Source organism: Phacochoerus africanus, chromosome 13 (assembly GCF_016906955.1).
Source record: "Phacochoerus africanus isolate WHEZ1 chromosome 13, ROS_Pafr_v1, whole genome shotgun sequence".
In the NCBI taxonomy this organism is placed as follows: domain Eukaryota; kingdom Metazoa; phylum Chordata; class Mammalia; order Artiodactyla; family Suidae; genus Phacochoerus; species Phacochoerus africanus.
In genome coordinates, this window is record NC_062556.1 from 51,318,614 (window position 1) to 51,462,792 (window position 144,179).

Below are 144,179 nucleotides of genomic sequence, written 5' to 3' on the forward strand. Positions count from 1 at the left end.
GGTTTTAATTGATCTAAGCATGACTCCAACATTATGTTGTGTTTGTTTTGCCCTGTGTTAAAGATGTGTTTGAGCCAGCAGAATGCAAATTGTCTTGAAATTTTCATGAGGATAATTTACTTCAAGGTACAAAACTAAGATTTTTGAATCCTAAAGGTTGCCAGTCATTTATATTTTGCATTTAGTGTACAAATATATATATATGTATGTATGTATTTTGTTATTCTATATTATTCAGGAATCATAGGTTAGCTCCAAATTGGTATATAAGGGATGAAGTCAATCTGTATATAAGGATCAACTCTTTCCTTGAAAAATCCTTTAAAAATGGCATCACGTGGAAGATAATATTAAAAAAGGGAATGTGAGAGTGTGTGTTTGTGTGTGTGTGTATATATATTACTGGGTCACTTTGGTGTACAGCAGAAATTAGCACAACATTGTAAATCAACTATACTTTAATAAAAGAAAATGTAGGAGTTCCCGTTGTGGTGCAGCAGAAACGAATCCGACTAGGAACCATGAGGTTTCAGGTTCAATCCCTGGCCTTGCTCAGTGGGTTAAGGATCCTGCGTTGCCTCGAGCTGTGGTGTAGGTCACAGACGCAGTTCAGATCCCAAGTTGCTATGGCTGTGGCATAGGCCGGCAGCTGTAGCTCTGATTAGACCCCTAGCCTGGGAACCTCCATATGCCACTGGTGCTGCCCTAAAAAGACAAAAGAAAAAAAAAAGGAAAATGTAAAATAAATAAATACATAAAAATGGCATCACTAATTAGCCTAGAAAAAAATGTGATCTTATAATTAACATACTTCTCCAGTAAAAATGTCCTAAGAAGTAAATTGTAACAGGGCATAATATGGCATAATACATGAAAAATATACTTCTCCTTTATAAATTCTTATCTTTTATTCAGAGGAGAGAATTTAAGTAATGAAGATAAGGGGTTTTTTGAGGAAAAAAATTATAATTCTGTGAGAATTAAAGCTTAATAATCAACACAAAGACATCACTGGTATAAAAAGAATCTACCATGGAGTTCCTATCATGGCTCAGTGGTTAGTGAATCTGACTAGCATCCATGAGGACTCAGGTTCAGTCCCTGGCCATGCTCAGTGAATTAAGGATCTGGCATTGCCGTGAACTGTGGTGTAGGTTGCAGATGTGGCTCAGATCTTGTGTTGCTGTGGCTGTGGTGTAGGCCAGGGGCTGCAGCTCTGATTCGACCCCTAACCTGGGAACCTCCATAAAAAGTGAAAAAATAAAAATAAAATAAAATAAAAATCTACCATGATCCAGGCAGATGACCAACCATCTTTCTTTGCATCGACATTCCCAGAATTAAAACTGAAAATCCTGGGAACCTTCAGTTCTGGGCAAACTGGGATAGTTGGTTACCTTATGTTTAGCTGTTATCAGAGTAGGTAGTTTAGGGCAGTGTACGTTTTTTTAAATTTGGATTGCAAAAGCCTAGCAGATGATTCATGGTTAGGAAACACTGATTCCCAGAGTCAGGGGTGAAAGGGGATGTTTCTGGAATTCAGACCAGAGCAGGTAGGAAAGAAACAGCTCAGCAGTCACAAGCTAATTAGTCTTGCTTGTGGTTGCTGCCGTGTAATGAGCATGTGTTTGTGGCCCTGTCTGCTGCTGACAGTGAGTCGTGCTTGCAAATAAAATAAGTATTAATAAATGAAGAGGATTTTCACAGTAAACATCAACCTTAACTTTAAGTATTAGGTCATAAACTCCACAGCCGATTTTTCAAGTTCTCATATAGGGTTGCCAGGTAATATACAGGATGCCCAATTGAATTTGAATTTCATAAACAAATGAATAATTTTAAAAGTATGTATAAACTTAATGTTGAGCATAAACTTAAGCATGTCACAAATATCGCATGAGGTATACAAAAAGTATCCATTGTTTATTTGTAATTTTGAGCATAAACTTAAAATGTCCCAAATATTGCATGAGACATACAGAAAGGTATCCATTGTTTATCTGAAATCCAACTTTAGCTGGGCATCTTTATTTGCTAAGCCTGGCAGCCGTACAGGAAGAAAATAACACAGTGTGCCCATTGATGCCAGTACAAACACACAGTTTCCTTCCTAGATAGGGGTCTTTATCTTTCTTTATCTTTCTCTCAGGAGCCATGTCTCAGCATCTGCTTGGGGTGGAAGGGGTGGGAAGTGGCAGTGGTGGCAGGAGGGTGGGAGGTAGAATCTTCTCAAACTTGTCCTCATCCCTCCCTCCCCAACTGTCTAAGTCTTTGTTTCTCTATTTTGTTCTTTTGTTCCTGTCTCAGAACCGAGATCCTGCTCCCACTGAAAGTCATTTCCCTGAAAGATGAATTCTCTGATCTTGGCTCCTCCAGCTCCTCCCTCCCAGCTGGTTCTCTTTCTTTGACAGGTGAATAATCATAGCTCTTTGATCTTTAACCAAAGGCTCCCTTTTGCCCTCTAACTGCCATCCTCTCTCTCCTTTCTTCTTTGACACTCAAGCTCTTTGAGAAGCAATCTGTACTGGAGGGATTCACACCTGACTGAGCAAGAGCTCAGGGACATATTAAATCCTCTGCCTCAAAGCAGTTCCTGTGGTGGCTCAGCGGAAACAAACCGGACTAGTGTCCACGAGGATGTGGGTTCAGTCCCAGGCCTTGCTCAGTGGGCTAAGGATCTGGCATTGCCATGAGCTGTGGTTTAGGTCGCAGACTCGACTTGGATCCTGTGTTGCAGTGGCTGTGGTGTAAGCCGGCAGCTGTAGCTCTGATTCGACTCCTAGCCTGGGAACTTCCATATGCTGCAGGTGCGCCCCTAAAAAGCAAATACATACATACATAAATTATCTGCCTCAAGCTCCCTTTCCAGACTAAGCAGTGTATGGAGGTGGAATCCTCACCATGTTTAGCCGATTCTAGTGCCTCAATATCTCTGGGGTCTATCTCTGCCTCTGAGAGCCCACTGTCCCTGCCTAGGTCCAGGCAAGCATAACTCCTGCCAGGATTACGCCTCCTCTCTGTCAGTTGCCCTACATGCTTCTAATCTCCTGAACATGCTTCCTTCCACCCATCCTCAGATGAATTGTTGTAGACTCACATTTTATCTTGTCACATTCCTAGTTGGAGTCCTTAACTGACTTCCCCTTGCCTCCAGGATAAAATCCAAGTTCCTTAGCATGCCAAGTAGAGTCCTTAATTATGTAGCCTTTCCCAACCATGCCACCACCACCCAGTCACTCACCACCCTTCTGCCCAAGAACACTTAACTGCCTGCAAATTCTGCAGGCACTGTGCGTTCTTGTTTCCCAGGTTTTACTTGTGCGCTTTCAGAATTCCTCCTACCTGAAGTATCTTTAGCCTGCTTCTTAACCTCATTCCTCTCTACCCTTTAAGATAAAAGAATTACCTGCACAACTCTCTACCCTTGCTGTATGGATAGTGAGCTCCCTGAGGGCAGACAAGCTACCTGATCCTTTCTCGTGACCTCACTATGCACCACAACGTCATGAAATATTGGTGTGTGTACTCTGTAAAAGAAAGAATGCCTGGATGACCTCCTGAAGGATTGAATTTTAAAATATTTAAAAGCTAATGATTTATTTCCTAGGGAAAAAAGAGTTAAAATGCAGATTAAAATTTCAAAAGGCAACTGAAACTTAGCATATTAAATTTAGACACATGGATAGGATCTCAGAGTTCATATAGTCCATTTTATTTTATTTCATTTTATTATTATTATTTGCTTTTTAGGGCAACACCCACGGCACATGGAGGTTCCCAGGCTAGGGGTCTAATCGGAGCAAAAGCTGTCGCCCTATGCCACAGCCACATCAACAAGGGATCCAATCTGAGTCTGCGACCTACACCACAGCTCACAGCAACGCTGGATCCTTAACCCACTAAGTGAGGCCAGGGATGGAACCCGAAACCTCATGGCTACTAGTCGGATTTGTTTCCCCTGCACCTCAACAGGAACTCCCATATAGTCCATTTTATAGCTGTCTGCAGACTTAAACAAATTAAAACATTAAACGTAATTCATATTTACACACACGGATCATCAGAACTAAGTAGGTCTCTATTCAGCTATGTTTCCTGTTTTATTTTGTTTTTCCTGAAGCTTTGGATCTTTGATCTTTCCTTTGTCTTTCTCTTTATTATAAAATTCTGCAGTGGCTACCAAATTTCCCAATGCATTCAACAAATCCAACTAGTAACCTCAGTTTGAATGACATCATGTCTTGTCTGTTCATTCCTGTATCTGAATCTCTGTGTTAACAGGTTGAATGTTTCACAATCCATTCTCTGTCTCTTCTGGCCTGGGAGTAGGATGTTTTCGCTGAGTCAGACAACTTATTTCCTTCCACCAGGGCAAACATTGAGCATCAACTTTTTATGTTTTCTTCACATTTTTACTCTTATTTTCTCCACATTACCTCAAAATTATAAAAACGTCCAAGCAAAAATGAGTTCCTATGTGAATAATATTGTCCTTCTTCAAGATATGCAGGAATCACACCTGTATTTTTGTATGCTAGATTTGCAAACACATGTGCAAATGTATTTATTAATCTGTCTTGTTCAATCCTTTATGCACAGTCTGTTTCTGTTGCCAAGAGCATAGTGTAGTGTGTCGTGTTTTTCCAGTCTTTTTCATTGTGGGAAAATACGCATAACATACAATTTACCATCTTAAGCATCTCAAAGTGTGTAGTTCAGTGGAATGGAGTCCATGTCTATTGTTGTGCAATCATCACTACCATCCATCTCTAAAATTTCTTTCATTGTGGAAAACTGAAAATGCCTACCTTCCCCCAGGCCCTGGCAACCACCACTCCAATTTCTATCTCTATGATTGTGATTATTTTAAGTATATTACATAAGTGGAATCGTATGGTATTCACCTTTTTATGACTGGCTTAGTTCACTTAGCACAATATCTGTGGTGTTTACGTTGTAGCATATGTCAGAATTTCCTTTTTTTTTTTTCAGGGCTGCACCCATGGCATATGGAATTTTCCAGGCTAGGAGTCCAATTGGAGCTGCAGCTGCTGGCCTATACCATAGCCACAGCAATGCCAGATCCGTAACCCACTGAGTGAGGCCAGGGATCGAACCTGCATTCTCATACTGCATTCCCATCGTGGCCTTTCTGCTAAGCCACGATGGGAACGCCCTCCTTTCTTTATAAAGCTGAATAGTATTTCGTGAACTGAAGTTTGGCACCCTCTACATGGATTAAATCATGAGCCACTGAAGCTGCCAACCTACAGCACCTACAGCAGACCTCAGGGTGAAAATCAGAAGTTAAGCACTCTGTGCTCTGGGAAAACTGGAAGAACAGGTCTTCAGATAGATATTTTTAGAAGATTTTATGTGCCCAATTCTTGCATCTCCTCATGTCTAGAAAAACACTAAAATCCTTCATGGCGATGTCTGCTCCTTGCGACTAGTAGTGACCTTCAGGAGATCAGCAACAAACTTTTGTAAAATGTGTTTGCTGCATGCACCTCCCCCTCACCTGTATCATGTCCTGATAGTCCCCCTTTTCCTCCTTGGGGCCATTATTTCAGAGCTGTCTGAAATAGCACCTCCTGGTCTATAGTTAAAATAAAACGAAGAGTATCATGCTCCTCCATGAATGCAGTCACCTCTAAGGGTGAGAGCCGGTGAGGATACTCAGGATACTGGGCCCAATAGCTGAGGTGCATAGCAAAGGAATGATTTCATTGAGCCCAGGCCTCTTTTGTTCCTGCTACCTGCCCTTTGTTGCAAAAACTCCTATATATCCTAGCTCTTCCCTCACCTCCTCCAGAGAGGTTTCTCAGGGCTACCTGAGATGCTGTCTCCCAGGCTTAAGATCTAATTTTGCCCAAATAAAACTTAACTCTCGACTTTCAGGTTGCATATTTTTTTAAGCCCATAACTTCATTGCACATTTTGTGCATCTAGTCATTCATCCATGGACACTTTGGTTGCTTCTGTATTTTAGCTATTTTGAATGATGCTGCTGTGCATGTGGATATGCAAATATTTCTTTGAGGCTTTGCTTTCAATTCTTTTGGGTATATATCCAGAAGTGGAATTGCTGGATCATAAAGTTGTTCTCTTTTTAATTTTTTAAAAGAAATGGCATGCTACTTTCCACAATGGCTGCACCATCTTCCATTTTCACCAACAGTGCAAAGTGGCTCAAAATTTTCCACATCATCACAACACTTATTTTCTGGGTTTTTTTTTTTTTTTGATAGTAGCTATCATAATTGTTTTGAGGTAGTTATTTGTTTTTATTATTAGGATTATTTGACCTATTTTGACTAGTTGGATAGCCGAAAGTACTTTTGTTTCTATTGGTTATTTTTGAATTTGGTTATGCAGCTTTGTTGTTGTTGTTGTTAGCAAATAATAGATAAGATATGCTGCTCTCATTTCCTGAATATTGTCCACAGTATTTCTGACCCCAAATGATGTCAATATCACATGTGCTTCCTAACTTTGGAACTTGCTTTTCAAGACAGAGAAAATAACTGGCTTTTTGTTTGTTTTTGTTTAATATATGATTATATTAAGACTTAGTGTCATGTTTCTTTGTTTTTAGCTATGATAATGGATATTGTGATTTTTGTTTAAAAAAGAATTCTTGCTGGAGTTCCTGTTGTGGCTCAGTTGTAATGAATCCAACTAGTATCCATGAAGACATGGGTTCGATCCCTGGACTCACTCAGTTGGTCAAGTATCTGGCACTGCTGTGAACTGTAGTGTAGGTTGCAGACATGGCTCAGATCCAGTGTTGCTGTGGCTGTGGTGTAGGCCAGCAGCTTCGGCTCTGATTCAACCCCTAGCCTGGGAACTTTCATGTGCTGCACATGCGGCCCTGAACACAAAAGGCAAAACAAACAAACAAACAAAACACACGGTGTAGCACTGGGAACTATGTCTAGTTGCTTATGATGGAGCATGATAATGTGAGAAAATAGAATGTGTACATGTATGTGTAACTGGTTCACCATGCTGTACAGTAGAAAAAAATTGTAAAAAAAAAAAAGTGGAAGAATAAATAGTGAATATATTAGAAAGCAAAAAAAAAAAACCCACAAGAGTTCTTATCTTGATAATCATTTCACAATATATATGTCAAGTCTCTATGCGGTACACTGTAAGCTCCTACAGTGCTGGAGATCAATTACATCTCAATAAAACTGAAAAAAAAAAAACAAAGCAGAACTTACAAATGTTAGGGAGATGGCTTGGATTGTCAGTGTGGGAAAATGAGACACATGAACACAGGGAGATCTCAACAAGGCTCTTGACTTCTGCAGAAGGGCGCGGGTGCTCAAAAAGCGCACGCAAGGAAGAAAAGACCCTCCCTGTTTATCCCTAACACAGGTGACGTACCTGTCCCCTTCCCATTGGTCAGGTCAGGGTGCACATTCTTCTCCCGTTAGCTAATTTGAAACAAATTGTTACTGGGAGAAGAGGGAAAGAGGAATGGGGGGGGGGTGGCAGAAAGGCATGAAGCCGGCGTAAAATGGAGTAACCAAGATTTCCTTTGATGGAAAAGACATTATGTTACTTGCCACACAAATAAAAAGAGTTCCTATCTTTTAAAGATACGTACTAAAATGTTTCTAGACGTAATGAAATAATGTCTGAGATTTGCTCCAAAATCATCTAGTGGAGTTTGGGGGAGGGGGGTGAGATTGAAACTCACAGCATTAATGGCCTGGACCTAGCCAGAAACCAGATTGGAACCTGAACCCATGTGCCAGGACTCGAACCCAGACTAAACCCAGATTGGGACTTGAACCCACAGTTTTAATACTCACCCGGTGTCTGGACTTACTGAGGTTCAGGTTCTTTATGCCTCTGCACAGAAGTAATTCAGAGCGAGACAAAGTGATAGGCAAGAAATAGATTTATTAAGATAGGATGCTTGTGAGAGATGCAAGCGGGCAGGCAAGGAACCTCTGCCCAGGATTTGGTGGGGTACAGTTTTTTTTCACCTAAGGGGAGTGGGTGTGGGGAAAGACAGCCTCTTTTTCTTTCTTTGAGTAGTAGCTCCTCATTTGTATCTGGTCTTGGTGCTTATTCACATCAGCAGAAGGGCGATCCTCAAACTCCTGCCCTTGGTCAGAACCTGAATAGAGGCTTCACCCCATCCCCCACACAATGACCTGAGGCATATCTCATGCCTCCACTAGTCAAGCTAGTCTGTTTTGTTCTCCTGGCCCTCTTGAGCAGCTATTAACTTACAGTGATCTCCCAAAGTCCCCTAGATTTCCCTATCCGTGGTCCCTTACTGGGACTTCTACAACTCCCTGTGCCTATTCCGTCCCTATCAAGATCAGGTGGGTTATAGCTAACCAATCAGCTGATAATTGTTGAAACTTGATGGCTCTGGGGAGGTTTATTAGTCTACTTCTGAGCAAACTACTTTTTCCTTATCAAAAGTTTTTTTAAGCTGTGTTTAATCTAATAAATTAAGTATTTTAAAAGATAATATTTGTTAAGGGTGGTGAGAGTAGATTTTCACTTAGTTCTGAAAATAAAGTATTGAAATAAAATGTCTGTATCACACAATGTTTTTCTTGCATTTGACCCTTCCCATAGATGATTGATGCAGTTCTCAAATTATATGGAGCTTGTATAATATTAGCTAATTTTAATTACTAAATATTGCATAATTAATTGAATGAAACTGGGGCAAAAGCAAGTTACTAGGAGTTCCTGTCGTGGCACAGCAGAAACGAATCTGACTAGGAACCATGAAGTTATGGGTTCCATCCCTGGCCTGGATCAATCGATTAAGGATCTGGCATTGCCATGAGCTGTGGTGAAGGTCACAGACATGGCTCTGATCTGATGGTGCTGTGGCTGTGTTGCAGGCCGACAGCTGTAGCTCTGATTGGACCCCTAGCCGGGAAGCCTCCATATGCTGCAGGTGTGGCCCTAAAAAGCAAATCCAAAAACCAAAAAGCAAACAAAAAAGCACATTATTAAAAAAAATTGATACATAATCCAAACATGCTACTTTCTCTCTAAAGACATCATATAGCTCTGTCCAATAGAAGTTTCTGCAATGATGGAAATGTTTTTTCCAATACAGTAGCCACCAACCACAAATGGCTATTGAGCTGGTTGATAAGACCAAGTGGCTAGTGAACTAGGGAATTTAAAATTTAAGTTTTATTGATTTTCATTTGTATTTTTAAGCACTTTTCATTAGAAGATCCAGCAGGAGTTTCCGTCGTGGCACAGTGGTTAACGAATCTGACTAGGAACCATGAGGTTGCAGGTTCGATCCCTGCGCTTGCTCAGTGGGTTGACGATCCGGCGTTGCCGTGAGCTGTGGTGTAGGTCGCAGACGCGGCTCGGATCCTGCGTTGCTGTGGCTCTGGCGTAGGCCGGTTGCTACAGCTCCGATTCGACCCCTAGCCTGGGAACCTCCATATGCCACAGGAGCGGCCCAAGAAATAGCAAAAAGACAAAAAAAAAAAAAAGATCCAGCAAATTATTATTATTATTATTGCTTCTTAGGGCAGCACCCACGGCATATGGAGGTTCCCAGGCTAGGGGTCCATTCGGAGCTACAGCTGCCACCCTTGCCACAGCCACAGCAATGCCAGATCCAAGCCGCGGCTGTGACCTACATCACAGCACATGGCAAGGCAGGATCCTTAACCCACTGAGCGAGGTTAGAGATTGAACTTGCATCCTCATGGATGCTAGTCAGATTCGTTGACAGCTGAGCTATGATGGGAACTCCAGCAAATTATATTTTTCAGTGAAGATGTATATCCTTTTGACAAATGAAAAATAAAAATCACAAAGTTAGTCTAATTTAAAAGTTGGGTATTACTTGGTCTGAAATACTTTATAGATGATGTTAAAATTTAAACTGAGAAAACATAAATAAGTGATCTATAAGTAAGATTCCAGAGTTTAAATTTAGTCAAGTACATTGATCTTATTTTACAACTTCAGGTTTTAGTGCGCCATACCAAAGATTTTTAATAGCTAAAAATAATAACAGGTGACTTTTATAGAATGTTTAGTATATGGGAGGCACTGTCAAGGCTTTTTGATGTACTTCATCATTTTATATGTATTGCATGTGTTTAAAATATTTAATCCCTATACCAACCTTATCAGGTAGATGCACTATTAACATTTCCATTTTCTTTTTTCTTTGGTCAAGTTTTTTTTAAAAAATCAATTTCATTTATATATACTAGAAATGAACATCTTGAAACTAATTTTTTTTTTCTTTTTTGGCCAGCCTGCGGCATGTGGAGTTCCCGGGCCAGGGATCAGATTTGAGCCATAGTTGCAACATATGCTGCTGCAGCTGCAGCAAAGCTGAATCCTTAATTGCTGGGGTGGGACCAAACTTGTGCCCAGTGCTCCAGAGATGCCATGTATCCCTTTGTGCCACAGCAGGAACTCCCTTACTCAAATTTAAGCAACTTGTGGGACTGGGATTTGAACCCAGAAATTTGGCTTAAATTCACATTCTTTTTTTTTTTTTTTTGTCTTTTATCTTTTCTCTTTTGAGGGCCCCACCTGTGGCATATGGAGGTTCCCAGATTAGGGATCTAATCGGAGCTGTTGCTGCCAGCCTATACCACAGCCACAGCAACACCAGACCCGAGTCGTGTCTGCGACCTACACCACAGGTCACGGCAAGGCTGGATCCTTAACCCACTGAGCGAGGCCACGGATCAAAGCAACCTCATGGTTCCTAGTCAGATCCATTTCCACTGCACCACGACGGGAACTCCATTAAATTCACATTCTTAATTGGTTTGTTATGTTTCCTTTCTGGAAATAATTTGCCCAGAAAAGAATTAAGAAAGAAAGATTAATCAGTTTTTTAAAATGTGTTCATAAGATTATCGTCATTTGAGAAAAATTCTATGTAAGGTATTGTATTATGAGGTTAAGTGAAAAAGGATATAAAATTGAATACAGAGAATCATTCACTAGGTCTGCTCCTTCCTGGCCCCTAAAAAAAGTGTGCTTGGGGAAGTTCACTTGTGGCACAGGGGATTAAGGATCTGGCCTTGTCACGGCAGCAGCCCAGGTGGCTTGTATGGTGCAGGTTTGATTTCTGGCCTGGGAATTTCCACATGCTGCAACCACAGCCAACAATCAAACAAACAAAAAACTATGGAAAAAGACCAGAAGTAAATATTTTGTATTTTTTGTAAGTTGAAATTTTCTATTATCTGAAAAATGTTTCTGAAAAACTTTAGTTATTAAAATTTTAAAGCATACTTTAAAATTCTTTATGATTTCTATTAACATTTGGTATTAGAGGCAATTTAATAGAGATTGTTATGAAAGTTCATAAAAAATTCTCCTGAAAATTTTGGCTATTTATTTTCCCATATACTCACTCTGAGAATTAGTCTTAGTTGACTCAGATGATGCTTTTATTTCTAACAGTTATTAAGTCCATATTCATTAAAGATATGATTTTACTTGTCAGTTAAACAAAATGAAACATTTTTTTCCCCTGAAAAAGAGAAGCATTGGTGCTTCTTAAAACTGAACTCTTTGAACTGACATCTTAAACTCTCTGAGGTTGGCAAATAGATTGTGGGTGGAATAAAAAGTACATGTTTCACAAATGATTCTTGTCTTCCTTCATTGATTTGAGTACTTTAGAAGCCAAAAATACTTCTTGGATATGCCATATGTATATAACCTAAGATGACTTTTTCCTAAAGCAGGGACTACATCTTATACGTTAGTCTAGAATTCTCCTAAAATTTATAAAACCGACTTTATTTATTTTTTTTGTCTTTTCTGGAGCCACACCCATGGCATTATGGGGTTCCCAGGCTAGGGGTCTAATAGGAGCTGTAACCGCCAGCCTACACCAGAGTTACAGCAATGCCAGATCCAAGCCACATCTGCAACCTACATCACACACAGCTCACAGCAACTCCAGATCCTTAACCCACTGAGCGAGGCCAGGGATTGAACCTGCACCCTCATGAATCCTAGTCGGTTTTGTTTCTGCTGTGCCACGACAGGAACTCCTACACTAGGTATTTTTAAATGCAGAGTATCTAATCCTAGGATGCTTTCTTATTTTTTTTAAGAATTTCTACAGGGTTCCCATTGTGGCTCAGCGGTAACAAAATTGACTAGTATCCATGAGGATACAGGTTCGATCCCTGGGCCCCACTCAGTGTGTTAAGGATCCGGCATTGCTGTGAGCTGTGGTGTAGGTTGCAAATGCAGCTTGGATCCTGCATTGCTGTGGTTGTGGTGTAGGCTTGCAACTCCAGACCTGATTTGACTCCTTGCCTGGGAGCTTCCATATGCTGTGGGTGTCGCCCAAGAAAGAAAAAACAAAAGTCTTTGCCCTATACAACTAGGAATTTCCTCCTTTCTGTATGTATGTTTATTTCAATAAAAATTATTAATTTTAGGAGTTCCTGTCATGGTTCAGTGTTTTAAAAAACCTGACTGGTATCCATGAGGACATTCGGCTCGGATCCCATGTTGCTGTGGCTGTGGCATAGGCTGGTAGCTACAGGTCTGATTTGACCCTTAGCCTGGGAACCTCCCTGTGCTGCAGGTACAGCCCTAAAAAGACAAAAGACAAAAAAAAAGAAATTATTAGAATTTTAAAAAATCTAACAAATCCTCTTTCCCTCACTTGATTTGTGACTTTTGGTAAATTGCTTAAGATTCTAATTTGCAGTTTCCTGAGAGGTAAAATGATAATAACAATACTACTTACTGCATGTGTTTGCTGTGAAATATAGTGAGATATACATATATATAAAGTGCTAAGAGAAATGGCTCGTAGCTTTCAATAATGTTAGGTATTATTACCATAATTAGAATGACTGACAAACTACAAGATAGTTTTACTGCTGGATAACAAAACTGACATGCTTTCTATGGTTATAGACTTTGGAGTCTATTATTTTATGACAACCAAGTAGAGTATAAACCCTGTCACTTAGTCTAGAAAAAAAAAAAAATGTGGCCATGTTGGGAGCCCTAACCAGCTTCTGGATTCTTTTATGTAGTCTCTATATTCCTTAAGTTGTAGTATTAATCCCACATTTTATGTGTAAAAGAGGTCAAACATCACTTTTTTTTTTTTTTCCTGGAAGTCACTAGAAAATGAAAGAAAGGAAAAGGGCCTTCACAAATACCCTGTGTCTTTGTATGGTTACACTTTATTTGAACTTCACAACAACCCACAAGACACATAGGGAAGAAATTAGTATTCTAATATTAACGATGAGCAAACCAGCTCAGCAGGTTAAATGACTTAGGAGCTGCATTGCTAAGATATGGCATAGTTGGAACAAAAGCTATTAAAAAATTCTGTGGATAATCCAGGAAGTAAATGAAGGAGAGTAATTTGAGGGGAACAGTAAGAGAGTCTTTGTTTGAGCAATGATGTCTAATGGAACTTTCTGTGATGATGCAAATGTTCTTTATCAGCACCGTCCAACATAGTAGCTACTAAATACTTGTGGCTAGTGTCACTGAGGAACCAACCAAATTATTAATACTATTAGTTTGAATGTAAATGGTCACATGTAGTGAGGGGTTCCTGTTTGTATGTGTAGTGGTACTGCTTCAGGAATTATGGTAAAGTCCCACAGTCAGGGGCGAGGGGTGGGCTAATTTTATGTGTTTAGGTCGTCTTATATCCAACCTTATATGAATGGACATGTGTGTATGTAAGGGGTTGAGCTTGTTTGGTGTTTAAGCTTTTGCATACCTGCATACAAATAATGTTAGTTACCTACCGTATTTTCAAAGACTGTATTTTAATTTTTTCTTTTTTTTTGGCCATGGACTGAAACAGCACCAGAGTAGCAACTGGAGCCACAGTAGTGACAACACTGAATCCTTAACCTGCTGAACCACCAGGGAACTAAAGGCTATATTTTTTGAGGGCCAATTTATTGTATATTATATTGTCTTTTTAGGGCCAAACCTGTGACATATGGAGCTTCCCAGGCTAGAGATTGAATCAGAGCTACAGCTGCCAGCCTACACCACAACCACAGCAAGGCCAGATCTGAGCAGCGTATGCAACCTGCACCACAGCACACTACAATGCCAGATCCTTAACCCAGTAAGTGAGGCTAGGGATTGAACCCACATCCTCATGGATACTAGAAGGATTCGTTAACCACTGAGCCACGACGGGAACACCCCATTATTATATTTTATTTAATTAATTTATTTATTTGGTCTTTTTGCCAATTCTTGGGCTGCTCCCGTGGCATATGGAGGTTCCCAGGCTAGGGGTCTAATTGGAGCTGTAGCTGCCAGCCTACGCCAGAGCCACAGCAACGCGGGATCTGAGCTGCGTCTGCGACCTACACCACAGCTCATGGCAACGCCGGATCCTTAACCCACTGAGCAAGGCCAGGGATCGAACCCGCAGCCTCATGGTTCCTAGTCAGATTCGTTAACCACTGCGCCACGACGGGAACTCCCTCATTATTATATTTTAAAAAGAAGATATTTTACTTGTTCCAAAGCAGAACCCTTGAGAGAATTAGCAACTATCTTAGAATTAATCCTTTTGGGCAGCATAAAAATTTTTTGACTATAATATTTCTTGTAAGAGAAATTTTGACATGTTGAGTTCTTGATGTGTTTGAGTTCTATATTTCAATTTTTTTTTTAAAGGGCTACATCTGTGGCCTAAGGAGTGAAGAGGAGCTGCAGCCACTGTCCTACAACACAGTCACACTCACACGAGATCAGAGCTGCATCTGAGACCTACACCATAGCTCATAGAAATGCTGGATCCTTAACCCATTTTCTGTTTGAATGGGGCAGATCATTTAGCTCACTATGTTTTCACAGAGCCATACAATTTTAGTATTTGAAGGGACCTTCCAGATGACTCATCCCAATACCTTTGTTTGAAGCTATGGAGACTGAGGCTCAGGGAAGTAAATGCTGAGTGAGGCCAGGGATTGAACCTGCATCCTCATGGATTCTAGTCAGATTAATTTCCACTGAGCCATGATGGGAATGCCTCCTATATTTTTTATTTTTACTCATACTATTTTGGAGGGCTGTTTCACGTTGGACTTGGTGGGAATAGTCAATGGAGTATTTGGATTGTTTTATGAACTACCACAATTGAACCAAACTGAAAATAGGTGATAGTTGCACAGATAGCCTCTAAGGCTGCATTTACCTCCCTGAGCCTCAGTCTCCATAGCTTCAAACAAAGGTATTGGGATGAGTCATCCGGAAGGTCCCTTCAAATACTAAAATTGTATGGCTCTGTGAAAACATGCATTTCTCTTTTTTTCAAACAATTGGGTTCTAAGGAAATTTCAGGGGCCTCTAGTGGGCCGAATGAGTGCCCCATTCAAACCACGACAAAAATAAATTAAATTTGATTTTCTACTCTATGTGCTGTATTTAAAATGCGTTTTTGTCCCATTGATGCTTTTGGGTTTTTGACAGGTATTTTGGCCATGTGCCTATGGCCTGAAGAAGTTCTGGGGCCAGGGATTGAATCTGTGCTACAGCAGTGAGAATGCCAGATCCTTAACCTGCTGTGTTGCCACGGGAACTCCTGTGCTTTTGCTTTTAAAAGTCAGTATCTGAGTAGTATGATTGAACGTTTGTGCCCTCGTTCCCTAAAATCCAAATGTTGAAAATCAAATGCCCAAGTTGATGGTACTAAGAGATGGGTCTTTGGGAGGTTCAGAGGTGGCGCCCTCTTGAATGGGATTATTGTCCTTATAAAGAGGCTCTAGGGAGATCCCTCATGGCCCCTACTGCCATGTGAAAATACAATGGGCAGTCCATCCCTAGAACCAGACCATGCTGCCCTCTGATCTTGGACTTCCAGCCTCTAGAAATGTGAGAAATAAATGTCCACTGTTTATCAACCACACAATCTATGGCATTCTGCTGTAGAAGCTCAAACAGACTAAGACACTGGATAAAGAAGAGTTGAGCTTAATGTCTTTACCCTTATTGGGGAAATCGTGGCAGATTTCTCAGTGGTCATTCTTTCTAAGCAGAATTTATAGACATTTCATGGGACCATATGGATAGCTGACGTGAGATACGGTATAAATATTTTATTTATTCTAGGACATAACTTCCAGATATAAAGGGAACTCCCCCCCCCTTTTTTTTTCATTATCTTGGCCTCCTTTGGCTCTATTAGGCCCTGTTTCTTTTCCTCTTTGAATCTTAAGGGCAGGAAATGGGAATGAATTTCTTCCTAGTTCTGGCAAGGCAGCATCTGGTAAGTCACTGTGATTACTGTCATTATTTTGTCCCTTCAGATGCTGAATGCCTTTTATCCTCAGTGCTGAAATTAGGCAACTTTATTACATGGTGACCTTACTGTTAATGTTGTATTATGTTGTTAATGGTGACGCAGCACAGTGACAGAGGCTTTGAAACAAAGGAGGCCTGCTTCCGCCTATGAAGAAAGAAACCACATGATCTTTAATATGTTAAGAAAACCTTGATGTGTAGGAGACACTTCTCTCTCCTAGTAGATTTTTACACTCACCCCCACCCCCACACATATATTTGTCTTTTTACATGATGATCATACATTAGTCAAGGGACACCTGTCGTAATAGGCAATATAGTCAGTGTCAACCTCGCTCTTCTATGATGAAAGTGATTATTGGGCTTTCAGAGAAAAGAGGCAACAACACCCAAAAAGTCCTGCTTTGGTATGGTTAAAGAACAGCCTTCCATACTCAAGGTAAAGCAAAGATCATTTTAGTAACTTAGGACTTAGCCCAATTTAATATGTAATCCTGGAAGTTCCTATTGTGGCTCAGCAGTGACTAACTCAAGTAGTATCCATGAGGATGCAGGTTCCATCCCTGGCCCTGCTTAGTCGGTTAAGGATCTGGTGTTGGCATGAGCTTCAGGGGAGGTCACAGACGTGGCTTGGATCTGGCATTGCTGTGGCTGTGGTGTGGCCTGGCAGTTGCAACTCCTATTCCAACCCTGAGTCTGGGAACTTCCATATGCCATGGGTGTAGCCCTAAAAAAGAAAATAAATAAATAAAATAAGATAAAATAAAATATGTAATCCCAAGGAGTTCCCTGGAGGCCTAGCAGTTACGAATTTTAGAGTTATGGCCTGGGTTCACTGCTGTGATACATTTAGATCCCTGGCTTGGGAATTTCCACCTGCTGTGGGCATGGCAAAAAAAAAAAAAAGTAATCCCTAAGGCAAAATGACTGTTGATTTGCTCATATTTGTTGCTCATGACCAAACAAAGGAAAAAGGAAAATGCTAAATTAAAATATTGTTAACTGAGTTATAGTTTATCAAAATCAAATCTGGTGATACCTCAGTATGTAACAGTACATGTATAAAATAAAGCTGATAGGAACTACTTAGTACAAAAATTTATTTTATTTTATTTTATTTTATTTTTTTATCTTTTAAGGGCCACACCCACGGCATATGGATGTTCCCAGGTTAAGGGTCGAATTGGAGCTGTAGCCACCAGCCTGTGCCACAGCCGCAGCAACGCCAGATCCAAACCACATCTGCGACTTACACCACAGCTCATGGCAACTGTGGAGCCTTAACCCACTGAGCGAGGCCAGGGATCGAACCTGTGTCCTCATGGTTACTAGTCAGTTTTGTTTCTGCTAAGCCATGACCGGAACTCCAAAATTTATCTTAAATCTCTAAGCTAACTCTCTTGTACTTCCTCCTCTTCTCTTCTGCTCTCCCCTCTATCTCAATCGTGTATGACCTAGAGACAATTTCTGCTTGTACTATTTAAATAAACATGGGATAGTTTTGTGTCAACCTGCTTAGGCTATGGCCCCAGTTATTCAGTCTAACACTGATCTAAGCATGATGAAAAGGTATTTTATAGATACAAGCATTGATTTTTAGGTAAAGGAGGTTATCCTCTATAATCTGGGTGGGCCTGAAAAAAATCTTTTGAAATGCCTTAGGAGCTGAATTGAGGAGTCTCTGAGGGAGAAGAAATTCTGCTTGTAGACAGCAGCTTCTAGAACTCTTCTAGAATTCCAGTGGCCTGTGTTATGGGTTTTGGACTTGCCTCAGGAGCTCCCACAACTGCATAAGCTAATTCCTTATAATAAATCTTTTCATATGTATCTTGTATTGGTTCTGTCGCTTTGGTTGAACTCTGACCGATAAAGAACATTAGCTGAATTTTAGATTCTTCCAACATAGTGGATGAGAATAAAGAGGCAAAGGAAGTAGATACTTGATTGTCAAATTGCTCCCTTCGAAGATTTCCTCTCTAAAATTATAGAGCTGAACAGATGACAGGAATCTCAGAACCAGTTAAATAAGGAACACTATGTGAAGCTAAATTGAGGCTCAAGCCTACAAACTGCTTAAAAGATCCACATACATGGTAACAGAGGGAAAACTGCAGTAATAATTATGCTTGTTTTCATGTACTAAAATGACAATAATTTCTTGTATTTTCTCAAATCTTCTTTAGAATTTAATGTACAGAAACTAAGCTAGTGAATTTTTAGAAGGCGGAGATAGAAATCTTCAGGAATGTGATTTTGCATCTTTTCAGTCATTCTCTAGGTATATATATAAAATTGTACATATTCCAAATGCAATAAATATTAGAACCTCTGGTCATACTAACCATCAGTAGCTACTGAAGGGGCAGTAGTTCTAAGTGATATGTTCTGTCATAGAGGAAGTGATATCAAAATTAAAAATCACTACTTACACAACACTAAATTAACTATTCTTCAATTTTTAAAAATTGGTTTAAAAAAACCCTAAAAATCACTGAGGGAGTAGGAAAATTTAGAACATTTGCCTGCCTGTGATTTAGGCCTGTATACATGGCCATCTGCAGGCAATGGCATGTCTACTGCTCTTTAACTGGTTGGAATATCAACAAAAATCCTGGCACATATATATGCTATTTAGCATACCCCATTAGAAATAAAAGGAGACTGGGAGTTCCCCAGTAGCCTAGTGGTTAAGGATTTGGCACTGTCACTGCTGTGGCTCAGGTCACTGCTATGGCACAGGTTTGATCCCTGGCTCAGGAAGTTCTGCTAAAAAAAAAAAAAAAAAAAAAGGCTATGGAGGAGGATAAGAAATTAGTTTACCTCTGGAAGGAATAACTCTGCTTCTGGGAAGGGAAGAGACATTCCCAGTGGGAAGGGTGTCCAGGCAAAGGGGACCCTGTGACATGGCCTGAGAGCATCACTCTAAAGAACAAAATCAGGAGTTCCTGTCATGGCTCAGTGGTTCACAAACCTGACTAGTAGCCATGAGGACGCAGATTTGATCCCTAGACTCACTCAGTGGATTAAGGATCCAGTGTTGCCATGAGCTGTGGTGCAGATCGCAGACGTGGCTCGGATCTGGCATTGCTGTGGCTGTGGTGCAGGCCGGCAGCTACAGCTCCGATTTGACCCCTAGCCTGGGAACCTCCATATGCCTTGGGTATGGGCCTAAAAAAAAAAAAAAAAGACAAAAAAAGAACAAAGAACAAAATTGAAGTCATTCTTAATTTGAAGGCTGTAGATATGTCCACAGGAGAACATGGTTAAGAGTGGAGGGTATTGAGGGTTATTCTGGAGATGAAACCTCAGTTATGGCTGTAGTCATTTAACACAATATTGATAATAATGATTTTCTCACTTTACATCTTGTAAAGAAAAAAATGTTGCCTGTCATTCCAGTTCATTCCAATGATTCCAGGATTAAACCATTAGCCACCACAATTGTCCCCCTGACGGTGTGCCCTGAAGGGAATTCAGGATGGAGACAACCAGAAAATATTCTGTGCTTTGGATATACTGGTCCTTAGTGAAGATGCATATCTAGGGGAACATTGCAAAGGACCCCAGATTCTTGCATCTTCCCATACACAGATAAGCACTAAAATCATTTTAATTTGCGATGTCTGTTCTTTGTGATTAGCAGTAGTCTTTTCCTACTGGACTCCATGTTTTCCCAGAAAAAAAAAAAAATAAAAAAGTTCATAGATACCCTGGCAATCCCTCAGAGCTATTGGAGAGGCTGATGGGAAAGTTCCTCGAGTAAAACTTAACGCACAACTTTTATGTTGTGCGTTTTTCTTTCAGTCGGCAATCCTGGTGCTTGTCTAGGTTGGGTTCTCAGATGCTGATAGGAAGTTATAAGTGCAGAAGATTTTTTGGGGAGTTCACACCTGTGAAAGAAGCAGGATTGGGCAGGAAGAGTTGTCTTGTCATAGCACTGCAGAGCTGACAAAATCTCTGCTAGTTTCAGCTCTAAAGTAGTGATTGCCCCTTAAAGGGGTCCAATGTCAGGCAAAAGTGGTTAGACCTGTACCACTGCCTTGTTTGTCAGTAACAGGGTTCTACCGTGAAAACAGCAGGACCTCAAGGTTGAAAGCTGAAGGAAACCCCAACAAAACTCACAGCAGGATGGCAGCTAGGCAAGGTGTGCTTTCTTGACAAGGAACGCAGACATCTTATCTCTGTATCTGCCTCAGTCCTGCAGTGTGGCATTTGTAAAATTTTTGGTGGCTGTGTACTTGGAGATGGATATTGATTAGGCCAGAACAAGAGGTGCTGTAATTCTAAGATCCCACCTGTATTTATAGTGGTATATGGCCACCAGTTACACTAGACTTGTCGCCACCGAAAGAGATTAAAGGTTGAAAATAGCAAATGTTGCTTAAGTCCTCTAAAATGATAAGAATATCATTACCCCCATTTCATCCCAAATCAGTTGCTCCTAGTGGGACAGTTCAGGGCCTCTGCTTGTGACAGTCCATTATAGGTGATAGTGGCTCAGTTGTGAAATGGGCAAAAGGAGCTCAGAATGGGCTGTTTAGGGGGATAATGAGGAAGGTCTTTTCTTTTTTGTGTGGATCTTTGATTTTATTTCAGTACTGTCAGCTTGTTGTTCAGAACATTTGTACCAATATCATCTCACTGTTAACGGTGAATGAGTTCTGATTTTTTTCATCCCTGCAAATATTTCGTATTGAGAGACTAGTTTTTGCTAGTATGGTGGAAGTAAAATTGTATCTCAGTCATTTTGCTTTCCTTTTATTTCTACTGAATTTGAATATATTTTCGTATGGTTATTGTACATTATTTTTTTCTTTTTCATGAAGTGCCTATTCATTTGCTTGCTCCTTTTTTTTTTTTTTTTTTGGTCTTTTTTACGGCCACATCTGTGGCATATGAAAATTCCCAAGCTAGGGGTCTAATTGGAGCTGTAGCCACTGGCCTACGCCATAGCCACAGCAACACCAGATCCAAGCCGTGTCTGCAATCTATACCACAGCTAGCGACAATGAGGGATCTTTAACCCACTGAGCGAGGTCAGGGATTGAATCTTCATCCTCATGGAAAGGGTTTTTTTAACTTTTCCTGTTGAATTTTGTCACCTGCTCTTTAGATTGGCAAAACATTCACAAACTTGAGAGGAGACTAAAATTGAAATAATTCGTTACTCTAACAAGAGTCAGGATGTCTACTTTTGGTCAGGCCTTTGGTTTTCTCATTACTCTTCTGGGTGTGTTAGGTGTAAAAAAATGGCCTCTGTCCTGAGCTGCAGTCTATTTGAAAATCAAATGGACATATGAATGATTAATGAAAGTACAACTGCATATAAAATTTTAAGTTCTAAATGAACAGTATAGATCACAAGTGATGTAGGGATCTAATTTCATTTTGCTGACACTGGTGGTTGTTTTGATCATTGAAAGGTGATAGCATTTGGTGTGAAACTGTGAGGGTGAGCTTTTGTACAATAACACAATAAAATGTCATGTTATTTTCTTAGAATCTAAAATACATCATTAGATCAAAAGAAAACTTAAAGACTTTAACTGTGACATTATCATTGTTTCATTTTTGTTAGCTTTTTTTTTTTTTGGTCTTTTTAGGGCCACACCCACAGCATATGAAGCTTCCCAGCCTAGGGGTTGAATAGGAGCTATAGTCGCTGGCCACAGCCACAGTCACAGCAACACCAGATCCGAGTCGTGTCTGCCACCTATACCACAGCTAGCGACAATGAGGGATCCTTAACCCACTGAGCGAGGCCAGGGATTGAACCTGCGTCCTCATAGATGCTAGTCAGATTTGTTTCTGCTGAGTCACTGTGGGAACTCCCTTATTAGCCTATTAAAACTTTCTACCACTGGATGAAGCAAGATGGCAAAAATATGAGGAACCTGATCAATGCTTTGAAAAACACCATCAGGAAGGCTTACACTTTCCAGTTGGTGATCCATCTCTCGATGAGTTTCTCTCTTTACTGTATTTTTGTTATTTTAACTAGGTGATCAGGGCTATGCAGTAGTCTTCTTAAGTAATCTCCTCTGGTGATTCAGGAGTGAAGTCAAGTAAAAAAGCTGAGCCAGGGCATGTGGGATCTTGGTTATCAGGGTATCTAGAAAGTAGGTCCTTGTGTTAAAGCGTGCTTTATGCTGCCCCATCATACTCGTACTTGTTAGAGAAACATGTTTTGTGCCCTGTGGCAGATACTTACACATAGTAGGTCATGTGTAATTAACCAGATACTGAGATTGTCTTACAATGCTGCACACAAAGTGATTCCTTACTGTTAAACCCTTCGGAATTATTGACGAGAATACGACCACAAAATAGTCCTACATCATTTCATTATTTTCTTGTACCCTTCCAGTAACCTAGTGCTCTAGAGGCCTCTTTCCTTGGCGAGAAATAGGAGTGTATGGCTGAAGAGTTCCCGTTGGATTCTTAAATCTCTTATTACCAGGAAGGGGACAAACAAAACAACTTTAAAGATATCCCTTATCTCACTCATCATTTTGAATAAGCATTTTAGGAATGTCCGAGGCTGGGTAAGTAATACGAGGAAGTGCTGGGTAACAGGGTGACCTGTCCTCAGGTGTTTTAGGAAGGCGTCCCTTCTGTCGATATCTGTGTCTGTGCGGTGTGACTGTGCCTGCGTGAAACTCGTCCAATAGAGAAGACCAATCAAGGACGGTGATTTTTTTTTTCCCTCTCCTTTTGCCACCGCCCACTCCCGACAGGCTGACAGCCTAGATTGCTCCCCCGAACTTGCCTGACTTTTCCCTCTCCTCCCACCTAGTCAAATCCCCCCATTCGCGACGCGGATGGGACGCCGGAGGCCCCAGCGAGCATGCGCGACCATCCCGAGCATGCCCAGTAGCGCGCGCGGCGCCCCGGAGCTTCTCTCCGGAGCTGCGACCGACTCGGAGGTTTCCGCGGCTTCTGCGGCAGCGACGGGAAGTGAGGCGGCCGGGCCGGGCGGCCTCGGCGGCAGAAACAGAGGCGGAAGAGTCGCTGCGGCGACGACGTCGTCGACCCGGGTGACCGAGGGTGCTGAGCGCCGAGGGGACTCGCCCGCTCGGAAGCCGGATCCCGAGCCGGGCAGGATGGATCATCACCAGCCTGGGACTGGTCGCTACCAGGTGGTGAGTTCCTGGCCCCAGCCCCGGCCTCCTGCGCCGCCGGGGACCCCGGGCACCGCACCCCCGCCGTGGCCCCCAGAGTCCCTTTCCTCGAGGTATTCCCGAAGGGGAAGTGCTCGCTAGTTTATGTTTGGCTCTTCTGGCAGGACCCTGCTTCTTTCACACCTCCTGGATGGAGCCTGCCTGTGGCTCCTTTGAGACCCTTCTGTCTCGACTCAAGTCTCCTTTGAGCTCCCTATCCTTCACTCGCGCCCCAACCCTTCCTTTGAAACTTAGGTCTGTTTTATTTCCCACTTTCTCGATCATTTCATTATGCCCTGACCCAGTCACTTCAGAGATATTCCAGTGGATTGTCTACTGGGAATGGTGTTGAGTTCACATACCTGCTGGGGAGGTGATCGCCGTCATAGATGGGGGCGGAGGGGAGGGGGGAGATGTAAGCCCTACGTCGGGTGGGATGTGAATTTGGTCGAAAACTTGGGTTTAAAAGTTGTGCGAACTGTGAAGAATAGTCGTGGGTCTGATCTTGTTTCTCAGCTCTAGTTAACGTTGTGGTTTTGTCCTTTTCTGTTTTATTAGAATTAAGGGTGACTATTTTTCTCTATCACTTTTTTTTTTTTTTAATTAGCAGGAGAGGCAATGAAATTTTACTAGGAAAAAAAAATGCTGGTCTTGTTTGAAAAGTTATTTTCCTTAAATATCAGGTTTTCCAGTTTGACCATATAAATCTTTGTATGTCGAAATGAGTGAAAAGTGTCCCTCTATATTTTTCCATGTCAGTTTTTCTAATTATTTTTTTCTCTAATATTCTGGTGGTGTCATTGGAGATTCTTACTGTAAGCCTTATTTAAAAAATGAACTCAGCAATAGTTGACGATTTCCTTGCAGCTAGGTAGCATATTACTGTAAACTTTGAGGTGTTAATTAAACCTATTTACTGAGGGAGAGGAGAAAAACGTTGGTATGGAGCACTGATGGTGCAGTTAATAGAACTATTTGTGAAATTTACAAATGTGGGTAGGTTGGTGCAGATTTCACGTTTTGAATCTATTTGTGTAGGGTGAGACTTACTTGTGAATTAAGAATTTCTATTAATAAGTGCATTTTGACAAAGATGAAGGCTACGGAAAGATGAAATCCCAATGTATGTAATTTAGCATTTTTTCCTAAGATAAAAGCTCGTGATGCTTCCATTTCATCTGGTTTACAAACCTTCAAATGATGTATATTCTGAATTCTGTGAAAAGTTATCAGTATTTTCAGAACGGTTAAAATATTGCTGCCAATCTGGAAAGGCATTTTTCAGTTTTCAAGTTCTTAGTCTATTCGCTTTTGGTGTTTTTTTTTTTTTTTGCAGATGTTAGCAAAAATAAAATACAATAGGTAATATTGAATATTGTTTCCAGTGGGACGTGTTTCTTTTCTCTGCTCTCTTTTCTTTCCTGTTCCTATTTGTTTCCTTTAATGGTGTTAGCTGATTTAAATTCTTTCTTTTTGGGGGTTCTGTTTATTAGAACCAGCCATGTTCTCATATACAATCACTACTTAAAACATTTTTAACTGATATATCTGTGCCTTAAAGTAATTTATTATAGTGTCATTTGCTCTCAATAGAGCTATGATTAGTTAAGTTGATTTAATTATTGTTTTTGAGAATCCCTCATACCAAATATAGAAAATTGTGCCAGTTTTAAGATATTTTCTTTTTCTCTACAACTCCGTTCAAAATAAGTGGACCATATATTTTATTGTCTCCTCCCTCACCCCCAAACTGGAAATGTCTCCTATATAGACTTTGAATGGGTGGAGGCAGTCCTTCAGAGCAGAGGGCAAAAATCTGTCCTTGTAAAGATACTTCTTGCTTTAAGCAGGTAGGACATCAATTTGTTTTCCTTGTAAGGCAAAATGTTTGAGAATCTTAGCACAGTTTAAGTTTGGATTTTAATTCCTGTTCCTGTGTAGTTCCATTGTAAGTTTCATCTGTCTAGGTTAATTCTTAGTTTCCTTGAGAATGGCTTAATCAACAATGATGTCCAGGTATATTAAGGCCCCCCACCCCCACGCCCAACTACCGGAGCTGTATCCTACATAGACTTTGAATGGGTGGAGGCAGTCCTTCAGAGCAGAGCAGGGAAAAAAAGGGCAACTGAGTTGACCACTTTGCACCTCGGGCTTATATTGATGAACATGACTGTTGTGCAGCTGCTTTTAGCTCAGTTTTTTTTTTTTAAAGCTCTGAAATGATTAATAAACTTGAGCAATAAACAATTTCAGTTTTTGGCTGTTTAGAGTTGACTAAGTAGGAGACTGGAACACGTGCTTGGTGGTGAAATGGCATTCGATGTTGATTTTTCACTTATTGATAGAGTTAAAATTTAGCTTTCCATATTGATAAGTTAATGGTGATGCCCAGGATCATCAGAATGACTTATGACTCTTAGCCAATTCACAGGCTTCATGTGGAAACTGCTTTTCTGTGATCTCTTCTTCTCCTCCATTGTTAAAAGGGTCTGGATTTTGTTAAGTGAAATAGTGATAACACTATATAGCTACAAATACAAAAAGCCTTAATTGTTACCCTTCTAATTTCAGAAAAAGCCAGGTATGATATGTAGTTCCTTTGGGTTGTGGGGATTCAGTTTTATTTGGTGGGAAATGGGCTTGCCAAATTGTGAAGTAGTCGATGTGGCTTGGAGCGATTATGCCACATTCTGTCTTTGATGTTTTCTATTTTAAAGGATTCCTTTACCTGAGCTGCCAAGCTGATTATTAAGCTTTCAGAGGTATTCTGTGTACATGTTAAATTGGCACTGTTGGTTGGAACAATAGTTTCCCAAACTGTATTCCAGAATGATGATAATTGATGGTCTTAGAAAAGATTTATAATATGTATTAGTGTATAAAAACATGCCTTGGCACGTTAAGACCATGAGAGAGTCTGCAATAAAGACGAAGGTTTGGATTTAACCTAACTCTTCCGAAACCTCGACTACAGATTTTTAAAGAAAACTTTGATTATATTAACATTTCCAAAATGTTAGTTTTCTATAAAAATAATGAAGTATTCACCCTGTGATGAATTAGAGTTGCCCTTGATAAATCAACTGGTAAAGAGGTTGACTATTAATAGTTTAAAAACCTCACATCTTTTAAAGTCATCTAGGCTTATATTTAGGTTGTGCTGTTTACAGTTGGTGAGCCCTTGGCTTAGTTACCTAGCATCTTGACACCTCAGTTTCATTGTATTAGTACTTAGCCTCTTTAGGATTATTATGAAAATTATATAATGTAATATATAATGTAATATAGAAACTGGCACATGATAAATATTATTGTACGTAATGTAAGTAAACTATAAAAGATTATTTTCGTTTCAGTTTTTGCTGGCGACCACCTTTTGTCTCTTGTTTTATTTAGCAACATGAATATCCAACTAGTTTTTTTTATTGTCCACGTCAAGAGCTGTGAAAAGTTTTAAGATTTGATCTTACCATATTTACAAGCTAATAGTTGGTCTGTTAATGTTTAATGATTGCTGGCAGAAAAACAGGAGACTCCCAGGTCAGAAACAAATGACGTTATTACTCACAGCACTGCAAACTCATGAACATCAGCATATTTGAGCTGATTTTCCTTGTAACCAAGTTCCGTGAGGGTGGTGGCTATCTAGATGGAGGCACATAGTGGGTCACAGCTAAGAAACTCTGGACCAAGGGTTCAGCACTTTTGTAGCAAGTTGCAAACATTGTAGCAAACAAACAAGCTAGTTCACCTCTTCCTGCTGTGGTAACCTTGACCTTTATTGCTTATGTATAAGAATCCTCTCAGTGTCATGTTTTCCATTTTAAAGGAGTATTAGAGTCTTCTACCTTAGGTTGTCCTCTAGTTATTACTGCCTTCTTCTCTTGTCCCAGCTAGATTCTTTTGAACTTATCACTATCCTTTATCTGGTTTACGTTCTTACCACACCTCTTTTACATCATCAGGGTTATCCATTGCTTAATCTGGTAGATACTTTGGTTCTGTTCTTGCTTAATTTCTTCTATGTTGACACTGTGAGCTTTCTCCTTGAAATTCTTTCCTTATTCCTAATGTGCGGGAGTTACTTCTCTGAATTTTCTTCTCTACATGAACTCACTTTGTACTTATGCCTCAAATGTTGATGCTAGTTTCTGTGGCATGGACTATTGTAATAGCCTGCTTACCACTTTATTCCTTCATCTGGCCACCCTTCAGTGTATTTATATTTGTAGAATATGCATTTGATTTTCCTTTCTTGGCTTAAAAATTTATAATGGCCTCTTATGAATTCACCTTCCTCCCCCCTCATTTAATATTAAAATTTTCAAATATAGACAGAAGTTGAAAAAACTGTACAGTTAACTTCCATATACCAATTGTAGGGTCTGTGGTTACCAGCAACTTGTTCTATTTGTGTTATTGGATATCTGTCAGTCCATCTTATTTTTTGATGCTTACCCACAGTAGGTTGTGGATATTAATATACCTGCATGCTTATCATTAGCCTAAAGTTCAGTATTTTTTTATGGGTCTTTTTCTTTGGGATAAACTTGACATATAGTGAATGCACAAGTCTTCCATGGCCTGTTGGTTAAGTTTTGACAATCACATACACCCGTGTAACCCAAATTGCTTTTAAAATATAGAGCAGGGATCAGCAAACCCCATTTTAACTCCTGTTTATAATTCGAGTTTTGTTATAGCCCACCCATACCGTTCCTTTACATTAACAGAACTGGGTATTTGAGGCAGAGCCTACAAAGCCTGAAATATTTGCTCTTCTGCCCTTTACAGAACAAGTTTACTGACCACTGGTATAGAACATTACTGTCATCCTGGAAAGTTCCCTCATGACCTTTCCCTGTAGATTGCTATCCTACAGGTGATTGCTATTCTTTTTTTTCTACTTCACATTAGCTTTGCCTATTCTAGAATCATACAGCATATAGTTTGCAAAGCTTCTTTCACTCTACATGAAGTTTAGGAGATTGATCCATGTTATTATGTTTATCAGTAGTGCATTTCTTTTTATCATTGAATAGTGTTTCATTGTATAAATTGTATGAATATACTAGATTGTTTATCCATTCCTCTGTTGATGGGTATTTGAGTTGTTTCCAGTTTTTGGCTATTGTGGATAAAACCGTTAAGAATATTCTTATATGAATCTTTTGGGTGGGCATATGTTTTCATTTCTCTTGGATGGAATTCTGGGAATAGGGTAGGTGTATGCTTAATTTTCTAAGAAACCACCAGACTTTTTTCCAAGTCTGCTTACCATTTCCAAGTGTACTGTTTTACTCTTAGACTGACAATGTATGAAAATGTTGGCTGCTTTATCTCCTTGCCAAAATTTTGGAGTTGTCAGTCTTTTTAATTTTAGCCATTCAGGTGGGCTTATTGGATTTTGAAGTATCAATTTCTGTTCTTAACGTACAAGTTCGGACCTTCTCATACCTATACAGTGCCACATCTGAGCAATCCCCCCCCTTGAATTTTTGTGCACTAACTGCTGGAGTTCAGCAGAACATGCTTATTACTTTTTCAACTATAATCTCTTCTCTCTTACTTCCCTGACTTTACAGATGTTTATTTCTCATCTAAAGTTCTGTACCACACCCCTCTGGTTTGTTTGCTTATAAAAATCCTGTTCCTTAAATGTAAAAACACCTATGAAATTATAATCGGAAGAGGGAGGCAGGGTAAGTTTCTTGCATCCGTTGTCTCAGCGTCAAGGCAGAGGAAAAGTTGAGAATCACTACGTTGGAGAACTTGTACTGAATTATGTTTTTGTGTGTCTTTCTACCTTCTGTATCGGTGCTTTTCCTCAGGGGTGCTTCAGGGTTCTGTGAATGTCTGATTTTTATTTCCTCTTTAAAATAGATTTTAAACTTTAAAAAACTCTGAGGAAATTCACACTCAAGTGTGTTTAAAACCAAGTTTCCATAACTTGTGGACCAGTACTATGTTAATTTGTGTTGCCAGGACAATTTGTTTTTGAATGGACCTCACATTAAAGTTTCTCTGCATATTAATCAAACTGACAAAAATTAAAGAGAAAGAAAAAATATTAAAAGAGACAAGGGAAAGCAAAAATAACATACCATGGGATCCCTATCACGTTACCGGATGATTTTTCAGCAGAAACTCTACAGGTCAGAAGGGAGTGTCAGGATATATTTAAAGTGATGAAAAGAAAAAACCCTACAACCAGGAATACTGTACCCAACAAGATTCTCATTCAGATTTGATGGAGAAAATCAAAGCTTTACAGACAAGCAAAAGCTAAGAGAATTCAGATCCACCAAACCAGCTTAAATGCTAAAGGAGCTTTTCTAGGTGGAAAAAAAAAAAAAAGAAACCATACCAAGAAACAAAATCATAAATGGGAAAGCTCACCAGGAGAGGCAAACATACAGCAAAAGTAGGAAATCATCCACATACAAATAAGATATCCAAACCAGCAGCTGTGAGAAGAGGAGAGTACAAATGCAGGATATGGGAAATGCATTTGAAATTAAGGGATCAGCAATTTAAAGCAATCTTGTGTATATATAGACTGCTATATCAAAACCTCATGGGAAGTGCAAACCAAAAAACTGCAATAGATCTGCACACAAATAAGAAAAAGCAATCTAAACACAACGCTAAAGATAATCCTCAAATCACAGGAGAAAAAAAAGAGGAAAGGAAGAAAAAAGACCTGCAAAAACAAATCTAAAAACAATTAAGAAAATGGCAATAAGATCATACATATCAGTAATTACCTTAAATATAAATGGATTTTATGCTCCAACCGAAAGACATAGACTGGCTGTATGGATACAAAAACAAGGCCCATATATATGCTCTCTGCAAGAGACCCACTTCAGATCTGGAGGTACATACCGACTGAAAGTAAGGGAATGGAAAAAGCTATTCCTGGAGTAGCAATACGCATGTCAGACAAAACAGACTTTGAAGTAAAGATGTTACGAAAGACAAAGAAGGACACTGCATAATGATCAAAGGATCAATTCAAGAAGAAGATAAAACAATCGTAAATGTATATGCTCCCAGCATAGGAATACCTCAATATATAAGGCAAATGCTGACAGCTGTAATAGGAGAAATTGACAGGAAAAGTTTCTCCGGCTGTTTCTATGCATGTAGTAGTAGTAACTGAAAATGTGTGTTAGTTTGAGTACGGCTCACTTAAAAAAGATTATACAAGTGAGTAAACTGCTTTCGAATACCTGAACAACACTCAATCAGATGCTAGCCATCACTTAGGCATATTTGAACAATCCATGATCTAATATATAGTGTTTGTGCAGTAACAAGTACATGCATTGGAATTATGTTCTGAAAATACCACATTATAGATAGTTTATATGCATAATGTATATTTTGCATACCTCTTGTCAGATTTATACTTAGCATATGGGAGCAGTTTTTAGATATTATTGATTAACTATGAAATCAAGGTCATAACTTATTCATTTATTCAATATGTATTAATTTATGAAGTGTATCTGCCAAATTCTATTTTAGGTGCTAGTGAACAAGACAGTTCTTGTCTTATGGCTCATACTTTGGTGGAGGGGAGGCAGATAAATAAGCATAATTTCAGATAGTAGTAGATGTTTTAAAGAAAATAAATAAGGATGGTGGAATAAGTAATTTATCGATACTAAAAGAGCAATAATAGAACGATAATGTCTTTTTGCATTGTGTCAGGAATATACTAAGAACTCTGCTCAGTGTTTTACACATATGAGCACATTCATCCCTTAGAACACTTTGGTGAAATAATGTCATGATCCTCATTTTGCAGATGAAAAAAATGAGACATAAAAAAGTTAAATAACAGGCATGATCCACATGTGCAGCTCTGGTATTCAAATCTTGGTGTTTTAATTTTATATTGCTTTGAAACAAACTGCTCTAAACACAAGCATTTTATTATGTTTCAAGATTCCTTGGTTTGGCTCTTTGTTCAGCAGAGTGGTTCTTCTGCTCTGTGTGATGTTAGTTGGTGTTCTGGGGCTTGACTGGGTTGGAACATCCCAGGTGACTAATTTCTGTTGGCTAGCACCTATGATGATGACTATTTTTTAAAATTCTTTTCTTTTTTTCTTTCTTTTTTTTTTTTTTCCTGCACTGATGGCATGCAGAAGTTCCTGGGCCAGGGAACAAACCCACGCCACAGCTATAACCAGAGCAACAGCAGTGACAACACCAGATCTTTAACCTGCTGAGCTTTCAGGGAACTCTAATGATGTCTATTGAATGGGAGCTCAGTTATGACTGCTGACTGCTATCATTTCAGTTCTCTTATGTCCTCTTCATGTGCCCTCTCAATGTGACCTTGGGCTTTTTCATCATGGAAGAGGGAGCTGCCATTTCTCTTAAGGCTTGGGCTTACAGAAGTCTAGAATGTTATTTCTGCTGTATTCTTTTGGTTGAAGCAGTCATATATCCAGCCAGATTCAAAAGTGGAGGAAATAAACTCCATCTCCCACTGAGGGAGAGGCATGCATGGACATGAAGACAAATAACTGATGGGGGGGGGGAGAGGCACAGACATTAACAACATATGTTAAGCTGGAAGGTAATGCAAAACGCACACACACACACACACACACACACATACACACACAACCTGAAACAGCCCAAGAAAAAACAAACATAAAACTAAGAATTAGGAGTTCCCAACCCGGCGAGATGGGTTAAGAATCCCACTGGAGTGCTGCAGCGGCCTGGGTTGCTGCAGAGGTGTGGGCTCAATCCCCAGCCCAAAGCAGTGGGTTAAAGGATCCGGTGTTGCCATAGCAGAGCACAGGCTGTGGCTCAGATTCAATCCCTGGCCCAGGAACTTCCATATACCACAGGTGCGGCCACAAAATTAAAAAAAAAAAAAAAAGAATTCGAATAAAATAACATAAGCAAGGTTTTGATTCTGTGGAATTGGTCTTGAGCTAGCACCATTCATTCACTCATTCCTATCATATATCCTATCATACACGAGATACTGAAAGATCTAGCTGTAAACAAAACAGATCTGTCCCCATGAAGCTCTTACACTCAGGGGGAAGGAAGGAGGTAGGAACCAAACAAGTCAAGTCCTGGGAATCCACGTGGTTTCCATGAGCGCAGTGGAAACAAGTGAAGCAGGAAGTGGAGCTGGGGAGTACTGTGAAGGGGGTACCCCCCCATAGAGTTGTTCAGTAAGGAACCATGAAGCCATGTGCAGTGGCCCTGCTTAGTACCTTTGACTGTGGAGTTGTGGGTACTGCTTTGATATTGATATATATATATATATATATATATATTTTTTTTTTTTTTTGCTTTTTAGGGCCACACCCGCAGCACATGGAAGTTCCCAGGCTAGGGAGCTGCAGCTGCTGGTCTATGCCATAGCCACACAATGCAGGATCCGAGCTTCATCTACGACCTACACCACAGCTCATGGCAACGCCAGATCAGATCCTTAACCTCCTGAACGAGGCCAGGGATCGAACCTGCATCCTTGTGGATACTAGTCGGGTTCATAACCTGCTGAACCACCATGGGATTTCCTTCCTCATCTGTTTTATATTGACTACTTAGAGACAATTTTCTTTTTATTCTTACCTTAATGTTACCTACATGCTAAAACATTGTCTGATTATATCTATGTTATAGTTTAAATAACTATGCCATATTTTCTGCTGACTTTTATTAAATGGAAATTTACTCAAAAATCATTGTAATTAAGGCTAGGCTATCTACCACGTAATTATAAATCATCCTCTATGTTTTCATGCCATGTTATGGTTTCTTCCAAAAGCTTGATCACTTGGTTGGAATTAAGGTGTGGGTAAAATTATTGTTAAAGACATGCCAAATGCAAGTTGGGAAACGCTGCAGTAGTCTGAGATTTACTATTAGATTATTTCAAGGTTTTGACTTGCTTACTTTTAAGATTTGTTTGAACGTCAACAATTGAATATATTAAAAGTTTAGGACTGTGCTGTGGTTTAGTTTGTCTATGACGTTTCTCCAGAATTACCCACTACATTATATAAAGAAATTGTGCTGTTTGGAAGAGGCTTTGAAAATAAGGAAATAAGCTGGATGGTTTTACCTCTTTACTAATGTTGAGACTCTTAGGACCTGTAGCCTAAGGTTATGTAGGATATGAGACTGAAGAAATCCACTAGCTTTCAGAGAACATTTGTTCTCTCTCTTTCGGGTAGAGCTTTCATTTATACCAGCATGACTTTTTGTGCAATTTCCTCCAAAGGGGAAGGATTAGCACTCCTCTGCCTACCTCACGCTGCTTAATTTGTCATTGCGATGCACATGCACCCAGCGTATCCTGATCTATGAAACTTTTGTTCTCTGGCCCCATGCCTCTCCAGCCACCGTCCGTCCAGACCATGCTCTTTCCCTTGCCTTCTGAACGTACTGTTCTCCTTTTCTCTTTTCTTTTTCCTTCCTCCAGGATGACTTTCTACTCTTTATTTAGATCTCTCTCAGTATTCTTTTCTCCAGAACACCTGCCCTCACCCTCTGCCTCCCCACCTCCACTTCCTGCCCTTTGCTACCAAGTTCTCTGTGCTCTTTGAACACTGCGCACATATCCCTGTCGTAGTCCTATTTTTTTATAGTGTGTGTTTTGTAAACTCAGTTGGAAGTAGGGCTTAGGTCTGTCTTGTTTATGCTAGTATATAGCGTATTTCTTGGCCCATTTTATAATGCATTGTAAATACTTTTTGAAATAAATGAATGCCTTTTCTGAATGATTTCAAGTGTATATGTGAGGTTACTGATATATTTATAAAGTGAACAGTTTTTCAGAGTTCTCTTAGATAAAAATAACAATATATTGCCTTGCCCGCAGTGTTGATAGTCTTGATGGCCATTAGGGTATGTACTTGACTTTGGGATAGTGCTGAGAAATCGGTTTAGACGAATTCTGGTAATTTTACATAATTCCTCATCTGAGTGGTGACCTGCATGTGCAAGATAATTAACCATGATTAGGTTACTTGGCTTACTTATGGAAAGAGGGAAAATAGTTTCCTGATATGTGGAAGTGGTTAGTGATCGTTTTCGTTTTCTTCAGCCTTCTCATTTTGCAGAAGACTGCTTGAGGGGGGATCTGCTCAAGTTATGCAGCAAAACTTGGAGGGCAGATTTGATTCTATTACTGTAAACATAGCTGAGTTAAAAGACGTCAAAGATCCTAAAACTTTCATTATAGTTACCTTCCTTTTATTCCTTTTATTCACGTTGGTGCCCGACCTGGTATAGGATGAACCTGGTAGTCACTAGCTGGTAAGCAAACCCAGCCAGCCAATTGTCCAAACCCCAGACTTGTCAATCTTTCCTAGTGGGCTGGATTCAGCTTGTAGGTGAGTTTTCTTTGACCTGTGGTTGTTTTTTAAAATTAAAATAATATAGATATACTGGTTCAAAAGTTAGAGCACCAAAAGGAGAAATAGCAGTCTCCTTTCCACCCTTTGTTCTGCAAGATTTCTCCTCAAAAGAAAAGTCTTTAATTTTTTTAGTTGCTTTGTTTATTTAACCCTGTATTTTAATGTATATGTATATTTAGGTTATTGATTTGTTCTTTTGCTCTGCTTTCTTAATTGCCTCTTTCCCTTCCCAGATCATGATCTCTATAGTCTCGCCTCTTAGGTTCAAATCTTAGCACCTCACTTACAAGCTCTGTAACCTTGGGCTGCTTACTTAAGCTCTCCTATGCCCTGGCCTCGTCACCTATAAAGTAAGGATGCTGTATGTACTTCCCTCATAGAAGTACTGTGAGGATTCTGTGTATGAAAAGTTCCTAATGTTTGGTTAAATCAGTAATTAGTATTTACATTTTATGACTATGAAAGTATTGTTCACTACTAAGTCAGGTGGTATATTTTGTATAGCTTTTAAATTCTTTCATGGAGTTGGCTTGATTTTTGTCTCTCTATTTTTCTGTGTATCTGTTGTTCATTCTTTGCAGATCCTCTGGTCATTTTTTAGTATTTGCTTTTCAGCTATGATTTTTGCATGGTCAAATGTGAGTAATTATTAGTTCCTTTATTTTGTTCTCTGAAGGCATTCTTCCCAGAGCTTTCCATCCTCCTGTTTATATCTGTACTATTTGTTCTCCAGGCCTTATGCGCAGCTGTCATACTGAGACTTCCCTTCATCACTTTGCTACATGGGATCATTTCTTGAATCCATTTAAGTTTGATTTATTTGGGATTTCCATTTATTTGGGATTTCTTTCTTTTTAAAAATTTCTAGTTTAATTCTTTTGTGGTAAGAGAACACAAGCAGTATCTCATTACTTTGTTTTGTGGCCCAGGATATGTGCACTTGAAAAGAATGTATATTCTTCAATTGTTGGATATAGTGTTACGTCAGATCAGGTTGGTTCATAGTATTATTCTTATCTGATGTGTCTTAGCTGATTTTGTTTTTGTGTTATTTTGTTAGTTGCTGAACAGGGGGGTGTTAAAATCTGCTGTGATTGTGCAGTCTATCTCCCCTTAATTATCTCAATTTCACTTCCTTTGTTTTGAGGCTCTGTTATTACAAAATGCCCCTCTTTGTCTCTGGCAATGCTCTGTCTTCAAGTCTGTTTTATTTGATATTAATACAGCCATTCCAGCCTCCTAATTTTTTGCATGGCCTGTCTTTTTCATTTTACTTTTAATCTGTCTCAGTCCTTAATGTGTGTCTTCTCTTGGTGGCAAAATGAGAAAAAGTCTTGCTTCCCCCCCCCCCCTTATTTGGCCACATCCAAGGCATATGGAAGTTCCCGTTCCAGGGATTCAGTCTGAGCCACAGCTATGACCTATGCCACAGCTGCTGCAATGCCAGATCCTTAACCCCCTGCACCAGGCTGGGGTTGAACCCGTGCCGCCAGAGAGACAAGCTGGATCATTAATCCACTGTGCACAGTGGGAACTTCAGGTCTTGCTTTTTTATTTACTGTGACAGCCTTTGCCTTTTAACTGGAGTGTTTGTATTTGATGTAATTATTGATATGATTGGCTTATTATTACAATTTTTTTTCCTTTTTAGGGCCGCACCCTCTGGATGTGGAAGTTCCCAGTCTAGGAACCAAATCAGAGTTACAGCTGCCAGCCTGCACCACAGCCACAGTAACATGGGATCCTAGCCAGACATGTCTGTGACCTACATACACCACAGCTCACGGCAATGCCGGATGCCCAACCCACTGAGCGAAGCCAGGGATCGAACCTGCATCCTTACGGATACTTGCCAGGTTTATAACTTGCTGAGCCACAACAGGAACTCTTTTCTCTGTTTTTGCTGTTGTTGTTCCTCTTCAGCCTTTTCTGCTGCTCTTTTGGCTCTTTTGATCAAAAAAATTTCTTAGCGTCCTTTTCAAAATTCGTATTGCCTTTTTTAGCTATTCACTTTTACAATATTGTTATTATTACTATTTTTGTGCTTGTTTTAAGATTATAATAAGCAGTGAAGAGTTTTATATGTATGTAGTTAACATTAATGTCATATCACTTCATGTAAAATGTGAACTTTGTGATGGTATAGATCTCCGTACTCCCTACCCCTGTCCAGCCCTGATGCTGTAATTGTCTATGTACTACTATTGCATTCACTGAAAATCCCAGTGGGGGGGTTTTATTTTAAATAGTAACACATATTTTTAAAAAACTAAAGAGGAAAAAAGAATCTTTTTTTTTTTTTTTTTCCCACTGTACAGCAAGGGGGTCAGGTTATCCTTACATGTATACATTACAATTACATTTTTTCCCCCAGAATCTTTTATATATACGTAGACAATGACCATTCCCTGAAGGAAAAAGTTTGTTATCAATTTTTTTCAGTCTAAAGAACTTCCTTTATCATTTCTTAGAGTACAGATCAGATCTAAGTGATTCTCTTATCTTTCTTTCATTTTATTTTATTTTTTTATTTTAAATACATTCATTTTACCTTCATTCCTGAAGTATATAGATATATTTTTAGGTGTAGAATTCTTGGCTGAGTATTTTTCTTTTAGCGCTTTAAGATTTTGCTTCATTTTCTTATGAGGACTGTGGTTTCTGATGAGAAACCTGTAGTTAGTTGAATTATTGTTTCTCTGTATGTAATTTTTTTTTTTTTTTTGGTTGTGCCTGAGGCATGCAGAGGTTCCTGGGCCAGAGATTGAACCCAAATCAGTGATAGCACTGAATCCTTAACTAGTAGGCCACTGGGGACCTGCTGTAACATTTTTTTCAGGCTGCTTCCAATAAATTTTCTTATCATTGATTTTTAGAAGTTTTATTAAGATGTGTCTAGGTGTAGTTTCTTCGAATTTGTTAATTTGTTCTCTTTTAACCTCACTGAAGTTGAATTTGTAAATTTACTTTCACTTCTTTGAAGAGTCTTGGACATTATTTCTTCAATTTTTTCCCCTGCTGTAATCTCCTGTTTCCTTTGAGTCTCAAATTACCTGTTTTCTAGACCTTTTAAAGGTTTGTTTGTTTTTCTGGCCATACCCTTGGTGTATGGAAATTCCCAGACCAGGGGTCTAATCCAAGGTACATCTGTCAGCCTACACCACATCCACAGCAACTTGGGATCCAGGCCACGTCTGCGACCTATTCCAAAGCTCACGGCAATGCAGGTTCCTTAACCCACTGAGAGAGGCCAGGGATTGAACCCGAGTCCTCATGGATACTGGTTGGGTTCTTTACTGCTGAACCAGTATGGGAAGTTCAAAACCTTTTAAAGGTTTCAAGTCTCTGTGTCTCTCTTTGTTTCTTAGCTTCTTTTCTTTCTTTCTCTTTTTTTTGGCCATGCCCAAGGCATGTAGAAATTCCCAGTCCAGGGATCAATCTTGTACCGCAGCATCAACTCCAGCCGCTGCAGTGAGATGCCAGGTCCTTAACCTGCTGTGTCACAAGAGAACTTCAGGTTATTTATTTTTCAATACTTTTTTTTCCTGTTATTTAGAATGAATAAATTCTATCAGTTTAAATTTACTCTCTCTTTCCTCTGTTATCTTCATTGTGTTATGGAGCCCATCCAGTGAAATTTTTTTTTCATGTATTTTACTTTTCCAGTTTAAATTTTTTGGGGTTCTTTTTTGTTGCTGTTTTTTATTTGCCTGCTGAGATTCCCTGTCATTTCATTGATTTCAAGGTAATATTGCTTTACTCTCCAGAACATTGCTTTAATAGCTGCTTTAAAATCTTTGTATGGTGGAGTTCCCATCGTGGCTCAGCAGTAACGAACCCAACTAGTATCCATGAGGACACAGATTTGATCCCTGGCCTTGCTTAGTGGGTTAAGGATCTGGCATTGCCATGAGCTGTGGTGTAGGTCACAGACGCGATTTGTATCCTGCGTTGTTGTGGCTGTGGCATAAGCCGGCAGTTGTAACTCTGATTTGACCCCTAGCCTGGGAACCTCCAAATGTTGCCGTGGGTGCAGCCCTAAAAAAAAAAAAAAATCTTTTTATGGTAACTGTAATCTGAATCATCCTGTAATTGGCATCTTTTGATTGACTTTTCCCTGGAGAATGATTGCAATTTTCTAACATTTTGTATTTCTGCTAATTTGGGATTTTATCTTAGATCTTCTGAGTGTTTTGCTATGGTCCTCGGGAAAATGTACCTAATTTATTTTAGAGATAGCCAACTCAGCTTTAGAATGTAAGTATTCCTCACATTCTGTGTGCAGTGGTTCAGATCTAAGCGTATTGCCTAGACCTTACTTACCTGTTTTGGCTCAGTCCTACACACGCGTGGTTGCAGGGGTGGTGCTGTTCCCTTACTTTCTGGCCTGCCTAGGCTCTGTCCCATGCTTCCACTGGCTCAAAATAGCAAGGGTTCTATGGGGGTTTTAGTAGCTCAGGCCATGGTGCCTCTCCACAGCTTTGATTCTGCCTCAGAGCAAAGCTGCAAAAAGAATAAAAGGGGAAACTCTCCTTTCTACTGGTTCTCCCTCCAAGGTTCACTTCCCTCCGGATTTCTGTCTTCTGTAATGTTCAGAATACTCAGGTAGTCTTTTTGTGTGTGTTTGTTCCAAGTGTATAGTTGCTGTCAGTGGGAGGGTTGAACTGTTAGGAGTCCACACTGCCATGCTGGACCTTGAGCCAACTGTAGATTTTCAGGTTTTTGTTTTTTCTACTCCCTGCATTAATTTTCTTCCTAGTATTTTTGTTTTGTTTTTCTTTTGTGTTGAAAGATTTTTTTTTTTTTATACTTGAGTGTGCTGCCTTTGCTTTTTTATATTCTGTAAGCTGTGTGTGTGTGTTCTTGACTTGGCAATCTAGGGTTGTGTCATTTCCTGGTGAATCAACCTTTTCATTGGGGACCTTCCAAATGTCAGGTTTTGCCATTTAGTTAGGAAGCTTTGGCAGTAGTTTAGGTAAGGGGTAATGGTGGCATTGAAGAAAAGTGGGTGGGTGGATTCAGAGATGGTGTGTGTGTGTGTGTGTGTGTGTACTTGAATCAGCATCGGAAGTACTCATAAAGGTAGTACTGTGGCAGGGTAGGTTACTACTTATGAATTTTTATTGGAGGCATCTTGAAACATGTCTGAATTGGAGTTCCTGCTGTGGTGCAGTAGATAATGGCTTGGGTCTCTGTGGAGGCCCAGTGAAGTGTGTTAAAGGATCCTGTGTTGCCGTGGCTTCGGTGTAGGTTGAAGCTGTGGCTCAGATTCGGTTGCTGGCCTGGGAAATTCCCTATGCCATGGGTGCGGCCATTTAAAAAAAAAATAGAATCTGAATTTAGAAATAGTAAAACCTGAGTTTGAATCCTGACTTTGCCCCTTAGTAGGTGTGTCAGTTCAATTATTTAGTTTGTTCCATTAGACTCATCTCAGAAGGTTGTTGTAGGAGCTAAAGTAGATGATATATATTACATGCATTTTTTTAATTAACATTTATTGGGCCTTTACAATGTCAGGCGTTATTCTGAGTATTTACACGTGTTAATTTTTACAATCTTTATGAAAACCCTGTGAGAAAATAGACTCCATTTTGTAGATGATAAAAATGAGGCCCAAGCAGATCACAGAATTGGTAAGTGCTGGAATCTAGATTTGAGTCTAGAAAAGTTGATTTTAAAGCTTGTGTACTTAACCAATATGCTTCATATTCTTAGTCCATTGTGGGTGGTTGAGGATAGTCTCAGAACTATTTGTGCCAGTATTTTGTCATTTCATTTATTGGTACACAGTATGTTCCTGAACAGTGCTTTTCATTGACTTAGTTAATTAAAAGGAACATTACTGTACTATGTAATGAAAAATTTTCAAGTATGTCTTTATCAGTGTTTTATTTATGCTAAGTAAAGTTTCTCTTTAAAGCAAAACTCAGTCTTTCAAAAAGCAAGGTTAAAAAATTTAGATCACCAGGTTTTTTCTCCCCTCCAAAACTGTTTGGTAGATTTGTTTTATTCTGTATACTGCAGTTGGAATTTGAGTACCATAGAGGACCATCTACTTAGCTTTTCTCTGGATAGTATTTTCACACTAGTTTCTTCAAAGGCACAACATATTTTTGTCTTGTGCATCTTTGCTCCTATTGCAAATCTGCACAGTAATGAATTCCTGTATGTAAATGTTTATTAGAAAATGCTAGTCAAGGGAGTTCCTGTTGTGGCTCAGCCTGTTATGAACCTGACTAGTATCCATGAGGATGCAGGTTCAATACCTGGCCTTGCTTTGTGGTTAAGGATCTGGTGTTGCTGCGAACTGTGTGTAGATTGCAGACGCAGCTCAGATCGTGAGTTGCTCTGACTGTGGCCGACCCTTGCAGCTCCAATTCGACCCCTAGCCTGGGAACTTCCATATGCTGTAGGTGTGGCCCTAAAAAGAAAAAAAAAAAAAAGAAAGAAAATGCCAGTCATGGTCTTATCAAGTCTTGTGGGAAACCTTGGTATAATATTTTTTTGTTGTTGACAAGTGCCATTAGAAATGTGATCACCGTAACATGAGGGTAAGTATTATTTATACAGGAATAAAGAAACATATAGGGTGAATCAGTATAGGGGTACATAATTGGCAGCTTTTTTTGAGAGAAACAGAAGGGGGGAGAGAGAGAGAATTTGGCTTCTGATATTTTGAAATTAATTCGGGTTATGTATTTAGAATTATCAGCCAGTTTATGGTGGATGAGCCCTTTAACTAGTGCCTGCAGTCGTATCTTGGCATTTGCTGTGCTTCCTGGATGAGTCATCAACAGCATGTTTAGTAATTGATATTACTGTATTTAGGTTTGCTTGGGGATTCTGTTCTTAGCTTCTCTGCATTTGCCGAGGAAAGAACAAAACTTTTTCTGAAGAAAGATGGTATTTCAGGAGTTCCCGTCGTGGCGCAGTGGTTAACGAATCCGACTAGGAACCACAAGGTTGCGGGTTTGATCCCTGCCCTTGCTCAGTGGGTTAACGATTCAGTGTTGCCGTGAGCTGTGGTATAGGTTGCAGATGCAGCTCGGATCCTGCGTTGCTGTGGCTCTGGTGTAGGCTGGCGGCTACAGCTCCAATTCGACCCCTAGCCTGGGAACCTCCATATGCTGCGGGAGTGGCCCAAGAAATAGCAAAAAGACACAAAAAAAAAAGAAAAAAAAAGATGGTATTTCAGGCCTGGTTCTTGCTGGTCTGGTTTACTGGTGATAGAGTAGCCATACTTTTATTTCCTTTATTCCCACTGTTGCTGCTCTAGTCATACTGTATTACGACCTTGCCTCTGAGCTCCTAGCTGTTAGGATTGATAGGTTGGAATTGGCACCTATTTCTTGCATCCAGTATAGTACCTGCCTCAGACATTTTAGGCAGTTAGTAATGTTTTGTTGAGCGACTGATAAGTGGCTGACTGAATGAAAATAAATAAAGATCCAGTCAAGTTATGCAGGATGTGGTAGATCTGTATCTTAAGTTTAGATTTTCTGGCTTCAAATACCTTTTCTATTCATTTAGCTACAACCTAATTATCTAAAAGAATGTGCAAGACAGTACCCCATACTAATTTTTCCAATGACACATGAGCTTGTGAAGGTAACTTTAACAATATTTCATAGGATCAGTTGCCTTATGCTCTTGTGAATGAAACCAGATCAAACTAATTAATTGCATCGACCGGAGTTTCAGTCCAGCCACTCTGTGCATAAGAAGCAATATCCATAGCTCTCGATTCAGTTTTTGCTCAGACTCTTTAAATAAATTTGGCAGAGGAAAATAAGGACCTCTACAAATGAGACATTGAATAGTCAAAGGTAGGAGGAAGACCAGAAGGGAATAATTCTCTGAAGCAAAAGAAAAGCCAATTAGAACTACACTCATCCGTGATGAATGTACAGTTGGCCCTGAGTTCTTGGGTTCTGCAATCTGTGGATGTGGAGGATCAACTGCCCTGTGCCATTTTATGTAGGGATTTGAGCCCCTGTGGACTTTTGCTATTGGCAGGCTTGGGTGGAGGGTCCTGGGATAACAGGATATCCAGGGATGGCTGTTTTCAAGATTTTGGCTAGGATGAGTACGGAAAAAAGGTTATTGGATCTAACAATTGGAAGGGCATTGTTCTTAGTGAGAGCTGTTTGAGTGAAAGCCAGGTAGTAATGGATGGGGAGAAAATGGGCAATAGCAGTACACAGAATTGTCTTTCTCCTTCTAGGATGTTTGTCACTGAAGTAAAAGAAGGGCAAGGTGGAAATAGTTCAAAAAGGATGAGATAAACTTTTAAATTTTACCCTGGGGCAGGTTTTTTTTTTTTTTTTTTTCCTTCTTTTTTTTAAGTATGGTGTGAATAGACATCTAGATAGAGAGAAAGAAGTTAGGGGAGAAAATAAAGGAAAAACATAATGTATAGGAAAAAAAAAAAGATCCTTTGGGCAGCAGGCTCTTCTCTGTACAGTTATCTGGCATTTAGGAGCTGGAGGGCAGAAAAATTCAAAGGGTCTTTGCTTGAAATCCTCTTCTCCTCTGTGAAATAGGAAGTAAAGATTGTGACTGAGAATTCCTCGGTTAGGAGTCGGGACTGGAAGAGTGGTGAAGCTGAAACACTTGCCACGGCGATGACTGGCTGTGACGACTTTGCCGGGATCAGAAACTAAATTTGTACTTGGCACCAATCTACACAGTTATGGGATTTGCTTCCCTCTTTCTGTTGAGATATAGTAGACAGACTCGTCCTAAATTGGGTCTCAATGGAGTAGATGTGGCCGAGGATATGGGAACTAGGAAATTGAGGGTGTCATGCAGGGTTTTTACTTTGTAGTCCAGGCTATGTAGGATAGAAAGTAAAACCAGATGGCAGTGAATGGGGGGCTCAAGGAATAGACTTAGTGGAAGTAAGAAAGTGAGAAAAGTAAAGGCCAGGAGGTTGTGACCAGAAGTTAAGATATAGAAAGGGAGTATTTTCTAAGTAGAAACAGGTCTAGATGTTGATCAGGTCAGGGAAGTAGAGAACTGATGTAGTTACTAGGCCATTCAACTTTGAATATCATTACTTCCTGTCCCATAGCTGACGTGTTAAAGTTGGTTTAGCTGTCTTGTATCATAGGAGGAATTAAGGGAGAAGGGATGATATTGGAGGAAGGGGGCCAGCTGGTAACTTATACTCATGGGGGAAAGGTTTGGACCCTGTATGTAGTAAGAATAGGATGAGAGAAAGTCTAGCAGCCTGCAGATAGTGTGAATTTCAAGAAAGGATCTGGTCTGGCATTGGCAACATCCAAGAACCTTTTCCTTGTTGCTTTGTTTCCAGGTGAGGGAGAGTGGTGTGGGGTTTAACTTTCTTGCTTGAGAGGCTTTTGAGGGATGGAGTGCCATTGAAGGAAAACAGGATTTTGATTAAATGTGGAGAAATTGTTTTGTAAAGTGACTGAAGGTGTACAGGTTTTCTGTGATCATAGAGGTCTCTAGTGATAGAATGAAAGTTAGAAGCTGCGATTCTAGAGTTTTAAGTTAATCAGTTTGTTTATACAATATATTTTTCCATCTTGCCATATAGCATTTTGTTTTTCTTAACTTTATTTTAAAATAATCTTTGGGAAAAAAAAAAAAAAAGGAGTTCCCGTTGTGGCGCAGTGGTTAACGAATCCGACTAGGAACCATGAGGTTGAGGGTTCGGTCCCTGCCCTTGCTCAGTGGGTTAACGATCCGGCGTTGCCGTGAGCTGTGGTGTAGGTTGCAGACGAGGCTCGGATCCCGCGTTGCTATGGCTCTGGCGTAGGCTAGTGGCTACAGCTCCGATTGGACCCCTAGCCTGGGAACCTCCATATGCCGCGGGAGCGGCCCTAGAAAAGGCAAAAAAAAAAAAAATAATAATAATCTTTGGAGTTCCTGTTGTGGTGCAGTAGAAACAAATCTGACTAGGAACCATGAGGGTTTGATCCCTGGCCTCACTCAGCAGGTTAAGGATCGGCATTGCCATGAGCCGTAGTGTAGGCTGCAGATGTGGCTCAGATCTGGCATTGCTGTGGTTTTGGTGTAGGCTGGCAGCTACAGCTCTGATTAGACCCCTAGCCTGGGAACCTCCATATGCCACAGGTGTGGCCCTAAAAAGACAAAAAAAAAAAAAATTTTAGAAAAACTAGTACGAAGAGTACAGAGATTGCTGTATACCATTCACCCAGGTTCCTTAAATTTGACATTTGATCACATAGTGCTTTGTGATGTTCTCATTGTACAAATGCTGTATTTTTTTCTGAAATATTTGAAAGTGAATGGCAGACATGTTATCCCCTTATATCTAAATATTTCAGTGTATATTTTCTAAAAACAGGCATTCTTTTACAAAATACAGTGCAGTTATCAAAATCAATGACATTGGTGCAATACTCTAATCTGTACATGTATTTTATCAGTTTCCCTACTAATGTCTTTCATAGCAAAAGAAAAACACTTTTTTTTAGATAAGGATCTAGTCTGTGATTCGCTATTGTGCTTAGTTATTGTGTCTTTTCATCGCGCTTAATCTGGAACAGTTCTCTAATTTTCTTTGTCATTGATTACATTAATGTTTTAGAGAGGCTCATATTGGTTATTTTATAGTATACTCCACAAAGGTCCTTTAAAAAAATTATGCTTGCGTCCATTGGTTTTAGGATTCACTGGTTATTTTTGCCTGTGAAAGATGGCTTGTAACAATGGTTGTCAAATGGTGATTTCCTAATTCTGTCATTATAAGGAAGAACTCCTGTAGCCTCTAGTTTATTTATTCATTTATATCAGTATAAACTAATGAATTTAAATTTTATTCTATTGATTGTAATCTTATACTATCATCATTTATTTTGAGGCTCAGATCACCCCAGGTTTGACCATCTGCTTCTATGTGCTTGTGACACATCCCTATCATTTTTGCACTTTCCTGTTATAGAGCATATTTAGATAATATGAAAGTGTCTAATTTTCTAAGTTGGTTTGGATGGAGGCAGCACTGTCTACACTTTATACATGTCTACACTTTATACATGTCTACACTTTATACTGTCTAAGTGTACTCAGGGAGCACTCTCTACACTTTTTTAGATCCTGATTTAAAAAAACATTTTTTTTGGTTTTTTTTTTCTTTTGCTCTGAAAGACATTAGTATGGAAACTGGTAAAATACATGTATAGAGTATTGCATCAATGTCACTGATTTTGATAATTACATTGTAGTTTGTAGGGCTGCAGTGGGAGAATAATGACCAACACAACAGCTATTGCCACAGTAGCTTACTGCTGCTATGCTGAGTGCTTTTTAAAACATTTTTCAGCTGCACCCATGGCATATGGAAGTTACCAGGCCAGGGACAGAATCTGAGTAGCAGCTGCAACCTACGCCACAGCTGTGGCAATGCCAGATCCTTAATTCACTGCACCACAGCAGGAACTCCTATGCTGAGTGCTTAATGAGCCTTGTCTCAGAGTTGTTTGTGGAAAGTTTGTAAAGTTTTTGTGTTTTTTGTTTTTTTGGGGTGTGTGTGTAGAATAAAGCACTTGAGATATCGGTAGTGTGTTGCTCACAGTGTTAGGTACCATCCTCATTTGGGTTCAATGGAATAGGTAGTACTGTGAAAACAAATGCTTTTATAGATTATGTAGATGAATATATAATAAGATGAACTAGTTAAGACAAAAGGGCACTATGAAGAAAACTCTTGGTATAGGTGGGAAAGAGACAAAGAAAAAGCCCTTATGAATCATTTTGACCTCTACAGTGGGTTTCATTAGACCCATCACACTCAAATGGATACGTGTTGTTATTACTTTATGTGCTTGTTAACTGGTTAATGGAAAAATAACAAAGCCATCATCATATCTAGGTTTATGTACCTGACTTTCTCTTCCTGTAAATATGATAATGATTATAAAAAGTTATTGAATGAATGGAGTTCCTGTTGTGGCTCAGCGGTTAACAAATCTAACTAGCATCCATGAGGATGCAGGTTTGATCCTTGGCCTTGCTCAGTGGGTTAAGGATCTCGTGGTGTTGTGAGCTGTGGTGTAGGTCACAGACACAGCTTGGATCCTGCATTGCTGTGGCTGTAGTGTAGGCTGGCGGCTACAGCTCCGATTAGACCCATAGCCTGGGAACGTGCATATGCCAAGGGTGCAGCCCTAAAAAAAAAAAAAAAAAGTTATTGAATGGATGTAAATAAAGTCTGTGATGCCCTACCTTTCTTTCCTTCTTTCTTTGTTCTTTGTTCTTTTTCTTTCTTTCTTTCTCTTTATTTTGTCATTGAGAAGTTTTACAAATGTCAGTTTTCTAACTTGTAAAAACTTATTCCTTTATACATAGATGGAAATCTCTCTCTCTCTCTCTTTTTTTTTTGTCTTTTTGCCTTTTCTAGGGCCGCTTCCCATGGCATGTGGAGGTTCCCAGGCTAGGGGTCTAGTCCAAGCTGTAGCCCCTGGCCTACGCCAGAGCCACAGCAATGCGGGATCTGAGCCTCGTCTGCGACCTACACCACAGCTCACGGCAATGCCGGATCCTTAACCCACTGAGCAAGGCCAGGTATCGAACCCGCAACCTCGTGGTTCTAGTCGGATTCGTTAACCACTGTGCCACAATGGGAACTCCCCAGATGTAAATCTCTTTAACTTAACACATTCTGTCCTACATTAAGAACAAAAAATAAAGTTTCATACTTCCTTTCATCTCTGTTCTAGAGATCTTAGAAAAGATACAGAAAAGTTAAAAAAAAACCACCAAGAAAGTACAAAGCAGCACCCATGCTACCTATTTGGTCTGTTAACATTTTGAAAGTGTTAAGTTTTATCTTCTTTAAAATAAGATAAATAGTACATGACTTAAACACACACACAATTTGTTGCTTCTTTAACATTGTATCATGAGCATATTCTGTATCATTAAGTATCCTTTGGAAATACTGTCTTAAATGCCTGTGTAGTGTTCTATTACATTGATACACTGTGTTTATTCTATTTTGGATGAATAGATTATTTTCATTTTTCCATTTTATTTATATATATGTATTTGTCTTTTTGCCTTTTCTAGGGCTGCTTCCTTGGCACATGGAGGTTCCCAGGTTAGGGGTCTAATCCGAGCTGTAGCCACCAGCCTACGACAGAGCCACAGCAATAAGGGATCTGAGCCACATCTGTGACCTACACCACAGCTCACAGCAATGCCAGATCCCCAAACCACTGAGCAAGGCCAGGGATCAAACCCACAACCTCATGGTTCCTAGTCAGATTTGTTAACCACTGAGCCACGATGGGAACTCCTCTATTACAATATTATAATGAACAGCATTATAAAGAAATCCTGCCTTAAGTTTCTGATTAGTTTTGTCCTCCCTCTTCCTTCCTTCCTTCTCTCTCTTTCTCTTTCTAGATAAACTAAAGCCTTTCATTAATGCCTTTCTCCTCCCTTCTTGCATTTTCTTGAAGTTGATGTATGTAATTTCTGTGAATTTTTTTATAACATGTCCATATACAACAGGTATTCTAGTTTTTGTTTGTTTGTTTGTTTTTGTTTTAATCTTTTTAGGCCTGTACCTACATCATATGGAAGTTCCCAGGCTAGGGTTTGAATTGGAACTATAGCTGCCAGCCACAACCACAGCCACATCAATGTTAGATCTGAGCCGAGTCTGAGACCTACACCATAGCTCATGGTGATGCAGGATCTTTAACCCACTGAGTGAGGCCAGGGATCGAACCCGCATCTTCATGGCTACTAGTCGGATTTGTTTCTGCTGAGCTGCAAGGGGAACTCCCAGATATTTCAGTTTTAGATTATGTGAAAATGTATTTGTTACAGTATTTTACTATTTTATACTTTCTCAGCTTGCTTTATTCATTTAGCATGTTTCAAAGATTTATCTATAATGATTAATATAAATCTACTCATCAGTTTAAAATTGTGTTGTATAATTGTGGAATGATATTTTTATTCATTTCATGCTGACCAGACAGTTGTTTTCAGCATCTCACTATTAAAAATAATGCTTCTGAGTTTCTGTCATGGCGCAGTGGTTAACGATTCCGACTAGGAACCATGAGGTTGTGGGTTCGGTCCCTGCCCTTGCTCAGTGGGTTAAGGATCCTGCGTTGCCGTGAGCTGTGGTGTAGGTCGCAGACGCGGCTCGGGTCCCGCGTTGCTGTGGCTCTGGCGTAGGCTGGTGGCTACAGCTCCGATTGGACCCCTAGCCTGGGAACCTCCATATGCCATAGGAGCAGCCCAAAAAAATAGCAAAAAGAAAAAAAAATAATAATGCTTCCATGAACATTCTTGTACATGCCTCTTTATGTGAGAGTTTTCTAATATTGGCATCTAGAAGTGAAATTATTGGGTCCTGCATACCTTCAGCCTTACTAGAATTGCTAAGTTGTTCTTAAAGGTGATTGAGTGAATTTATACTCTTACTAGCAGTAGTTCAAATTCTGCACCATCCTTTCTAATATGATTTTTGCTTCTTTAATTATTAGCAATATTTTTTTTTTTTTTGGTCTTTTTGTCTTTTTGCCATTTCTTGGGCCGCTCCCGTGGCATATGGAGGTTCCCAGGCTAGGGGTCGAATTGGAGCTGTAGCCGCTGGCCTACGCCAGAGCCACAGCAACATGGGATCCGAGCCGTGTCTGCAACCTACACCACAGCTCAAGGCAACGCTGGATCCTTAACCCACTGAGCAAGGGCAGGGACCAAACCCGCAACCTCATGGTTCCCAGTCGGATTCGTCAACCACTGCGCCACGACGGGAACTCCTAGCAATATTTACTTTTAAGTCATTTATGTTCCTTTCTGAGTATTTCATTATTTCCTATCTTTTTTCCCCTGGAGTTTTCATGTCTGTTAACTTGTATCAAAAGATCACCCCTTTTCATGACTGGTTTTTGGTTTTTGTATTTATATTCTTTAATAGTAAACTACTTTTTGATTTTGTGGTGGGAGAAGATAGCTCCTTGTGATGTTCGTGACTTTCTTTACTGTTCACTGTCTTGTCTAGCTGTGGCAAGACTGTCTCTAAAGTAATTATTCTAAAAACTTGGGTGATGTGGGATTGGAATTTATGTTCTTGTTTAGGATGTATTAATTCATTTATCTGTGGTTTTGGGAAAATACCATTAGTTTAATTTAGTAAGCTTTCAGGGACAAATATTTGTTTATTAAGTTATGGTGATGGCCTGCAAAAGTTGAATGATTCAGTAGTTCAAATTTCTACCATGTGTAAAAATATAAAACATATGATTATTGATCTTGAGATGTTCAGTATGTTATAGGCAGGCTTCAAGTCCACTTGAAGGAGATTAAACCCCAAAGCCTCTAGCCATGTCTCATTGTAATGCCCCTTTCACCACCTTGATCAACCGGGGCTGCTCACTTCCTACTAGAGAAGGAATGTCACCCATTCCTCACCCGCCCACCACATAATCTGTTCCCCACGCAAATAAGGTGTCCTGCCCCAAACCAATCATAAGATCAAATTGGGTCTCCACTCAGGTCGCATTGTGGGGTATACAGACTATTGCAGAGTCAGTCAGGCCCTCTTTTTAACCTCCGTGCACATGAGTCCTCTCTCCCTCTCTGAAAATGTACTTTCACTTCAATAAATTTGTAAAACTTCTGCCTTTCCAATGCTTTGTTATGGAGAGACAGGAACCGAGGAAACTGTGACCAGTAACAAACGCATCCTTTACTTGACCAAGCTCTCCTGCCTCTTGGTAGAAAAACTCTGGGAAGCTTAGAGGATTGCATATTTAATGTGAAATTTACTCGATGCCCTAAACCCTGCTACCTGTTTTAGAGGATACTACGATGAATAAAGCATGCTTCCTAAATTTCAGAAGTTTATTATCTGCCTGGGAAGGTAATAGCGTTCCCAGATCCAATTAAAGAGTCTGCAAGCTTGGAGGGCCTCATGAAGCACAGCACAAACTCGCAACTGGTCGTTTCCTGGAAGGAAATGGTTGGCAATTAGAATTTACAAGCCCTTGTTTTTCATACTTGAATAGTTTTGCTTTTAAAATCTCTTGAACGCTCAGATTTTGATTGCTAAAAGGGGACTCGATTTCAGGTCTGATGATCTCTATTTAAATACTGTTACTATACTTTAATCTCTGAGATTTCACTTCTTTATTATGAGGTATACTCCTTAGCCAATTCTGCTTTTTAAAAAACTTCACTAATTACCACATTTGCTGACTTATTTTGGGTGCATGCAAATAAGAAACTTTGTGGAGAATCTGTCAAAGGTTTCTTATTTAATTTGATTAAGGAAATAGAAAGGAACCTTCTGTACAGTTACCATTGTCATTATATTTATCATTGCTTATATTGGATAGGATATGTTGACTGAAATAAAAGCACACAATGTAAATGTTGTGAGTTCAGTTTTATTTGGGAACCTTACAGAGAACTGCAGCCTGAGAGAGGTAGCCTCTCAGCTCTGAGAAACTGCTTGGAAGAGGTCAGGGAGGAACCAGAATATATATGAACTTTATTTGCTGGGAATAAAAAACATGTAGTCAAACATAAAAAGGTTGCTGCTAATCACAAAAAAACCCCAGACAGCTGAAGCTAATGATTTTAGTGCTTTTCTGTGTATGGGAAGATATAAGAGTCTGAGGGCATTTGAAATGTTTTCTTAGATATGTATCTTAACTGTCTAAAGCCAGTATATCCAAAGCAAGGAATGTTTCCTGTTTTTCTCCATCCTGAATTCCCCTCAGGGTGTACTGTCTCTGGGCCCCTTTGGTGACTAATGGCATGATCCTTGTAGAATTGGAATGGCAGGCAACACTTTTTTCTTTACAAATACCAGTATGTTAGCTTGTAAAAATCAGAGCATTGGGCTTTTTTTTTTTTTTTTTGTCCACATGCAGCATGAAGTTGGCCAGTTATTGAACCTGTGCCACAGTAGTGACAGTACCAGGTCCTTAACCTGCTGAGCCACCAGGGAACTCTGAGCATTAGACTATTTTGAAAACTCATGATTTGAATAGTTTTATAGATCAAATATTATCATTGAAAATTTCTTCTGCTTTTAAAAAATGCGTAGGGGCATCTTCTCCATTGGGGTTTCTGTGGTATAGTCCCTGAGCCACTTAAAGAAATCTTAAACACTGGAATTACTCTGCATCATTTCCGCAGCAGGTTTTGTTATTTTGTTTGTTTTTTGTTTTGTTTTATTTTTTGGTCTTTTTAGGGCTGCATCTGTGGCATATGTAAGTTCCCAGGCTGGGGGTTGAATTGGAGTCCCAGCTAACCTACATCACAGCCACAGCAATGCCAGATTCAAGCCATGTCTGTGACCTACACAGCAACCGGATCCTTAACCCACTGAGGGAGGTCAGGGATCGAATCCCATGTGTCCCCGTGTATCCTAATCAGGTTCCTTACCGCTGAGCCACAACGGGAGCTCCTTCACAGCAGTTTTGTATATCCTCCAAGTGGATAATCTTAGCTTATTTTATTGCCCCCCTTTGACTCAGGCACCCTGCGCTGATTGGGAAGCAGTTGCTGTGCCAAAAGAGATAATTGTCTTGACCGATGTAGAGAGTCTGGGTCTAGTCTTGGAATATGGTGGTTTCAATCCCACCCAAATGAGTATGAATCTGTAATGAGAGGGGGATGGATGGGATTTTAGGGAGACAGTCACACATCTGCAGTGGATAACCTACTTGCTTAAGACTACAGCGTAGTCGGTGGTAAGTATATCTCAGAAAGTTGCTTGGATTGTGGAGAGACAAAAACCCAACGTAATGGCCAGATTTGAAAAATGCCATCTTTTAAAAGTAAACTTAAAATGTGTTACATGTAACATAGATTTTAATATAAAGCCACAAAAGGTGAGGCTGAGGCTGAACATTTTCTGTGATGAAATGATGTAGGCATTTATGACATACATTATGGTCTTTTCATGCTAAATTGATGTGAGCTAGATTGAGAGAAGCTTAGATGAAAGAAAGCAGGAGAAGCTGCCAATCCAGCACTCAAAATTTTTTTATTCTTTTCTCTCTTTTTCCCCCCTTGGACTATGAGATCAGCAAGCTGTTAATAATCTGTTAATAATATATTAAGAACATACTGACCTCTTGCTAAAGAGGCATAATTGTATGGCAGATTTGTAAACATGTATTTCCTTAGGTAAGATCTGAGTAAGCTGAAGAGAATTTTGAAATGAGTACCTTTCTGTTGATAGAAAAATGTAAGAATAAGATCAAGTATTTGTCATTTAATTAAAGGACTGTGAACATGACTAATGAGTGTACCATATAGAGCGCTTTGTTTTCAAAGAGAGAATCTTAGGATCTAGCATATTTACATTGTGGTTTTAGCATATAAAAAGGAATTTAACTGGAGGCTGAATTCTTTTGAAAATAGATATTTATATAAGATTTTTATCCCATCTGTTTGGTTTCTTTGTTCCTTGGAGGTCTTTGGGATGTAAATATGCTCTCTTTCTTTTCACTTACTAAGGTAATAACTAGCAGTTGGAGACTAAAAGCAAGGTTATTTCTTTCAATTTTATGTTCTTATGCTGGTGACCTATATTACATTTTGTTTTCATTTTAAGCAAGGCTGAACCCAAATACTTTGGAGCTTATTTTTGTTTTCTCAGTGTTCAACAGCCTCCACTTTTGTAGAGCTCTTACTTCAGCAGGAAAACAGATTGTAAATGAATGATTACATAAATAATTGCTGTTATGATAAGTGCTTGGAAGAACAGTGTGCTTTATGATTACATCAGAGTCCTAATCTACTTTTAGGAGATAGGAAAGGCTTTCTTGGGAACTTTTTTTTTTTTTTTTTTTTTTTGCTTTTTAGGGCTACACCTACAGCATATGGAAGTTCCCAGGCGAGGAGTTGAATTGGAGCTGCAGCTGCTGGCCTACCCACAGCTATAGTCATGCCAGATTCGAGCTGTGTCTTTCACCTACACCACAGCTCATGGCAATGCCGGATCCTTAGCCCACTGAGCAAGGCCAGGGATCGAACCCTCATCCTCATGGACAGTAGTCAGATTTGTTCTGCTGTGCCACAATGAGAACTCCTTGAGAACCTGATTTTTAAGCCAAGACCTAAACTGTGTAGTAGAAGTCAGCTAGGCAGTGCAGTATGATAGGAGGAAAAGACTTGAATATACAGAACCTAGAGCCCTTTTAAAAAATATGTTTTTAAAAAATGAATGGATTGGAGTTCCCATGGTGACGCAGTGGTTAACGAATCTGACTAGAAACCACGAGGTTGCGGGTTCAATCCCTGGCCTTGCTCAGTGGGTTAAGGATCCGGCCTTGCCGTGAGCTGTGGTGTAGGTCACAGACTGGGCGCCGATCCTGCGCTGCTGTGGCTCTAGCGTAGGCCAGCAGCTATAGCTGCGATTTGACCTCTAGCCTGGGAACCTCCATATGCTGCGGGAGTGGCCCAAGAAATGGCTAAAAGACAAAAAAAAAAAAAAAAAAGAATGGATAAATTAATGAAATAAATTAGTGAATGGATATCCAAGTCAAAAGCTCAGGAAAACTGCCTAGTGTGGCTGTATAAATTTGGTCTTGTATTCTTTAATCACTCTGTTCCCTATTAATTATCCCTCTCTTTATCTTTCCCTTAAAAAAAAAAGGTACAATTTCTCATTTGGATTCTTCAAATATATTTTTTGTGTGGTTACTGTTTCAGATTGTTTCATTTTCAATAGAAAATTGTGTGTATCCAGGGGAGCTATAATAATGATATTATTACATTTTATGTGCAGAAATCCTCATCTTAGGACATGGTGTTTACTTTACATTGTTGCTTATGAGACATGCCAAACCAGAAATTAGAGGTCTTATTTTTATTGCATTTTGGTTTTATTTATTAAAAATTTAAAGACTCAATTTATATTTAGGGTAAAAAATTCAAATTGTAGAGAATGATGAAATGTCTTTCTTCCCAACCTGCAGCTCTTTGCTGTTTCTTGTGTATTCTTCTAGAAGTATTGATTGATTATAGATATTACACAAATAATCTCTCTCTTATTATTTAAAAAATTCAGTTATACTGTAATACTCTTTTGCACCTTTCAGTTGACATATCATGAGCAGGTAATAGCAGTTTCGACCTGAAATAAAAACCCTTTTCATTTAAAAGACACTTAGTCGTGTCTTGATAAAATATCTGAGAACACTTGGTTTTTGAGAGTTGTTTTGCAAACTTATTCAGGCAGCTGAAGCTCATGGTGCTCTTTGTGGAACCCCGTGAAATAATGATGTTCTTTCATACTAACAAGAAACACTTATACCAGCAGAAATATGCCTATATTATATTATGAAATATAAAACTGCAAACAAATATAATATATTTCATTATATTATGAAATATAAAACTTCTGTACTTTCAAAAGAAGAAGCTGAAAGTTAGGCACAGTTTGCCAGCTTGCAGTTTTTCCTTTAGCATCTACTTGTCGCTTATGCCCACTTTCCTAATCATTTGTATCATTTCCTGATCATTGCTTTATCGTAGGCTAGCTCTCATTAGCGGAAAGGTATCCAGAGACAGCAAAAGTTTAGTGGAAAAAAAACTGGGGGAGAATAAGCCTAAAATTAAGAAGATTCTGTTAATTTGCTTCATGTTATGTGTGCGCATGAGGAAGACTGCTGTAGTTCAGTTTTGTTGGTAGAAAATCTAGTTCCATTTGCTAAATAAACACCAGTATTTTGTGGGAACCTGTCTTCTGAGCTGTTGGTTTAGAACACAGGCTGTCTGCAGAAGCTCCGTATCCTTAGGAGCATAGATAACGGAGCTCATTTTGTTCTTGGGGGACTAAAATGAGTACTTAACTCTGCAGATTGATTTTATTGCAGCCTTTATCTGTTTGTTTCTCTGAATCAGGTCTTAGATAAGGCAACATTGAATGACAGAGACTCCCAGGGTTTTTTCTAGAGTCATATTATCTTAGAGTTAGTTTGTCATCTACTATTTTTGTACAAAGGGCAAGAATTCCATGGCAGTTCCCTGGTGGTCTAGTGGTTAGGACGTGGCATTTTCACCACTGCAGCCTGGGCTCAATTCCTGGTCTGGGAACTGAGATCCTATATCAAGTTGCAACATGCTGTGACCAAAAAAAAAAAAAAAAAAGAACCATTATATGTAGATTGACCAACCATATTCTTTTTTTGAGAATAAAAGGGGTGGAAAAAAATGCTAAACTGAATGGGGCCCTGGCACAACAGAGGTAAAGTGGGACTGTCCTGAGAAAACTGGCTGTATGGTCATCCTAGTTATACAGCAGTCTTGCCAGATAGTCATCCAAAATCTGCCTGAAGGGGTTTGTTGCTCCATAGAAAAGTTAGTACTCTAAAAATTAAAAAGTTCTAATTTAAAAATTTTAAAGTTTTCTTTTTTTGTTTTGTATTTAATTGAGCTGGAATTTATCTCCTTGCTACTACCAACTCTTTATAGTTTTGTCCCCTGGAACCAAGTATAGTCAGAGTATGGTCGTATACAAAATATATTAGCTCTTTAGAAACTTATTTTTAAAAAAACTTTAGGAATCCCCCCCGCCTCCCACTCTAATCTTACAGTTCTTCTGTAATTCTGACCTGTGCCCAAATTGAAGCAGAAAGAAGAAAAAAAGAAATGTGAAGGAAAATGTCGAAAAGCCCATACTTCTGGCTAACCCGCCAGGCCTTTCCTCTGGGCACCTTTTGCTGAACCACACTTGATAGCACATCCATGCATTTTCATCTTGGTGTGTTTAGAAAACATTCACTGAGGCCTCTAGCTTCTCAGAAGCAAAGCTTCCGGTTATTACTTTAATATGTTATCACCTTAAGATAGAATGAAGTAATATGTATAGGATCCTGTGTTGTTGTGGCTGTGGTGTAGGCTGGCAGCTGCAGCTCCAATTTGACCCCTAGCCTGGGAACTTCCATATGCCATCAGTTTGGCCCTAAAAAGCAAAAATAAATAAATAAATAAATTAGTAGATATGGAAAAGTAGATTTTCTTTTTGACATCTTCACTATTATTTGTTTAGTAACATTAATTACAAAATATATACTAAGCGTACTTACATGCTATATTAGGAAATAGACACCATTGCTAATTATATATCTCTACCTTTATTTACCTTAACTTGCTCATCCGATATTTTTATTCTTAAAAGTGTGGTCAAAGATGACTAAGTTCAGGAGTTCCTGTTGTGGCTCAGTGGCTAACGAACCTGACTAGCAATCATGAGGTTGTGGATTTGATCCCTGGTCCTGTGTTGCTTGTGAGCTGTGGTGTAGGTTGCAGATGCAGCTCCGATATCCGGTGTGTCTGTGGCTGTGGCTGTGGTGCAAGCCGGCAGCTACAACTCCGATGAGACCCCTAGCCTGGGAACCTCCATATGCTGCAAGTGTGGCCCTAAAAAAAAGCAAAAAAAAAAAGATAGTTATGTTGGGAATTCTCCTGGGTGCCTTGTATTGGGAGTAGAGGATGCTTTATGGACACCAGGTCAGAGTCGCTAGTCAAGAGGGTGCTCATGTAGTGACCACTTGGAAAAATGCTGCAAGTAAATACACATAAAAGCTTATACAGAGTTGACTTTATTTGACCTTCAAATTCAGTTTCTGTGAGTAGCTTTTATTATATAAACTTTGGTGCTCTCAACTGAAGAAAAAATTGCAACCTAAATAGTGAGTTGTGTTTTATCCGGGGACCTTCTGTGAGGACTGTAGCCTAGGAGATAGCCTCTTAGATAGTTCTGAGGAACTGCTCTGAACAGGTGAGGAAGGAGCCAGGATATATAGCAGTTTTTCCTGGAGTGGGGGGAGGGGAAGTAGTAGAGCATCAGAAGTTTACTGCTAATTGCAAAAAAATAGACTTTTAAATGGAAGTTCCCAGCTAGGGGTTGAATTGCAGGTGCAGCTGCGAGCCTACTCCACAGCAACACTGTATTCAAGCCATAGCTATGACCTATGCTACAGCTTGCAGCAACACCAGATCCTTAACCCAGTGAGGGAGGCCAGGGATGGAACCCGCATCCTCATGGACACTACACTGGGTTCTTAGCCTGCTGAACCACAACAGGAACTCTATAAAAACAGACATCTTAAGTTAATGAATTTAGTACTTTTCTGTGTATGGGGAGATGCAAGAGTCTGGGCTCATTGAATTTATTCTTAACTTTTGTGTGTGTGTTTGTCTTTTTTTTTTTTTTTTTTTTAGGGCTGCACTTTTGGCATATGGAGGTTCCCAGGCTAAGGGTTGAATCAGAGCTGTACCTGCTGGCCTACACCACAGCCACAGCAACACTGGATCCGAGCCGCATCTGCACCCTACACTAACAGCTCATGGCAATGCCGGCTCCTTAACCCACTGATAGAGGCCAGGGATCGAACCTGTGTCCTCATGGATGCTACTCATATTCGTTTCTGCTGAGCCAGGACAGAAACTCCGAATTTATTCTTTAAACATGCATCTTAACTATCTAGGGCCAGTATCTTGTTTTTGTCAGGGTGCACCGTCTGGGGTTGACTGCAGTAGCTGCTGGCTCGATGATGGGCAACATTTGTTGTTTACTGGAATGGCAGGCAACATTTTTTTGTCCACAGTGTTATGCAAAAGGTTCTTAATTTGAGATGATTTTAGGTTTGTTTATACTGGTTTGTTAAAAGTTGTAATACATTTTTGAACTCCGAAAAGTGTTTTGCTAGTATGATGACTTAAAAAGACACATATAAAAAACAATGAAGTAAATCAATGTCCTGTTTTGCTTTGCATATTTTATTTTGTTATTTATTTATTTGTTTATTTATTCTTTCAGGGTGGTACCTGCTGCATATGGAAGTTCCCAGGCTAGGTGTTGGTTTGGAGCTGCAGCTGCTGGCCTACACCAGAGTCACAGCAGCGCTTGATCTGAGCTGCATCTACAACCTACACTGCAGCTTGTGGCAATGCCAGATCCTTAACCCACTGAGCGAGCCAGGGATCCAACTCAAGTCCTCATGGATCCTAGTCAGGTTCTTAACTTGCTGAACCACAATGGGAACTATTCACTTTGCATATTTAAAAAAATTCTTTAGAAACAAATGAGTGACTGCTTATTGAACTGACAGAGAGCACCACACTAATTTCTGTTTCTGAGTTTATGAAATAAGTATATTAAATTCAAGGAAGAAGAGTGAAACTAGTATTCGTTAAATGCTTTTGTGTGTTAGGCATTATGCTAGATGATTTCCAAATATTATTTTACAATTCTGGGAGGATTTTGGCTACATTTAGAAATTAGATGTGGAGATACTGAGGTACAAAGAAAATAAATTTATTGAAACTCCTAGAAAGTGAAGTAATAATTTGCATGTTCTTCTTTCTAAAATCCAAAATGCACGTTTGTTTCATTATATCACAACATGCAGGTTTGCCCTGTGACAAAATTTTTTTCCTTCCTTGCTTCGTTCCTCCTTCCTTCCTTTCTTCCTTCCTTCCTCCCTTCCTTCCTTCCTTCCTTTCTTTCTTCTCCCCCCCCCCAACTATAAAGTAAGAGGTGTACACTCACACTGCTCTGATTTGTGGCCTTACCTGTCCAAGCTGTTGTGCTGTTTGGCAAATTATTCTAAGTCTCTACACATCCAAAGTTGTTTTGTTTTGTTTTTTTATTTCAATCTTTCAAATGGGTATAACAGTTTAACAGTCTTTATCTTACAGGTTTGTTGTGAGGGTTAAATGAATTAAATGATTAAAGATCTCAATATATTATCTGGCACTTATTGAACTTTAAGTAAATTTGATGTAATGAAAAACATTTTTTCAACATTTCATATGCACATTTTTATATGTAATACTTGGGAAGCCTTAGAGTTTTTCACATTTTGAGAATGTTTATGTATTGTTATTCCATTTCATTAATTCAGTTTACATTTCCAGTTATTTAGATACTAGTGTACTAGAAATGGTATTGTGGTTGTATTAGGAGGTTTACTTTGCAGTACACAGTGATTGGTACATGGTAGACAATATTTATTGTAGGACTGAGTGAACTTGTATCTATTTGTAATCATGATTTTTTTTCTCCTCTATGGATTCCTAACCATTTGAACTTGATCATACTGTAAAGAAACTTTCAGAGTTCTCAACTTTTAATTTTTTGTTCTTCTGGAATTCCCTGGTGTCCTGGAGTTTAAGAATTTGGTGCTCTCGCTGCTCTGGCTTGGGTCACTGCTGTGGCACAAGTTCGATCCCTGGCTTGGGAGCTTCTGTATGCCGTGGGGCATGGCCAAAAATTTTTGTTGTTGTTGTTAATCTTTTTTTGTTAATCTTTCGTTGTAATGCTATTTTACCTTGTTTTTAGCTAAAAAATGATTCTTTGCCTGAAAACTTTGATTCACATTTTTTCTTTTACTGTTTTCTTTTTGCTTTGCTCCTCTAGCTTCACAATGAAGAGGATAATTCAGAATCATCTGCAGTAGAGCAGCCATCAACTTCAGACCCAGTACCACAGACCATGCAGGCTGCTTCTTCAGCATCAGGACTTGAGGCTGACTCTTCTCCTCCACCTTATAGTAGTATTACCGTGGAAGTACCTACAACTTCAGGTATTGCCCTTTTCAATATAAAGCAGCTAGTAATGGTTTTCGTTTTTGTTTTTGTTTTTTTTGCTAGTGTGATTTTAGTAATTATCAAGTCTGTTAATGGACTTCTTTGGTTTTATGGGGGTCTTTTGGCCGTGTCTGCTGCGTGTGGAAGTTCCTGGGCAAGGGATTGAACCCAAACCATAGCTGTAACCAGAGCCACAGCAGTGACGATGCCAGATCCTTAACCTGCTGAGCCACCTGGTTTTATGTTTTTGTTTTTTTTTTAAAGATTTTTTTCCAAAGATGTGCTTCATACATTACTTTTCTCATTGTTGTTTTAAAAATTAATTTAAGGAGTTCCCGTCATGGCGCAGTGGTTAACGAATCCAACTGGGAACCATGAGGTTGCGGGTTCGGTCCCTGCCCTTGCTCAGTGGGTTAACGATCCGGCGTTGCCGTGAGCTGTGGTGTAGGTTGCAGACGCGGCTCGGATCCCGCGTTGCTGTGGCTCTGGCGTAGGCCGGTGGCTACAGCTCCGATTGGACCCCTAGCCTGGGAACCTCCATATGCCACGGGAGCGGCCCAAGAAATAGCAACAACAACAACAATAACAACAACAACAAAAGACAAAAAAAAAAATTAATTTAAAAGTGTAGCTCTTAAAAAGACGAATACCATATATCATGTATTTTTGAAAGCTAAAATATGATGCAAATAAATTTATGAACGCATAAACATACTCACAGACAGAAAACAAACTAATGGGAGTTCCCGTTGTGGCGCAGTGGTTAATGAATCCAACTAGGAACCATGAAGTTCTGGAACGGCCCTAGAAAAGGCAAAAAAAGACAAAAAAACAAAAAAAAGAAAACAAACTAATGATTACCAAAGGGGGAAGGGGAGTAGGGAGGGATAAATTAGGAGTTTGGGATTATCAGATAAAAGCACTATATTCAAAATAGATAAACAACAAAGTCCTACTATATAGCACAGGGAACTGTACTCATTATTCTATAACAAAACATAATGGAAAAAGAACATGAAAAAGAATATGTGTATATAGGTATAACTGAATCACTTTGCTGTATATAAGAAATTAACACAACATTGCAAATCAACTACACTCCAATTAAAAAAAGAAAAAAGTAGCTTTTTAAACTTTTTTTTGGTCTTTTTTTCTAGGACTGCACCCATGGCATGTGGAGGTTCCCAGGCTAGAGGTCTCATTGGAGCAGTTCCCTCTGGCCTACACCATAGGCACAGCAATGCCAGATCTGAGCCTCGTCTGTGACCTACATCACGGCTCATGGCAATGCCGGATCCTTAAGCCACTGAGCAAGGCCAGGGATCGAACTGGTAACCTCATGGTTCCTAGTTGGATTCATTAACCACTGCGCCACGACAGAAACTCCTCTTTAAACTTTTTTATGCTTACTAGAATCCATTCCCAGTGGACTAGCTGTATAACTTTTGGAAGGAATAAATACACACATACACACATATGTATTCATGCGCATGTATACATACACACATGCATGTATAAATACACCCATTCGTGTATGCATATGTATTTACTGATACAGCCATAAAACAAGGTGTTATTAATGATGAATATGAGTGGGGATGTGGTGTATGTGAGTGGAGGCGAAGGGTGTATGTTGCATGTAATGTTATTGCAGACATGGTAATAATTTTTGAATATAAGGCAGTGATTGCTGCCTACCTACTCTTCATCTCATCCTTTCAGGTCATTCAAAAGAACTACCCTTATCTGTTTCTCTGGCCACAATTTGTATTTTCCCAGTAATGCTAAGTTAATCACTATATGATGGAAGATGCTATGAGTGAAATTGCAGTCTCTTTGTTGTGGCTACTGTTGTTGCTGTATAACAGATTACCTCAAACCTGATAGAGTAAAATAACAAATGCTTATTATTATTAATTCTCATGGTTTAGGGGGTGAACTGGGCTCCATAATGAAGTTCTCTCCTCAGGTCTCATGTGATTGTTATCTGGTGGTAACTGGACTGGAGGCATTTGCAGGCTTCCTTTTTCCATGTTTGGTAATTGATGAGGCTTTAGCTCTAGCCTGCGCTGAGGCTCTTGGCCAGAACAACTGTATGGCCTCTCGTTTTATCTGGGCTCTTTGCTGAGTGGAGGCTGGATTCCAGGAACAAGCATTCTGAATGGAATCTGTGTCACCTGTTATGACATTGCCTCAAAAGTCACAGTGTCACATCTGCTGCATTTAGTTTGTTGGAAATGAATCATTTGGTCTTTTTTTTTCTGGCTGCACTGAGGCGTGTGGAGGTTCCCAGGCAAGGAGTTGAATTGGAGCTACAGCTGCCGGCCTATACCACAGCCACAGCAACATTAGATCTGAGCCACCTCTGCAACCTACACCACAGCTCACGGCAATGCTGGATCCTAACCCACTGAGTGAGGCCAGGGATCAAACCCATGTTCTCATGGATACTAGTCGGGTTCATTAACTGCTGAACCACAATGGGAATTCCTATACTACTTTTTAGAATCTACCTGCTTTTTATATCAGTGATTTAGCATAAGACTAATCTGTTGATTGATCTGTATGAATTATTTTACTTATACCAAGTGAGCAATAAGTGTAATGCAGTTTTTAAAAAATAAGCAGTCTGAACTTAATATTGTAATGCAGAGATCATATTTCAAAAATAGTTTAAAAATTGGGGAGGGAGAAATTCTTTATTAAAAAAAATCTAAAGAACAAGGTCGATGTGGGCAAAATGTGAGAGAAAGGGACAAGAGTGAAATAGAATTAATCTTTAAGTAAAGTTTGCTTAGGAGTTGCTAAAGCTGCCATACAAAAGTTAACCTCTTATAGATTATTAGTACAAAATATGTGGAGTCAGGAAATCCCTGGGTTCTGCCGCTTACTGGTTGTGTAATACTGGGCAAATCACTTAACTTTTCTGCACCTCAGACTTGCTAAGGTTAATGTATATAGAAGGGCTATAGTATATGGCTCGTACCATATCAGTGCTCCTTACTATTATTCCTGCTGTTTTTACTATTCGACTGAGGGATTATGGGCAAGAGAAATTATTTGAGCATAGCAATAGGCACATAGAGGATGCTCATATATGGTGAGTTTCTTACCTCCTTGTCTTGCACAGGTTTTCAGAATCTCATTCCTAATGGTAATGTTTTGTATATCAGCCTTTAGATGATACATATGAGTTTTCTCTTGATAATAAATATAAGACTAAAATAATGTAAATAATGTAGTAGTAATTTGTGTGTGATATAGCTTATAACAGGACTACAGATAGCAGTAATAGTCTTCAGTGATGTTTTATAAATAATTAAATTATATTTTGGCTATAAAAAAATGATATGACTTTGTCTTAATGGTTATCTTCTTTTAAATCCTTTTCTTCAGATACAGAAGTTTACAGTGACTTTTATCCTGTGCCACCTCCCTACAGTGTTGCTACCTCCCTTCCTACGTATGATGAAGCTGAGAAGGCCAAAGCTGCTGCCATAGCAGCCGCAGCAGCAGAAACATCTCAAAGAGTAAGACAGCGCTATCATTTCCCTCTGAGAATATTATTTGTAGTAAAGGTTACAGACATTTTGTAATATCAAAAATCGTTCTCTGTGTATTTTTTTTTAAGTATTTTTCTCTACTACTGCTTATTTGTGTCATCATTTTGTGGTGAAATTGGCACTCTTCTAGTTAAATTCACTTTCTGGATTCCTTAACCTCCTCTTTTCTGTTTCTCTTTCTCTTTCTATTGATCTTCCCCTGCCCCTGTCTTAGCTGGTGGTCATGCTAGATAGCACCTTTTACCAATGATTTACCACTTCCTAAATCTTGATTTCAGGGATCTCAAGTGCTGGCTTTCACCCCATTGACTCTTTACTGTCAGTGTCCTTCTTTCTTCTTCTTTTTTTTTTTTTTTAGTCTTTTTTCTTTTTAGGGCCACACTCACGGCATATGGAGGTTCCCAGGCTAGGCATTGAATTGGAGCTACAGCTGCCACTCTACACCACAGCCACTGCAACGCCAGATCCTTAACCCACTGAGCAAAGCCAGGGATCGAACCCACAACCTCATGGTAGCTAGTCAGGTTCGTTAACCACTGAGCCGTGACGGGAACTCCGGTGTCCTTATTTCTATCCTTATGTAGTTTAATTCTTTGGTTCATAACTATAATAAATTATTTTTTATATGTTAGCATAGACAGTCCTGGGACCCTGCCAGTGAAGTCAAGGTAGGTTAAAAACAGAGAAGTAAGTTACAAGGCCTACAAAATTATGTTTCTCAAATCACTTTTTTTTTTGGTCCTTTTAACATTCCACCCTAGAGTTTGGGAATGATGGTTAAGGATTCCACCGCCCTTTCTCCCTCATCTTCCTGTCTTAGTAATAGAACCAGCGGTGCACGTATTTGTTATTTCTTGCCCTGGTGAAGGGATTGGCTGCCCCCATGATGGAGAGTCAATGAGATGTGTGTGTGCTATTCTATAGCCAGGTGAAAGGTGGAAATTATTTACATTTTAGTGTAGGCTGCAAGCAGGACTAGAGTTTGTTACCTTTTTCTTTGCTTTAGACTTTAGAGATGTTATTTCAAATCCTGGATTCATCCCATTTTGTTCAGGCAGAAAACAGAAGTATCACTTGACACAGGAAAGCTGGACTTAGATGAGGGGCAGGGGGAGAGGAAGGTGTTTGTATGTGTGGTGTTCTTGTGCTGTCATCAGGCCAGAGCCCGGTGAGAAGATTATCTGGCAGGTGAGCGGTTTCCCTGGATGGGCTTCTGTCATCAGCCATAGCCCTCTCCGCTCCTGCTCCCACTGCCATCCTTCTCCAGCACACACAGAGTTAGTTAAACGTCATCATCAGAGTTTTGGGCACATCAGTAAACCTCACATTTATTATTTATGCCTTTTCCCTCTGAGGAGGAAAGTAGGGCCCTGTTAAGACAGTGATGTGAATATAACTCATTTATTAAGGATTTTTGAGACTGAGAAGGGGACTCATAAGGAAGGAGGATAGATCTATAAGATATGGAGTTTTTTTTTTTTTAATTTTACCAAAACCAACTCCAGACTGCTTATTGCATATATACTTGCATGTGCGTTGTGTGTATCTGCACCCACTCCCAGAGAAGTAGGACAGTAACTGCTCTTCTCAGGGAGCGTCTCCCTAGGGACTTTGGAAATGGCAAAGGTCTGTCTTTTTTTTTTTTTTTTTTTTTTTTTAAGGCCGCTCCTGCGGCATATGGAGGTTCCCAGGCTAGAGGTCGAATTGGAGCTGCAGCCGCTGGCCTACATTGCAGCCACAGCAACTTGAGATCTGAGCCACGTCTGTGACCTACTCCACAGCTCACAGCAACGCCGGATCCTTAACCCACTGAGCAAGGCCAGGGATCGAACCCGCAACCTCATGGTTCCTAGTGGAATTCGTTAACCACTGAGCCACTACGGGAACTCCAAAGTTTATTTCTTAAATCCAGTCTCATTGGGGGAACATAGATAGTGAGGAGACTTAGAAACAGTAGTGTTTTCTACTATTTCTTATTTCAGATGTGTGGGGTTGAAAGTATGATTATGTGATGATTCAGTAGATTTACGGTAGTCAGTTAACCCATTTTTAGTGAATACTTGAGAAATATTTGGATTTCACACAGTTTGTTTTATAAACTTTTAGAACATGGCTTATTACTTAGTCTTATAATCATATAGTGGATAGGGTTATTTATTTATTTTTTGCACCTTGTTTAAAATTGTGCGTAAGTAGCTTGTCTTTTGACATAAAAGCCAGCACTTGCTAAATTGTGAACAACTCCAAGACAAGGACCTTTGTGTTTGTATTTCTGTTACCTAGCTATTATCTGGCACATCCTTGGTGTTTAATAAATAACAGTTAATTAAGTTAATGGATGCTTTCTTTAAATTAGCCAGTGTGAGAAATTAGAAGAAATACCACAGTTCTATTGCAGCTCTTTATTTAAAAATATTTTTAAAACCAATTTTAGGGTTTATAAGTCAGTGTTTAATGTTGAAATTATTGCATAGATACCATCTTTTATTTTTTAAACCTTTTTTTGCAAATGTTTTTTGTTTTTTTTTTTTGTCTTTTTATCTGTTGTTGTTGTTGTTGTTGCTATTTCTTGGGCCGCTCCCGCGGCATATGGAGATTCCCAGGCTAGGGGTTGAATCGGAGCTGTAGCCACCGGCCTACGCCAGAGCCACAGCAACGCAGGATCCGAGCCGCGTCTGCAACCTACACCACAGCTCACGGCAACGCCGGATCCCTAACCCACTGAGCAAGGGCAGGGACCGAACCCGCAACCTCATGGTTCCCAGTCGGATTCGTTAACCACTGCGCCACGACGGGAACTCCTGTTTTTTGTTATTTTGAAGGTTGAGTGAAATTCCATGGAATCAATATGCTATAATACAGTGGCCATTCTTCTCTAGCGAACAGTGAGATTCTTTTCAAGTGTGTTTGTGTTTCCCAGTGTTAATGGTGTAAAGGACATCTTTGTGAATATGTCTTCTATCTTTTTAGAAATGATGTCCTATGATAAAATCTCTTGGATTGTTATGTTCAGAAGTTTTATGTAATATTTATATTTGTGCCATCATACAAACAGTGGTTTGGGGGCTCATACTGTGCTTTTTATTTATTTCTTGAATTAGCTTGAGGTTATATAAAAATTATTACTATATATTTAATTATTGCCAGTTATTAAACTGACCATAAGGGGGTTGCCTCAGATGTATGACTGTAGAGTTCAAGAGACCTTTGTGCTTAAATAACGAGCAATATGGTTTTGAAAGTCTTTTTCTTCCAGGAAGGCAACATAAGTAGTGAGACTACTGGCATTGGATGGAAAGAACGTTGGGATTCTGGATTCATGTCTTGCCTTGACCTAACTATGTGATCTTGGACAGGGCACTTGGCTTCTCTGAGCCTCTGTGTGTACTAACACAAAATTGAAACATTAATAACCAGCTGAGACTGTGTATGTGTAGCATGAAATAATGTATTTGTAAGTCAGGTCATGTCACTCATTTGATCAGAACTCCCAGTTCACTCAGTATAGTTCAGTCTTTCAGTGGACTCTGTAGCCTTATTCCTCCTTTCTCTCTTGCTCACTCTGGTTCAACCATGTTCACCTCTGCTATTTCTGTAACACACCACCTATCAGTCTATCTCAGGACCTTGCCACTGGCTTATCCCTCTGCCTGAAACACCTGCTTGAAACACTCGTGGGACATCCGCATAGCTAACTCTCTTACCTCTCCTGTAAGTCTTTGCTCAGTGTCATCTTAATGACACTTGTTAAAACTGTAACTCTTAACCTCTTGGCATTTCTAAACATCCTTTACTTACTTTTTTTTTGCAGAGCATTTACATCTTTTAATAATTATATAAACATCTTATTTATTACATCTTTGTTGTCGACCCCACCACTGGAATATAGATTTCAGAAAAGAAGCATCTTTGTTTTATGTACTTTCAGTATACCAAGTCCCAGGAATCAAAGTCTGATGTAGAATAGAAGGCTCTTTCAATATTTGTTGAATATTGGAGGCAGTCAGTGATACAGACTTTGTATGTACTTTCAGAGAAGTTTCTCTATATTCACAAGCAACTCTATTAATCTTTCTGTATATTATTATTTATTCTGGCTGAACCCATGGCATATGGAAATTCCTGGGCCGGGGATTGAATCCTAGCCACAGCTGTGACTGTGCTGGGCTGGGGATCAAATCCATTCCTGCACAGTGACCCAAGCTGCTGTGGTCGGATTTTTTTTATTTTTTGTCTTTTTAGGGCTACATCCACGGGATATGGAGGTTCCCAGGCTAGGAGTTGAATCGGAGCTGTAGCTGCTGGCCTACACTGCAGCCGTAGCAATGTGGGATCTGAGCCGCATCTGTGACCTACACCACAGCTCATGGCAATGCTGGGTCATTAACCCACTGAATGAGGCCAGAGATCGAACCTGCATCCTCATGGATACTAGTCAGATTTGTTTACGCTGAGACACGATGGGAACTTCTGCAATCGGATTCTTAACCCATTAGCAGAAGCTCCTAGTATGTTTTTGTATTATTTTTGTACAAAACAATGTTGCACTATACAAATGATTTTCACTTAATATATTTCATTAGACTGTTGCAAACTTTTTTGTTCTATTTAGTTTCAACATTTTTCTGTTGGTTTTTGAATTTTAATTCTTTTTGGGGGGGGGGGGGCTTTTCTAGGGCCACTCCCATGGCATATGGAGGTTCCCAGGCTAGGGGTCCAATTGGAGCTGTAGCTGCTGGCCTACGCCAGAGACACAGCAATGCCAGATCCAAGCTGTGCTTGTGACCTACACCACAGTTCATGGTGTTGCTGGATCGTTAACCCACTGAGCGATGCCCAGGACTGAACCCGAAACCTCATGGTTCCTAGCTGGATTCGTTAACCACTGTGCCACGATGGGAACTCCTGCTTTTTGAATTTCATTGTCTTAGATATACAATAATTTATTTCGTTGGCCACAAGAATCATAAATGTAGGTCTGAGATTTTACTCTACTTGCAGACTAATCGATTAGTTTGTCATAGTTTTATGGATGTCCACAGAAGATTGCTGAAACTGTGAGACTGCTGGGTCAGAGACAGAAACTGTATTATTCACAGCAGTAGTAGCCGCCAGGGTGTTAGCTTTTTCTCGTACCAGTTTCCCAAACCTCGGGTCCCACAGGTCAACTCAGAGAGGGCCAAGCGATACAGTGTGGAACCCTGAGTTTAGGGAACCTAGCATTTTCTAACGGTCAGTAGGCATGCCTTTATCTCTAATGTGGAACAAGATACTACTTCTCTCTCCCAAAGCTGTCTACTATAAACACCTTTGAAAACGTAGTACAGAAAAAAGGCTGCCATTGCCTCTGCCTGGAAGACACACAGAAGCATGAAAGAATCTCAGAGAATAATCTCCTGGCCGTAGTCTACTGTGGGTGGGCATTTAGATTGTCTCATTTTTAACTCTTATGGCAGACATGTTAACCACCATCTTTAATACATCATTTCTTATAAGTGAGAATATATGTGTATATTTATACAGAATATTTCTTTTTTGTTTTTTTTTGTTTTTGTTTTTGTTTTGTTTTTGCTTTTTAGGGCCTCACTTGCGGCGAATGTTGCCAAATTGCCAACCATAGAGGTTGTGCCAATTCAGAGTCCAACACTGATTATGAAAAATCCGTTTTCTCTTTGACGCTAATGCAGCAGTGTCACATCTGTCTTAATTTGATGTTATTCGACTTTTAACTTTTTAATTTACTTTCACACTTACTCTTTTTGAGGGTACCCATGATAAATTAATACCTGCTAATATTTTTTGAGATTATTATGTGCCAGACATTGTACTTATCATCTCATTTTGTCTGCATGGTGAATTGAGGACATTAGAATTTATTTAAATTTTTATCTTTACACTTAAGATAATAAAGTTGTATTTAGTTGAGTGAGCTACTCTAATGTTATAAGTTTTACAGATTCAGGAGGAAGAATGTCCACCAAGAGATGACTTCAGTGATGCAGACCAGCTCAGAGTGGGTAATGATGGGATTTTCATGCTGGCATTTTTCAGTAAGTGTTCTTTCATTTCCAAAATATTTTGGGGGGTATATTGGCTGTGTGTATATTTAGAACAACATAAGACAGTGAAGAAAGGCAAATATTATCAGCATGTGTCTACCTTGTTTAAAATGGAAATTGCTCTGGATATTGAACCACTCGATCATATGTTGTAATACAAACCCTAGAACTTATTAAACACCTATCAGGTGACTTTGTATTGTAGTCGTTATTCTAGATGCTGACTGCATAGAGGTATATAAGCATATTTCAAGTTTAATATGGTTTTTTATTTTTTATTGACATACAGTTGATTTACAGTGTTAGGTTGAGTTAAATGTGTTTTTGTATGTGAAATGCTGCACGTCCACTTGGAACTACAGGAGCGTGTGTAATGAAATGATAAATTCTGCTTTTGGAGCAGAGGACTTCCACTTAAGTGTCTTTTAAGCAGGAGGAAGGGTTGGAAACAGAGGTAGTCCCGGCAACTGGAACAGTGATTTGAAACTCAAAAGTATGAAAGTTTATCTTATTTGTGGGGTATGGAAAGTAATCAGAAGACCAGAAACCTAAACAATATTTTTTAAACATTTTGCAACATTCTTAATTTATTATTTGACTTAATAAAGTAGACTTAAGCTACTTGAGAGAAGTCTTCATTATAGTCTTTATTATTTCAATTCTTAACACGGGGATTGGCACATAGTACACTCAGTAAATAATATTATGACACTCAACTCTTTAAAGTAAAAATCAGTTTTGGAAACCCAATAGTCAAGTAAGTAAATTTATTAGATTTTGATACAGTTAATTTCTGTCCTCAACCTGGTGAAATGATTAAGATTTCCTACCTTCTTTTATAGAGCACTGATGTAATTTATTTTAACTGTAAAGTTAATTTCGATAATAAAACTGAGGAATTTTACTTATTTAAAGTACCACATTCAACTTAAAAAATAGAACATATGGAAAATAGGAGTTCCCCTCCTGGCTCAGTGGTAATGAACCTGACCATGAGGATGTGGGTTTGATCCCTGACCTTGCTCAGTGGGTTAAGGATCTGGCATTGTGGTGGGCTGTAGTATAGGCCGAAGACGTGGCTCAGATCTCGTGTGGCTGTGGCTGTGGTATAGGCCAGCAGCTGTAGCTCCGATTCGGTCTCTAGCCTGGAAACTTCCATATGCTTTAAGTGAGGCCCTAAAAAGACAAAAAAAAAAAAAAAGAGGAGGAAATATTGAAAGTAGATACTTTCTGAGGTTGGATAACTTTTGAGTCTGAAAATTCCTTTTCCTCTTTTTTTTTTTTTTTTAACTTTTTAGGGCCACACCTTGGCATGTGGAGGTTCCCAGGCTAGGGGTCAAATCAGAGCTGCAGCTGCCGCCTACACTACAGCCACAGCAATGCTGGATCCTTAACCCACTAAGCGAGGCCCAGGATCGAACCTACAACCTCATGGTTCCTAGTCAGATTTGTTTCCACTGCACCAAGATGGGAACTTCTCCTCTATTTTGAAATGGTTTCTTTCTTCCGTTCTGGCTTTCATTTCATTTGCTGAAAATAGAAGTAGATAACCACTTAGAATTGTGTGAGTGGATAGGCAGGCAGTTATATTTTTTCTCTTTAGAGTTACTGAATTATATTCAAGTTGGCAACTAGCTAATTAACATATATGCAATATTTATATCTTGTGGTTTTAGTTACAATATATAGTTAGATGTGATGTGAAATAGGATGAAAATAAAATGAACACTTTGGATAATTCTGTTTTATACTATTAGTCTAGTGAACCTTAATTTTTTTTCTTAGTTTTAGTTGAACTGATAATGCTGTATGGTAATAAGGCTTCCCACTTTTTTTTTAACAAAAAGAGTAGCGTAAACATTAATTCCTTTCATGGCTATGTCTTGTAACACATTTTAATTGGAAAAGAAATAATTTAAGGAGTTCCTTTTGTGGCTCATGAACCCACCTAATATCCATGGGGATGTGGGTTTGATCCCTGGCTTTGCCCAGTGGATTCAGGATCGGCATAGTGGTGAGCTGTGGCATCGGTCTCAGACCTGTGTTTCTCTCGGTCGCAGACTGGTGTTGCTGTTGCTGTGGCATAGTCCACCCTTAGCTTGGGAACTGCCATAAGCCACAGGTGTTGCCCTAAAAAGAAAAAAAAAATTATTTTTATTGTAGTTATTTGTAGTATAAATACCTGTTTCTTAGTTATAAAAGCATGTTATTTAACACCATCTAATTATTTGACTCAGAGCTTAGTTATTATCTCATTTCTGAATTTGCGTAAACATGCTATCTTCTTCTCAATTTTTATTTTTTAGGTATGAAAACATTTCACTGATATACCATTGTTGTAAATCCACAGTAACCTAGGCACTTGGTTTACCTTATTTTTGGTCAATGGTGGTATATTAGCAAATGTGAATATAAATAAATCTATTTGATACATTAATGTAAATTATCTGCCTTTCATTTCATTTTTACTAAATTGTTTCTACACCTTACATCTTTATGCTTCCTGTTCTAAACATATTCTACTAATATTATAAGAGTAAAGTATGACTTATTTTTTACCTTCATTTCCTGATGTCTTTTGGGGGTAGGCTGTATGCCAGGGCCTGTTTAATTGTGTTGCTAAGCATAGCTTTTTTGTAGTCACTACCATCTAGTGGCTGTTCTACAAATTGCAACTTGCTATATTTTCTATGCCTCTTAAACAATAGAGTAGCTATTGTCTAGAATCTGTTCTGTTGTCTATTTCTAAAGTCCAGAAATAAATTCTATTTAAAATGATTTATAATTTAAGCATTTCAGGTTATATAATATATGCAAAAAAACTGCCTTGAATATCAGTAAGAATGTTTTAATTAAAGGCTTTTCTTGGTTTGGAGTTCCTGTTGTAGCTCTGTGGTAACGAACCTGACTAGAATACATAAGGATATGGGTTAGATCCCTGGCCCCAATCAGTGGGTTAAGGATCTGGCATTGCCATGAGCTGTGGTGTAGGTTGCAGACGCCATTCGGATCCCATGTAGCTGTGACTGTGGTGTAGGCTGACAGCTACAGATCTGATTGGACCCCTAGCCTGGGAACTTCCATATTCTGTGGGTGCAGCCCTAAAAAGACCAAAAAAACACCAAAAAACTTTTCTTGGTTTAATTCTCTCCTTCTCTGTTTTCTATGTCTACAATTCAGTCTCTTACTACAAGTAATCCTAAAAAAAGTTTACACTTAAATTTGGTAAGATAATTGCTTGTTCATGTTCAGAAAATGTAAAGAAAGAAATATATGTGTCCTCTGATAATGTTTTGCTTCTCTTAATCCTTGAAGTGTTACTGCAAAAGGCCTCATACATGCCTTATCTGCTTATATATGAGCCACAGACTGGGTGACTTAAATAATGAGAATTTATTTTCCCACAGTTCTGGAGGCTAGGAGATCAAGGTGCCAGAAAAGTTGGTCTCTGGTGGGGTCCCCTCCTGGTTTGCAGATGGCGGTCTTCTTGCTGTGTCCTCGCATGGCCTCTCTGCCTGTGTGCAGAGAGAGAGCTCTCTGGTGTCTCTGCCTCTTCCTATAAGGACACCAATCCTGTTGTATTAGGGCTTCACCCTTATAACCTCATTTCATTGTAATTCCTTCCCTAAAGGTCCCTCTCTAAATACCATCGCACTGCTATTTAGCCTTTGAATTTGGAAGGGAACACGGTTTAATCTATAGCAAGTTATAGCACATGAGCACAATTTAGACATTCATGCTGCTGGCAGACAGCGTGAAGAAAACATGGTGGTTCATTAAGTACGTTTTCCGTTCTTTGGGATCTTTTTCCTCTTTGGGGTACAATGATATGTATAATAGATGTTCGTAAGTCTGATTTTGAAGACATTGGACAGTGTTTAAATTATTTTTTTCCCCAAAGATAAACATATACATACTCAAAGGTAAAAGCATACTTTTGCTGTTTGGGGTTTTCTCCATTGGTGCTTCCTCTCTTTTAACATCATGGCATGCTTACAGAATGCTACGGTGTCGATAGCACCCTGGGATGAAGAAGTAAGGTGCTTAGGACTGCGCTGTCCTGTGCTGCAAACCTCATCTGCCTGCCCTGAAGGCGGAGGAGAGAAATAGCTCAGCTTGCCACCAACACGTAGGTGGCAACCAGTTGGGAGTCTCTAGTGCTATTTGTTCATGTAAATTCTTTACTGTAAATAGATATAAAGCTACATCTTGTTACGTGCTTTCCCCACGGCAAACACAGATATTAGCCAATGAGATACAGAGCAGCTATGTGCAATTGATTATTCTGCAGTGATGGAAATAGTCTGTCTCTGCTGTCCAGTGTTGTGGTAGCTAAAAAGCAGTGTAAACAAGCTTTGTTTACAGTAGTGTCTTCTGAATTTTCTTTGCGGGAAAGAGAAAACCTACTTTGTAATGTGAAGAGAGCATTTTGTATGGGTAGTGAGTGTGGCTAACATTTTTCAGCAGTCACTACTGCCGGGTTCTGTACTGTGCTAAGCTCTTTACATTCTCACTTAATCCTCTTATCAGTCTTGTGAAGTAGCAGCTTACAGATCAGAGAACTGTGGCTTAGGGAAATCAGCAGTGAGTCCAAGGTCATATACAGAGTGAATGAGTACAGCATGACTCAGACACGGCTCCCCTCTTTTACAGTCCATTTCTCTCACTATTGCAGCATGTAGTACAGCTTCCATAAATGAGGAAAAAAGCTGTGATTAGCAAGTATTAGGAAGGAGGAAATTGTAGGAGTAGGGACATTGCTTCAAAGAAATAGCCATTCTGTTTCAACATATTCTAAAATGTTTCCTTTTTGTCTTCAGAATCCTGAAAGATCATAATTTCTATAGGTAATTTGCTCTATTCTCCCTAAGGGTTGGTTGGAGATACTCAGGGTAAGAACATGGACACTGAACAAGACCACACTTATGCTCAAATTGATCTTTAGATTTATTATTACTACTGTCATTATTATTATTATTACTTTGCTTTTTAGGGCCACACCCATGGCATATGGAAGTTCCCAGGCTAGGGGTCAAAGCGGAGCAGCAACTGCCAGCCTACGCCACGGCCACAGCAACTCGGGATCTGAGCTGTGTCTGTGACCTACACCACAGCTCACAGCAACGCCAGATCCTTAACCCACCTAGCAAGGCCAGGGATTGAACGCGAAACCTTATGGTTCCTAGTCAGATTCGTTTTCGCTGTGCCACAACAGGAACTCTACTATTTTTATTTTGGTAATGTTGATATCTTGGACATAAAGAGGGCATTTTGATTATATTTCAAGGACCTGTGTCAGAGTGGTTTCTGCTACCAGTAATAGACCTTTACTCAACTATTTTAAATAGTTAGGGGATTATCTCACAAACCAAGAAATCCCTGGATGAGCAGCCCTCAGGTACAGACCATTTATCAGTGCTGTGGCTCTGCTTTTCCCTGCTTTTCTTCGCTCCTCTTGGAATGATGGTTTACTCCTCAGGCTGATAGTGAGATCCTTGCGGCAGTTCCAGGTATGTCTCTTAAACATGACATCAGTGGAAGATGAAGGGCCTTTCCTTTTCTTTTTAAAAAACTTTTACTTTTGAAATTCTCAAACTAGACTAGAATATAATAAACTCCTGTATATTCATTACCCAACTCCTGTATATTCATTACCTAGAATATAATAAACTCCTGTATATTCATTACCCAGCTTCAACAATGATCAATTTAGAGCCACTTATTTAAACTACATTGTCCTCCTTGCTGTATTTTTAAGAATGTTTTTCAGAAGTCCAATTAAAAAAAAATCACTGGCAGGGAGTTTTGGCCTCCTGTAGTTTTCCCAAAAGACTCAGCCCGACCTATGGGGGCTTAGTATGGGGTCCATCCTTCCCTGAAATAAAGGCTGTAGAAGTGGGTTGGTTCCTACGAAAGGGAACAATAGGTTTTGTTAGGTAAGAGGTGGGGACGGTGAACAGTACCTGCTCTGGAGCAGTCATTTATTCAGTTCATCTTTAATAAATAAATAAATAAATAAATAAATAAAAGTATGGTTTCAACTTTTAGTGATAACCTTTAAGGAATTGATTCCTGTTCACCAAACTGACAAGAAACCAAGGTTACCCATTTGTTAAAATACTTTGTACACTGTAAACCAGCTATAATGGAAAAAATAAAAATCATTAAAATAAAAAAATACTTTGAATAATGAATACGTTTGCAAAGGGTAAACTATAGTCTATAAAGAAGACTTAATTGGTATAGAGTTGAAGGGAACTGCTGTTTCTATTGATCAGTGAAGTATATTGTTTATGTTTCTTGTTAATTTGTTTCCAAAGTTTGTTCTTTAAAAGAATTATTTCTCTTGCTTTCAGTGGCATTTATTTTCAACTGGCTTGGATTTTGTTTATCTTTCTGTATCACCAATACCATAGCTGGAAGGTATGGTGCCATCTGTGGATTTGGCCTTTCATTGATCAAGTGGATTCTTATTGTCAGGGTGAGTGTCTTGATAGCCGCTGTCACTTTTGTCTCTAAAAATTAAAATACATGAAATTTCCCAGGTGGCTCATAAATGTTCATTTTGTGTATGTGAGTTCAGTTATGTTAAGACTTATTAACTTCTATACTTAATTATTATAAGGATCTCTGGTGTGAACATTTTATGACTGTATTATATGAGAGCTTGTATGTTGAAAGAACTTTGAAATCAGAAAAATTTGAGTTTGAATCTTATCTTTTTTTTTTGTATTAGTGTTGTAACTTAAGTTTTTATTTATTTATTTATTTACTTACTTATTTTTGGTCTTTTTTAGGGCCGCACCTGAGGCATATGGAGGTTCCCAGGCTAGGGGTCGAATCAGAGCTGTAGCTGTTGGCCTACACCACAGCCACAGCAATGCCAGATCCGAGCCACATTTTCAACTTACACCATAGCTCACCGCAAGGCCGGATCCTTAACCCACTGAGCGAGGCCGGGGATCGAATCCGACTCCTCATGGATACTATTCGGATTCGCTAACCGCTGAGCCACACTGGGAATTCCATTCTGTGCCTTTCTTTTCATTTTCCTGTGGTTCCTGGAAATCACCCTCTGCTACTACCTCATATCATTTACAAGGTGGTATAGAGGGAAATAACTGGACGTCCTTTTCTTTCTCACATGTCAACAACTTCTCTAGTGCCCAGATAATTTTCTGTAACCATTGCACAGGAGTGGTATTGTAAGCATGATCTTCCCCCACCTCTTTTTCTTTGCCACTTGAAAGCCCCTTTTGGCTCCTTTTTACAAAGGTAAAAAGTTTTACAAAGTTTCATTAGGTTAAGGCTAGGGAAGTGGCTATGTTAATTAATGACTTTTTTAAAGTTACCCACGCATTTAAATTCTGCTGTACAATTAATAATATATATACTTTCTAAAAGTCTTATTTAAACATCGATTTCTAATTGAATGAGTTAAGTCCTAAATTTTTCAGTAGAAATCACATATTTTGTCAGCTTTTCTTAAGTGCTTCAGACACGTCAGTTATGCACCTACATTATCAAATTGATTAAAAAATTACCTATTACAGCACTATTAAAACCGAGTTTTATGTGTTTCTTATTATTTTTAAGCTTATTTTATTACTTCCCAGGGCTTCAGTAGTCTTGTCAGACCCTGTCTCTGTTCAGACTAGATTATAGGATTTGGTTATTAATCAGTTGATTCTTGGGATTCTTGATTGGGGACCTGTGGGCTGGCTTATTCTAAGGTGATTAAACTGGGCCATTGTAAGAACTGCCCCCCTGGCTAGTTTCTTGTTTTAATTTCATTTTAAAAATGTAAAATGGGTTCCCACCATGAGTCTAATCATGGGATTAGACTTTTATGTTAGAGATAAAGAGAGACAATCACTGAGATAAAGAGACAGTCGCTGCCCTCCTCGCAGAAGTTATTGTTAGAAAAACCTCAGAAGAGCTAAAGTACATACATCCAACCTTGGTTATGTTAGTAATAGAATTAATTATTAGTATTCAAATAGGATTTCTTGCCTAAATCTCAGAATACAGAAAATGATTTGATTTTTCTCAGTTCTTCTAAGGTTAGTGAACGGCTAGGATCAGTCTAGACTCATAAAAAAAAGAAATTACTGTATTACATGCCACCTCAGCCTCTGAGATACTAGGACCTAATTCTCTCATAGAACCTCAGGTTGAGAAAAGGTTAGATGGTCTAGTTATCAACTCCAGTTATTGTGATTAAGATGGAGACTTTAAATTCAAAGACTGGTGTTTCTCAGAGCTTTGAAGGTATATAACAGCATCAGGTTTAATCACTGGGACTGTTTAATTTCCCTTTAAATTACCTTTCCTGAGTTAAGGTTAATATTATACCTGTAGTATATATTGAAAATGATATAAGAAAAGGATTTTTAAAAATCTATTGTTATATAATAATGATAGCTGCCATTCAGTGAGTACTTACTATGTTCCATCCAGGCTTAATTCATCACAAACACTAACTTCCTTTTTTTTTTGATTTTTGTTTTTGTTTGTTTTTTGGCCCTGCCTGTATAATGTGGAAGTTCCTGGGCCAGGGAAAACCTTAAATTCTTTAACCCTGTCTGTATCAGTGATGCTGGTAACAAGCCAGCCATTTTATTGATGATGCAGCTAATAATAAAAGATCTGCTAACTTGTTCAATGTCCCATAGTTTGTATCTGGATTAGAATCCAGCTTGATTTCAGTTCAGCACCTGTCTCCTAATCCTGCACTGCCTCTGTGACACTGTCCTTTGACTTTTATTATAAAGCTCCAAGCAGGACGTGCCCCTTGGAATTCAGTGTTGAGAGAGAGATTTTCTCCTAAAAGCCTGGTATTTCCTTTTATTAGATAATAAGTCATTTATAAATTGCACTGCTGCTTTTCTTTTTGTTTCTGAGTTGCTCTGAATCTCAGATTTAGTGTATCTTTAGCCCAAGATTCTGATATTATTTCTGTCTAAGGTTTTTGATGTTTTTATCACTTGTTTAAAAATGCATATATATTTTATTAAAAATGGACGAGTCTTTTTGAAAGTAGGCAAGATATAAACAATAAAATATTGGTGTTATATTAATAAAATGAAATCATGTTAATTCTTATTGTTGGTTAATTTATTTTCCAAAATTTGATTTCTGTAGCCTGTGGTTGACCAGTGAACATGATTTATTTACTTACTTAAAAACAAAAACACGACTTGGCTCAGCCCTATGATTTTGAAATACTTTTGATAACTTAGTAATGAGCCCAAAAGCTTATTATTCATTTTACATAGTGAGTTTTTGTCTTTGACTTCAAACTTGAGGTAATTATATTCTTCACTGGGGAACAAATAAAGAATAGCTACAGATAAATACTTTTGGTAAAGAATGGCTCCTTTTTTTTTTGGTCGCCTCTTGCCAAGTAAAATTATATATTAAATATATTTTAAAATATATTTAAAAAATAGAAGGTTGAAAATGTATTGCTCTGGTTTTTTTATTCCTTTTGTTCTTAAAGTCTCCAAAACCTGTAAGAAAACCTTTTATTTCTAATTGTTAATCACTTGATTAAAAAGGATTGTAGTGCTTTCCTACTTTACAAGCTATATTTTCTCAATTTTCCAATTCTCCCTTCATTGTACGTATTTTAAAAGTGTAGGAATATGTGAGATTTGCATCTATAATGGCACTTTGAAATTTCTGAAACTCTGAGAACTTAAATCATGGTTCATGTATTACAAATACTTCCTGTGAAAATATTTTAAGAGCTTTAAAAAACAGATTTAGATAACCTTTAGCGGATATGCTTCCTTACTAGTGACATTACTTATGATTTGTAAGCATTTTTGTTATTATCAAACCTATAAGATTTTAAAGTTTTTATGGCAATTACCAATGAATAGTTGCAAATAATTACCTTTGAAGTTGGAGATAGATAACATCTGAGGACAAATCTGCAATTTAGCAAACTCATTTAAATCAGATTCACTTTAGAGACCAGTGGAAACAAAGTAGATGAAACAAACAAGATTAGACTGATTCAGAAAGAAAACTTGAAAACAAAAATCATCATGTCCAGAGTCTAGTCAAGGAAAAGATACTTATGTCCAGTATCACCAAACCCTGCCTTCCATCTGCCTGTTTATAGTCTCATTTCACTGAAACTATAAACTGTCTACCACTGCCGCTAATAGGAACTGTTGAAATGCCACTTCAAGGTTCATTTAGCTGTTCTCAGCTCACTGTTGGGAACTGAATGCTGGAGCATCTAGTTTGAAAATAAAAAGACTCTAATGAGTTGAGGGTCTTTATGTGCTTGGTATTCTTGGCAGTGATTAACAGTAGGGGGTGTACAGAAGGTCAAAAGCTCTTCTTTTTAGAGGTCAGCAGAACATCCCCATCTGATAAGATTAAACTAATGTGGCTTTTGGTGTTAATATCTAAAGCAGCGGGTTGCTGTAGTGTGTTTGGGATGGTAGTTGTGGCTTTGAGAGATTATGAAAAAAGAACTGACATGTGAACTCTTTAATGAGAAAATGTTGGATTTAGATATATAGCACTTATCTTTCTTCCTTAACAAGTCATTTGAAACTGATTTTTGTTTCCAAGCTATTTTATGTTTGATGCTATTGTGTTTTTTCTCAAGTAGTTATATATGTATGTCATTAAGTATTTTTCTTTTCTGTTTTTTCTCTGTGCCATTTTAAGTGCTAAAGATTGAGATAAATCTTTCTGAAACTGAGGCTAATTCTATGATTTTCAAATTTAGGTACATAAATACATTTAATATATTTATGTTCACTCCATAGTTTTCTGATTATTTTACTGGATATTTCAATGGACAATATTGGCTTTGGTGGATATTTCTTGTACTTGGTAAGTTTATTCTTAATGTATTTCAGTATGAATAATTTGCATCTAGTTCAGTTTTGATATTTCCTAAAATTATGAAATGTAGATACACTGTGTTGTTATTTGTGAGAAATAGTTTTTCTACTACAAAATGCTCATGTCCAAACACTCATATCATCTCAGCTATTCAGATGATTTTACATAACACTCCGGGTTTCCAACTTAAAATTCAGAGCCTATCAATTTAAAAGACTCAGTGGTTGAATGATAATACTACAAAACTTGAAAATCCTAAGACGATTTAAAAAATAGTTGAGGGGAGTTCCCGTCATGGCGCAGTGGTTAACGAATCCGACTAGGAACCATGAGGTTGCAGGTTCGGTCCCTGCCCTTGCTCAGTGGGTTAATGATCTGGGGTTGCCGTGAGGTGTGGTGTAGGTTGCAGACGCGGCTCGGATCCTGCGTTGCTGTGGCCCTGGCGTAGGCCGGTGGCTACAGCTCCGATTAGACCCCTAGCCTGGGAACCTCCATATGCCTCGGGAGCGGCCCAAAGAAATAGCAAAAAGACAAAAAAAAAAAAAATAGTTGACTTCAGGAGTTCCCTGTCATGGTGCAGCAGAACTGAATCCAACTAGGAACCATGAGGTGTTGCGGGTTCGATCCCTGGCCTTGCTCAGTGGGTTAAAGATCTGGCATTGCTGTTGCTGTGGTGTAGGCTGGCAGCTGTAGCTCTGATTAGCCTGGGAGCCCCCATATGCTGCAAATGTGGCCCTAAAAAGCAAAAAAAAAAAAAAAAATTGGCTTCAGCATTTATTTTGGAAAATACACATAGATAATTTTCTTTTAATGACCATAGGAAATGTTGAGAGTTGCATATTCTATCCATTCTTTTATTTTTGGATCATCGAAACATTCTTTATATTTTTTTGAAATGAACCCTGCATTAATCATTAATCAGCCAGACATAAGGAAAAACTTTATGCCTAATGATCACAGTACTTCTGATGAGTTTTCTTCTTACAAAGAATGTCTTTTATTAATATTGATGAATTTTGTGGATTTCCAGTTTTTGTTCCCTTGTGTTTTCCGCTGTAGATATATGATTGTTAAGTTAATCTTAAAATTACCTTATACCTTTAATCCACATTTCAAACGTATGTATTGACATGAATGTATTTTGTTTGTATTTAGGTTTAAGAGCCCATGTTTCTCTAGTAACATAGTTCTACCAGAAAATAGTATTTCAGTAGGTGGCAGTGTTCTCCTTGAGTTTTTATTTAGTCCTGACATTGCATCTTTAGGATCTTTTGGGAAACAAAATTTTGGTGGTTGTTAAGGTTACTAAAGATCCTAGATTTCTCTAATGATTGTAGTGAAATTATTCTAATGTTGTGGTTTTATTGAGAGTCCATCTTGTACAAAAGTTTAGCAAGTTTTTAATATCGTTCATTGTTTTCTGATTGATTCTGTGCTCGTTATTGAGTTACTTACTTAAAAGTGAAAACATGTGTAAAGTCCATTAGGTATTTAAGTATATCGAATGACATATTTGCTTCTAAATATTATTAGGGGATTGAGGACTCTTAGGAGGAAAACAGTGGGACAGAGTAGCATAGAGTACAATGCAGAGGATGGCCCCACGTCCATACTAGCACTTAAGGGAGTGTGAAAATTTAATCCACGGTGAAAATGGTGCTTTCTCATAAACTCAGAAGAATGCTGTGCACTTCATAAAGTGCCAAGAAACAATATAGCTACTGAGTGACTGAGTTTCTAGATATAAATTGGCTTACTTCAAAAAATGCCTGAGCAGAACAAAATATGTCTTCAAAACAGCAGCTTCATTGACAAAAGAAAGGATTTCACAAATAATTGGGGTTTACATTTTTCAATAATACTTGTACGTTTGGATCACAATATCATTAACTTTGAACAGCATCTGGAAGGGCATGAGGGCAGCATTCAGAATGGGAGTCGCAAATGGAAAGAGTTGGGATATGAGAAACAGATGGTCGGGATTTAGCTGAAATCCATACTCCTTGTTTAAGTCCTTATTTGTATGTCTCATCTATCTTTCCTCTCTAATTTATTATAACCATGCTTCTTATTTTAGTGCTTCAATTACTGTCTTAGACCTAGGCTACCAATTTGTTTGAGACTTTGCATTTTAAATTGACAGATTCTTCCTCCTGGTGGTATACATATTTTCTGCTCCCATCGCTGCTCCCCCACCCCCACCACCATTACCTGGTTAAAAATTTACTGGAGTTAATAAATATGTCCCTTAGAATTGTATGCTTAAGCATATTAAAGACTTAACTCTACTAAGAATGGTAATGCTTTTTATGCTTAGCTAATACCTGTGATTTAAATGGTTGCCATTTAAAAATACTATTTTGCAGAGGAGAACCTGAGATAGATAGAAGATCCATCTCAAGTCATTTAAGAAATCACTAGAGTGGCTGCTTGCCAAGTCTTCTTTCCTGATTTTTCTTATCCTAATTTTTATTATAAATTAGTCTTTTATTGTTACTTAAAACAGGAACTAGAAATTAAGATCATTTATATCATGCACATATTTACATAATCTAAACACAGATTTCGCACATGACAGGTACTTGATCTTCTCAACAGGCTTATTATTGGTTTTATCCCACAATTGTTAGCAATTACATACATGTGGTCTCTTTTAAGTACTTCCTATTAGTAAATATGTCATAGTCTGCTTAGTAGTTATATTAGTTTAAAAGTTTAGTGTAAAAATGGAATTTCTGTGGGTTGAATCAGTTAAAATGCACTAAGTAGCTTTGCTATTTGAAGAAATAATTAAATAAGTGTATTTTTGTGTAATTTTGGATTTTCATGGCTGGATTTGCTTTACTTTTGATAATCTAAGCTTAGCAAATTGAAATAATTTGGGGGTGGCAATAAAACTTTATTATATTTCCTTACAAAAGAGTTATCACTATAGTGTAAAATATATTATGGAATGAATGAAATTCTACAGATTAAATTCCTTAGGCCAAGAGGATCTCTTTTATAATTGTCTATTTTAAATTTATCATGCCCTCTTTCTAAGAATATGTCTTTATTATTTCAACCTTCTCAGGCCTGCTTCTTTTCTTCAGAGGATTTGTTAATTACCTGAAAGTCAGAAACATGTCTGAAAGTATGGCAGCTGCTCATAGAACAAGATATTTCTTCTTATTATAGAGGTAAGAAATATTAATAACTCTTTATTCCCCTTGTATTCATTCATCAGATGCATGTTAAATGCTTAATGTGTACCCATGTTGTCTGCTCAAATTTAGCATATTAATTTTTGTACTGTTAACAGTTCCAATTGCAATTTAAGAAGTTGTAAACTTTTAAGATAACTTAATTTTTTAAAATTGAATTTCATACATTTTAATTTTTAAAATTATATTCTGAGAAGTTCCTGTCGTAGCTCACCCGACTAGTATCCATGAGGACGTGGGTTCAATCCCTGGCCTCGCTCAGTGGGTTAAGGATCTGGTGTTACCCTGAGCTGTGGTGTAGGTTGCAGACATGGCTTGGATCTGGCTGGTATGGCTGTGGCTGTGGCATAGGCCGGCGGCTACAGCTTTGCTTCCACCCCCAGCCTGGGAAGCTCCAGATGTTGTAGGTGCGGCCCTAAAAAAAAAAAAGAAAAAGAAAGAAAGAAAGAAAAAGACTATATACATACTCTGAGTAAACTACAACTTCAAATCAGACTTTCAAACTTCTTTTTAAAGCTTGACTAGACCACAGGATGTATAGGAAGTAACCACCAGCACAGCATTTGAAGACTCAAAAAACGAAATATGACAAAACACTTATTACTTTATGGGCATTTTGCATAAAACAATGTGAAATTCACATAGATACCTGGTGGCTAAAAAAAAAAAAAAAAATCCAAGTCTGTGATTGAAAAGCAGTTTGCCATGCCCTGATATTAAAAAAAAAGTGGATCAAGGAATAAAAAGTTCTGTGAAGAAAGTAGGAGTTCCATTATTATTTTCTTAATGTGTGCCAGTTTCTATCAACAGTGAAGGCTACAACTTGAATAAGTGGATATAAGAAATGAGGAGAGGTTGTCTTACTAGTTATCCAGTGAGTCTCTGGAGGCTGTGTATATAGTAAAGGCATTTATTTATTGCACAGCTAGTAAATGTTCACATGAAGAGATCTCATAGCTCCACTCTCTGTATTGCTTTTAAGGTAAATATTATACACTTCATGTCTGTAAGTAAATGATCCGAAGTTTTAAAGTGTTTGAACTGCAAAAGCAATATGCATACTGGAACACTTACCTTCTGGATGTATCTTTAAGTACAGAAGGTTTCAAGGTTGCTGTTTCTCAGTATAAATAAATTGTCTGCTTTGTGATTTGGCTGCTTAAATTTTATGCTTATGTGAGTTTTACATAAGCTAACATAATTTACGTATTTCTGCTTAAAGAGTACAATGAATAAAATTGCATTTCTGGATTATATTAAAGTATCATTTTAAATGTTCCATTAAGGTTTCTTTCCTCCTGCTGGAAGATGTCACATTTTCTCTTTAACTGGTAAAATGTCTTTTTTTTTTTTTTAATTGTTTTGTTGAGTTTTGTTTATTTATTATTATTATTTTTTTTGGTCTTTTTGCCTTTTCTAGGGCTGCTCCTGTGGCATATGGAGGTTCCCAGGCTAGGGCTCTAATCAGAGCTGTAGCCCCCAGCCTACGCCAGAGCCACAGCAACACACCAGAGCCACAACAATGCAGATCCGAGCCTCTTCTTCGACCTATGCCACAGCTCATGGCAACACCAGATCCTTCACCCACTGAACAAGGCCAGGGATCGAACTGCAACCTCATGGTTCCTAGTCGGATTCATTAACCACTGAGCCACAACGGGAACTCCTAACTGGTAAAATGTCTTTACAAGTAGTGACCGTAAGAATTTGTCAATGTTACCTGTAAGATAAAAGGCAAAGTAATTTTTCTAATTTAAATGGTATTCAGTGTGATTATCTTGCTTGCATTTTCAAGAGTCTAAAACATAATGTAAATATTTTATAGATGGTCTCTTTTAGAAGCTTAAACTTTATTATTTTGTTTGTTTGTTTGTTTTTTGCCTTTTTTTTTCTAGGGCCGCTCCCGCGGCATATGGAGGTTCCCAGGCTAGGGGTCCAATCGGAGCTGTAGCCACCGGCCTATGCCACAGCCACAGCAAGGACAGATTCTTAATGCACTGAGCAAGACCAGGGATTGAACCCGAAACCCCATGGTTCCTAGTCGGATTCGCCAACCACTGCACCACGACGGGAACTCCCTAGAAGCTTAAACTTTAGAATGTATTCTGATATATGCTACTGTGTCATTCTTACCAAAAGGATATTATATACTTAATATAATATTTTTGTAAGACGGGTTTTTTATTGTGCTATCATTTAGATAATTGAAACTTAATACATTTTAAGACTAATCTTTCTTTGTCCCCAGACTGCATCGACCAGACATTCCTTTCTTATACCAATGTGAAATTTCCAGACCATCTGTAAATCTGCAACTTCAATAGGATAGAAGACTACTAAAAACGGAAGACAAATTAGTGAAGAAAAGATAGAGCTTCAAAATTGAATGGCAGAGTGGTTTATGCTTAAAAGCCATTTCTGTTCATTCTCTTAATATTTCATTTGCTTTGCGCATTTGCATATGTGCCCATTTAAAAGATTTGCATATTCTTGAAAGAAACCAGAAACCGTAAAGTTGTAGCAGTAAAGTTTCGTCATATTTGATTAGTGTTTGATATAATTGAAAGAGTTGAGTGATAAACAGTCTTCCAGCATGTAAATGTCATTGACTTCTGACCTGACATTTAGTATAATAAAAATGAAATGATTAACCATGTCACATGCTTTAGTTTCTGGCTCTTAGATTTATCTAGTAACTCTGCACATCCTTTGTTATATATAAAATTTTTTGAAACTTGCAGTGCTGATTATTAGAAAGCCTTTGTCAGATTTTTGAACATGATATTTACATCATTATTTAGCAAAACGTTATGTAAATAACCATGCATAAATTACTTTCTGCATTGTTTTCTTAGAAATTGTGTCTAGATATCTTTTCATTAATTTTAAATTAAGTGGACTTAATATATATAGAAAATTTTGCCGTCAAAGATAGTTTGTTTTAGGACAAGTTTTAAGAAAAATGTGGGTATTCCTCATGTCCTTTGTAAGAACATCCTTTTTTTTTTTAAAGGGACATGCCAATTTTAGGAATTCTCAAATGAGAAGCTTGGTTTTCAGCCATTGTCCATCCTAGATATTCTTGCAGGCAGAATTGTATTAGATATTATATTTATTTCATTTAAGACTTTTTGAAAATTAATTTTCTGAATAAGATATTCTCATTTGCATTTTGTCTTTTAAAAGGCCAATAAAAGTATCTTTCAATATCATTGCAATATTTTTCTTCTTTAGATGTTTAACTTAGGAAAGAAAAACTTGTGCTTTTAAAAGCTTCTTGCTTTATGATTGTAGGCTTAAATTGTAAAAATCATTTCCTGAATTGAGATATACAAAATATCTGTTTTCAAGTTATGCAAATGTGTCTGTGGGATATAGGGGTGTGAGTGTGGTTTGTGAGAGTGTGAGTATGTATTGTTACTGCTGGAATCTGTTTTACATTCATAAGCTACTACATTTTGCAAATCATTTTATGTCTCATCTGTTTTCTTTTCAGTTATATCTTTGCTTTTGAATGCCAGCATTAAAAATGATGGGAATTATATCATCTTTTAAACTTAAAAATCATTTAATACAGCTATATAGAACTCATAAAACTGATTGCTTGTTTATTATTAGACACCGACTACTAAAAGGTACATCTAAAACGATTCAGGATCACTTGTTCCATTTCTGAACACAAAATTTATTACGCTTTAAAACTTCTTTTGTATTTCTCTGTATTTTCTTATTTACTTCATTGTCTTTGATAAATAAAACATGCAGTTTTGTTTTGCTAATTGAGCCTCCTATTTTTTTGTTTTCCCACATTCATTCTCCTCCCCTGCATAGAAGTTTTATTGTTGATTAAAGTACCCGTATGACACCCCTTTCAGTAAAACAATAGCCTGAGGTAAAGAAAATAAAATATTTACTTTAGTGGCCTGATTTGGAAATTAATTAAAAGTAGAATTTACTTATAAGAAATGTAAACTAGCGCTAGGTCTCTGTTGCATATTAATTTCCTGTGGGCCTATACTTTGTTCTTTGTAATAAATAAATATATATATATATATATATATATATTGCTTTTTAGGGCTACACGTGTGGCATATGGAAGTTCCCAAGCTAGGGGGTTGAATTGGAACTGCAGCTGCCAGCCTGCACCACAGCTCACAGCAACACTGCATCCTTAACCCACTAAGGGAGGCCACAGATCAAACCCACATCCTCATGGTTACTAGTCGGGTTCCTTACCACTGAGCCACAACGGGAACTCTCCTTTGTAATAATTTTTGAGTGAAATTAAGCTATGATACATGGTAAGTTAAAATGACTAATCATCTGTCATCCATCAATTTACTAAAATTTTATTTTTGTTTTTGTGGTGTTTATATTTGGTTTCTGCATGTGAATGTGTTGACCCAATGTCAAAACTTCACTTTTTATTTGATTTTTTTTCCCCCAAAGTTGTAAGATTCAAGTGTGCGTGTTGCATAATCCTCTATAATTGGTACAGTTCATTGGTAGTCTTAAACCTCATCATCCAATCAGGGATTTCAGAATATTATGTTAAAAAACTGAACGTTCTCCTTTGCATTTATCAAATCCTCCATATAGTTCCTGTGTGCTTGGATGGAATAGCTGCTGTTGTATTTTGGAGACACTTAACTGCCTTTGCATTTTGCCTTAAAGAGTGAAAATCACATCCTTGTTAGGGTAGCTAAACAGTTTTTGAATGAATGTAATTGGGGCTTGGAAGTTAATACAAAAAGGAATCACATTTTTTTTTCTGTAATATTTGAATAATCTTAGTTATGCCCAGAAAAATCAATTTTTATGTTTTTAGAACATAAACTGAATTTAAGGTAAACTACAACTTCTCTGTAGTGCGTTCAAGATACATTTTTGAAATTTAAAATTAAAAGACAAATTTTGTCATACTTGGTTAAAGTGAAAATATCTTTTTAAAAGGACAGATATAAATCTCTAGCCTTTTATTCCGAATGGATACACTATATCCCGTGCTTTTGAAGTTCATAAATTTTAACCTATTAAGACAATAATCATTAACATTTCCAGCAAAACCTCTAATAGCAAGAAAATGGAGTTCAAAAAGTCCAAGCGAAGAAAAACTCAGGTTTCTTAATTTCACATAATTTTTTTTCAACTGGTCCATACTCTAATGATAGTGCATCTGATACTCTAACTAGAGTGACATATATCCTGAGTTTGCTCATAATAGACCTGGTTATTCCTATTTTCTCAGCTTATACAGTGCCTCCTTTCTAGTAAGTGTCCTAATTTGGAGGAGATATTATATGATTGCCCTGTATATAACCACACTGTACTGAGAAGTGACTGTCTAAACCCACTACCCTTTGAGAGAAGGAACTGCAGTATTAGAGCAGGAGCTAATTACTCTTGTCCCAGCCTTGCCTAGACACCTTTTGTTTGACATGTAGAACATGCATAGTACGTATCTTTTCTTTTAATAGAAGTTGTATTGGAATGATTCCACTTATGGTAAATAGTAAACAGTGAGCTTTTATATATTTGAACTGCTATTAATTGTTCTTTTAATTGTTTCAAATAGTCCTGAAATACTGGTATATTATTTTTTAAAACCTCCTTCTTGGTAAAATTCAACTCTTAGATGATAATGTGCCATTTATTATTGAATGTCCTTGCCCATATATAAAACATGCTAATATGTGTTTTACTTGTTAATAAAGTTCGATAAATGTGGAAATGTGAACCTGTCATGCATCCTTTTGAGAATCAGTTTGATTCGTAATGTATTATTGGCCTCACAAAATGTTCATGTGATAGAAGTTATGTGACGTGAAAATAACTGGCATAGAATTCGGTTGGAGTGTGGAAGGAACTTCATTTAACTTGTCACAGTAATTTGTATGTCAGGAGACAGATGGCAGTTTAATTTTAACAAATGCAAAAAAGTCAGCTTTATGAAGATAATTTATGTTTATTTCTACTTTGCAAAAAGATCAGTGGTCACCACAGGTCAGACTTGCTTATGAGTGTGTATTCTTATTTGGGACATATGACCTAAATGCAACCTTCTCTAAAGTTATTTAGAAAAAAAGAAGCAGCTCGTTCTTACTTCATAAAGTTAAAAAGAAAAAGTTTATTTTGAATTCACATGTTTGCTTATTTTCACTTTACTCTCTTGATATTTTCAACTTAGTTGTTTTAGTTTTGTTTTGTTTTTGTTTGGAGAGATGGAGCTACCTGCTTCTAGATTCATTTGGTTTTCACGGAAACCATTTTAAAAAAAATCCAGTAGCTAAATAGGGAAGAGATAGGGCTATTGCCCTACAAAGCTGTTAAGCTGAGGTGATAACAAGCCCAAATCACATCCTTCTGTTCACAGAATCTTGGAGGTGGTTTTCCTCTCTCTCAAACCTGCAAAACAAAACAAGCAAACGCACTTGATGACTTTCTTACTCCTTTGTGTTTGTTTGAATTAAAACAATGCTTTACTTTTAGTGGCACTGGGAGAAGGGTCACAAGCCTTCCTTAGAGCAGTTTCTTTTCGTCTTTTAGCTTTCCCAGAAGCAAAGCGAGATCAGTAAGTAAAATAAAAGTTGACCCAAAGCTCAGAAGAAATCTGGAGGGCAGCCTCTGCCCTCAGAATATGGAAAGTAACAAATACTCTTGTTGGAAAGTATTTCCTCTTTATAGGTACAGGAATAGTACTTGTGCATAAAGCCCTAGTGTGGAAATGTTTATCATGTCTTTAACTTACCATAAATAAGTGAAATAGAGTATTTATTAAAGATGTAACAATGAACAGCAAACTTATTCATGAAAACCCTAATCCATCCCTAATCTGTTTATTTGCAGTTTAATTTTGACATATTGGGAGGGTTCTTCATATATAACGATGTAATGTTAAAACATTTCTTAAGTATATTTCCAATGGGAAAACCATATCCTGCAAAACCCCGAAGTCCTAATTTGCCCAACCCATCTGATGGATGTAGGTCACATCTGCAAGAATACTGTGGGCATCAGTCATAACCTTGGCCTTTTCTTTTTTTTCTTTTCGTCTTTTTGCCTTTTCTAGGGCTGCTCCCGCGGCATATGGAGGTTCCCAGGCTAGAGGTCTAATTGGAGCTGTAGCCACCAGCCTACACCAGAGCCACAGCAACGCGGGATCCGAGCCTTGTCTGCAGCCTACACCACAGCTCACGGCAATGCTGGATCCTTAACCCGCTGAGCAAGGCCAGGGATTGAACCCGCAACCTCATGGTTCCTAGTTGGATTCATTAACCACTGCGTCACGATGGGAACTCCATGACTTTGGCCTTTTCTGCTGAAGAACTTTTACAGTCTGTGCTGGGAAGTGGATATTTTGGTCTACGTGGGACAAGTCCCACCCAGGCTGCCTGCATCCAGGGTTTCAATGCAGTTTAGTCCAATGCTGCCTCCTTTTCCTATCAGGTAACTCTCTCCGAGCCTGGATTCCAGAGCAGGTGACTTAGGTCAGCTCAACACAATAGCGCTTCCTTATGTAAGAGCTTGAGGGGAAAGAATAATGTCTACAACTTGTCAACTCATCTCTGCTTGTACCACTGCCAAATTTGGGGGTGTATTTCACTTCTGTTTTGTCCTAAATGCCAACGAATGGTTGGGCCATCCCTGGGGCTCCTTTAGTCATCAGTCTTCTTCTGTTCTGTCAAGTGAGTTTTTGGGTTAGAGACACAGCACAGAGGGCACCGCTGTAAGATTACTCAAGCTGCCGTGACACTTAATGTGACCCTTAGGGTCGCCGGAGCTGACCACACCAAAGAGCCGTGATCAGAACCTTCATCCTTTTGAAAAAAGCACGAACGTCATATTCCATACAGTTCATGGTGCTTTGCCACTGCTGGACGATGATCGTATTCATTATTTTATTATTATATAAAAGGCTGTCATGCACATCTTTATAAAGTATTTTTTCTTCAGTTGAATTTTTCCATGTGACAAATTCCCATAGACGAGCTTATTAAAACTACTTCAAATGACAATTATGACAATTGTTAGAAATAAAATTTAGGGTAAATCTTTGTTAAGAAAAAAAGAACGGGAGTTCCCGTCGTGGCGCGGTGGTTAACGAATCCGACTAGGAACCATGAGGTTGCGGGTTCGATCCCTGCGCTTGCTCAGTGGGTTAACGATCCGGTGTTGCCATGAGCTGTGGTGTAGGTCGCAGACGCGGCTCGGATCCTGCGTTGCTGTGGCTCTGGCGCAGGCCAGTGGCCACAGTTCCGATTCGACCCTTAGCCTGGGAACCTCCATATGCCGCGGGAGCGGCCCAAGAAATAGCAAAAAGACAAAAAAAAAAAAAAGAAAAGAAAAAAAGAACGTAATTTGCCTGAAAATTCGTAGTAACTCTACCTGAGGTCAAGATGTGGGAGGAAAGTGTTAGAATGAAAATTATATCAAGATAATAAGATTATGAGTAATTTCTTTTTTTTTTCTTTTTTTTTTTTTGTCTTTTTAGCTATTTCTTGGGCCGCTCCCGCGGCATATGGAGGTTCCCAGGCTAGGGGTCCAATCGGAGCTGTAGCCACTGGCCTACGCCAGAGCCACAAGCAACGCGGGATCCGAACTGCGTCTGTGACCCACACCACAGCTCACGGCAACGCCGGATCCCTAACCCACTGAGCAAGGGCAGGGACCGAACCCGCGACGTCATGGTTCCTAGTCAGATTCGTTAACCACTGCTCCACGACGGGAACTCCTAATTTCTTTTTTAAAAGTTTATAAAATGATGTCAAAATTTTCAGAAAGAGCACTCAAGTTTTTTAATTATAGGGGCACATGAATTTCTCATTGAAAACATGTTCTCTAAAGAATATATGGGAAAATAATGGCTTTTCTTCAGAACATAATAACTTTTCCTATACTTGTATTTGCTGGATTTTCAATATTTGAAAAGTATCTAAAGAACAATAGCAACAGTAAGGATCTCCAAGTATCCTGTTTTTATTGTACTGCTCTTATAAATATGCACATCTGGGGAGTTGTAGTAATGGCTGATCAACTAATTCAACATAACTGAATAATCACTTTTTCATATTTTAGTCTTCATTCAGATTTGAATTTAGTTTATATCTTGTATATAAATTCCAGAGAAAGGACAAAATAAAAGAGAAGGAAATAACACTGAGGGCTAAGTGGATTTGCTTTGTGTGTAATAAAACGTTTTCTCTATTTATAAAATTGTCTGAAAAGATGGATAATGGCAGTAATGCATTCTGCTTGCTTACTTCAAATCAAAATTTAAAGTTGTCTCTATTTCTTTTGCTTCTGAGTATCATCATGCATCCCTTTAACCTTACTTCAACAATTAGGTAAACTCTTGCATTCAGTTGGAAACTTAGGCTAAAGCAGATACTATTTTTAAAAAATTAAGGTGCCTAATTAATTGCATTCTGAAATCACAGAACAAAGATGCTGTAGACTGGGCTGTGAATGCTAGCTTGTTTTTTTATTTTGGAGGGGAAGTCATGAGTTCTTGTTTTGTTTCTTTTTGTTGCTTAGAAATTTACGGTGTGTGCGTGTAGTGTGTGATGTCTGCCTTGGTAAGGTTCAGATGGGGAAATAACGAGGAAAAGAAGTTACAGGAAGTTTTCTATCAACTCGTATTTGGCAATCCAGAAGAGTTTTGCAAATAGGTCACTTGTTAAAAGTTTATACAGTAAATCTGGGAAGGCGCATCCTGGGGAGAAGTGACGAGAAGGAAGGTTTTATAGTTCCATCTGGGTGGGCAGAAGCCTCGGCAGAACCCAAAGCTAATGTACATCATTGCTCTTTTAAAAAATCCTTTAGCTCCTCAGCAAGCATTCAGTTACTCCTCCCCCTAAGTAAACACATCTAATCATTGTTTTCCTTCGCAGGAATTAAAAGAAGACAAAACTCGGTTACACAATTACACAGGTTATTCATTTCTCCTGCACCTGTTACAGATAAGTGAATGCTAAAAAATTCTGGACTTTCGGGAGAGGAGTGATATAAATAAATTATTTAAGGAATTAACAGTATTTAAAAAAATTTAACAGTACTTTTAATGTTTTTACTTAAGAATGCCATCTTTTCCATTTTAAAAGTTTTTCAAAAGACACCCCCAAATCTGTGGCATGACTGGCAACAAGGTACCCTAGGATGTACATGTTTAAGATTTTTTTTTGAAGCTTTTTTAATTTTTACGGACATAGGCAACTAAATAGATGATCCTTGGGAAAATATAAAATATTTCTCCAGTAAAATCTAAAAATTAATCCTACCTCCAAGAATCTTGCAAGCTTTATTTCCCAGGTATTTCTAGAAAAATTCAGGCTTCATTGTATATCTGGACTCTTTAGCTTCATAATTCAAGGTCAATGCTTTTCTGGGTAAGCTTGTTCCTTTCCTCCTCCCAAGCTCCCATAGCCAGGGCTGTCTCGTAAACCTCCACACGGCATCAGGGCTCAGGGCTTAAAAATCAGCAGGCTTCATCTGCTTCTTTTAGGATTCTTGAACTACACTGAAATAAATTACCAATGACTGAGATGGCTTGGATTTTTCTCGGATTTAAACTACTTGTAAGATTAAATACTTCCTTGACCAGTCACAGGAGAATTTCTTGACATTTTTTTCCCCTGGTTTGGATTTTAGTAATTACACAATCGCAATCTCTGTTATGACAAGAGAATTTTTAAATGAAACTTGAACATTTCATGTTATAAGAGTCTGAATCTTTTTGTTTGTTTTGTTTTATTTTTTTTTTTTAGGGTCGCACCTGCAGCATTTGGAAGTTCCCAGGCTAGGGGTCAAATCGGAGCTACAGCTGCCAGCTTTCACCACAGCCCACAAGCAATGCTGGATCCTTAACCCACTGAGCAAGGCCAGGGATGGGACCCGCGTCCTCATGGATGCTAGTCAGATTTGTTACTGCTGAACCACAATGGGAACTCAGACGCATGTGTTAATTAGATGTGCATTGTTTAATTTCCACATATGTTAGGATATTCCTGTCATCCTTCTGTTATTGATTTCTGGCTTAATTCCATTGTGGTCTGAGAACAAATATGGTGTAATTTTTATTCTTTTAAAATTTTAAGGTATCCCCTGAGGCCCAGAGGGTGCACTCTTTTAGTAAATGTTACACAGGCGCTTGAGAAGAAAGCATATGTGTGTGTGTATCTGCCATCGTTGGTTACGCGGTCTGTAGATGCCAATCGTAGGTGGTGGTGTTGAGTTCAACTATATCCGTACTAATTTTCTGCCTGCTGGATCTGTCCAAAAATCCTCCTCTAAAAGACTTCACATATAAGAATTCAGATAGCCTTGGAGTTCCGCTGTGGGTTAAGGATCTGGGCGTTGTCACTGCAGTGGCTCAGGTTGCTGCCGTGGCGCAGGTTTGATCCCTGACCTGGGAATGTCCACAAGCCATGAGTGTGGGGAAAAAAAAAAAAGAATTCAGTAGTCTTGCATTTGAGTCATGTGTACTGAAGATAGCTAATGGGACATTCTAGTCAACAGTAGGTCTCACAGGATGGACACTGTGAGCTTCTGTGGAGCTCCAGAATTGGCAGATGTACTCTCTCTCCTCAGAAAGTACTGGACGATGACTGGCTTTCCAAGGCAGGGGCAGAGCAGAGCACCCCTGAAGAACAGAGCACAGCAGGATCTCCTGGGAGCCGCTCCCCCCGAGGAAGGAGAGAAGCTGCGCAGAGCATTCCCAGGTATTTACACCTCAAATTTATCCATCGGATAAATTACTCCCCTGGGGAAGAGCTAATAAAGAGGTGAAGGACCTCAGGGTTTCCACTGATGGAGTTCCCTCCACATAGAAGAAATATCAAAAGTGATGGGGGAATGCCCCGCCCCCCCAAGAGTACATGAAATCTTAAAATACGAACAACCAACCCAAAAACCCCTAAACCAAATTCACAAACATGTAAGATACTAGCCCTCTTGGAAACATTTTCCTAGAATTTGAGGACCCAGAGATTTGCCAGATATGGATGGATGGCTGAGTTACTGCACAGGATGACGCTCATGTTACAAGTAATTTCTCCTGCAGAATATTTCATACGGGATTTTACTCGACGTCAGACAATGATAAACTAGGTTGATGGTAGCAAAGAAATGATGAAAGAGGGAGGAGGGGGAAGGAACAAAGGGCAGGAAGTAAGAAGGTGGGGACAAAGAAGAGAAGGGGGGAGAGAAAAGAAAGGAAGAGGGCATCGCTGTTAACAAAGAGCTGTGAAGAGTCCCAGACTTTTTCTGTGTGGAGTTGAGACTGTGTCAATTCCAGAATCTGGACCTGGAAGGCAAGAGATATTTATCTCTGTAGGGCTTCTTTATATTTTATTTCTCTGAGTAAGATTATTTTTGTCTGGGGAAGAGAATTTGGGGTGGGAGAATATAGATTTCTAACTAATATTAAGGGGGACCGTGAAGCAGTGCCCAAAGCTCAATGCTGCGGTAATCACTGCAAACTCACTAGAGCGAAGCATCCATGCAAGGCTTTCCCAGTGTGGTCAACCTGTGAAGCTCAGGGTCATTCATCCTGCACCAGACCAGAGGGCAGAACCGGGCAGGTGGGTGTTTTTTAGGTCCATATGAGCAGCAGGATCTTTACCTAGGACCCTCTCGACTCAAAACAAGAGTCAGACTTCATTTCATTTCCAAAAATGAAAACCAAGGTCACGCACTTGGGAGCTAGATCATTGTAAAAGGGAGTGCCTGTTTCAGCTGGCCATTCCCAGGTGTTGTTTTACCAAGTAGATATTTGAAAGTGGCGCCAGCTTCCCTTGGCAAAATCATGTGTGGATAGCATTGAATCATCTTTGAGGCAGTGGTTGAATTGCAGCTGTTGACATTTTCACTAAGTGCATTGGTAGAAGCAATTGCTGGGAAGTTAGTCATGCTCCAATCTGTGGGCTGTGGAAAATGAAGAGAAGGAAGAGGAGAGTAAAGCAGATGTAAACTCACTGCTGTCACATTGCTGTTGCAATGACTTGATTGATAATCAATAAAAGACGTGCAAGAAGCTTGGATGGTCAATAACCCTGTGGGCAGGTAAGATTTGTGACTTCTTTTTCATGTTGGTGGCTCCTGATGGCCTGAGCAGCTCTCCTGTCAATTCTAGGGACATGGATAGTTATATCTGTGTATCAGTTTGGATTGCTTTTAAATACCAGTAATAAAAAAAAAAATGGACTACTAATAAGTAAGCAAATAGGAATTTATGTTTCTCATTGAGCAAAAAAAGTTGAAAGGTAGGTAGGTCCAAGTCTGGTGCAATGCTCCTTGATGTCAGAGAACCTCAGGCTTCTCCTTCCTTACTACTCTTCATACCTCGTCTATCAACTCTTGCCTCAATGGCACAAGATAGCTGCTTCAGCTCCAGGTGTCCTACTCGAGCTCAAAGCAGGAAAAATTTGAGAAGAGGAAAGGAGCTTTAAATGTTGGTTTAGCTAGAGAAACCTGGGACATGATTTTGGTCCTGAAGCAATAAAAATTAATTAATTTTTTTGTTTGTTTTTTGTCCTCTTAGGGCCACACCTGAGGCATATGGAGGTTCCCAGGCTATGGGTCTAATCGGAGCTACCGCTGCTGGCCTACACCAGAACCACAGCAACACCAGATCCAAGCTGTGTCTTTGACCTCACCACAGCTCATGGCAACCCACTGAGCAAGGCCAGGGATCAAACACACACCTCATGGTTCCTAGTTGGATTTGTTTCTGCTGTGCCATGATGGGAACTCCCAAGAAAAATTAATTTTAAACCCAGAAACATTTTGGTCTTCTCTAAACTTATCCAGGCCAGAGATTCTTGGCAGCCTTAACATCTTCCCCCCTGATAACCTGGTTCCAGAATTTTTTTTTACCAAAACAGAGCTGTAAGCCATCATAAAGCAGGACTTTTTTTTCGTTTTTTGTTTTTCTATGGCTGCTTAAAATATTTGTAGCATTTAAAAGTCCTGCTTTGGGAGTTCCCGTTGTGGCTCATGTATCCATGAGGATGTGGGTTTGATCTCTGGCCTCCCTCGGTGGGTTAAGGATGTTGCCATGAGCTGTGGTGTAGGTTGCAGACGTGGCTTGGATTCCCTGTTGCTGTGGCTGTGGTATAGGCTGACAGATGTAGCTCCGATTCTACCCCTAGCTTGGGAACTTCCATATACCGTGGGTGAGGCCCAAAAAAGAATAAAAAAGGGGAAAAAAATGTAAGAGAAAGTTGGTGGAGTAATTTATCCTGGAATTAGAAGCAATCTGCCTACTAGCCTGTTTTGTCATCACTTCCCAACCAGGATTTCAGAGCACTGGCTCCTTGAGCAAAGGAATGAGTCACCAATTGCAAAGTCCCATCCTCTCATCAGCTCGCAGTGAAACTCTGAGGCACGGGCTGCGGGGTGCTCCAGCCTGGTGAGGTCTATGCCAGGGCCTCCACCCCCACCAGCTGGATAAACTGCTTTATTGCTCGGCAAACAGGCAACTCCCTTCCCCTCTTTGCGTGATTGCACCCCTCAACATCAACTGTCATCTGAGCACCCTTTGCTTTAATTCCACTTGCCACAGAAAAGATACAAGGAGCCAGCACTAGGTCAACATGATCCTCTTATAATCACCCCTTTCAAAGGGACTGGCAGATAAAATGCCCACATCAGGCGAGGGCTTACTTCAAGTCCTGGAGGCATCTGCTAACACTAACTGGCAGCCTGGTCAGCAAACACACTGAGCAAAGATGTGCTAATAATGCCTAGCTTATTCTTTGGCATAAAGCTCCCCTAATCCTCCGGTACACGTGGCGCTTCCCAACAGACAGGTGAGGAAACTGAGGCATTGGTTAAGCAAATTGTCTGAGCTTGCAAGAGAGCTGATATCCAAGTCCAGGGTTCATCTGGCTCCCAAATCTAGTCTTACTGTTAGGTAAAAAAGTAAAACGGCCTCTCTTCATCATGTGTAGGCTCCTCCAGGATTGAGAAGGAAAGATACTATTTGAAACAAAATTATATTTTCTGAGACAAGAACCATATGGTAATTCATCCAATTCTGCTCCCTTTACAGGATTATGGAGAAAGTACCTGCTTTCTCAGCACAGTTTTGATCTGTCACAAGGCTCCCACCCTGCCCTGGAGATACAGCCCTGCAGAGAGCTGTGTTGTGTGCACAAAGATAGGAAAACCAGAAGGGATCTCAGAGAGGTCACAAAGCAAGAAATGCTCATTAATCCTCTAAAATCTGTTTTACGTGCCTTAGCTTTCCCCTGCAAGAAGGCTGACTCATGTGTTGATCTTGACACTTGTAACTTTCTAGCACTTGTTTTTTTGTTTTTAGCCTCACCCTCCGTATGTGGAAGTTCCCAAGCTAGGGATCAAACCTGCTCCACAGCAGCGACTCGAGCCACAGCAGTGACAATGCCAGATCCCTAAACCTCTGTGCCGCAAGAGAACTCCCTATTTCTATCATCTGTACACAAGGAGCTAGATACAGAGGGAAACACATGATAAGAAAGGAAGGGATCAGGAGTTCCTGCTGTGGCACAACGGAGTCTGTGGCGTCTTGGCAGTGTTAGGACACAGGTGCCATGCTCTGCCAGGCAGAGTAAGTTCAAGGATCCAGCATTGTGGCAACCACAAGTGTAGGTCCCAACTGTGGCTCAGATCTGATCCCTGGTCCGGGGACTCCATTTTATGCTGTGGGGCAGCCAGAGAGAGAAAAAAAGAGAGAGGGAGAGAGAAAGGGAGAGAGAGAGAAAGGAAGAAACAGAAAGAAAGAGAGAGAGAAAAGAAAAGAAAAAAAGAAAAGAAAAGAAAAGAAAAGAAAAGAAAAAAGAGATCAGCAGTACTACTAGACCAAAAGCCCACAACTTCAAACTCTGGAAGGAAATGTGCTGTCATTCGCTGTCATGCTGCAGGTGGCATTACACCCTCCAGAAACGGAGGCTGGGATGTTGATTTCCCCCAAACTCCCAGCTGATGATAATGCGCCATACCGAATACAAATCATAGCTCTAGAGAGATGTTCTAAGAATCATCCTATCTAGAATTCATCCCTGGAGATCCTGCTCCATTAGGGAAATGTACGACTGAGCTGTCCCTTAGAAGTTCATCATGCTTGCGTTTTGCTATACTTATTTTGAAATGAGTAGCAAAAATAACTGCAGATTCTTCTTTAGTCTAGTGAGATAATAACCGGAAATATTACCCTCTACCCTTCTCCCCGGTCTTCCTGTGAGTTGTACCGTGCGTTCCACACTCAGGCAGCAGGGGAGGTGGCACTAAGCATTCTCGGGGTCTGGTTATTAGAACAGCAATGCCAGGACCAACAAGTAATGGGCTTGACTAATAAAAAGAAGCCAACATTTACTTTCATGTTCTCAAATACACATATGCCATTCGTAGCAGGGATAATAGTTGAAAACATTTTCTTAAAAATCTTTTTGTCCTTTTGGTGCCCCACCCTCGGCATATGAACAGCCACAGCAATGCCACATCCGAGCCCCATCTGCAACCTACACCACAGCTCACGGCAACGCTGGCTCCTTAACCCACTGAGCGAGGCCAGGGATCGAACCTGCAACCTCATGGTTCCTAGTCGGATTTGTTTCCACTGCGCCACAATGGGAACTCCCTGAAAACAGCTTTTGAGTTGTAGGAAAATCAGTGACAAAAGTCAGAACTCTGCAGAAGCGAAGTATAAAAATACTATGCTACAAGCAAGAGGCATGGAAGAATATTGAACAGAGCCAAGTAAACACCCCCCAACCAAGGCTGGGTAGAATTTTCATGGTCAAGGGGAAAGAAGAGAGTAGGTGAGAGAGAGCCAAGTGGGGACACACCTGTTCGTAATTTATTCATTGATGTTTCTTGCATCCGTTTCTCGTTTTGTTGAGGTGTGCTGTTTGGTGCTTTGTAGTTTTGGTTGAGGCATTAAGGATCTATGTCAATATGTTATTGTACACGTTTATATATATTTTATATATATTTATTTTCTATGTATCTATTTTGTCCATTGTAAGTATTGCTCCCTTCTGTTTCCTCCCTCTCATCCACGGGCAGACCTAGGTCAGTTTCTCTCAGAAGGAAATGGAATAAGGAAAGAGGGCGCTTGCCATATAACCAGGATTATGGTTGAGATGCAATGATGTGGGACATGTGAAAGAGACCAAAAATGTAAGACATTATAGGTTGAGAACTTTGAAGCTTGTAGTGTATACATAGGATATTTTATAATTACTAGCTTACCAGTTTTGAGGACAACTATGAACAATATTAAAATTAATATTTTTGTAGACATATTCTATAGAAAACTGACGTTTGAAATGTGCCTCCTTCAATATCTACTGTCCAGAAGCCAGTGGAATGTTGGATTTAGGGGCAGTTTGGAGTAAGAAGAAGTTCCTGTAATTTCTGTTGCTTTTCTATTGCATTAGAAAGTTGCTGGTATTATTCTAGTTTTGGAAACTGAGGGGGCAGACTAAATTTTCTGTTCTTCTCTGTGATCTGGGAAACATACAACTTAGGAAGAAATTTCATAAGATGCTTAAGAGGCTTAGGTCTCTATAAGGGAGTCTTTTTCCATGAACATTGTCAAATTATTAAAAAAAAAAATCTGAATTTAGACTTTAGCTCACCCCCCCCCCCCAAAATGAACATGAACAAAATTCATCCATTTGAAGTCTTCTAGGAAAGATGACCTTGGTCTAATAATTTGAGCAAGCAAAAGCATTATATTATACATAGTATATATAGTAATTCTACAATTAAATGGCAATTGAAAGATCATTATATTAAGTATAATACAAATTCCTAAATATTTGTGTTGTCTGACATCTATTGATAAAACTAGAGAGCACTTTTATTTTAGTAAAAACCAAAAGGGTTTAAAGATTTAATTCTATTTTTTGGCCACTCCCATGGCATGTGGAAGTTTCCTGGCCAGGGATTGAGCCTGTGCCACAGCAGTGACAACTCCAGATCATTAACCCACTATACTACCAGGGAACTTTGAAAGATTTAATTTATGTTACATAGAAAAGTATGTTATATCTACCCAGAGTGACTTCACATTGTGACCAAAGACTCTTTGGACACATTCCTTTTACTTTGTCCTCAGAGCTGAACTTTTAGATTTTGTAATGTTATTGTCAATATTATATACACACAAGGCCTTTTGATGCTGGAGTAAAGAATGGAAAAGATATTAAAACTTTTATAACAGAGGTTTTTTTTTTTTTTTTTTGAGTGGTGGCTGGCAATGAGGGATAGTGGTAAAACTGAGCAAACGTATATAACTTGTCTATATGTTGTGTCCATTTAAAATTAGAGATCATGAAAAGAAATCAAACCACTGTATCCTCTTTTGTCCATAGATTCTTTCTTTCTTTTTTTTTTTTCTTTTTGTCTTTTTGCCATTTCTTGGGCCGCTCCCGAGGCATATGGAGGTTCCCAGGAGCTGTTGCTGCTGGCCTACACCCATGGCATATGAAGGTTCCCAGGCTAGGAGTCTAATCGGAGCTATTGCTGCCGGCCTACACCACAGCCACGGAAATACCAGATCCGAGCTACGTCTGTGACCTACACCACAGCTCACGGCAACACCGCCGGATCCTTAACTCACTGAGTGAGGCCAGGCATCAAACTTGCAACCTCATGGTTCCTAGTCAGATTTGTTTCTGCTGCGCCACGATGGGAACTCCTGGAACCTTGATTTAAGCAGTGAAGTGAGGTGTTGAGCGGAGAGAACTCAGGAACGTTGTGGGGCTGGAAGGGTGTGGCAAAGGCCTGGAATAGTCACTGTGGGGGTGGTCTATGGAGTTCTAAAATAATGGGAGAATTGATGGGATGTGTTGTGAGCTTGGCTGAGGCTGAAAGCAAGTGAATTTGTACCCCATCCAATCCATGTGGTGTACAAGATGTCACAGCAGCCCAGCCACCTGCAGCCAGGATAGTAAAGGCAGCCTGGATCCCAAGATGGAGTTTTACTTCGGAGGGTGTGAGTGCAGGTTGGAGATGCAGGGGAATTGAAATAAGCCCTGAGAAAGGGATCCCAGTGATGGAGCACATCCTGCAATTCCATTTCTGGGTCTGCACCCCAAAAGGGATACCCACATTCCTAACAGCATTATTCACAATAGCCAAAGGTGGAGGCAACCCAAGGGTCCAACCATGGATGGATGGATAAACAAAAGACAGTATATATGCACAAGAGAATACTATTGAGCCTTACACATGAATGAAATTCTGACATACGCTACAACATGGATGAACTTGAAAACATTATGTGAACTGAAGTAAGCCAGACACTCAAAACTCAAATAGAGTATCATTCACTTACATGAGGTATCTGGCGTTGGAGGAGATCACTGAGGGGACGTGACCATTGGTTGACCCAGTAGCTGGACCTGGGCAGCTGGAGGCTCCTTACACACCCTCTTGCCCATCGAATGTATATTTCACCCACTGTTCCCACAGTGGGAGCCGTTTTCAGTGGGCTGGAGAGGGCAGTGTGCTGTTGAGACCATCTGGATGCAACTGTGACTGAACCCAGTCAAGGCTTCTGCACAAACTCTCAGGATGCTGGTGGGCACAGGCTGAGAGCTACTCACCTTGCAGCCGCTGAAGATGAGCCTCGAGCCTTGTAAGTTCATTCCCTTGCTTGTTAAAACTGCTACCTACCAGGAGTTCCCTGGCGCCCTATGTTATCACTGCTGTGGCATGGGTTTCCTCCCTGGCCCGGGAACTTCTGCAAGCCTTGGTTCCCCCCCTGCCCCAAAATCCTGCCACCTATCTATAGGAAGTGGGCTGCCTCTTTCTTTGGTGTTTCATTGCCCTCTGGGTGTTACCATTCTCGGGCTCTTGGCCTTAATCAATGGAAATTAAAAGAGGCCAGACCGGAGTTCCCATCGTGGCACAGCAGAAACAAATCTGACTGGGAACCATGAAGTTGCAGGTTCCATCTCTGGCCTCACTCAGTGGGTTAAGAATCTGGCGTTGCCGTGAGCTGTGGTGTAGGTCGCAGACACGGCTTGGATCTGGCGTGGCTGTGGCTGTGGTGTAGGCTGGCGGCTACAGCTCCAATTGGACCCCTAGCCTGGGAGCCTCCATATGCCGCAGGAGTGGGCTATGAAGACCAAAAAAAAAAAAAAAGAAAGAAAGAAAGAAAAGAAAGAAGCCAGACCAGATGGAAAAGTTCAGGCAAGTCTTTATGGGGGCCCCTGCTGCAGCAAGGAAGCAGGTGGGGCAAAAGCAAGCAACATGTTCCCTTGCTGCTTGGATCAATAGAGTGGGGAGAGCTGGTTCCTTTTATGGGGTGAGGTTAGGGGTGCATCCAGGGGTTGGGCCAGAGGGGTAGCTTAGGTGGCCTGCCCTAAGCTGTGTGCAGAGGGCATGCAGAGTGCCCTGCCTTTGCTTCTGACACCCTACTTTTGCTCTCAGCTCTTCAGAAGTGGCATTTGGGTTTTTAGTTTTTTGGTATCTTCTTGCCCATAATTTACCACAAGTGGGCACTATGCAGTTATTTTTAGTCCCTTATAGTTTCTTTGTATTGAGATGTTTGTCCAGGTGCAAGGCCACTGCATCAAAGAGTCCCAGGGCCCAGCCCACTTCAAGAGTATGGGGGTCTGTTTCAAATATCATCTGGGAAGCTCCGGTGTTTGCTATTCAGCAATTGGTGAACTAGCCAGAAGATCAAAGAATGGGTTTTGGGACAGAGGCATCGATGGGGAAAAAAATCACAGGTTGGCCTTGACTTCCCTCCACGAGGGGTGGCCTGGGTTTAGATGCCAGTGGACTGCAGGTTCACAGGGAGACCCAGAGCCCCAGCTGCTTTCCTGTGCTGGTTTGAGGAGCTACCAGGGTGCACGGGGTCTGGAAGGAAGCGAATGGCCACGCAGTGGGTGGCGTCTGCTAGGACAGCTCAGTGGCCACGATGCCCAACTAGAGGCCGAAGCTGGGTTATAAAGTGGGAAGAAGAGCTGAGGTTAGCAAGGGAAGCCAAGGGCAGGAGGACCAGGTGGAGAGTAGTTTGAGGGGCTGGAGACCTTAAGAGTGTGGTTTTAAAAACCTAGGAGGGCGCAGCCTGCTGTAGATGGAGGTCTGAGCACTGGTAACAGAGCCTGATCTCGTTGCAAAGAGGTAGAATCCTCGGGAAAATGAGGAGAGCGAAGGAGAAGATGTTTTGTGATGATTGACAGTGAAATGGACAGAATCCCTCTAAGACCTAGGTGCCATCTGACCCCTAGGAAAGCCGAAGCACAGCAGCAATAACCCCAGCCAGTGGGACAGCCCTCGGTTCAGAACATTGCCCTGGATGAGAGAAGGGACATCCGCTGAGCTTATTGATGTAGCTGCCAAGTTCCAGCAAAAAGGCAGGGGAAATATCCAGGCCTGGTTAGTGATGGAATAGGTGGGTGGGAGTGGAGGGGGGAGAGAGGCTTTTTCTCTTTTTTCTTTCTTTCTTTCTTTTTTTTTTTTTTTTTGCTTTTTATGGCCACACCTGTAGCATGTGGAAGTTCCCAGGCTTGGGGTGGAATGGGAGCTGTAGCTGCCTCAGGGATGTAGTCCCATTCAGGGTGGGTACCTCCCTCGCCTGCGGTATAGGATGCAGGCCAAGAAGACCTCCCACTGGAGACATCCTTATTCACTGGTCCCCCATAAATAATCAAAAGATGACGGCTCTGATTGACACTGGAGCCAAAGGGAGTCGAATACACGGTCACCCTGGGACGTTTTCTGGTCCTCTCAACACCGTTAACGGTTATGGAGGACAAAGGGCCCTTTGATGCTGCAAGTTGGATGTTCTCCCCCATAAGAATTCAAGGTTTTTTATCTCTCCAATACAGAGGTGGGGGCATATTGGGCATCGATAACCTACAAAATTGCATTCTGCCAGTGAATTCTGCCTCTGGGTCAGAGAAATCAAACCAGCTCTGAGGGGTACACTGACTGGAAACCAGTAAGTCCACTGCTCCCATGAGGAACGGTAACTGTCAAACAATATAAATTGCCCAGGAGCATAAGGAGATAGAAGAAACTACCCAAGAACTGGGTATTGTGTGCTTGCCCATAGGGCTTTCAGCAGCCCAGTAATGCCGGTAAAAAAGTCACGGTGGAGTTTCTGTTGTGGCTCAGTGGTAATGAACCCAACTAGTATCCAAGAAGATGTGAGTTCTATCCCTGGCCTTGCTCAGTGGATTAAGGATCTGGTGTTGCTGTGAGCTGTGGTGTAGGTCGAAGACGTAGCCAGGATCTGGTGTTGCTGTGGCTGTGGCCATCAGCTGCAGTTCTGATTCAACTCCATATGACACATGTACAGCCCTAAAAAGCAAAAAGCTCATGGAGATGATCATGGGCTGCTGAGAATTGAACAAGGCAGTGCCTCCAACCCATGCAGCCGTGCTCAATATTGCCACCATCTCAGAGACCTTGGCCTCGGTTCTAGGAATGTACCTTGAGCAAATGCTTTTCTCAGTGTAGCTCTGGCCACCAGTCACAAGGTTCATTTGCTTACACATGGGAGGGGCAACAACGGACCTTTCAAATGCTGCCCAAGGCTACCTGCACAGCCCCATGTGTCATGGGATGGTAGCCTGAGATCTGGCCCCGTTCTCTTTCCATCAGTAAAAGGACCCATTGCATTGATGATGTAATGTTAACATATGAAGTCTTGCTTCTGCAGCAAGACCCTCTGCAGGCTTTACTGGAATGTTTGCGAGACAGCGCATGGGCAGAAAACCCGCTGGTAAGTAGTGTGCGGTTGTCTAGTCTCAGCGAACCCATCCACAGGGGCTGCGGTCTCTAGTCAGCCCAACACTGACACCATCTGGCTGGAAAGAGGAATGAACCTCAGCAGCCCATGGGCTGAACCCAGCAGTCTGGCTGGTGCTCCCTTGGGAGCCCCGGTCCTTAACCCTTTGCACTGGTAGTTGGGCTGTGCTAAGGGGATGAAACCTAAGGCTTGGACAGTGGGAAGCCGAGGGGTGGATGATCATGAATAAGCCCTTGTGGCTCAGGCTGTGTGGAAATACATCCCCTCTGTCTTCCTCATCCTGGCTTCTAAGACACCGACACCCCCTGGCAAATCAGGAAGCTGGTGCCAGAGCATGGCTATGAACCCTAGCAACTGACCCTGCCGTAGATACAGCAGATTAGGTGCTTCGAAAGAGTGGTGACTGTAGTTCCCGGGTGGGATTGGCATATAGATCTGAATCACTTTGATGTACAGCAGAAATTGATACAACATTGTAAATCAACTATCTTTCAATAGATTTTTTTTTAATTTATTTTTTAGGGCCACACCATGGCATATGGAAGTTCCCGGGCTAGGGATCAAATTGATGCTACAGCTGCCAGCCTATACCACAGCCACAGCAATGCCGGATCCGAGCCACGTCTATGACCTACACCACGGCTCACGGCAACACTGGCTCCTTAACCCACTGAGCAAGGCCAGGGATCAAACCCGCATCCTCATGGATCCTAGCTGGGTTCATTAACCGTTGAGCCACAAAGGGAACTCGTTAATAAAATTTTAAAAATTAAAATAAAAAAAGAAAGAATAAGCTAGGAGTAGTGCTCCTAATTCCCTAATGTCATGCATACTGATCCAAATACCGGGCCAGTGACACACACTGTAGGTAGGTATGGGTATTGTTTTTCTATCAATCGAACTACACAGGCAGCTCAGGAAGCTGATCAACAAGGTCCTAAAAATACCACCACTGGAGGAGCTACACTTAGATTTGGGGTGGATTCATGTCATCACCCAAGTAATAGATCTTTGAGCACCTGGGCATCACTATGTTGAGACTAGAAAAGTCACTCTAAATAGAACCAACACAATAATAACAGGAATAGAGGATGGGTATCCCTGGAACTGTGCAGTCATTCTGTCACATTAAAGATAGGGACGAGTGTGGCACTGACTGGCTGCACTGCCCAGGTATTTATTGGGTCGTCCCCATTGGGAACCAGGGGTTATATGGTATAAATCTTTGGCTGTGGTTCCCACCTGGGAGATTGGGCCACTGCGCCCCAGGTGTTCCCTGGGCAAAGGCGAGACTTCACCCCAGAGTGATAAACATTGCCAGTTTCCCTCATCTCCAGGCCAGATGGGCATGTTCTGTTTTCCACTGGTACGATCATTTGGCCACAGTCTTTGTTCCTTCCACTGGCCTGGAGCAAGACTTAAATGCTAGCTGACAAAGCCTGTCATTACTGAATCCTGAAATCTGTAGGAAGAAAAGCTGTCCTCCAAAACAGGATGGCCTTGGATATTATTACTGCCTTGCAGAAGGCACCTGTGTCATTATCCAAACAGACTGTTGTGTGTTCATAGCTGATGAGTCTGCTAATGTGTCAGCTGTCTTTTTTCTTTCTTTCTTTTTTTTTTTTTTTTGCTTTTTAGGGCCACACCCACAGCATATGGCAGTTCCCAGGCTAGGGGTCGAATTGAAGCCGTACTCACCGGCCTACGCCACAGCCATAGCAACGCGGGATCCCAGCTGCGTCTGCAACCTACACCACAGTTCACGCGGCAACGCTGGATCCCGAACCCACTGAGCGAGGCCAGGGATCGAACCCGCAACCTCATGGTTCCTAGTTAGATTCGATAACTGCTGAGCCACAACGGGAACTCTGGGGAATCCTTATCTTATTTATTTATGTATTTATTCTTTTTACAGCCACACCTGCAGCATAGGGAAGTTCCCAGGCTAGGGGTTGAATCAGACCTGCAGCTGCCAGCCTAGGCCATAGCAACAGTGGATCCAAGCCACGTCTATGACCTGTGCTGCAGTTTGCAGCAATGATAGATTCTTAACCCACTGAGTGAGGCCAGGGATTGAACCCACATCCTCATGGATACTAGTCAGGTTCTTAACCCATGGAGCCACAATGGGAACTCCAGGGGAATCCTTATCTTAATCTGTGTTTTCCTTGCCCCTGCCTGTATCTTGCTGCAGTATCTGCCTCCAGTTTAGCCAGAGAGCCACCAAATGAGTGGAATCCCTTGCTGACCATTTAGGGCATGTTGCAGAAAAAAGAGGGACGTGTGAAATTGTAAGAGCCCATCGTGAAGGGTGGCGTGTTGGAGGAGGTCACTGAGGGAACTTGACCGCTGGTTCATCTGCGGGTGGACCTGCCACAGGAGGCTCCTCCCACTGCCCAGTCCTTTGAATGTATGTTTCACCCGCCATCCCCACGCTAGGAGCCGTCTGCAAGGATGCAGGCTTTAGAGAGCAGCGTGCTGTTGAGACCATTGGGATGTATTCATGCCTGAACCTCGTTAAGACTTTGTAACTGTTAAGATGCTGGTGGGCAGAGGCGGACAGCTACTCATCTCACACGGCTGAAGATGAGCCTCGAAAGTAAGTTCCTTTGCTTGTTAAAACTACCACCTCCTGGAGTTCCCATCGTGGCTCAGTGGTTAGCGAATCCGACTAGGAACCATGAGGTTGCGGGTTCGATCCCTGGCCTTGCTCAGTGGGTTAAGGATCCAGCTTTGCCGTGAGCTGTGGTGCAGGTTGCAGACTCGGCTTGGATCCTGCGTTGCTGTGGCCCTGGCGTAGGCCTGGAACCTCCGTATGCCGAGGGAGCCGCCCAAGAAATGGCAAAAAGACAAAAAAAAAAAAAACCACCCTGAAAAACTACTACCTCCCAACCCGAAGCAGGCTGCCTCTGTCTTGGGTCTCTTCCTGCACCTCTGTTTTAGAGTTCACTGGGAAGCTCCTGAGTTTGTGAACCAACACCTAGAATAGTCAAGTTTTTAGAGACTGAAAGTCGAATGAACGTGCCCAGCAGCTGGGAGGAGGGGAAACGGGGAGTTACTGTTGAACGGATGTGGCGTTTCAGTTTGGAAAGATGAAAAAGTTCTGGAGATAAATGATGGTGGTAGTTGCACAATATTGTCAATGTACTTAATGCCATTGAACAGAACACTTAAAATGGTTAAAACAGTGCATGTGAGTTTTATCAAAATTAAAATCCCCAGATCTTGAATGTATTAATCCAATGAGAAATAACCAGCACGGTAATTCAGGACTTGATGTCTTGCAGACTTTGCCTTCAACCTGGGCTTCCGAAACAGCCTTGACCTCACCGAGGGTCTCACAGGATCTTTCAGGACCTTGGCTTGCTTCACTTCTCAATTTGCTCTCCTCTCAGACTCCGAATCAGAGCCGGGTGTGTAGCAGATTGCCCCCCCCCATTCTGGATCTCAGAAACTCTGCCACTGAAAATATCATCCATGCCTCCTTGTTTAACTGCATTTCTTGTCCCCGCCATCATAAGAAAAGCCAAACAAGGAGTTCCCATTGTGGCTCAGTGGTTAACGAATCTGACTAGCATCCATGAGGACGCAGGTTTGATCCCTGGCCTCGCTCAGTGGGTTAAGGATCCAGTGTTGCCATGAGCGGTGGTGCAGGTCACAGACACCGCTCAGATCTGACGTGGCTGTGGCTGTGGTGTAGGCTGGCAGCTGTAGCTCCGATTTGACCCCTAGCCTGGGAAAAAAAAGAAAGAAGGAAAGAAAGAAAAGAAAAAAGAAAAAAAAGAAAAGCCAAACGATCACATGCCAATCAGTTCAAGAGGTGCCCACAGGGGTCACCAGCTCCGCATTTCAGGATCCAAGTTTGAGTCAGGAAGGACCCACTAGGGTGGTAAAAAAGACAGATCATATTATTCTGAAATTTACTTTTTATTTGTGTTCATTCCCTACAGGAAGCTGGTGGAAGGGAGGGGCTTGGCTCAAGTGTGTGTATTCCTAGTGGCCAGCGCTGTGCCAGGCACACGGGAATAGATGTTCCCCAAATTTGTTCAGCTGCACTGGGGATAGTCAAGCCAATTAAACCACGAAAGTTAGCATTTAGTAATACTTGTATTAGTTACTATCACTGGGTAGCAAATTACCGGAAACTCAGTGGTTTCAAAGAGAAATAATTATATATTCTCTTTTACAATTTAGGTGGGTTTGGAATTCAGGCAGCGCACAGGAGAAATTGCTCCATGGGGACAGGGGCTCCAGGTGGAGGGCTGGGGGCTGGCGTCGTCTGAAGCCTCATTCATTCACGTGTCTAGTGCTTGATGTTGAGGTCACCATATGTGACCTTTCAAGGTGGCCTGGACTTCTTCCCAACATTGTGGCTGGGTTGCAAGGGTAAGCATTCTAAGGGGGAGAGAGAGAAGGAGAAAGCCACATACTGCCTTGTGTAACTTAAACTCAGAAATCACACTGCTTGATTTTTGTAACTTTTGGGACAGTTACAAGGTATGCATGGGTTCAAGGAAAGGGAATATAACCCTGAAACAGAGGCATGTCAATGTCACTTTCTAAGAAGGGCCATGGGGAGTTCCTGCTGTGGCTGAGTGGTTAATGAACCCGTCTAGTATGAGGATTCGGGTTCCATTCCTGGCCTCGCTCGGTGGATTAAGGATCTGGTGTTGCCATGAGCTGTGGTGTAGGTCACAGACACAGCTCAGATCCTGCGTGGCTGTGGCTGTGGCGTAGGCCGACAGCTATTGCTCTGATTGAACCCCTAGCCTGGGAACCTCCATATGCTGTGGGTGTGGTCCCAAAAAGACAAAAAAAAAATGTGTGTGGGATGGGTTATATATTTAACATGGCCATCTTGGAAATTACATTTGCTGCAGTGGTTATAATAGGTCAGGCACTGCTTTAATTCCTTTCCTTTCCTAGGTGTTTCTTCAGAATATCTATGTAAGTTTTTTAGATGATTGCATAGAAATCAATGATAGCAACATCCTTTTGTTCTTGTTTTTCTCGGAGTTCTCATAAGTCTCATGGTGGGTCATCTTTTTCATGACCCAAGGTCGATTTACTTATTAATGTGCTTGTTCAACAAGTATTGATTGAGCACCAACAGCCAGGCACTCAAGTTCGGTGCCGAGAAGAAAGGTGAACAGAACAGAAGTGGGTTCTGCCCATGTGAAGGTTGTGGAATGCTTGGTGGTGGTGGAAGAAAGCCTTGGTGGCCAAGACTTTATTTACGTGCAGAGTCAAGAAGAGTCAAATCATAGAATCTTAGGTTGAAGGCTATCAAAGCCTCTCTTGAAGGCCATTCTTCTTGCTTGGTAGGGCCATGTCAACCAGGTGGCTGACCCTTCTAATTTTCAAGCTAGCCAGGATTAAAAGAGGAAATTTTTGATGATAAAGGCTCATGGCAGTTTAAGCATATTTTTCTCTTGTCTGGTTTTCTGTGAAGTCACAAAAGTGGTCTAGAAACACTCGTTCCATATTAAGTAATTGTTATTGCATCCCTTATTAGCTCTTTCCTTTTCTGGCTAACTTTTTCAACTTTTTAACTTTTCCTCAAGGAGCAATTATTTATTCTGCAACCATTTGAACATTTTTGTCTTCTTTCTGTAGGGACTCTTAAACTCTACACAGAATTTTGAATAAAGCCACCAAGTCAAGGCAGTGGAAGGAGAACTTTCAGGCCTACAAATGCTGTAATCCTGTGAGTACAGTGATATCACCGACTTGTAATGTCATGCTGTGTTGTTTGTACCTATCTCGAAGTTCATTGACTCTTTGATTCCTCTTCTTTGGAATGTGGGTTCCAACTCATGTTTGTAGCCTTGCTCTAGTTTGTGCTTTGTTCTTTAGAAATTTTTTTATTTTTATTTTTTAACTGAAACAGAATGGATGTACAATATTGTGTTTGTTTCAGGTGTATAGCAAGGCGACTCTATTGTGTATGTATAAATATATGCATGTGTATTTTCAGATTATTTTCCATTATAGGGTATTGCAAGATATTAAATATAGTCTCCTGTGCTGTATAGAAATCCTTGTTGCTTATCTATTTTAGGTGTAGTAAGTTTGTATCCATCCTCCTAGTTTACCCCTCCCCCTCCACTTCCTTTCCCCTTTAGTAACCATAAGTTTTTTTTTTTATGTCTGTGAGTCTATTTCTGTTTTGTTTGTAGATTCATTTGTATTATTTTTTAGATTAACTTGTAAGTGATATCATATTTGTCTTTCTCTGCCTGATTTACATCACTTAGTATGATAATCTGTGGCTGTAAATGGCAATATTTATTCTTTTTTATGGCTGAGTAATATTCCATTGTGTGTGTGTGTGTGTGTGTGTGTGTGTGTGTGTGTGCGTGTGCGCGCGCACATGTGCACACACATGCATATCACATCTTAAATTGTCAATGGGCACTTGGGTTGTTTCCATATCTTGTATTCCACGATTGTAAACAGTGCTGCTGTGAACATTTCGATTTAGAGTTTTCATCTTTTGCGGGTATATGCCCAGGAGTAGGATTGCTGGATCATGTGGTTTGTACCTTGTTCTTAAATGTCCATGTTAATTGTTACCATCAGAATTAATACCTTAGTTGAAATCTGCACTGGGATCCTATTTTCTTGTTTTGATACTCTAAATGTTTTAGCAGCCTATCTAACCTAGGGTTGCATGCTTGAATTTAATAGAGAACTCTCTTTTAAACACCCTTGGGACTCGTGTCTTTCCTTCAGCCTTATTGAGCGCCTCCTATATGTCAGGCACTGTGAAAAGCGGTAGGGGTTTAATACTCAGCAAAACCTGGCGTGGTCCCTGCCTTCTCAGAATCTAGTGTCTGATTGGGGAACTAGACTTAAGTAACTGAATTACGTACCAAGAAAATGCTTACTTAAGAAGACAAAGGACGGTGTGTTGTGATAGAAAGGTGTTCATTGGAGATGTTGGGGCAGAAATGAAATTTTAATTTTTGAACAGTTTTAGATTTACAGAAAAGTTGGGAAGATACTACGGAGCGTTCTTGTATACTCAGCACACAGTCTCCCCTGTGACTGGCATCTGGAGTTAGTATGGCACATTTGTTACAATTCGTGTACCACTATCAATGCATTCTCATGAACTAAAGTCCATGATTATTCAGATTTAGCTTTCACCTAATGACTGTTTTTTATTTAGGTTCCATCTAGAATGCCACATTACATTTAATCGTTGTGTCTCTTTAGGCTCCTAAGGCTGAGACAGTTTCTTAGGCTTTCCATGTCTGTGCTGACCTTGCCACTTCCCAGAAGTGCTGGTCAGGTGTCTGCAGAACATCCCTCAGTGGGAATTTGCTGTTTTTCTCATAACTGGGCTGGGATGATGGGTTTGGGGAAAGCAGACAGCAGAGGTGCCATTTTCATCACATCCAGTCAAGGGTACACACTCACAACATCGCTTACGGTTGATATCGACCTTGGCCACCTGGTGGCTGTGATTGTGTTAGGCTTCTTCACTGCAAAGTCGCCCCCATGATCTCGTGTCATCCTCCTGGAAGGACATTCCGCACACAGGAGGGACAGTTATGTTCCACTTCCTTGAGGGCAGAGCATCTCCGTAAATTATATGGAATTTTTCTGAAGGATGGGCTTGTCTTTTCTTCCCCAGAAAGCTTATTTATTTATTTATTTATTTGTCTTTTTGCCATTTCTTGGGCCGCTCCTGCAGCATATGGAGGTTCCCAGGCTAGGGGTCGAATTGGAGCTGGTAGCCACCGGCCTATACCAGAGCCACAGCAACGCGGGATCCGAGCCGCATCTGCAACCTACACCACAGCTCACGGCAGTGCCAGATCCCCAACCCACTGAGTGAGGCCAGGGATCAAACCTACATCCTCATGGATACTAGTTGGATTCATCTTCACTGCACCACAGAGGGAACTCCCTGTTTCCTTATCTTTAAAATCTGTCCTCCCATAAATGTTTGAGACAGGGAAGTCCAAAATGCTTTGTGCTTCATCAACTGTGATTATACGAGGGTCTCAGTAATGGTTTCTCTTAGCTCAGATTTCTTGTTCCCCAAGAGAGCCTTTCTTGGAGGTTACCTGCGTGGTGCTGAGGGGACAGTGGACTGGCCGGTGGTGGAGGCAGAACTGTGGTGTCAGAGGGTGCTTGCTGGTTTGGGGCCCAGACCCTTGGGCCTTGCTAGGGAGCTCTGCTTTGCTTGAAGTGCTTTACCTTCCTGCCAGGAAAGTGCCTTATCGGGGTGATGGCTGTGGTTAGGATTACCCAACACCTAGCTGTTTGGAGGCTCTTAACCAGGTCAGAGGTATGAGGAAGAGAAGGGTTTTTTCTAATTGGGGTAGATCCTCCCTCTGCTTCTGCTTCTCCCTCAGATTCTTTTAGGAGTTTTTTGTTTTTTTTTGTTTTTTTTTTTTTAGGGCCGCACTTGTGGCATATAGAGGTTCCCAGGTTAGGGGTCAAATCGGCGCTAAAGCTGCCGGCCTACACCACAGCCACAGCAACGCGGGATCCGAGCCACGTCTGCAACCTACACCACAGCTCATGGCCACTCTGACTCCTTAACCCACTGATAGAGGCCAGGGATCGAACCCATGTCCTCATGGATGCTAGTCAGATTTGTTTCTGCTGAGCCCCAGATGGGAACCCCAGGCGTATCTTGGTGTCAGTCCTGTGTGAGTTCCCCATGCCTGGCCCGGTGTAATTAGAGTGATCATCTTTATAAGAGAGACTTGCAAGTCGGGTTCGAACAAGGCCCACGGCGCGGCCTTTGCCGAGGACGTGGAGCATGTTGACTGGAGCCCGCCTGCCTGAACAAGATCCTTCTGCGCACCGCTCAGACAATCTGCCATTGTCTCGGGGGTAGAACGGTGCCAATAAAAATGCAGACTCCCAGCCAAGAGGAGGAATCCCGCCTTCACTGCTTCACCACTGAAGGTAATTAGGAGAAGGGAGCGAGCGGGCAAAAGCCGTCTCCTTGGTTTTGAGTGTGCAGAGGCATCCAGAGCTCGGCCAGGCATGTGGGGCCAGAGCAAAGCCTGTCCCCTGCCCCGGTGCAGAGGAGCTGAGGTTCCCTCCCGGCTGTGTCCTTGTCAGCCCCAGGGCTTCCCCTCCACAAAGCCCACCTGAGGCGCCAGTGGGGAAAGCCAGGGGCCCCTCTCTTTCCTTTCCACCTGCTTGTCTCATCCCAGGAGCTGTGACCCCCGAGACGTCCCTGTGCCAGTGCTGGGGAGAAGGTCGGGACAGCCTGCATCGCTCTTAGGGCACCTCTAGGGAAGAGGATAAAATGAAGTATCTGAGCAGGGAAGCCAGGAAAGACCAAAGAAAGTGCACTAAACTAGGTCATGGGAAGGCTTGTCTTTTAATTGTATCAATTCTTTAATTTGTGACTTAATGAGCGTGGAGGCAGGGTGAGAGAGAAAGGGGAACTAAAACTTTCCAAACCCCCTCTCCCACCCCTCCTCTAGCTTCTGATGAATAAAAATAAAGGGGTAATAATGAACTCTACGTGGGAACTTCATTTTCTTTCTTCCTGTAGTCAGTCTGTGTTAGGGTCTGACCCCCACTACTACTCACAGGAAATTCCCTGCTGATACTCTTTTTTTTTTAATTGGTATTTTAAAAATTATTTATTGATATATGTTTTAAATTTCTTTGAAGTGAAGGGGGAGGAGGAGAGAGTGGGATGGACTGGGAATCTGGGGTTGATAGATGCAAACTATTGCCGTCGGAATGGTTAAGCAATGAGATCCTGCTGTATAGCACTGGGAATTATATCTGGTCACTTGTGATGGAACATGATAATGTGAGAAAAAAGAATGTATACATGTATGTGTAACTGGGTCACCTTGCTGTATAGTAGAAAATTGACAGAACACTGGAAACCAGCTACAATAGAAAAAAATCATTTCAAAATAAAAAAAAATAAAATCAATAGCAGGAAAAAATTTCTTTGAAGTGCAATTGATTTATAATGTGTTAATTTCTGCTGTACAGCAAAGTGATTCAGATATATATATATATATATGTGTGTGTGTATATATATGGAGTTCCCGCCATGGCTCAGTGGTTAACGAATCCAACTGGGAACCATGAGGTTGCGGGTTCCATTCCTGACCTTGCTCAGTGGGTTAAGGATCCAGCTATTGCTGTGAGCTGCGGTGTAGGTTGCAGACGCGGCTCGGATCCCAAGTTGCTGTGGCGGTGGTGTAGGTCGGCGGCTGTAGCTCCAATTAGATCCCTAGCCTGGGAACCTCCACATGCTGTGGGTACAGCCCTAAAGAGACAAGAAAAAAAAAAAAAGAAAGAAAAAAGAAAAGAAAAAAAAGATACACACACACACATATGCTTTTTCATATTCTTTTCCATTATGGTTTATCATAGGCTATTGAATACAGTTCCCTGTGCTATGCAGTAGGACCTTGTGGTTTATCTCCCTGCTGATATTCTGAGCTTCCTGTTCTTCAGATGAAGGCCATCTACCCTCTTCTATCCTCTTGCCCAATTCAGCTTTACTCTTTACAAATTCAAGTACTGTGCCCTAACGCAAGAGCTTCGGAGTTTGGGAAGCACTGGCTTTATGTGAGTAACCACTAAGGGGTCAAGGATCGAGCCTTGGGGTCTGACTTCCCTCCTCTTACCCAGGGTCTTCTACACAGAACAACAGCCTTCAGAGGACAAGCCTGTTTCTGAGTAATAAGATGCCTCGCCAGGTCCCATTCTAGTGTCAGGCTTTCTAAGTCTGTGGCCCTTTAGGAGTTGTCTGTGCTAAAGCGGGGTGGAAATCTGCTCTGGTTTTAAAGGTTGGGTCTGAGCATCTTAGTCTCGGAACCACAGCTGGGTCTGGTTCTCTGATGGTTTTCCCTCCGCACTCTCTCTGAGTGTGTCTGAGCATCTTCCAGGGGAGGCTGGACCTCATGTATGAAACTCTGCAGAAGGGCTCAAAGGTGTTCCTTTGCCTCGGAGGGAATTTCGTGAGCTTCCACAAGGCAGTTGGGAGAGAAGCAGATCACCTTAATCCAGTTAGGGAGCAAGCTGATTTGAGTCTGAGTGTTTTTTTTTTTTTTTTTTAAGGCTCCCAATTTGGGGGTTTGCCCTGACTTTGAAGATGTAGGCGGTCTCCCACAAAGCCCTGAAATGTGTGCCTGGGCACCCCCACTTTGGCAGCTCCTACATGCTTTTTTTTTTTTTTTTAAAATCCCTCAGTGTGGTGAGACTGCCAGTAGCTCTGCTGAGTGTTTCAGCTGCTTAGCAAAGCACGTTTTGGATCTGCTTCCCTCTCTTTCGGCCTGCGCCCTGGACAAATGCACGAGTGTCTCAAGAGCAAGACGGCTTATTTCCCTGTGTTTCTCTTCTCTCTGGGATCTTCTTGCATCTTGAGCCTCCTGGTGGTCTTGAGCTCCTGTGGCTGACCTTCCTGTCTCACGAGACAGCTCCTATTTTCCATCAGTTTCTCTGCCCCTCTCAGCAGCCACTTCCTGTCCATCCTTTCACTGAATTTTCCTTCCGCCAAGGATCTTGACCCCCTCAAGTTTTTGGCTACTTTTGTGGTCCTTCAACACCATTAAATAGGGATGTGTGTGTGTGTGTGTGTGTGTGTGTGCATGCAGGCATTGTCCTACTTTTCTGGTTTTACAGAATTGGTCTGCTCTAAGCTCGTTAGCAACATCCTGTCCTTGTTTTTTTGTTTTGTTTTGTTTTTGTTTTTTGTCTTTTTACTATTTCCCTGGGCCGCTTCCGCGGCATGTGGAGGTTCCCAGGCTAGGGGTCTAATCGGAGCTGTAGCCACTGGCCTACGCCAGAGCCACAGCAATGCAGGATCCCAGCCTCGTCTGCAACCTACACCACAGCTCACGGCAACGCCGGATCGTCAACCCACTGAGCAAGGGCAGGGACCAAACCCGCAACCTCATGGTTCCTAGTGGGATTCGTTAACCACTGCGCCATGACGGGAACTCCTGTCCTTGTTTTAAATGCCGCTGATGGAAATATTCTACACTTTCCCCTTATTTATTTATTTGTCTTTTTGTCTTTTAGGGCTGCACCCGCGGCATATGGAGGTTCCCAGGCTAGGAGTCCAATCGGAGCTGTAGCCACCAGCCTACGCCACAGACACAGCCACAGCCACACGGGATTCTGACCCTCGTCTGCGACCTACACCACAGCTCACGGCAGCACCAGATCCTTAACCCCCTGAGCAAGGCCAGGGATCAAACCCACATCCTCATGGATGCTAGTTGGGTTCGTTAACCACTGAGCCACGACGGGTACTCCCACTTTCACTTTCTTCTACCTTGTTTTGAATGTTTAGTTGTAGCCCATGATATGCTGGCTGGACTTTACTTACAGATTGATGGTAAGCGGTCTCATACTTGGGATGGTGGATGTATTTCTGGAAGACGGTTCATATTTCTTGCTTCTCCCATTGTGACTTACAGGGTAGGTGCCCTAGAATAAATGCACTTGGTAGCTACCATCTTACTGGTGAGACCTTCCCATTCTCTGGGAACCCAACTGAATCATTTAGGGCCCCAGCTGGACAGAGATTTCCTGCCCAAGACAGAGTGGACCATCTGCATCTCACTTGGGACGAAGGGGGAAGGACACCAAAGCACAGATTCCTTCAGTTTCTTTAGCTGCAAATGAGTAGGATGCTGCTACATCATCTCCAAGTCCCTTTCCTTAGTGAGCTCACCTTCCTTCTTTGGTCCCTTTCTTCAGGATTTTGTTAAAGACAGCAACCCATCTGCATTCTTGTTTCCTCTGGCTGCTCCCATGATCAGGGGTACTATAATCTGGGTTGCTTTTTTTTTTGCTTTTTTAGGGCCACACCTGCAGCATATAGAAGTTCCCAGGCTAGGGGTCGAATCAGAGCTCCAGCTGCCATCCTATGCCACAGCCACAACAATACAGGATCCGAGCCAGGTCTGCAACCTACACCACAACACATGGCAATGCCGGATCCTTAACCCACTGAGTGAGGCCAGGGATGGAACCTGCATCCTAATACTAGTTGGATTTGTTTCTGTTATGCCACAATGGGAACTCCTATAATCTGTGTTTTGATGGTTGCATTAACTGTTTACCACCGTCTGAGGTTCTTAGGGCTGCCAAATATGACACCAAACATGGGGGCTTAAACAACAGAAGTTTATTCACTTGCCATTCTGAAGATGTCAGCTGGGTTCGTTTCTTCTGGAAGTTCTGGGGCAGGGGGAGGGGGGGGAACCACCCTGTGCTCCCCTGCTCTCTTAGCTTCTGGGGGCTGCTGGAATTCTTGGCCTTTCCTGCCTTGAAGATGCAGCACACTCATCTCTGCCTCCCAGGTCCCATCACTGCCTTCCCTGTATGTCTCTCTACATTTGCAAATCTGCTAAGGATACCAGCCCTGGGATTTAGGGCACACTCTAAATCCAGGTTGACTTTATCTCAAAATCCTATCCAAGACCCCATTTCCAAATGGTCCCATTCCGAGGTTCTGGGTTGATGTGAATTTTTGGAGAACACTTTTCAACCCTCTATAACCACCAAAATGGAATGAAACAGGAATTACGTATGTTGTGTTTACTGCAGTACCCTCGATGACTAATTCAAGACATTTAATAGTTACTGAAAAAAGACTGAATAGGGTGGAAATAGGAGCTCAATACACGTGACTAGCTATGTTCAAATGAAGATGTCATCATGGGTCAGTTGTCTAGGGTGCTTGGTTTTTATGTGTTTTCATTGTATTTCTATAAGGTTCTATGTCTCACTGGGCTGATGGAGATGCAATCCCTTAGCAAAAATGTATTAGTTTGTAGTCTATGTATTAGTTTGAATTTTTTAAAAAAATTCATCTTGGGGTTCCCGCTGTGGCTCAGGGGGTTAAGAACCTGACATTGTGTCCATGAGAATGGGGGTTAAAGGATCAGTGGATTAAAGGATCTGGTGTTGCCGTGAGCTGTGGCATAGGTCACTAATGCGGCTTGGATCCCAAGAGTTGCTGGGGCTGTGGTGTAGGCTGGCAGTGTAGCTCTGATTTGACCCCCAGTCTGGGAACTTTTTAGGGCCACCCTAAAAAGAAAAAAATTCGTCTTTATATTACTTCCTTATTTTTACTTTCTCTTTTATTCTGATTTTTTTCCCTACTTTCTTTTGGATTAGTTTATTAGTACCAGTTACAAGTCCTCTATTTTCTGCTCAGTTCTTCTTCCTTTTCATCTCTTTTTCCTTTTTTCAACACCTTTAATTGTGGTGTTTTTTTTTTTTTTGGTTTTCACATGGTTTTTATTTATTTATTTATTTTATTTTCCCACTGTACAGCAAGGGGATCAAGTTATCCTTATATGTATACATTACAATTACATTTTTTTCCCCACCTTTGTTCTGTTGCAACATGAGTATCTAGACAAAGTTCTCAATGCTATTCAGCAAGATCTCCTTGTACATCTATTCTAAGTTGTGTCTGATAAGCCCAAGTTCCTGATCCCTCCCACTCCCTCCCCCTCCCATCAGGCAGCCCCAAGTCTTTTCTCCAAGTCCATGATTTTCTTTTCTGAGGAGATGTTCATTTGTGCTGGATATTAGATTCCAGTTATAAGTGATATCATATGGTATTTGTCTTTGTCTTTCTGGCTCATTTCACTCAGGATGAGATTCTCTAGTTCCACCCATGTTGCTGCAAATGGCATTATGTCATTCTTTTTTATGGCTGAGTAGTATTCCATTGTGTATATATACCACCTCTTCCGAATCCAATCATCTGTTGATGGACATTTGGGTTGTTTCCATGTCCTGGCTATTGTGAATAGTGCTGCAATGAACATGCGGGTGCACGTGTCTCTTTTAAGTAGAGTTTTGTCCAGATAGATGCCCAAGAGTGGGATTGCGGGGTCATGTGGAAGTTCTATGTATAGATTTCTAAGGTATGTCCAAAGTGTTCTCCATAGTGGCTGTACCAGTTTACATTCCCACCAACAGTGCAGGAGGGTTCCCTTTTCTCCACAGCCCCTCCAGCACTTGTTATTTGTGGACTTATTAATGATGGCCATTCTGACTGGTGTGAGGTGGTATCTCATGGTAGTTTTGATTTGCATTTCTCTTATAATCAGAATGGGAGAAAATAGTTTCAAATGATGCAACCGACAAGGGCTTAATCTGTAGAATATATAAACAACTTATACAACCCAACAGCAAAAAAGCCAATCAATCAATGGAAAAATGGGCAAAAGACCTGAATAGACATTTCTCCAAAGAAGATATACAGATGGCCAGCAAACACATGAAAAAATGCTCAACATCGCTGATTATAATTGTGTTTTTAAAAGGTATGGCTCTAGGAGTTCTGTCGTGGCTCAGTGGTTAATGAATCCAACTAGGAACGATGAGATTGAGGGTTCAATCCCTGGCCTCACTCAGTGGGTTAAGGATCCGGCATTGCCGTGAGCTGTGGTGTAGGTCACAGACATGGCTCGGATCCCGTGTTGCTGTGGCTGTGGTGTAGGCCAGCAGCTACAGCTCTGATTGGATCTCCTAGCCTGGGAACCTCCATATGCCGTGGGTGAGGCCTTAGAAAAGACAGAAAGACCAAAACAAACAAACAAACAAACAAAAAAAGCGGTATGGGTCTAGGATGTAAATAAATAAAAAATATTTTAAATATATATTTCAGTAAGACAGATGAAAGAGATCCCACACATTTGAATCTGAAAAAACAAAGAATGATACGATTGATTTTTATAAATATTTCCCTGAAAAAAGCAGCTCATTTTGTATTTTATTTATTTTTATTTTTTCCCCAATACATTGCTTTTTTTTCTCTACTGTACAGCACAGCGACTCAGTTGCACATACATGTATACATTCTTTTTTCTCCCATTATCATGCTCCATCATGAGTGACTAGACATAGTTCCCGTCATTTTGTATTTGAAATGAGTCATCAGAGGAAAAGAATTCCATGGCTTCCGGCATCCAGTCTTTTAAGGTATTACTGTCTGCCTCTCTTCTAACTATTAAACTAGGACATAATGAGGGAGGCGACATTATCCATAATAAGCTGCTCGCCATCCGACTGACTAAGAAGTCCTTTCTCACGCTATTTCCTGCGGGGCGAGATTGCATGGGTGCCTCAAACATCTCAACTTGCCGCACTGTTTGAACATCCTATTACCTTTCTGGGCTTCAGATCTTGTTCTTTGATTTGTTCTCTCAAGCTCCTTTAGGCTTCTTCTATGCCAGTTCGGATAGTATACAGGAATCTTGATGAATATGCTCATTATCTAATACAAAGTGACATAAAACACTCCTGCCACGAACTCTGCCACCCAGCCATACTCTGCTGCACTCCCGTGATTCATTCGGTGCTAGATTAATAGCATTTATGTTATTCATAGATCTCAGCTGACCTTGATCTGCTAGAAACTCCCTCCTTTTTATCTCTGTTCCATACTGGGGAGGTTTTGTCCCACGCGAACAATGGTTCTTTTGTACATCAAAGCACACGACAGCCCCCCCACCCAACATCTCAAGTTTTAATTTTCTTTGCATGCATAATATGTATCTCTCCGCTGGTCAATGTCTGTTACTTCTTACCTATGTTTAATTGATGGATAATGGAATTTTCTATTTATTTTGGAAAAGTACTTAAAAATTAACCTTTCAGTCTCTGAATACTAAAAGACCGCAGCTTTGTGACTGAAAATTGTTCACAGACATGATGCTTTTCCTCCTCTTTTTTTCAAATTTAAAAAAATGCAGAGAAAAAGCAGAGATCTAGTCTCACATACCTCTATTTGTCCAGCATCTCTCAAATAACAGAATTTATTTGTCTTGGAAAACAGAAGAATTCTAATCACACCAAAAGATCCGTATTTAGGTTGAGTATTAAACACACACACATACACTCTTTCTAGGAGAATGAGATGCACATTGAATAAAAATTTGTGGGCAGTAATTGAGAGTTTAATTCAAGTTTGAATCACTTTTGCCATCCTTTTAGGAAACTTCTTTGAAAAGCACTTACCAAAACCCAAACATGTACAAAACAGAAAACAAAAGCTAAAAATAAAATCCTCATAACTTAGGAACTACTCTGTAGCATTATTCTTCCCTCCTCTCAATGATATCTTGATTATAAAGCACTCCTTTCAATTAGCTTACTTTTTTGTAATCAGTGACTACTTATCTGATATTTAGTAGTTCTGTGTAAATTATTTGTAACTCAGTTCTCCAGCAATTATGCTGGTGGCAGCAGTAGGTATTTAAAATTTTTCTTTCAAGGAGTCTGACTCAGTGTTCAAACAGTCTCTTGTTTTCACTTGTGGATTCAAGTTTTTATTAACTTATTGAATGTATTTATTGTTCTGGTATGTTACTTCTCTGTGAAAAGGCATTCCATAACTATTTCTTTTTTTCCTATAACTGTTTCCGATAGCAAGATATGTAATGAGAATTATCTACCTTACTTTAAAAAAAAATCCTAATTCTCAAACTTTAGTGTGAATAAGTAGCATCTGGGCAGCTTTTTAAAAATGCAGTTTCCTGGGTCTCATTTTGAGAAACCCTGACTTAGAGTTGAGAGTAAGGATTTAAGACTGTGTTTTAAGAAAGCAGCCTTGTTGATTCTAGTGTGCTGGGCTACAGATCATACTTTGAGAAACACTGTTTTAAAATAAGGAGCAAAGAGTTTAGTTCTATGGCTGGGGAATTTAGACTCTGAAGGTTTGAAGGTTGCCATGGAAATGCTGATGTTGCACCTAACGATGTGTAGCAAAGATGCATAAAGTATATTATCTGGGAGCGACGTAATAAAGATGCATAAAGTATATTATCTGGGAGCGACGTAATAAAGATGCATAAAGTATATTATCTAGGTTGAAGAAATAGTTCGCAGATCTGACTTTTAATACCTTGCGGTAAGTAGGAGAAGAGAACCTTTACAGAACTGGTGTTGAGGGCACTATGGAATAAGAAGTGTTGGTTGGCTGAAGGTGGTAGGGTATTTTCCTCTTTATTTCTGTTGGGCTTACTTAAAATGATCTAGTCATTTTAGTTATGTGAAAGACTAGGACAGGCTAAAACTTCTCCATGGGAACACGATTATTCACCAACCCATATATACTTGGTTTTGGTTTCTAAGTCTTGCCATAACTGTGCCATAGGGATACTTTGGAAATGAAGTGATTGAAATCACTAGACAGTTTAACTCCTCCAGGGTTAAATTGCTCATTTCCCTAGATGAATAGATATGGGCTACTCGTAGAGTCTAGATGAACATACTTAGTGTAGAGCCTCCTTTAAAATTAGATCACCATAGTTAATTTTTTTTAAATCTACTTTTGGCTTTAGTTAATTGCATGAGATAATATGTGGGAAAGTGCCTGGCACAGAATCTGGCATAGGTTAAGTAGTTAGATACAGTGCTATTTAGCTTCTCCTCTTGGAGAACTTGCAACCACTTCAAACTCAATATTAGCCAAATTGGAGTTCCCCTCGGGCGCAGCGGAAACGAATTTGACTAGGAACCATTAGGTTGCATGTTCAATCCCTGGCTGGCTCAGTTTGTTAAGGATCCGGCATTGCCGTGAGCTCTGGTGTAGGTTGCGGATGTGGCTCAGATCCTGTGTTGCTGTGGCTGTGGCGTAGGCTGGCGGCTACAGCTCCGATTGGACCCCTAGCCTGGGTACCTCCATATGCCGCAGGTGTGGCCCTAAAAAGACAAAAGACAAAAAAAAAATTAGCCAAATTGAACCATCCTCTCTGCCTCCTCTCCAAAGGTACCCTAAACCAACCAGTTACTCAAGCCAGAGACCTTGTTCCATCCTCGATGTCTTTATCCCCTCCAAATCTTCTTCTTCTTCTTTTTCTTTTTTTGGTCTATTATCTTTTTAGGGCCGAGCCTGTGGCATATGGAGGTTCCCAGGCTAGGGGACCAATCAGAGCTGTAGCTGCAAGCCTGTGTCACAGCCACAGCAACACAGGATCCGAGCCACATTCGCAACCTACACCAGAGCTCATGGCAATGGCAGATCCTTAACCCACTGAGCGGGCCAGGGATCGAACCCAAATCCTCATGGATACTAGTTGGGTTTGTTAACCATGGCGCCATGATGGCAACTCCCAAATCTTCTTGATTACAAATCTTATTGTTACATTTCTCTTAAATCATTCACTTCATTCATTTATTCCTCAGTGAATCAAACAGTTATGACCTACATGAGGTTCCTCCGCAGGTTAGGTGTGACTGACCTCAAAGTCCAAAGAGCTTAGTACATACAAGCAGCAGAGCAGCTCAGTGTATAAGGGGAAGGACGGGCCAGGACAGGAAGGGCCCTTTAAGCCGTGCTAAGAAGTTTTGCAATTTTATCCTAAGAGCAATAGAAAAAGTGTGAAGAGTGACAAGATCAGATTTAAGTTTTATGAAGATTGTGTCCTTTCCTTTGATCCCATTTGTCACAACACAAGACTAAATGACAAGTATTTTTCCCTGGAGTATTACATCCAGTCTCCTCGCCTCATTCCTGCTCTCGGACGCAGGCTCCACACAGCCACCCAATGAACAAACACACAAACATAAACCCTCAAAATCTGATGCTGTCACTCTCGCTTCAAATATTTCAATGGTTTCCCAATGCCCCTAGGAGACAATCCAGATGCTTGACTTGGGTTCCAAGACTCAGGGCTCCTGCTCACCTGCCCAGCCTCTTCTCTCACCACTTTCCTTCTCATGTGCTCCGGGTACACTGAACTGCTTTCATTATTCTAGCCAACTGTGCTCTGTCTTACTCAGACCTTCTTGTTCTCCATGCCTGGGTTCCATTTGAGCCGGTGAAATCAAGCTTTCCTTTTATAATTTTTGACTCTATGAGGTCTCCTGCTACTGACGGCCATCTCTCCCAGTGGTAATATTAATCACACGTTTCCCTGCTGGTCCTGGTCGGTACCTCAGCCACAGCTCCTCACCCGGTCTTTGCCACCCTGCAGGATCGTAAGACACTGGCAGGTTCTCAACACACATCTGCAGAATGAATGAATTAGCTAATGCCTGTTAGCTTTCTTCCTATTTTATTTTGTTTTTTATTTATTTTATTTTTGTCTTTTTAGGGCCGCACCTGCGGCATGTGGAGGTTCCCAGGCTAGGGGTCCAATCAGAGCTGTAGCTGCCGGCCTACGCCACAGCCACAGCAATGCCAGATCCCAGCTGTGTCTGTGACCTACACCACAGCTCATGGCAACGCCGGCTCCTTAACCCACTGAGCAAGGCCAGGGATCGAACCCGCAACCTCATGGCTCCTAGTCGGATCCGTTTCCTCTGTGCCATGATGGTAACTCCTATTTTATTTTTTTTTTTATCATGTTTCCTTCTGAAAGTTCTTTGGGAAAAGGAGTAGCTCAACAATGACATACCTGCTTTGTGTTTAGATGACAAATCTTACGGTGTTGGTATAACAACAACCAAGTTAAATTTTAGATAGGGATGTGGGATCCGATAGATTTGGTGAACAAGGAAATACTTAAAAGACATTATTTCTATCCTTTTTTTTTTCTTCTTTTTTGGCCACTCCATGGCATATAGAGTTCAGATCTGAGCTGTAGTTGTGACCTATGCCACAATACCAGATCCTTTAACCCACTGTGCCAGGGCTGGGGTTCAAACCTGCATCCTGGTGCTGCAGAGGCGCCCCTGATCCTCTTGCACCACAGTGGGAACTCTATTTTTATTCTAAATGAGGGATATTAAATGATTGTTACATAGAATCAGTTTAATCTATTGCCTAAAGTTTTCACTGATTCCTTTCACAATCATATTAATTAATATTTGAAACATGCTTTATATTTTATCTCATTGTCCTAACAACCCTATATTATTATTACCCGTCTCATGGGTTAGGAAATTGAGGTCTAGCAATGATGCAAGAGACTCTCCAGCATAGGTGGTAGATCAGGACTTGAACCCATGTCCTGACTCCAAATCCAGTGCTCCTCTGCTGTATCACACTCTTTCCCTAGATGTCTGAAAGCAAAAGTGAAGTATTTCATTACTTTTGGGCGCAGTTTCATGTGCATCATTATTTAACCCAGTAAAAGTTGAAAACGAATGGGAGGAAAAGAAGGACAACAGGGAACACGGCTGCTTTGGCTGAGAACAGAGCCCATTTCTGCAATGTTTGCCTATAGAAGGAGCCATGGCAGTGTGGCAGGCGTGTCCCCCAAATTTTCATTAAGCAGGTTACCTACCACCTGAGGAGGAAAACGCTAAAGGAGGGAGGCTTCCAGCAGCTGTCAGAGCTTGCAATCTTTAATAGCTAATCCATTCACAGAAGATAGAGATTCAACTGGGCACTTAATGGGACGAAAGGAAAGATAGAAGGCAGAGGTTAAAAAAAAAAAAAAGAATTAGAAAGAAAGAGATAATTCTTGTCCTGAAGAAACTTCTAACCTTTGTGGGAAATGCATAAGCCCTCAAAACCTCTACCAACATGATCAGAACAGCTATAACTTAATTAAGAGCAGATGAATTTATGAAGAATCTGTGCCAGTGACTCTTAACCTTGGCTGCACATTAGAATATCACAAATTCTTAAAAAATTCTGCTGCCCAGACTGCAGCTCAAACCAATTAAATCAGAGTTGCTGAAGGTGGGACGAGGGCATCAGGAGTTTAAAAAACTCACCAAGTAATTCCGATGTTTGGTCAAAGCTGAAGTGTGAGGAACACTGCCCAGAAAACTCTTCTTTTGCTAATTTAAAAGGAGTTATCCCAATCTTAGTTTTATGATGCCTGATGCGGTCTTTCAAATTATTTTAAGAAGTCCTGAGAAATTCCCCAAATATTGAACCGAAAGTTCATTTATATCTACTTTCCTTAAACGAACATGTTTTAACAACATCCACTGGAGCACAGGGCTAAGGACCTTTTCTAATTTATCTCTTTTAAACTACAGTCTTTCCTTGGTGTTCTGGGGCATTGGTTCCAGGACCAGCCATGGATATTAAAAGCCACTGATAGTCAATTGTGTATCCAGGTATCCAGGATTCTGCATCTGCATATTCAACCAATGGAGAGGCCAGTAGTACTGTCACATTTATTGAAAAAAATCCGTGTGAATAAAAAGGACCCCTGCAGTTCAAATCAATGTTGTTCAAGGGTCAACTGTAATTAAATTATCATAACCCTGAGGTTTCAGTATTCTCCTCCTCCTCCCCTCCCCCCTCCCTTCTCTCCCTCCTCCTCCTTCTTCTTCTTCTTTTTTCTTTTTAGGGCTGTACCCACAGCTTATGGAGATTCTCAGGCTAGGGGTCAAATCGGAGCTACAGCTGCCGGCCTACGCCACAGCCACAGCAACGCAGGATCCAAGCAGCATCTGTGACCTACACCACAGCTCACGGCAACACTGGATCCTTAACCCACTGGGCAAGGCCAGGGATCGAATCCATGTCTCCATGAATACCAGTCGGGTTCCTTAACCGCTGAGCCACGGCGGGAACTCCTATTATCCTGTTTGATACTGAATAAGCGGAGGTTCAATTAAGGCCATTACCTGCCTAAACTCATATAGCTCTCAAGGAGTGGCAGAGACAGAATTTGAACTACTCTGTCTGATCTTCTAGCTTTCAGCCTCTAAACTATTTCCCAGGGAAGCGAAGAGATGCTATTAAAGCAAATAATGGCAAACCTTATATCTAGACAGGCTGGGCATCAATGGGATCGAGTATGTAGGCTGAGGTTTCATTTCTGCTACTGCTTTTGAAAAACCTCCCAAAACTTAATCTTTAGGCCTTGATTCCTTAATTTAAAAAAGGATGATGTTATTTACAAATTCTATGTATTTTTTTCATACATACATATCCTTGTTGCAACAGTCAAGGAGCTCATAGGAGTAGTTAGAGAAAAGTAAATCTCCTTTCAGCCTCTATCTCCAGCCACTGCTTTCCTCCAAAGACAGTGGTCTGGAAACTTTATCCTATTCCAACATGGAGACTGCAATGACCCAGGCTGACTTATACTTTCCAAGACTGATCTCCTAGGGTGGGGGAGAGGATTGGTGAAATATGACCTGTTAGCTTTCTAGATATTGGAGAATGATCACCTGATAGACAAGCAGTGTCTGCCATCATTTCGATGTCTTGTTATTCAAGCAGTGCCTTCCTGATGGCAGTTTCCAAACTTTTGCTAGTACAGTGTTGCAGTGAAGATCCTTATGTAAATGTCTTTTTGCCCCTGCGCAAGTATTTCCACTGGATGAATTCCATAAGTTTGTGCATGGAAATTTTGATAGATATTGCCAGTTGCTTTCCATGAAGGTTGGACTCCTTTGTACACCACCAGCAGCAACTGAATTCTTGGTTCACGATCAGTTACCTTCACTGTATATCATCACACTTTCTGAACTGTGCTAATCAGATGGGTGGTAATTGGAATTTTAGTATAGTTTAACTAGCATTTTATAACCAATTTTTGATTGAAGATCTTTTCCTAGTTTTAGGAGACATATTTTCTGTTCAGTGACTTATCTGTTTCTAATCTTTGCTTACTTTTTATTGGGCTTTTCTTATTGATATTTAGAAGATCCTGCTGTTAGATAAATCAGATTTTTTTTGATGTGAATTCCAAATATTATTCTCAATTTGTTTGGGGCCTTCCTTTCCTCATTCCTCCCTCCCCTTTTTTTTTTTTTTTTATTTCTTTTTAGTGCCATACCCGTAGCATATGGAAACTCCCAGGCTAGGGGTTAATTGGAGCTGCAGGTGCTGGGCTGTACCACAGCCACGGGCAACACCAGATCCGAGCCACGTCTGCGAACTATACTGCTCCTTAACCCACCAAGTGACGCCAGGGATAGAATCTGCATCATTATGGATACATACTAGTCTGGTTCTTAACCTGCTGAGCCACAATGGGAACTCCCTTCTTCTTCTTATTTTTTTGCTTAAATATTACCTCTCTGATTACTAGACAGATGGAAATCTTTAACTGTACTGTGGACAAATACATATAATAAAATATTTTCTGGAAAATTTTAGATTAGCTAAATTTGCACTGGCCCATGTATAATGTTAAACCGTCTACATCCGTAAAATTCCTGGTTGTTTTTCCGTAAAGTTTAATCCTGAGACCTGAGAAATGCTGGGGTGGCAGCAAGAAGAAAGTGGTGGAATTGAGGATGTGGGCCAAAGAAGAGACAGACAGGTGCAAGGTGTGGGAAGGGATTGAAGCAGGATGGGGGAGAGCAGCACAGAGGTGTTTGAAGAGGAGTTCCCATTGCGGCTCAGGGGGTTAAGAACCCAGCTATTATCCATGAGGATTGGGGTTCAATCCCTGGCCTCACTCGGGTCAGGCATTGCTGCAAGCTGCTGCATGGGTCAGATTTTGTTTGGATTCTGTGTTGCTGTGGCTGCGGTTTAGGCAGGCAACTGCAGCCCCAGTTCCATCCCTAGCCTGGCAACTTCTGTATGCCACAGGTGCGGCCGAAAAAAAGAAAAAAAAAATCTAATTTGAATTACAATATATTTTAGAATCATGATTAGATCCCAGATTGGTTCCTTACTATCACAGATATGGTGTCTCAAAAGCATTTTCCACAAACTGTTTTATATCACATCACATAATAAATAAGTATATCGAGTATTTTTCTCTCTCTTCTTCTTATGGGTATGCAGCCTGTCCCAAGAATGACCCCACCCCTTTTTTGGCCTTGCTCATGGCATGTGAAAGTTCCCCAGCCAGGGAATGAACCCACTCCACAGCAGTAGCCAGAGCCACAGCAGTGACAGTGCCAGATCCTTAACCTGCTGAGCCACCAGGGAACTCCTATTTTAATTTTTTAAGGGCCTCCATACTGTTTTCCAAGTGGCTGCACCAGTTTACATTCCCACCAACAAACGGGGCACAAGGGTTCCTTCTCCTTCACATCCTCACCAACACTTTATTTTCTTTCTGATAATATCCATTCTAACAGATGTGAGGTGATTATCTCATTGTGGTTTGATTTGCATTTCCTTGATGATTGATGAAGTGGCACATGTTTTCATGTACCAGGATGCAAGGCCATCTGTACGTCTTTGGAAAAAAGTCTTTTCAGATCTTGTGATTTAAAAAAACTCTCTTCCTATTAAGTTATATGAGTTTGTCATATGTTTTGGATATTAACCTCTTATCAGATGTATGCATTGCAAATCTTTTCTTTCATTCTGTAGGTGACCTTTTCATCTTGCTAATGGTTTCCTTTGCTGTGTGGACACTCTTTAGTTTGATGTAGTCCCACTTGTTTGTTTTTGCTTTTGTTGCTTTCTGTCAGATTCAGAAAATCATCACCCGAACCTGGGTCAAGGAGCCTCCTGCCTATGTTTTCTTCTCTTTTCTTTTTTTTGTCTTTTTGTCTTTTCTAGGGCTGCACCCATGGCATATGGAGGTTCCCAGGCTGGGGGTCTAATCAAAGCTGTAGCTGCCAGCCTATGCCAGAGCCACAATAACGTGGGATCTGAGCCGAGTCTGCGACCTACACCACAGCTCATGGCAACGCCGGATCCTTAAAAGGGATCAAACCTGCAACCTCATGGTTCCTAGTCGGATTCGTTCACCACTGAGTCACGATGGGAACTCCCTAAGTTTTCTTTTAGGTGTTTTATGGTTACAGGTCTTATGCCCGAGTTTTTAATCCATTGTCAGTTAATTTTTATGCATGATATAAGACAGTGGTCCAGTTTCATTCTTTTGCATGTGGCTCTCTGGTTTTCCCGGTACCAGTTCTTAAGGAGATTGTCCTTTCCCCACTGTATACATGAATTTCAAATAGTATTTCATTTTCATTGAAATGAAAATTCATTTTTTAGCATTGTGATTTAAGATATATATGTATTCTTTAACATGTAGAAATGTTCTATTATGTCATCAAATTTTGAAGTTATTTTTGCTGTTTTATTTTTACAGTTTTCTTTTTCATTTAGTTTAAAATGAAACTAATTTTAATTTTAATTAAAACATCACGTGTATGATTATTAGAATTAAGCTAAATTTATATACTGATTTAGGAAAATTCAAGTTGACATTTTGCCTTTCTATCAAAAAGTGGTGTATCTTTTCATTTCTTTCTCTTTTTTGTCTAGTTTTTATTTTTAAGCCAAGGATGTTTGATTCTCTTTCTCAGGACCAATTTGTTTTTAGAACATAGGAAAAAAGTGTCCTTTGAATGCCCACCAACCTTTTTTTGTTGTTGTTTAGGGTCTTTAGATTTGGTCACATATTCTCCTGAAGTCATGCATCAGTTTTGTAATAGGCATTATAGTGGAAAAAAAACAAAAACAACTTTGTTCTCATAAAGTCTCATGAGTCCTGAAAGTCTGAGCCAGTAGATGAATCCTGGCAATGCCAAGTCTGCTTTTTGTCCTCAGAGACTTGGCTGGGAAACACTGACTGTAAATACTAACTAAACAGCCCTTGTAATTTCGCAGCCGTGTTTTGGCAAGTTCTGTTAGTGTATCCTGTGTCTGTATTTCCCAAGGTTTAAGATGCCTTGTTGTGGCCTTGGGACCCCAATAGCCACACCAGGTCATCCTGTTCAGATAACCATGGCGATAGGCGGGTTAACGTTTCGTAACCAGCCTCCCTCTCATGCCACCCTTCAGCAAGGGCGACCTAAACAGATACTTAGTTACTTGTTTGTCTTGAGAAATTCTGCAAATGAAACCTGAACTTTTTGAAGTCAACTTGGTGAGGAATAAAACTCTTCTTATCAATGTTGGCCGTGTGCTCTAATCACAGTGTCATTGTTTGGGGAAGTGCAGAGAATAGGGCTCAATAGTCCTTTCAGTGTGTGAGGAGCCACTGTGCAAATCTTAGGAAGTAGTTCTGCCATCTTTGCGTGCTCTGACTTGCCGTGAGGTAAAGAACTTCCTTGCACAGCCTAACCCAACTCTCTTGATTCCTCGCTGCTTTAGGCTTTAAGAGGAGCTGTTTCTCAGAGATGTACTTGTTTCAATTGAAATATTCCTGTTTGCGCCACATATGCCAACACCTCTATTCTAGGGATCAGTGTTGTTTTCTTTCTCAAAAAAAAAAAAATGTTTAATTGATTGTACTTTGGGGATAAATGGAAAATTTGAGGTCAGTGGTAAATGAACCTTATGAATTAGTGCAGATATTTCATTTGGCAAAAACATCCTGAAGTTGCATGTGCTACATTTTTATTTCTTTATCAACAAAGAGCTCCAGATCTAAGTTCCTAGTTTGTAATGAGTGTGATTAATATGGGCTTAATGCCTGAAGGAATTAATAGCAAAAGAAATAATCTCCCTTCAAGATCTGACTCTTTTTCTCCCTCTGTTACAAATTAGAAGTTCACCTACTTGCTCAGGATATTTCCCTGTCGTGTGCAGCAGAGTTGACCAATGACATATGCTACCTGAATGTGACTTTCAGTTTTTATAATCCAGAAACAGCCCTACAGACTTGTGGTTGATCCAGTGTGGACATCCTGACTCTGACCAGCTTCATATGTGTGATAAAAATGTGTGAAATGATCTGAGATATGTTTCATAATGAGTCTTGCCTTGTGCAAATTTAGTCTAGACTTGACAGGTTTCTTCAGAGTGTTGCTATATAAAACGGTGACATACTATAAGTCACCTAAGGCCACAAGTGTCCTCAACTAGACAGGCCTTAAATATTTACAGATAACTTTTAAGAACTATATCATTTTTCAGTGCATTTATTCTCGATGTTATAAAAACTGGCACTGCATACAAATGAACCAATTTATGCACGTCTACAAAGAAAGTTAAGTCAGTTTCACTTGAGGTAGAATACTCTTGAAAACCAACAAGTGATATATATATATATATATATATATATATATATATATATATATATATATATTTGGTTTTTTAGGGCCATACCCTTGGCATATGGAAGTTCCCAGGCTAGGGGTCGAATCAGAGCTGTATCTGCTGCCCTATGTCACAGCCACAGCAATGCCGGATCCAAGCCATGACTGTGACCTACACCACAGCTCACGGCAACGCTGGATCCTTAACCCACTGAGTGAGGCCAGGGATCAAACCCGCGTCCTCATGATACTAGTCAGATTCTTTTCCACTGAGCCACAACGGGAACTCCTAGTATTCTTTTTGAACATGATGTTGGTTATGATTAGAAAGTTATGTGTTCTGCTTAGATTCACTAATCAAACTTAAGAAGCCTTGAGTGTTTCCTGAAAATAAACCTGAGCCATAAACCTAAGCTATGATCTACCCTGTTTTAGAATATTGTCCATCTTAGAACACAGCACAATCATCTGTCACCATTTTTTTCAACTTGATTTCTAGAATCTTCCTTGTTTTTCAAATTAGAGGCTTTATAAATGATCAGGTCAACCGACCATTTTAACAGATAGAAGGAAGTCACGGTTGCCAACTGAGAGGTTTTTACAGATGGAATTAGCTCTTGATTGAACCAGTGGCACAATGGACTCCAGGGTTCAGTTTCCATATATATATTTTGTCTTTTGTCTTTTTGGGGCCACACCCATGGCATATGGAGGTTCCCAGGCCAGGGGCTTAATCAGAGCTGTTGTCGCCAGCCTATACCACAGCCACAGCAATGCAAGATCCAAGCCGCATTTGCAACCTACACCACAGCTCATGGCAACACTGGATCCTTAACTCACTAAGTGAAGCCAGAGATGGAACCCGCAACCTCATAGTTCCTAGTTGGATTCATTTCCGCTGCGCCACAGACAGACACTCCAGTTTCAGTATTTTGGAAATGATTTTGTGGTGTGGGAGATTGCAGAATTTGAAAATTTTACATTAAAATATACATTTTAGAGTTCGTTTGCCTTCTGAATGAAATCCATTCGTGCATTAACATCAATATCTCTGATTCCTCTTCTGTAAAATGAGGGAGTTAGACTGAATGAGGTTCCAAGTCTATGTGAGTTCTAAAATTCAAGATTTTAAGTAGAATGTGGCTGCCATTGCAGTCTTAAGATTTATAAGACTCTTGACATTCAGGAGAGTTATGTTCTGAGATCTTCATAAACCCCCCAATTCTTGGGTATGGAAATATTTATTTTATTTTATTGGTCTTTTTCTAGGGCTGATTCTGTGACATATGGAGGTTCCCAGGCTAGGGGTCTAATCAGAGCTGAAGCCACTGGCCTATATCACAGCTCACAGCAACGCCAGATCCTTAACCCACTGAGCAAGGCCAGGGATCGAACCTGCAACCTCATGGTCCCCAGTCAGATTCGTCAACCACTGAGCCATGACAGGAACTCCAGGTATGGAAAAAATATATATCGTGTGTTTCCTAAGCAGAGGGACCTCAATGACATAAGTTGACCGTCTCTTCAATATTATCTTTATATCTCACTTACTGGACAGCAAAAAAAGTTGAGTGCGCATGATGACTGCTAGAGAAAAAGAAAGATTTAATCAGATGGGAAGGCTGTGCTGTTTTCTAGATCTCAAATCTGACTTTGCATTGCTGTGATCTTAGGAATGGAAAAAGAAGCAATACGGATGCTCAGGCTTCATCTTAAATCTGTTGATTCAGACTCTTACTGGTAGGTAAGTACCCACACAGCTGTAGTTTTAAAAGGCTATATGGTTCTGATACGTAGTCAGATTTGGTAAACACACCTAGGCCTAGCTGAGTAATTTGCTTGAAACTACCAACCTCATTATTTGGTGCCTTGGGAAAAATACATGTCACTGTTTTGAGTTATTCTCTAAGAGTTTATACCTCATGTATTTAATCCTTGAATGCCATATATACATTTTTCTTCCTGACCTCACTTGGTGTATTGTATTTACTGTTTAGCTGACTTTTACATGACGGATCCAATAGCAATACCATTTGGGGGACTGTTATCTGCTTTCACATTAGAGTACAAATCATCCCAACAACGAAGACTATAAACACAATAAAAGAAGGTTGGGTTTATCACTCGAAAATACACACATCTAGGGAAATTCTAAGGGCTTGTTTAGGTTTTTTAGCCCTTGTTTAGGGCTTTTTTTTTTTTTTTTTGAGGTTAAGTGCTAATTTCAAATAGCAATATAAAATGGCATTATATTATGAAAAGAGTAAGGTATTTGCTTGTGTCAGCCTAACATGTAAAAGAATGCCCAGCCCCTAGGAGAAGCTCAATAATAATTTATAAAATCATTTGTTCGAATTGAGCTTTGACAATGAACACTGTTTTGAAAGTATGTTAAAAATGTTCATTTGTGTTCATTCAACACTTTTCGGGGGATGCTCTACCTAAATGACTAGGGCTGTATCTGGCCTCGGGAACTTCAAAGACTAAAAGAATGTTAGATGTGCTCTGCCTGCTCTGCTTTTCTCTGCCCATTGGCCATTTTCTCCCTGTTCCAGATGCTCTCCCTTCAAGTGGTGAGAGCAGGAGGTCTTGGCCATGGGCTGCGTTGAGTCAGTGACCCCCATGGGAAGAGGGAGGTCCTGCCTGTGCAGAGTCTGTATGCAATATCCCAGAGAAGGACTCTCATGGGTCTGGCTTGGGTCACTTACCCATCCTTGGACCAAGCATGATCTCCAAGGAGAGGTGTTGCTGGCCAGAGCTAGGTCACATGCCCACCTCTGTGACTAAGGGCATGTCTGAAGTCTGTGAGTAATCAACTGTGATCAGCAGATGGAGCTGCAAAGAGTGGGGTGCAGGGGGAGGGTGCAGTAGTTTCCCCAAAGAAGCAGGAGTGATGCTGAAGAAGAACATTGAAATGAGACTGGGGAGACAAAAGAAATAGGTACCTGCAACAATTTTCCTGTTTGCCAGGGTCCGAGCTAGAGGGTGGTCTTGCTGCTCCAAGTGCACCCAGCGAAATGGAAAGACAGCTATTGAAAAGGAGCTCTTCAAAGGGGAGGTTTCTAGGTGGGAAGGTTCAAGGTACCATGGCCCAGAGGACACCACTCAGATTGGATGCTGGGAAGAGTGATTTGGAGTTGGCAGGGAGGGAGTGTGTAGCACTCCATAAATGCTTGTTGGGGGAATGAATAAAACAATGTTGAGGAGTTCCCATTGTGGCTCAGCAGGTTAAGAACCCAGCATAGAGTCTGTGAGGATATGGGTTTGATCCCTGGCCTTACTCAGTGGGTTAAGGATCTGGCACTGCCCATGAGCTGAGATGCAGGTCACAGATGCAGCTTGGATCCGGTGTTGCTGTGGCTGTGGTGTAGGCCCCAGGTGCAGCTCTGATTCGACCCCTAGGCTGGGAACTTCCATATGCCTCAGGTGTGGCTGTAAAAAGACAACAACCAAAAAGAATGTCGAGATAGCATTTGAGGCAGAGTGATCAGTTTATATTATACAAAGGCACAGGCTGTGAAGGGCTGTTGTCTTTGGGGAAGGGTGAGAAAATCATCGTGGCTGTCCTTGCAAATGAAAAATATTTAGAAGAGAAGGTAATGGGAGGAAGGCAGTCGTGAGAGCTTAGTAGGTCCATTCATTTATGTAACAAATATTTTTTGATATGGCAAATACATGCCAGGCATATATAATAAAAAAAATCTGAAATAATTCGATTGAATTTTATTTGGTGTGTGACAATTTGATCAGGCTTGAGTTTTAGAAGAAAAATTCTGGCAACAACGTATAAATGTACCTTTTCAAGGAAAGGGAAGATGATTTATTCATTTATGTGTTCACTTTGACCATTTACTCGTTCCACCCCAGCATGCCCACCTCTCTGGGTCTCTTCTTTACCATGAACCATGAGAACTGAGGCATTTCTATTCATTCAGTGAGGGCTGGCACTCTCTCCAAGCTTCTCAGAGCCATTCTAGCCACACATTCGTATCATCTCTACGTGAGGTTCTGTATCACAGAAGTGCTGTCGTCACAGAACGTTCCAGCTCAGGTGGCTACTCTGCTCCTGTTGCTGCAGTACTTAGACTTTCACTCTTGTACTTTCCAGTTCCTGCTGGTACATCTTGGGGTCCTGTGACAGTATGAAGCTGTAATCTCTTTGCTTTGTTAGCAGATCCAACACTTTTTCAGCAGGAATTTTTTTTTTTTTTGACTCGGTCCTAGTTATTGCCTGGTGGCCAGGAGGTGGGAGTAGGTCAAGAATGGGGTGTGTGTGTGTGTGTGTGTGTATAAGGCAGAAGTTCCTTAGCCATTTTTTTTTCTGTCTTTTTTTGCCATTTCTTGGGCCTCTCCCATGGCATATGGAGGTTCCCAGGCCAAGGGTCCAATCAGAGCTGTAGCCGCCGGCCTACGCCACAACCACAGCAACGCAGGATCCGAGCCACATCTTCAGCCTACACCACAGCTCATGGCAACGCTGGATCCTCAACCCACTGAGCGAGGCCAGGGATCAAACTCGAAACCTCATGGTTCCTGGTCGGATTCGCCAACCACTGAGCCACAACGGGAACTCCATCCTTAGCCATTTTTAAGAAAAGGAGATCTGTGGTGCTGACATAATTAAAATCATTTAAAAGTCAAATGGAGTAACTGAGGTTCAGGCATCCAAAATGGAGCCGCATGGCCATCGTGGATATGGTTTCAGATGTGTTTCTGCATCACCAACAACTCGAATTTTCGAAACTGTATCAAATTTGCAAAAACCACCCATTTGCAAAACAATTATCTGCTATTAGCGGCCAGCTACAACCTTAGAGTCTTGAGGTCTCTCCTTGTCACTATGCAACCATTTTTAGACTCCAACCAATTCTTGCTTCACTAGCACCCTTCTTGCCAGTTCCAATCCTAATTCTTGACAAACAACCTATGTAAGTTGCAGTTTTTGCCCACAGAAGCCTCAGTCATTGTGCTTCTTGGATCTCTGTCTCCTGGGGCTACAGTCCTCACCTTGGCTCAAGCAAAACTCCCTTCTCTTCCTTATCATAGACTGAGTGATTATTCGAATAGACACTAGCCTTTAACAGGAGGAGTGGATCACTTCCGTAGGTCCAAAAGGCTCAGGAAACATCTGAGGGGTCAAGATTTTTCTACTGTATCAGGATATCTCCACCCCATTTCTATGTTCTCAGGACCTCCACATCCAAGCCCTGACTTTGGTGTAGTGCATGGGTCAAGTTGAGAATACAACCTCTCCTGGAGCTCTGCTCCTCTTCAATTAAGTCCTGGGTCAGATCCCCAATTTTTCTTGATTTCTCGTTGTAAAAGATAAGAGTCTCTCTGTATACAGCTTAAGGAGGCCTTTGGCTTGAACACTTTAATTGGTGATCTGTCACTTTCAGGAATTTGTCTTTCCCCATAGAATCTACTGATCTCAACATGCATCCAAATGTCTGATATGTTGCATCAGCCCATGCATTTCTTGCCATGGTACCCAGGTCTGGATTTCCACTAGTGAAAGCGGGTTTTTTTATAGTTTAATTTTTATTTTATATCAGAGTATAGTTGATTTACAATGCTGTGTTAGTTTCAGGTATGCAGCAAAGTGATTCGGTTATACATATACATACATGCATTCTTTTTCAGATTCTTTTCACATGTAGGTTATTTACAGGATATTGAACAGAGTTCCCTGTGATGTACAGTAGGTACTTCCACTGGTGAAAGTTTTAACAATTGCACTGCTACCTTTTCCAGGAGCTTTCCAGGCCCCCTCTACTCCCTGGGAGGCAGTCCTTATGGCCAACAGGCCAGCTGTTCATCCTTATTCAAAATCCCACTTCTGAGTTTGCTTCTTTGGACCTCAGTGGGTTCTTGGAAAGCAGACTCGGAGACAAAGATTTAGGTACAGGAGGCTTATTGGACAATGTGGGAGTTCAAACTCTAGAGGAAATGAAGGAAGCAGAACTGGGCCCCGGGGGAAGTTGAACTACAATGCTTTGCAACTCAGCCAACTCTAAGCCTTTAAGGTCTTTCTCTGACCAATCATTGGATGCAGGTGAGTGGGGTCATGAACCGTGGGTGAGGGGGCTGTTTTCACTGCAAGGCAATTACTGCAGGTGAACACAGCTGAGAACTGTTGGCCATCAACACACCCAATAAATACGGGTGGGGCGGGGCGAGCGTCCTGGCTTGGAGCGCATCGGGCATCCAGCACATTCTAGCCTTTTGCGGACTGAGAGGTGAGTCCTTGTCTAATAACTCTGGTCTTTATGGGAGGCTCTGTGGGAGGCTGTGCGGAAATTGCCAGTAGGCTGAATCATCCTGACCCTGGGAGTGTTAGCGGGGGTGAAGGATGTGACGGAAAAGCTGCGGAAAAGGAATGCTGTTACTCTGGAACAAGAGCTGCGCGTGGTCGCTGTCGCGTGTGTTCAGTACAGTGGCCTGCCTTTGGAAACGCTAGCTGTAGCAAACGCCTTTATTTAAACATTTCCTGCAGAAAAAGTTTAACTTAAAAAAACGAGTCGGATAATCTGGACACTCTCAAAATATCTTTCCCTTTAGACCCTGACTGAAAAGTAGTTTTCGTAATACGGTTTTTGCAAACATGAAATTTCATGGGTTCACAAAGGCTGCTCCTTAGGAGCCATGGAAGGAATGACAGAGATGTGAAGGGGTGTGTAGCTTCCTTTTCCTGGGTAGGACGAGCGCTGACTCAGTATATATGTAAGCAATAGACTCTTCGTGATTTTGAAGACTTTTGAGAGAGTATGAAGTGTGGATGACCAGTAGTATTTCTTCCTCATGCACTGTTTACTTTTATCAAATCATTTTGTGACTCCGAATTAAAATCTTTTCTTTCTTTCCTTCTTTCCTTCCTTTCTTTTGTCTTTTTTAGGGCCACACTTGACGCATACAGAGGTTCCCAGGCTAAGGGTCAAATCAGAGCTGTAGCCGCCAGCCACAGCCACGCAGGATCCGAGTCATGTCTGCCACCTCCACCACAGCTCATGGCAACGCTGGATCCTTAACCCGCTGAGTGAGTTCAGGGATCGAACCTGCGTCCTCATGGATGCTAGTAGATTTGTTTCTGCTGAGCTATGATGGGAACTCCTAAAAACTTACTTTATGTAATTCCTTAGCTATTATAAATAATTTTGTATCCTCTTAATTCCACATACATTTTCTTATTTGGATCATTACTGTCCACTTTTAAAGAGGAGGACACTCAGGCTTTTAGAAATGAATAACCGGAGTCCACACTTTTGCCACCTTTTTAAATACTACAAGACCTTGGATTTATTTATGGTGTCTTGCAGCCATATAATTTAGCCGGCGTATCTAAAATTCAGGAGCAAAAGGGGACAGTGGGGGGGGGTGTATGGAAGAGAGAGTGCGTGAACCTTTCTGAAACGAATCCAACTACATGGCATAAAAGAAAAGAAGCCTCATTTTGCCTTGGGCAAAGACATGCCTTGGACCCACACCGGCTATGGGAAGGGGGACGAAGACCAAAGGGATGCGAAGAATTCAAGAGATTTACCCCCAGGTAGGGAAGTGATTCTGATGAAATGGCACCTGAAAACCGCATTTGTTCCGGGAGCCTGCGACCAGGAAAGATGTAGACGTTTTCTTGGAAAAGGTTCAGACACGGAGTCAGGAAGATGATGGAGGGGTTGGAGGGACTGACTGAGGAGGACAGGGAAGGGAATTAAATAGGCTCGAGCTGGCTTAGAGACAGCAAAGATAGGCCTTGATAACCCTCTGCAATTATTTGGATGTATAAATACCAAGGCAGGTGAAGTGCTACGTGGGGTGGAACAAAGGAGTATAATTACCTGAAAATTAAGGCAATGAAAGGAACTCTGAACATGAGACAATTCATGTTGACAAGAATGATCACGGCAGTTCCTGTTAGAAACTTCGTGACTTCAAAGGACCAGGTTATCAGAGATAGAAACAGTAGAACATAGTTTATTATCTCAAAAAAGAATCTGATTTTAATGCGATAAATTGTATTGAACCTGATTTTAATGATCCTCTGAAAGGGAACAGAGAAAACGCTACAGGAATGCACCCAGCCAATGATGTGGTGGTTCAGGTGGGTGCCAAAGAGACCCTCTTCACCCTTTATTCCTGGAGTGACCCAAGATGACAAGAAGGCTCTGGAGGTCCTTTCCAGCAGAGAGGTTCAGGGTTCCTAGGGAATGGTTGACAGCCAGAGCTCCCTGGATAGGTCAGCACCGGGGCCCTGGTTGGGTAGGGCTATGGTTTCTTCTCTGCAGCAGTAAGGAAAGGAACATGCCATCCTGTGCCCCTGTGGGTAACCTTGAACCTTTGCTTTCAGATTCTGTCCTTGATGTCTGCTATTTTAAAACGCAGCCTTGACCTCTTTGGGCATTATATGCTGTTTTCTATAAGCTGCTTAGAAAATTCTCGTATTTTAGTGAATATTTGCATTTCTTAACTATTACAAAGTATTTTGAAGTGATGGGTAGAATTCTTTTTTTTTTTTAAATTGCTTAATGAGTTTGATTACATTTATAGGTATACCTGTAGAATTCTTGATACAGGCTGATTGTCACCCATACCCATGTAGGCACTGATTTGCTCTTGAGAGGAATTTGAGTCCAACAGTGAAGGATTTGTTTTCTGGTGACGGATTTGTTTCTTCAATTTTCAAACTGTGTGGACTGATATACTTTCTAGAATACAGTCAAATTCATTACGACACAAAATTAAAACCCCCCAAGACATAAAGTACAAACATTAAATATTTTTTAGACTTTGCAGACAGAATTGACTTTAGAATCTTTCATAGCAATTTACAAACACTCTTCAGTTCCATGTCCGACAGAAAAGTCTAGGGTCCTACTTTTGATTTGCTCATTTCCTGATTATGTTGCCTGTGGCAGCTCATTTATGCACCCAGCACATGAGTTTTCTTACCTCTGAAATGGATCTAATGACTCCTGTCCTTTCTCTCAAGGGTGTGGTGAAGGTCATGTGACAGGAAGGAAGCAGACTTGGCTGGTCACCTGTGAGATGCTCATTACACGTTATAGACCAATGGTTCCTATGTGACGTGCTTGAGATAGTTTTCATTTGTTCTAGCAAAGAAGTGAGTTTCTTTTTTCTTTTTTTTTGCCTTTTCTAGGGCCGAATCCGTGGCATATGGAGGCTCCCAGGCTAGGGGTCTAATCGGAGCTGTAGCTGCCGGCCTATGCCAGAGCCACAGCAACGTGGGATCCAAGTCGCATCTGCAACCTACACCACCGCTCACGGCAATGCCGGATCCTTAACCCACTGAGCGAGGCCAGGGATAGAACCCACAACCTCATCGTTCCTAGTCGGATTCATTAACCACTGCGCCACAACGGGAACTCCAAGAAGTGAGTTTTTCATTGAGCTAATAAACCTTTTACTGTCAAGGAACTGTCTTAAATCCCAAACTACTTACTCTTGAATGATTTTTTCTTAGGAATACTTTTG

At 40.5% G+C, this 144,179-nt stretch overlaps 1 protein-coding gene across 2 annotated transcripts; it reads left to right on the forward strand.

Annotated features, from left to right (window-relative positions):
* The first annotated feature begins 23,037 nt into the window (after positions 1-23,037).
* On the forward strand, positions 23,038-87,918 carry NDFIP2 (Nedd4 family interacting protein 2). Of its 2 annotated transcripts, XM_047755888.1 has the most exons (9): positions 23,038-23,450; positions 60,273-60,438; positions 63,839-63,972; positions 69,962-70,055; positions 76,421-76,545; positions 80,858-80,924; positions 84,010-84,115; positions 85,426-85,470; positions 86,388-87,918. In XM_047755888.1, exons 1-7 carry the CDS (start codon positions 23,130-23,132, stop codon positions 84,111-84,113), a joined length of 1,011 nt encoding a protein of 336 aa, XP_047611844.1. In that variant the 5' UTR covers positions 23,038-23,129; the 3' UTR covers positions 84,114-84,115; positions 85,426-85,470; positions 86,388-87,918. The 2 variants fall into 2 exon arrangements, with proteins under 2 accessions (XP_047611844.1, XP_047611843.1); XM_047755887.1 differs by lacking the exon at positions 85,426-85,470 and having other exon boundaries at positions 23,039-23,450.
* Positions 87,919-144,179: the final 56,261 nt, after the last annotated feature.

Coding starts and splice junctions, on each gene's coding strand:
- NDFIP2 (XM_047755888.1), top strand. CDS start 23,130: ATGGGACGCCGGAGGCCCCAGCGAGCATGCGCGACCATCCCGAGCATG. Junction 63,973..69,961: donor CAGCAGAAACATCTCAAAGA/GTAAGACAGCGC, acceptor TAAGTTTTACAG/ATTCAGGAGGAAGAATGTCC. Junction 70,056..76,420: donor TTTCATGCTGGCATTTTTCA/GTAAGTGTTCTT, acceptor TCTTGCTTTCAG/TGGCATTTATTTTCAACTGG.